This window comes from Zootoca vivipara, chromosome Z1 (genome assembly GCF_965207765.1).
Source record: "Zootoca vivipara chromosome Z1, rZooViv2.hap1.1, whole genome shotgun sequence".
NCBI lineage: Eukaryota > Metazoa > Chordata > Lepidosauria > Squamata > Lacertidae > Zootoca > Zootoca vivipara.
Window position 1 is genome coordinate 72,780,029 of NC_142583.1, and position 119,194 is coordinate 72,899,222.

Consider the following 119,194-nt stretch of genomic DNA (forward strand, 5'->3'; position numbering starts at 1 on the left):
TACTCACCAACAGAATCCGGGAACAGGACGAAGGAAAACTCAAATTGCAATGGAGTAAATTTGTTGAATATGCTAAAATTAACTATAAAGGTATGAAAACGTTAGTGGTAATAACATAACTCTCATAATGATATATATATATAATGAATTAAACAATACGATATGAGATTGAAATAATTTACCATTTGCTGGAAGGAAGGAAGTCGTGCTGTTGATCTTGATGTATATATTGTTTTCTGTTCTGATATATCAATTTTGTTGGAAAATCAATAAAAATTTATCATCTAAAAAGAAGAAGAAGAAGAACTCTGGTGCCAGCGCTGAGAACTGGCTCCATCTGAGATCTTAGAAGGATGCTGCCAGTCAAGGCATGCAGCACTGGTCTGGGTGGGCTGAAGATCTGACTTGGCAGGAAGCAGCTTTTTCTGTTTGTGATTGTTCACCACCTACAGACAGGATGCTGGACTAAATGGGCCAGGCCACCCAAGGCTGTGGCCATGACTGCCTCCAGTGGAAGTGAGTTCCATAGTTCAACTATGCGCTGCATGAAGAAGTCATTTCTTTACCTGTCCTGAAACTTTCAGTGTTCAGCTTCATTGGATGTCTGCGAGTTCTAGCATGATGAGAGAGGAAGAATAGCTTTTTTTTCTATCCTTGATCTATTGGAGGTTTTTAAGCAGAGCTTGGACGGCCATCAGTCAGAGGTGCATTAGCTGTGATTCCTACATTGCAGGGGGTTGGACTAGAGGACCCTTGGGGTCCCTTCCAGCTCTACAATTCTAGGATTATATGACTATATATCCATGCCTTTATGGTCCAGCTCTCACTGGACCATAAAGAAGGCTGATCGCCGAAGAATTGATGCTTTTGAATTATGGTGCTGGAGGAGATTCTTGAGAGTCCCATGGACTGCAAGAAGATCAAACCTATCCATTCTTCAGGAAATCAGCCCTGAGTGCTCACTGGAAGGACAGATCGTGAAGCTGAGGCTCCAATACTTTGGCCACCTCATGAGAAGAGAAGAATCCTTGGAAAAGACCCTGATGTTGGGAAAGATGGAGGGCACTAGGAGAAGGGGCCGACAGAGGACGAGGTGGTTGGACAGTGTTCTCGAAGCTACGAACATGAGTTTGACCAAACTGCGGGAGGCGGTGCAAGACAGGGGTGCCTGGCGTGCTATGGTCCATGGGGTCACGAAGAGTCGGACACGACTAAACGACTAAACAACAACAATCCATGCCTTGTTATGTTCCATGGGGTCACGAAGAGTCAGACACGACTAAAGGACTAAACAACAACAATATCCATGCCTTGCATGATTTTGTGAACTTCTGTTGTCTGGTGTCCTTTGCTTCAGGCGTCCAAACATCTAGCAAGGGGGGATTTTGGTACAACACTCTGAAATATCTGTTGCCTCAGTTTCTGGTCTTAAAGCCAGCCAGAGAATTCAGAGCAATGGTTTGTTTCAGGGAGGCCACCCCTGCACCTCGCAGCTTCCACGCTTTCTCTCCCCTCCTCCCCTTTTCTGCTGCAAAGCCCAGCGTATATTTTAAAAGCCTTTTCCACATAACACAAAACACGCCCGTAACATGCCTCTTCCTCCCAGCCCAAACATGTGGAAACTTGATCTGCCCCCCCCCCTGTGCGGCGTCAAGCCCACTAATGTGTCTGCAGCAGGAGCAGGCGGGGGGGGGAACACCCTCCTCAGTCCCCCTCCTCACAATATAGAAACAGCTTTAAGGACGTGGAAAGACAGAGGCACAAGGAGGGTGAGGGGTGCCAGGTATAGGGGTGCCAGGGGCTTCAGTCCCCTCTATATTTTGAGGCAGGGGGCCAAGTTCCCCCAATATTGGGCTTGGACTACTGCAATGCGCTCTACATGGGGCTACCTTTGAAGGTGACTTGGAAACTGCAATTAATCCAGAATGCGGCAGTTAGACCGGTGACTGGGAGTGTCTGCCGAGACCGTATAACCATAGCTGCCAAGTCTCCCGTTTTTCACGGGAAACCCCCCATATTTTAAACTGTTTCCGACTGGCAGCCCGGATTAGAAAAAATCCCGTAAATCCCCCGGATTTCTTACCTGCCAGGGAGGCTCCCTTTTGGGTGCTGGCGCCACCCGATTTCCGGTGCCCAGACATGGGTAACACGGCACCGGGGCGTAGAAGCGACTTCCGGTGCCGCGCCGCTGCTGATCCTCCATTTTTCAGCGGGAGACTTGACAGCTATGCATATAACACCGGCCCTGAGAGACCTGCCTTGGCTCCCAGTATGTTTCTGAGCACAATTCAAAGTGTTGGTGCTGACCTTGAAAGCCCTAAACGGCCTCGGCCCTGGATACCTGAAGGAGCGTCTCCTCCCCCATCGTTCAGCCTGGACACTGAGATCCAGCTCCAAGGGCCTTCTGGCGGTTCCCTCCCTGTGAGAAATGAGGTTACTGGGAAGCAGGCAGAGGGCCTTCTCGGTAGTGGCACCCGCCCTGTGGAACACCCTCCCATCAGATGTCAAGGAAATAAACAACTATCAGACTTTTAGAAGATATCTGAAGGCAGCCCTGTTTAGGGGAGTTTTTAATGTTCGATTTTTATTGCTTTATTATTATTATTATTATTATTATTATTATTATTATTATTATTATTATGGAGCTGGGGAGACCCAGCCAGATAGGTGGGGTATAAATAATAATAAATAATTATTATTATTAAATTATTATTATTTCTATGGTGGTTCTTCTTGCAATATTTTCCACAAATATAATGTGAGTTGGTTTTTCTAAATAGGGGAGGAGGAGCTTGAAGATGATCGGGGGGGGAGGGGGAGGGACGGAACCCAACAGGTTGGAGCAAGCCATGTAAGGGGGTCCCAGGAATCACCCAAGGGCTACGGATGAGGAACCCGATCAAAAACTGGCAGCGGAGGATTTTATTGTCATTTATTGATACACATAGCTGCCAAGTTATCCCTTTTTTAAAGGGATTTTCCCTTATGCTGAATAGGCTTCCCCGCGAGAAAAGGGAAAACTTGGCAGCTATGTTGATACATGTATATCCTGTCTTTCCCCCCAGGGAGCGCTAAGCAGCATACATGGTTTTCCTCCTCTCCGTTTTTGTCCTCACAACAACCCTGCAATGTAGTTTAAGTGGAGAAGCTGTGACAGCCCCAAAGCAGGCTCCATGACTGATTGGGGGATTGGGACCCTGGTCTCCTCATCCAGCACTCTAACATCCTGTCGGTAGAAAAGGCCAAGGCATAGTTGGGGTCCAATTTAATCCATTTGAGAAGAGCAGAGAAGAAGAGAAGGGAGCGGGAAAGAGAGAAAGAGAAAGTGCTTGCTGCTGCCTGGCTCTTGAAAGTTCCCCGAGATTCTTCTGGAGAGTGTTTCCCTCCTAGGAATTCTTCTGCTTCTGGCAGGGAGCCCCCCCCCCCAGCCTCCTTAAAGCCTTTGGCATGTAGCAGGATTTCCTTTCTAACAATGTGTGGGGCTCCCTCCCTCTGGCCCCGTTTGGTGGGTAGAAAGGACTTTTCCGAGATCAAATGGATGTAAATCTCAGAACAGCTGGAGGGTTTTTTATTGTAAGCTTCCCAAAACAGTCCACCTTTCTCTCTGGGTTCTGCCTCCACCCTCTGCCTCCCCTCTTCCTTGGATGGGGCCCAGATATGGGAATATGTCAATTCCAAAGTTGAATTTTTCTATTTTTTTTAAAAAATATTTTTTATTGGTTTTACAACAAAAAACAGCACAAAAAGAAAACAGCAACAACACACTAATACAATAAAGTACTATAACATAACAATAAAAAGAAACACAAAAATCCAAATAGTCAATCCTTTTCTTTTAACATTATGTAAGGGGACTTCCTCGAGTTCCCTCCATCTGCGGTTCATTTCTCCTTTATCTTTAGCAATTTCCAATTCATTGTTAAAAATTTCTTACAATTTCAAATCTCTCATGCGTCTGTTTATAGTCACATAATTCCTAAATCCACAGTTTCTATACACTTCTAAATCTAATCTTAATATACAATTTTAGCATATTTTTTTAAAGTAGATTTTAAAGACTTTCCACTCTTCCTCAGTCGCTTCTTCTCCCCGGTCGTGAATTCTCCCGGTCATCTCAGCCAGTTCCATATACTCCATCATCTTCATTTGCCAATCGTCCACTGTCGGTAATTCATGAGTCTTCCAGTTCTTGGCCAGTAATGCTCTTGCTGCCGTTGTGGCATCAAAGTTGAATTTTTCTAAAGGAGTTACGGATGGGCGGAAATCGGGACTCGTCGCTGAGGTTCTTCTTCAGAGGAGACCATGGCTGTTAGGACGCCAGCCGCCTGTGAGCTGTGAATGCTGAATTCGTCTGTGTTCCTGCTAGTCATCCCACAAGAGCCAGGGATGGTCCACCCAACTTGGATGGCTTTAAAAGAGGATTAGGCAAATTCTTGGAAGGGGAGAGGGGTCTGGATGGCTCTCCCTCTACAGTTGGAGGCAGCATTGCTTCTGAATCCCAGTTGCTGGAAGCCACAGGGGAGGGGGGAGAGTGCTCTGATGCTCGGATCCTGCTTTCAGGTTTCCCATAATGGGCATCTGGTTGGCCACTGTGAGAACAGGATGCTGGACTCGAGGGGCCATTAGCCTGATCCACCAAGACCCTTCTTATGTTCTTGTTCTTATTCCGTGGCATACCCTCCAACATTCCTCAGATAAAAATACAGTGGAACCTCGAGTTGCGGACGTAATCCGTTCCGGAGGCACGTCTGCAACTCAAAGCGTTCACATCCAGAAGCGCTGCGCCTGAGCATGCGCGCGGCATGATTTAGCACTTCTGCACATGCGAGAGTGGCAAAAGCTGGAAGAAGAAGAAGAAGAAGAAGAAGAAGAAGAAGAAGAAGAAGAAGAAGAAGAAGAAGAAGAAGAAGAAGAGGAGGAGGAGGAGGAGGAGGAGGAGTAGTAGTTTGGATTTGATATCCCGCTTTATCACTACCCGAAGGAGTCTCAAAGTGGCTAACAATCTCCTTTTCCCTTCCTCTCCCACAACAAACCCTCTGTGAGGTGAGTGGGGCTGGGAGACTTCAGAGAAGTGTGACTAGCCCAAGGTCACCCAGCAGCTGCATGTGGAGGAGTGGAGACATGAACCCGGTTCCCCAGATTACGAGTCTACTGCTCTTAACCACTATACCACACTGGTGTAGTGATTCCACTACACGGTACTGGAAGTAACCATTCCAGTACTTGCGGGTTGCCGCGGGACACAACTTGAAAAGTCGTAACCTGAAGCAGACGCAACATGAGGTATGACTGTAGGGACATTTCTCCCTCCCTCCAACTGATCCCCTTCAACACCCCCATTCCCCTCCAGTTGCAGAGCAGAGGGCCTTCTCAGTGGTGGCACCCACCCTGTGGAACGCCCTCCCATCAGATGTCAAGGAAATAAACAACTATCTGACTTTCAGAAGACATCTGAAGGCAGCCCTGTTCAGGGAAGTTTTTAATGTTTGATGTTGTCACTTTTTTATTATGAATATTCTGTTGGGAGCCATCCAGCCCTCCACTGCCCTGAGAAAACCCCTTACTATACAGTGGTATTTCTGGTTATAATAATAATAATAATAATTTATTATTTATACCCCGCCCATCTGGCCGGGTTCCCCCAGCCACTCTGGGCGGCTTCCAAACAAACAGAAATTCTAAAATACAGAAATCCATCAAACATTAAAAGCTTCCCTAAACAGGGCTGCCTTGAGATGCCTTCTAAAGGTCTGGTAATTGTTCTCTTTGACCTCTAGTGGGAGGGCATTCCACAGGGTGGGTGCCACTACCGAGAAGGCCCTCTGCCTGGTTCCCTGTAACTTGGCTTCTCGTAATGAGGGAACCGCCAGAAGGCCCTCGGAGCTGGACCTCAGTGTCCGGGCAGAACGATGGGGGTGGAGACGCTCCTTCAGGTATACCGGACCGAGGCCGTTTAGGGCTTTAAAGGTCAACACCAACACTTTGAATTGTGCTCGGAAACGTACTGGGAGCCAATGTAGGTTACACACGCTTTGGGTTACAAGCTCCACTAACCCAGAAGTAGTTGCTTCTGGTTGCGAACTTTGTCCCGGGATGCGAGCAGAAGTTGCGTGCCAGAGGCGCACGCACAGCGGGAGGCACCATTAGCGAAAACGCGCCTCAGGATAAGAATGGTTTCAACTTAATAATGGATCTCCGGAATGTATTAACAAATTACAGAGGTACCACTGTAATCCGGATTTTTAAAAAACTATTATTATTCTTTGGAAAATTTACAATTTTACAATTTACAAATTACAATTTGTAAAATTGTATTTTACAATTTACAATTTGCAAATTTACAAATTTACAAAGAAAAGCACACACCAATAAACAAATTTTACTCAGGGGCAAGATTAGTACGTGGGTTGGGCCCTTGCAAAGGAGGACAGAAACCTGGATTTTTCGAGTTGCTCCAGACTCTTGAATCATTCAAAAAGAGGATGTCCAGTCATTCTGGAAAAGTCATGGAGGACTCCGGACCCCTCTCCCAAAATGCCTCGCCCTGAGGAAGGATCCCCCCTCCCTTCCTCAGGACAAAGTATCTTGATTTTACTCTCCGATCTTTTTCTGTCCTTCTGGGAAATTAAGGCTCCCCACCCCACCCCCGCCCAGCAATTCCTTTAGCTGCTTATCTGTAATATCAGTTCCTTACATCGCAATGTGCACAGGCTTCGTTGGTTCAAATCCAGAGGCAGAACAGATGACAGTGAACAATATGAGATGCATTAAGAAATGAGAACAAGGTGTAATGCTCAGCTCTCGGAAAATCAGGGGGAAAGATAGCATTCCTAGCTAAGACTTCCTGCGTCCTCCCTGCTGTTTATGCAGATGGAATGAGACAGAGCTCAGCAGCCATGGGCAGCCTTGAGTTCCAAAGGCCCCTCAAACTCAAGCCCTGGTATTGTCCCTCAAAATGATTTAAGTTTTGGAAGCAGGGTTTTCTGAGAAAATTTCTGAGGTGGCTTTTCTTTTTCTTGACCCCCTAGAAAAATGAAAGCTATTTTGCAAAAATGCCACCCTTTCCTTAGTGGTTGTCATCAACACCCCGCTGCCACCGTGATGCCCCAGAATAACACAAGGAGGATTTAAGATTTGTTTGTTTTGTGCATTGCTTTTTAATCCCACCTTTTCTCTGAGTTCCAATCCTCTGATGCCTTGAGTTCCTTCCTGTGTTTGGGGCCTTGCCCCTCAGTGAGGGTTTGAACATAATTAGGGAGCGGATGGCGCTGTGGTCTAATAAACCACTGAGCCTCTTGGGCTTGCTGATCAGAAGGTTGGCGGTTTGAATCCCCGCAACGGGGTGAGCTCCCGTTGCTCTGTCCCAGCTCCTGCTAATTTAGCAATTCGAAGGCACGCCAGTGCAAGTAGATAAATAGGTACCGTGTTTCTCATATTATAAGACACGTCTTATATTTATTTTTTCCTAAAAAAACACACTATGGCTTATTTTCAAGGGATGTCTTATTTTTTCCCTCCTCCTCCTCCTGCGGCCGGCATTGCTGCTGCGCCTATCACTATGTCTTATTTTCGGGGTATGGCTTATATTCCTTGAATGCTTAAAAATCCTGCTATGGCTTATTTTATGGGTATGTCCTAAAATATGAGAAACAGGGTACCGCTGCAGCAGGAAGGTAAACAGGGCTCTGGTTTCTGTCACGGTGACCCATTGTGCCAGAAGCGGTTTAGTCCTGCTGGCCACATGACCCGGAAAGCTGTCTGTGGACAAACGGCGGCATGACCTGAAAGCGAGATGAGTGCTACAACCCCATAGTCACCTTTGATGGGACTTAAGCATCCAGGGGGCTTTTGTTGTTTAGTCGTTCAGTCGTGTCCGACTCTTCGTGACCCCATGGACCATAGCATGCCAGGCACTCCTGTCTTCCACTGCCTCCCGCAGTTTGGTCAAACTCATGTTCGTAGCTTCGAGAACACTGTCCAACCATCTCGTCCTCTGTCGTCCCCTTCTCCTAGTGCCCTCCAGGGGGCTTTTACCTTTACCTTTTAAGGTAAAGGGACCCCTGACCATTAGGTCCAGTCGTGACCGACTCTGGGGTTGCGCGCTCATCTCGCATTATTGGCCGAGGGAGCTGGCGTATAGCTTCCAGGTCATGTGGCCAGCATAACAAAGCCGCTTCTGGCAAACCAGAGCAGCACATAGAAACGCCGTTTACCTTCCCGCTATAGCGGTTCCTATTTATCTACTTGCATTTTGATGTGCTTTCGAACTGCTAGGTTGGCAGGAGCTGGGACCAAGCAACGGGAGCTCACCCTGTCACAGGGATTCGAACCGCCAACCTTCTGATCAGCAAGCCCTAGGCTCAGTGGTTTAACCCACAATGCCACCTGGGTCCCACCTTTACCTTTTACCTGAACGTAATTGAAGGCTCTGTTGCTGAACCAGTCAGACAAGATTCTTCACTGTCCACTTAAGGGTCCTCATTAGCACACACACACACACCCCAAATGAGCCAGGATGCAACAGCTACAGCTAAAGGATGGTGCCCTCCCAGCTAATGGGTGGGCCTTTCCTCCAGCCCCTTCACCTAGCTGCCAGGTAGGAGAACAACAGCCAAAGCAGGTGTGTGAGCTGAGCTGGAAGCAATCTGGAAACTGGAGACAGCGAGACCTGCTTGCTCTGTGTAGGATACAAAGCTGTGACTAACGAAGAGGCAAGATCTTTTGGGGTGTTAATGCTGCAAGCCCCTCCATCTTCTGCTCAGGCTTTATATGTATGTAAATAAAACCATAAATCCTAAAGACTCCGCTGACCTCCATTGCAAGGAAACCAAACCTGAGTAAGTGACGGGAACCCCTGGAGTCTCTCGCTGCCCAGAGATTGAGGTAGCATAAAGCTCTGAACACACTCCTGGAAACATATATGAGCAATATCCCATTGCCCTCCTAGGGTGTGTGCCTTGAGTCTTTTCACGGAGAAGCAGGAGGAGGAATTCAGCTCTGCTGACCCACCTCTGGGCTGGAAGGGTCTCGCTGACCTCACAGATTCCTGGCTGCTGAGTTATGTCCTCTCACCGACAGTGGGTAAATATTTTCCCTGGCAGCTGAGCCTCCCCTGCAAGCCTGGCTTGGGAATGTCCCCCCCCCCCAACGTTGCTGGAGGAGCCTTGGTTGCTTCTAAGGAGATGCCAGCTGATAAAGGGGTGCCAAAGAGCACCACCCTCCTCCTGCAGGAGCTCCCCCCAAAAATTGGTCTGATGAACAGGAGAGGTGGATGGAAAAACAGTTACGTACCGGTAAATGAAATATCCTTGGAGTTGCATAGGGATTTCATGCTCTTTATTGCAGCTCGTAAAACAGTGAATTAATCCCCCCCAAAAAACCTCTGGCTTTATATACCGTACATTATTTACACAATGGGTCCTGTCTGATTGGCTGATTCTGCTTCCCTCCTGGAGCCTGATTGGGCTGCTCCCACAGGCCAATCAGTTGTTGCATTCTAGGATCCTACCTACCTAATAGGCTGATTGACTTCCTCCTGGGGCCTGATTGGGCTGCTCCTGCAGGCCAATCAGGTTGTTGCATTCTAGGATCCTACCTGCCTATTGTTCTAGGATCCAAGCTTAGTACATAACAGTAAACCAAGGGGTAGCATCCATTGCGCGACAGGTGAGTATTCCATCAATCCGAATAGGTGCAAAGATGGAGATGGGATGTTAAGGTGGATAAGGCCTCTTCAAGACGAAAGCTGAGTCACCGGGGGGGGGGGGGATATTTGGCAGACTATTATTACAACTTAGATAGGGGGTGTCTGCTTGCTTCAAAATCACATTTCCCATGACCATTCTGGCCAAGGTTTCAGTTGCCCACATCATTCCCAAGTAACTGCAAGAACTGCTTTGGAAGCGAGTGCGTCCGAACCCTTTCACCTGTGCCTGGGCAGCATCTACAACTGAGCAGAAAATGATGCTTTCGATTCCACTCCAAGAGAAGAGTGGACAGTAAAATCGATGGACTACGCTGAGATGGCCAAAATGACTGGAAAAATCAGGAATCAGGACAACAAAAACTTCAACAAAGACTGGGGGAAATTTGTAATATACAGTATTTGACAGACAGGGCCATCTTAAGCATATCTGGCGCCCTGGTGCGAAGATCCCTCCGGCGCCTCCCGTTTCCCAGCGTGACGGGCGCAGCGCCACCCAGCCTTGCCTTAGGGCCGGCCCTGTTGACAGAACATTGTAAACAGTTAAAAATATTGGCAGGATTGAAATAACATTTGCAATGTGAAAGGAACCAAAGGAGAAAATAGATATTATAATATGATATGCAGTGAAAATGATTATTAGTGGACCCCACGAAAGGGAGGGTGGAAGTTGAAGAATTCGGAGAATTTTGTACTTTTGGATTGCATTTTGTAAATGAAAAACTAAATTGTAAAACCAATAAAATTATTCTTATTGTTGTTATTGTTAATTATTGTTATATTATTGTTATATTATTATTATTATTATTATTATTATTATTATTATTATTATTTATATAAAGGATGCTTTTGATTCCAAAGTTTGGAATGCTCTCCTGGAAGAGGAGTGCCTTAGATTCTGGAGATGCCTGTACAGAAAACACACCTGGCACCTTATCAGAAAGGAATGCAAAGAGTTTCCAAGGGATGTGGGGCGGGGGGGGGGGGAGTTCCATTCCTTCATTCTCCCTGCCGGCCTCCTGCAGTTTATAAATCATGGAGCTGCAGAATTGGAAGGGACCTAGAAAAGTCATCTAGTCCAACCCCCTGGTACGCAGGGAGGCAAGAACACAGGGCAGCAGCCTTCTCCAACCTAGTGCCCTCCAGGTCAGGTGCATTGGACTACAACTCCTGTGGGCACCCGGAGGGCACCGCTTTTAGGGAGGTTGGTGTTGATGCTTCCACTGGCCCTTCCTCTCCCCCCCCCCTGCCACTGGTGACTTCCTGCTCTGGTTCCTTCGTATCACATGCCGCTGGAGGCTGGGGGGGGGGAGGCGTGCATGCAGTAGAGAGGCTGACTCAGCCGGCTTCACGTGCTGACCTTGCTGAAACCAGCAGCGGGTCGAAAGAGCTCCCAGTTCCTGCACGTGGGAAGCGTGAAGATCTGATAATCTGCTCAGTTTCTTTTCCCAATAATGCAACATCTACTTCCTCCGGAGGAAAGTGAAAGAATCCGCTGAGTCCAGCGAAGCACGGAGACCAAAGACCTGAATGGCAGAATGGGGAAAAAATGGGCAGAACCTTGAGATCAGTTTTTGGTCCTTTGACTCCCCTTGTTGCTGATGGGAAAACGCAGACCAGAGGCCAAATGTGACCCACGGGTCCTTGCTAGCAAATTTTTATTGAATTTTACATTTTAGCATAATAACATCATATCAAATAACAAAAGAAAAACAATTCACCAATTCCCCCCCTCACGACTTCCCTCAACTTCCTCCTCTGGTTTTTTACATTTCAACTTTTCCTGCTTCTTGTGTTATCTCTTAATATGAAGTTCTTTAAGTTCGATGTTGTTTTGCTCTTATATCATCATGACATCGTCTTGGTAATTTCTATACAGTGGTACCTCAGTTTACAAACACAATTGGTTCCGGAAGTCTGTACTTAACCTGAAGCGAACTTTCCCATTGAAAGTAATGGAAAGTGGATTAATCCGTTCCAGACAGGTCCGCGGAGTACTTAAACTGAAAATACTCAAACCGAGGCATATTTAAACCGAGGTATGACTGTATTCGTTTTGATAATTGTAAGTGTTTACTCAAATCCTGCTAGCAAGTCCATGTTTTCACATTGTTTTGGTAGATACAACATAAAGGGCTCCCAGTCTTTTTAAAAGTCTCTATTGTCCTTGTCTCTGAGTCTTTCAGTTCGCTTCGCCATTTCAGCGTATTCCATCAGTTTTTCTTGCCATTCTTCTATAGTTGGTATTTCCTAGCCATGGTTGTAGCATACATAGAACGTTTCTTCTTTTCTTTTGGCAGTTCTTGATCTGAAATGCCTAGTAAAAAAGCTTCTGGGCTATGCTATCTAACGCTTGAGGCTCTTCTGCTAGAGTAACTAACTTCTTCTTCTTCTTCTTCTTCTTCTTCTTCTTCTTCTTCTTCTTCTTCTTCTTCTTCTTCTTCTTCTCCTCCTCCTCCTCCTCCTCCTCCTCCTCCTCCTCCTCCTCCTCCTGCTCCTCCTCCACCTTCTTCTTCTTCTTCTTCTTCTTCTTCTTCTTCTTCTTCTTCTTCTTCTTCTTCTTCTTCTTCTTCTTCTTCTTCTTCTTCTTCTTCTTCTTCTTCTTCTTCATACTTGGGTTGCCCCAGCTACTCTGGGAGGCTTCCAACAAATTACAAAGCCACAGGAAAACACCAAAATTAAAAACAAGAGCCCTCTCCCCTCCTGTGGTTTCCAGAAACTAGCATTCTGAAACATTGCAGCCTCCAGCTGTGGAGGCAGAGCTGAGCCATTGTCCCTACTAGCAGGTATTTTTTTCCAGGAGGAGCTTGCCGGAACTCAGTTCCAGCACCTCTCAGGTGGTTCTGGAACCTCTCAGGTTCCAGGGTGTCATTGCCATTCTAAGAGAAAAGGTTCTAAGAGTTCTGGCACCCCTTTTTCTTTTAAAAAAATTGCACTGGCTAGCTGCTAGCACCTCTCCTCCTCCATGAATTTAGACAATCTTCTTCCAAAGCTATCCAGGTTGGTGACCATCTCTGCCTCCCTGTGAGGGAGAGTTCCATGGATTATGCACTGGGTGGAGAAGCAGTGGTCTTCTGGGCTTTCGTAGGGGGCCCTCTCCCGATCCTATTTGAAGATCCCATCGGAGACCGAACCTGGGACATTCTGCAGGCTCTGCCACAAAGATGCTCTCCCGCTGCAGCCCGTAAGAAAGTGAGGCAATGGGTTTTACTTCTGCATTACACTGCATGTTAAAGCAAGTTCATAGTAGGACAAGGCGAAGAACCCAAGGAACGTATCAACAACAAAAGCCAGCAACAAAAATTGATTTCAATACACCATCAGCCTAGGGACACAGGCCCAAGCTTGGGAATACTAGTTGAGTGGGCCAGTGGTGTGTCTTGGTAGAAGCACCATAGCTCTCAGCAGAATCTGCTGCAAAGCCATCAAGAGGATTGCATGCTTCCCATTTAGTGGGTCCGCCGTGGGAAACAGGATGACCCTTTGGCCTGATGCAGCTGCAGGGTCCTTCTTATCTGGTCAATAAAGCCCCCGTAGAACGGAGGATTATGTTTAATCTGTAACTTAGTACATCCCTAATTCTGTGTGTGTGGCAGCAGCCAGCTGAGACCAGCTTCTGTAGAATTGCATAACCCAAAAACTCCTGGCTTCCTTGCTGTTCCTTCTGTCGTTCCTCCCAGGGTTTGACTTGAGAAACTGTTTATCATTCTTGCTGCTCTCTGGATCCTTTCCAACTTGTCACCCACATCCATCTTGAACTGCAGTGCCCAGCACTGAACCCAGAAGGCTGTTCCCTGCTTCTTCTTCTTCTTCCTCCTCCTCCTCCTCCCTCCCAAGATGTCTCATCAGCACTGAATGATGAGCGTTTTAAGTGATTGGGCCCAGAATGAGAACAGCTGACACAATGGGGGACTTCCCAAAACGGGAGGCAGATAAAGCTGTCCCAGACCAGAAGCTCTGCATTCTCCTGGACCGCTTTGTCCTCGAGACCCAGCATCCCATTTAGAAGCCCAGAAGCAGCATCGCTCCATCGTGTGTGGCAGAGAGTTCCAAAGGACCGCTGAGATCTGTTGCAGGAGGAGCTGCTCTCTGGGAAAAGGCAAGGCAGACCCATTTCAACCATGTTACTTTGGACTGGTTGTTGTTGTTGTTTGTTGTTGTTGTTGTTGTTTTGCAATTGGTAGCCACCTTGAGCATTACTGATTATTTGCAGAGTGGGAAAAGGTTTGGAAAGGGGGGGTATGAAGCAGCTCCATTACGAAGGGAGATTGCAGCATTTGGGACGAGGTTACACGATGGAAGTTTATTGAATTATGCATGGCATAGAGAAAGCGGATTGGGAAAAGCTTTTCTCCATCTCATAACATTTGCAGACATCCAGTGAAACTGAGTAGTAGAAGATTTGGGACAGATAACACGAGAGCAGAGCCTTTTCTGCCGTGGCTCCTTGTTTGTGGAATGCTCTCCCCAGGGAAGTTCGCCTGGCACCTTCATGATACACCTTAAGGTGCCAGGCAAAAGCATTCCTCTGGAACCAGGCCTTGGGCTGATGGACATCCAATGCCCTTTTTAAATGGGTTGGGGAAGGGGGAATTCTTGGGTTGTCTTTGTCTTTGTTTCTATTACAGTATATTTTTTGTGTTTCTACATTGTGATTTTGTGTTGTAAGCACCCTTTCTGAGAGCTGTGGGTATAGGGCAATATACAAATCATCATCATCACCATCATCACAACAACTTATTTATGCAGCGCAGAGTTGAATTATTGCATTTGCTCCCATACAGGCATGCCAACCCCATGGGACTGGGGCCTCTACAGCCCGCCCCGCCCCGCCCCCAATATCTGCTGGGACAGGGCTCAGCCCCCCACCAATCTTGGAGAGGCCTGGCGGGATATCGCCCTGGGCAGCACTGCATTGGGAGACATGACCTCACCCCCCTGCCCCATGTTGGGCGCAACTCAGCGCCTGTGCTCCCATAGGAGGCAGTGGCGGCCCCCCAACTTGGATGGCTTTAAAAGAGGATTAGGCAATTTAATGAGGAGAGGGCTATCAATGGCTATTAGCCAGGATGGCTATGCTCTGCCTCCGGTGGTAGTGAATGACACGGAGCAATGGATTCAAACTTCAAGAAAGAAGATTCCACCTAAACATTAGGAAGAACTTCCTGACAGTAAGAGCTGTTCGGCAGTGGAATTTGCTGCCAAGGAGTGTGGTGGAGTCTCCTTCTTTGGAGGTCTTTTGGGACCCAGGTGGCGCTGTGGTTAAACCACTGAGCCTAGGGCTTGCTGATCAGAAGGTCGGCGGTTCGAATCCCTGTGACGGGGTGAGCTCCCGTTGCTTGGTCCCAGCTCCTGCCAACCTAGCAGTTCGAAAGCACATCAAAATGCAAGTAGATAAATAGGAACCGCTACAGCGGGAAGGTAAATGGCGTTTCCATGTGCTGCTCTGGTTCACCAGAAGTGGCTTTGTCATGCTGGCCACATGACCTGGAAGCTGTACACCGGCTCCCTCGGCCAATAATGCGAGATGAGCGCGCAACCCCAGAGTCGGTCACGACTGGACCTAATGGTCAGGGGTCCCTTTACCTTTACCTTTAAGCGGAGGCTTGACAGCCATATGTAAAGAATGCTTTGATGGTGTTTCCTGCTTGGCAGGGGGTTGGACTGGATGGCCCTTATGGTCTCTTCCAACTCTAGGATTCTATGATTCTATGAATGCCAGTTCCTGGAAACCCCAGGAGGGGAGAGTTGCTCTTGTGCTTGAATCCTTCCCCCCAGCATCTGGTTGCCCCCCCCATGAGAACAGGATATGGAAGGCAGGAGAGCAACGCAGCTCAACTCATGCAAACCCAGTCATGGCCGGACCACCCATGGGGCAAGGTGAGGCGAACTTCCCAGCTGCCTCCTCCCCCCCCCCAGGGAGGAAATGGTGGGGGTTGCCCTCTGGGGTCTCCTGTAGTCTGCACCCACCTGGCCTCCCCCACACGATGGCATTTGATTTCCACATCCGTCATCAGGTAAGGTTGATTTGATTCCCCCTTGTTCGCAATGTAGATAGACCCTCACTTGCCCCTTCTTCCCAGCACAGGGGTTGCATTTTGTGCCAAAATGTATTGGCTTGGCCCTCACTCCAGTCCAGGGAAAATAAGTAGCCCATCTCCTCCAGCCTCCTGTTCTCACAGTGTCCAGCCAAATGCCTGTGCAAAACCCACAAGCAGGATCTGAGCCACTTGGATTCCCAAGGCAGTTACTCCTGTAGCTCCTCTGGAATAGAAAAAAATAGGGGGGGTTGGCTTTTGCTGCCCAACTCCCCAAGCGACTGAGTCCCCTAAGTCCATGATCAGTCAGAGATGGATGGAGGCAAGATCCACAGAAAGCAAGGCAGATTTTTATTTTTCTGTTGCAACAGAGTTTGTTCCCCTCCTTGCAAGGAGGTAGGAGGGACCCAGTACAACGGTGCACAAGCCCCTATAAAGACTTTTGAAATTGCCCACCCTGTACCCCAAGACCACCACCACCACCCAAGAAAACATCATACATACACCACAGAAGGAAGGCGTCTCCAGCAGAAATATGAGAGTGTTGCTTCTCTCCTGTCTGCCAGGATACCTGATAATGCCTTACTTCACTGCATTTTCTGGGTAGCCTGGCCATTCCTTGGAGATGGTAAATACTCCTGAATCTCTCACACATATTGAGAGTTTGCTCAGCTTAAAAGATAGTACTTGCAAGACTGTATTTGCAGGGAGGTGTAAGCCCCTATAGCCCAAAGACAACTGGAAAACTTTTCCCATTTCCTTGCTCATTGCAGAGAAATATTTGAGGTCAATTTGGGAGAGTCAAAATAGCTTCAGGATTACTCTCCTGTACTCTGTCAGATAGGTGGTTTATATACTTATGTACCGGTATGTGTTTGCTGTGTACATTTATGAACATTTATTCTATATTTGAGACCTTAGAATTCTTATAATACCTCCTTCCTTAGTTTGGAGGGTCTCCTCTTTGTGGAGCGGAAGGCTGCCAGGAATGTGGGCTCAGCCATCTTTCGGAGCCCAGCAAAATACAAAACCACACAAACTACACACAGAGAGAGATGGTGGTGGTGGTGATGATGATGGTAATTTATTTATACCCTGCCCATCTGGCTGGGTTTCCCCAGCCACTTTGGGTGGCTCCGAATCGAATATTAAAAACACAACACAGCATTAAACATTAAAAACTTCCCAAACAGGGCTGTCTTCAGATGTCTTCTAAAAGTCTGATAGTTGTTTATTTCCTTGACATCTGGTGGGAGGCCGTTCCACAGGGCGGGTGCCACCATCAAGAAGGCCCTCTGCCTGTTTCCCTGTAACCTCACTTCTTGCAGTGAGGGAACTGCCAGAAGGCCCTCGGTGCTGGACCTCAGTGTCCGGGCTGAACAATGGGGGTGGAGACGCTCCTTCAGGTATACTGGGCTGAGGCCGTTTAGGGCTTTAAAGGTCAGCACCAATACTTTGAATTGTGCTCAGAAACGTACTGGGAGCCAATGCAGATCTCTCAGGACCAGTGTTATATGGCCACTCCCAGTCACCAGTCTAGCTGCCACATTCTGGATTAGTTGTAGTTTCTGAGTCACCTTCAAAGGTAGCCCCACGTAGAATGCATTGCAGTAGTCCAAGCGAGAGATAACCAGAGCATGCACCACTCTGGCGAGACAGTCTGCAGACAGGGAGGGTCTCAGCCTGCGTACCAGATGGAGCTGATAGACAGCTGCCCTGGACACAGAATTGACCTGCGCCTCTATGGACAGCTGTGAGTCCAAAATGACTCCCAGGCTGCACACCTCTCCCCCCTCCCTCCCTCCCTCTCTCTCTCTCTCTCTCTCTCACACACACACACACACACAGAGGGAGAGAGAGCGCACCATGTCAATCTAGTCGGCTCAATCAAAGCTTGGTATGTTCCATCGGATGCTATAAAATTCCCAAGTGGAAATGGAAGAACATTTTAAAGTTTGAATGATGGATAGGCAAGAAGTACTTGATTCCGTATTACCCACATCCCATTTTCCTCCCACGAGATCACAAAGCAGCCTTTTAGACTCACTGAAGTAGGTTGGGCTGAGAGAGAGAGAGAGAGAGCAACAAGGCCACCCCCGGGCCACTTGGTGCTTCAAAACAAAGCAGGGAGACTCATGAAGGTCTCCCTCTGGTCCACGTCCAACACTTTCCACTTCTATCCTTCTGAAGGCGTGAGGAAATCCAGACACACAGAGAGAAACCAATTTTCAGTGTTCTGGATTAGGGTAGCTGGGGGAGAAGTTATTGTTATGCCACCCCTGGCAGCAAGCACTATTTTTCATTTTAAAATATTAGAGAGCTTGTATCCTTTAGTGGTTAGAGGGTCAGGATAGGACCTGGGAGACCAGGGTTCAAATCTCCACTCAACCACAAAGCTCATTGGGTGGCCAGGGATCAGACAGAGTTTCTTGGCCTAACTCACCTCACAGGGTTGTTGTGATGATAAAAATGGGATGGGGATGGGATGGGAAGGTCACCATGAATGTGACCTTGAACTCCTTGTAGGAAAAGTGTCATATATTCTGCCAACAGAGATTTAGCAGGCACCTTCTGTTTTAACACTGAAACGCCTGCTGATGTTTTTTCTATTCCGACAGCCAGTTAAGAATACATCTTTCCATAATGGTTAACTGAGGTCCATTTTTAACTTACATATATATATATATATATATATATATATATATATATATATATATATATATGTTTTTACTGTATGGTTTTATGCTTTTCTGCTGTAAGCCACTTTGATTTAAAAAAACAAAATAGCTACTTTTAAATAAATAAGTAATAAACACGTCAGAATAAATAAATCCATTTGAACAACATCAAAAACTCTGCTCAAATGTGAACCCTGATTTCCCAGCGTAGGGTTTCAGCAATTGCCTTCCAGCATCAATCCTTTTAGGACCAGAGACAGACTTTGGCAAGGGAAAGGCGCTTCCCCTCCCCCCAGATGTTTTTGGCCATTGGCTGTTGATTGCTCAAAGGAAACTGAAACCATTAATCCAGATTTTGGATTTTGCAGCCCATCAGAGGCAGCCACACTCTCTCAGAGGCATGCCTTGGTCCGGCCCTGTTGCCGCGAGCAGAGGAACTTGGGCTCTGGGGTCAGATGGGTGAGGCTGATCGGAAGAAATGAAACTCATTTGGAAGCTGCTGCCAAGGGCTGAGTTCAGGAAACAGATGGGATGTTTCGAACGGGTGACGGAGAGCCACACTCCCCTTCCTCTTTTCCCTGATGGATGTCCCCAGTGCTATTTTTCTAGAAAAAGAGGTGCTGGAACTCACCATGAACGCCTCCCTTGTTCTCTTATAATTGCAGCGGCACCCACCCGAGAGGTCCAGCAAATTCCAGATGAAAAAAACACCCTGGCCCACTTGCTATTTGGAGGTCTGAGTGAGATGCTCAGGCATGGCTCTCATCTGCAGCCATTATTCACATCCCTGCATTCATTGGAGAAATGTTGGAGAGTATGTAAGGCCGGATATCCTAAAGATAGCCTCCACCAGGCAAGTGCCTGGAACCCCTGGTGTCTGTCACCACTCAGAGACTGGGGTGGCATGTGACGTTAATATTGCTGCTGCTATTGTTGTTGTTAACAGATTTTACAAACAAGGCAGTCCCTGCCTGCAGGCCTGCAGTCTCATGGGCACGACTCAAAAGGGCATTGCTGACATTGCCTTCATCATCGCAACAACAACAATTCAGCACATTGAGAGAGAGCGTACTCCAGAGATCGATCACATGCATTGCACAAAGGAGGTCTCAGGTTCAGCGTTTGGCGTCTCCACCTGAAACAGGGACGGGGAACCTGAAGGGTTCGGGATGCTCATAGACCCCAGCTCTCTTCAACCCCAATTGCAGGGAATGATGGGAGTTGTAGTCCAACGACATCTGATGGGCCACAGGCATTCCACATTCCGTGGCCCATTTGCTCAAAGGTGTGCTCATCTTTGGGGCAGGTCTTCAATCTAACTGTGCACCTTGCTTGCTTTCCTTCCCCCTCCAGGAATTTGCCCTTATATAATCAGCCGTTGGACACATCTATGGCTTTGCCCTTCCTCCTTCTTGCAATGTCCAGTTATGTCCCCCAAGGTATGTTTACTAAATACTAAACCCGATTGCTGTAACAAGTCCTTTTTAAAAAGTGTGGGAGCAGATTGGTTGGCCGGGGGCAACAAAGAGCTTTAATCTGCCTTGACTGCCAGACATGGGGCTCGAAGCTGAGATGACGCTGAGATTGAGAGTCTCATGCTCTACCGACTGCTCTCTCTCCTTTTAGCTGTTTCTGTTTTAGTTGCATGCCGTCATGAGTCCCTGTCAGGGGAAATGTTGGGATATAAATAAATCATAATAATCATAATAATTCCTATTGCAGCCTTTGGTTCCTGGGGTGTCACGGCCCCCGAACATTTGCGGAGCGTCAAAGACTCCTGCGTCTTCATCCCATGTACCTTCAGCTACCCCAGCAACGTCGCTGTCCCAAATGGCATCACGGCCATTTGGTACAAAGATTACACAGGGCAGAAGGCTGTGGTTTACCACTCAGCAACTCCTAGTAGCATGGAGGGTCAGTTTCAAGGACGCACAGAGCTGCTGGGAGACCCCCTCCAGCGCAATTGCACCTTGCTTCTGAGGGGTGTGACAACCGCAGATGCTGGCAAGTACACCTTCCGGTTCGAAATCAGCGAGGGGAACCGCTGGTCCGATCCAAAGGGGGTTGAGCTGACCGTCACCGGTAAGTAATCAGACACTCCCTGCCCGCAAATGTCTGCTTTGTGATGCATCCCGATTTCTCGACTGTTTTTGCTAAGCCTACCTGTCCTTAGGGCTTAAGCCAGCCTTCTTCTTCCTGCTGGCTTCCAGATGTTTTGGACTACAACTCCCATCAGCACCAGCCAGCCGGGAGCTGTAGTGCAAAACACCTGGAGGGCAAAGCCTGGCTTAAAATAACTGATTGGAAGCTACTAAATCAGGAAAGGCTACACACCACTGTATCAAGCTGAAAAAAACCCCTCTGCTTTTTAACCAAGCCATTTATAGAATCGTAGAATTGGAAGGGACCCTGCGGGGTCATCTAGTCCAACCCTCTGCAATGCAGGAATATGTGGTTTGCCCCTACGGGGATCAAACCCATGACCTTGACTTTATCAGCACCATGCTCTAACCAACTGAGCCACCTGCAGGCCATTATCATTGTGATATAGTCAGGGATTTGGGATGGAGTGAAGGCTGTTCGTTGATTGCGGTTGGCTGAGCTGCTCTGAGGTCACAGAGAGGCAGAAGGACCTGACTGTGATTGGCTGGACTGCTTTGGCCTAAAGCACGGTTGGTCAAATTCTTTTTCCACACGAGGGCCATATTGATGGTCAGGGCCACAGCACACATGTGGGACTCACACAGATACACTCACCACTAGGGATGGCAACAAACCTTCCCAAATGTGAACAAAAGAGCAAGCCTGGCTCATTGCAGGGGGTTGCATTAGATGACCCTCAGGGTCCCATGCTGTTGTTGTTTAGTCGTTTAGTCGTGTCCGACTCTTTGTGACCCCATGGACCAGAGCACACCAGACACTCCTGTCTTCCACTGTCTCCCGCAGTTTGGTCAAACTCATGTTCGTAGCTTCGAGAACACTGTCCAACCATCTCGTCCTCTGTCGTCCCCTTCTCCTGGTGCCCTCAATCTTTCCCAACATCAGAGTCTTTTCCAAGGAGTCTTCTCTTCTCATGAGGTGGCCAAAGTACTGGAGCCTCAGCTTCAGGATCTGTCCTTCCAGTGAGCACTCAGGGCTGATTTCCTTCAGAATGGATAGGTTTGATCTTCCTGCAGTCCATGGGACTCTCAAGAGTCTCCTCCAGCACCATAATTCAAAACAGCACCATAATTCAATTCAGGGTCCTTTACAACTCTACAATTCTATAAGCACAGTCTGATCACAAGCAGGGAGAGATCTTTTGTGCTCAGGTCCTGCTACCAGGCATCCCGTAGAAATCTGGGTGGCCTCTGTGGCTAGGTGGGCCATTGGCCTGACCCTGCTGCAGGTCTCTTCCTGTGGGAATGTTTTTTTTTATGTATTTATTAAAGATTTTCAAACAACAAAAACATACAAGAATACAAAACACAAAAAATACAAAATACAAAAAATATCAAAACAAAAATTCTAATTTATAACCCTTATTTCTAATCTATTGGCTTCCTCATTCCTCCTCCTGCGATTCTTTACATATCATCTGTAGTAAACTCTAAATCTTATATAATTTCTAATTATTAGTTTAATATTGCCTTATTTCTCTATCTTTTACATCTTATCCTTTTATATTCTATCTATATCTTACTTCTTAATTAAATTATCGTTAACTTCTAATAATACCTATTTCACTCCATTGTATTAACTACAACCTCTATTTTATCTCCCTCACTTCCACTAATTCTAATCAATTATATGCTTATTCTTTAAATAAATTTTAAATTGCTTCCAATCTTCTTCCACTGCTGCTTCACTCCAATCCCGGAGTCGGCCGGTCAACTCAGACAATTCCATGAATTCTATCAGCTACGTCTGCCATTCGTCCACTGTTGGTAATTCTTCATTCTTCCAATTCTTTGCAAGTAGAATTCTTGCGGCTGTTGTGGCATACAGAAAGAAAATAACATCCTTCCTAGGTATTTCATCCCCCGTTATCCCCAGTAAGAAGGCCTCTGGTTTTTAGGAAAGGTGTTTTTCAACACCTTTTTCAGTTCATTATAAATCTTTTCCCAGAAGTCTCTCACTTGGGGACGCGTCCACCACATGTGGAAGAAGGTTCCTTCTTGCTTCTTACATTTCCAACATTTATTATCTTGTTTATGATAAATCTTTGCTAGCTTTACCGGAGTCAGGTACCATCTATACATCATTTTCATCAAATTTTCTTTCAACACTGTACACGCGGTAAATCTCATATTATGCTTCCAAAGCCTTTCCCAATCTTCCACCATGATGTTATGTCCTATGTCGTTTGCCCATTTAATCATCACACATTTTGTTTGCTCATCTTTTGTATGCCATTCTAATAATAAATTATACATTTTTGATAAATTCTTACTTTTTGAATCTAACAATTCTGTTTCCAATTTAGACTTTCATGTGCACTAGAAGAAGTACAAGCAGGCACCCTGGCGCCTGCGGGCACTGCGTTGGCGACCCCTGATCTAGTGCTGCTTCTTATCTCCCTCCCCATTCAGACCATCCCTTTTGTTTAACCAGGTTGGGGTGTCTTTTTCCAGCTGATTCTCTTCCCATTGTCAGCTTCCCCTCAGTGATAACCATTCACCGAGTTTATGCACAAATTTGTCCTCCCAGCCCAGTGTACACCCAGAACTCTGCTTGGTTCCTCATTCCTATCTTTAGCCTAGGCATTTGTCAGACTGTTCCTCAAAACAAAACAAAAAAATTGAGTGCAGCTAATTAAAGCTGAAATCTGAAACTTAAGCATATTTGCAATGGAAAGCCTATGTCCCATATTCAAAAACAGAGGATATAAAGCATTTTCTTTGAGCTGAGATTCACTTCTGCTTGTGCAATTCTAACTGCTTTTAGCCTGTGACGTCTTCTTTGGGTCACCTTCCAAACAACCTGTTTACAGACCCTCCAAGGTATAATCCTGGATTTACAGAAGCCGTCCTGGTTTCTGATTTGATCCTAGAATGCCCTGCTTTTCCTTAGGATGCCCCTATTTTTATCAGAAAAGTGTTGGAGGGTATGGAATTACCCTCCAAGCCAAGGAGATACGTAACTGCACAACCTTTAGAAGACATCTGAAGGCAACCCTGTATAGGGAAGTTTTTTAATGTTTTTATATATGTTGGAAGCCACCCAGAGTGTTGGGCAACCCAGTTAGAGGGAAGGGATATCATCATCACCACCTCCACCAACACCAACACCATGGAATAGGGTGTCCCTATTTTCAAGTGTTGGAGGGTATGTGTTTATTGAGCATTCACCCTGATTGGCTGGAACCAGATTGGCTGGTTAGACAAATTCGGCTATTTAATGAGCAGCCTTTCTGATCTGCGGGGAGGTTAGCCCATATTGTATCGAGCAAAAGTTATCCTACACTTTCCAGTTCATTTCCCAGTCGCTTTCCTTTTTGCAAAATGCCAAATCAGGCATACCTGAATTTTCTGGTATGTAATTTATCCCACCTGAAAGTCACGCCATATGTTTTTTCCCCACGCCAATAATTATGTATCCCTCTTCCCCTCTTCCTACCCACAACTACCAGTAATCAAATTACAATTAATCATCTATATCTGTGTGAATGTGGAATTGTTGGTTTGTTTGTGTTTTATTCTGTATTCTATGTTCTCATTTTGTATTTTTATGGTGTGAACTGCCCTGTAGTCTTCAGACGAGCAAAGAGCTGATCCTTCCTAACTCAGAAGATTCTGCTCACGCTAAGCCCATCCTTTTGCCTTTTCTCCTTAGACTCGGCCGACATCCCCACCATTGCCTCCCCGGACAACCTACACGAAGGGATGGAGGTGTCCTTCAGCTGCTCCAGCCCCTACACATGTCCCTATGACAACATCTCCATGAGATGGCTTGGCTATGACACGGCGACCTCGCTTGTGTCCGGGACGCTGCAGCTGGACACGGCGGCATCACTCAGGAAGCAAACCCTGACCACTTCCTTGTCCTGGAAGGACCACAACCGGGAACTGAGCTGCGAAGTGTCCGTTGGGGAGCAGGTGGCCACAGGAAGAATCACACTCAACGTGAAACGTGAGTTTATCCATGTGAGGAGGATGGAGCGCCAGGAGGGGCAGTTATCAGTGACAACAAATAAATCTACGTCTAAGTCCTGTGTAGAAAGGTGGGACAGAAAGTTTGTTGTCATTGTTGTTAGTGAGTTAGGGGCTTCCCCTGCAAGCGAAGACAGGCTCTGGTGGATGGAGCAGACGAGACCATGGGTCTAACAGTCAAGAATAAGCTTCTGGACATCTTGAGGGACACCTTGAGGGGCAGGTGTCCCTCAAGATAGCTGAGGTTTAGGATCAGAGTTTCCTTCTCCTAGAGGGGCTCCATTCCCAGGTTAAGGAGCGCCTCTAGGAGAAGGAAACTCTGATCCTAAACCTCAGCTATCTTGAGGGACATCTTTGGGAGAAGAAAAGGCTCAGGAGTAAACCATAGCTGCCAAGTCTCCCGTATTCCCCAGGAAATCCCAGTTTTTCCAGCTGTTCCTAGCTGAAAAAACGGATTTTTTTGTTTTTCCCCGGTTTATTCTGGTGCGGCGGCCATTTTGGAACTGGGCGGAGCATTCTCAGAAGCGACTTTTGATGCTACTCTGCCCAGTTCCAAAATGGCTGCAGTGCGACTTCTGGCGCGGCGGCCATTTTGGAACTGGGCAAAGCAACATCAAAAGTCACTTCTGAGCATACTCCGCCCAGTTCCAAAATGGCGGCAGCGCTACTTCCGGTCTGCTACTTCCGGCCCGGTCCCTTATTTCTCTGACAGCAACTTGGCAGGTATGGAGTAAACCGTACACAAATCTGGAGCGGAGTGCCTAAGATGGTTGGATGGTGCCTTGTTATGGCTCCTTCTGGCAACTCCTGCAGCCAAGCTGGTGCCAAACGTCTTGCTCTGTTTTCCTTTGGACCCCATCAGCGAGGCAGAGAGAGGAGGTCTTGTTGTCTGGGCAGCCCAGGACCTCCAGACACACTACCCAGGCTTGCTCCCCAGAGAAGTCACTTGAGTGCTGCTAACACAGCGGTTTGACTTCACCCCTGGAAGCACAATCCGTTGTCTCTTGAGACAGATGGGTGCCAGCAGCAACCATTTATGCCCTGCCTTTCTAGTCCAGGTAGCTTTCAAAGAAATTTAATGAATAATAAGGATGTGTTTGTGGGAGCAGAGTTCTTGGGTTTCTTGCATGTTGTGTTCTCATTTTGCGTGGTTATGCTGTAACGTGCCCTGTGATCTTCCAATGAATGGCAGTATTTCAATTTAATTACAGTGGTACCTTGGGTTACAAACACCTCGGGTTACAAACACTTTGGGTTACAGACTCCGCTAACCTGGAAGTAGTACCTCGGGTTAAGAACTTTACCTCAGGATGAGAACAGAAATCGCGCGCCGGCGGCACAGCGGCAGCGGGAGGCCCCATTAGCTAAAGTGGTACCTCAGATTAAGAACAGTTTCAGGTTAAGAATGGACCTCCAGAACGAATTAAGTTCTTGACCAGAGGTACCATAATAATAATAATACAGTGATGGCTGCCAACCTTGAAGGCTTTAAAAGAGGATTAGGCAAATTCATGGAGAAGAAGACTTGATGGCTACTAGCCTGGATGGCTATGCCCTGCCTCCACACTTGAAGGCGGCAATGCTTCTGAATCCCAGTTCTTGGAAGCCACAGGAGGGGGAAGTGTTGTTCTTGTGTTCGAATCCTGCTCCACAGTGGTCAGCCACTGTGAGAACAGGATGTTGGACTAGATACGCTGTTGGCCTGACCCAGCAGGCCTCTTCTTACCTTCTTAAGTCCTTATGAAAAGACTGTGGGAATGTTAGGGATATGGATTAGGATATATTATTAGATAGATCCTATCCAAGCTTGTGTTAGCAAGCTTCCAATATCAGCAGAGTGACATTCCCCTTTTGTGCGCAGCAAAGCATGTGCGTTCAGGTTTGCTAAAACCTGTACAATATTATACTTCCTGGCAAAGTCCCCTTTTGTCCCTCTTAAAAGAAATACACAACACAGTGTTTATAAGATATAGTTTACTTACAGTTTCATCACGAGTTAACAGCATAATCTCAGAAAGGCAGGCTTATGTAGAAAAGTTACAGATATATACATGTGGAGACTACTTAGTAAAGTAAGGCTCCATCTGGTCTCTCTCTTGGCTGCTGGCCAAGAGGGAGAACCATCCCAACTGGAGATTCTCTGGAGATGTGTTCCCATCGAAGGAGAGAAGGCTAAGAGAGAGAATGGCTGCTGGCTAGGGGCTTTTGTCCCAGCTAATCCATCTCATCTGCATATCTGGAGGAACAGGAACTTAGTCAGGTGTCCCTCCAGGTGAGTTCCTGTTAGTGGACACTCTAGGAACTGTTGTGACTTGTCTGCCCCAGTGTTCCATCCCACAAAGACAGCCTTCATTTCCCTATGATGGATTCAGCTGGAGGGGTCGCAGTGCTTGAGAAAACGGATGCTGTGCTCAGCAAGCCAATGCCATTCCTGTTCTTTATCTGAAAGTCTTCCGCTTGCTCTTAGATCCCCCCAAAGGCGTGAAAGTGTCGCTCAACCCATCCTCCAAGAACATCCGAGTGGGCGATGAAGCATCCCTGACATGCACTGTGGACAGCAGTAACCCTGAAGTCACCGCCTACAGGTGGTTCAAAGATGGCGTCTCCTGCGGAAGTGAGCCAGTTAAAACCATCGGCAGCGCTGCCCGTGAAGATTACGGCCTGTACCACTGTGAGGCAGAAAACTCTGTGGGCACTGGGGTGGCCGAAGGAGTAACCCTCTATGTTTTCTGTGAGTACCAAGGAAAGGGACTTTGGTGTATGTACAGTATCTGTGTATGTATTTATTCATTTCTGAGCCACTTCCATCCATCTTCATTTAAAGCAAAGAATTGTGGGAAATGTAGTTTGCCCCTTAAAGTGCTACGGTTCCCAGAATCTCTTAACAAGGATTCTTTACTTATTTAAGTGGTGCAGGTGTGATCTAAAACCAGGAGATTAAGCAGATGGCATGCAAGTGGGCACCATCCCATGTGGCCTCTGCTTTCAATTGTCCAGCTGTTGCTTCTGCTTCATCTCTTGCTTATGTCTGAAGTTATTTGGGGAGTTTTGAATGGTGCCCATGCAAATGGAGAACGGCATGTGGCTAAAGAGAAATAATCTGAATCTTACAAATCATTACAAATGTGCTACAAGGTTCAAGTAGAATCTGCTAAGCCAGCCTGTCGATGTTTCAGACTACAACTTCCATCAGCCTCAGCCAGCATGGCCACTGGGCTGGGATGATGGGAATTCGAGTCCCACAACATCTAGAGAACAGCAGGATGGGTAAGGATGGGTAGCAATATTGTCCATTCACCACCCACAAACACTTATCCAATTGCGTCCAGTAATTCAGTGCTGTGGCAGATTTTATTGTCTTTTAAGTGTGTGTGTGTGTGTGTGTGTGTGTGTGTGTAGCAATGGTTAGATCCAACAATGAGACATGAGACAAGGCTGAGTTCCACAAAGACCAACCCCAGGCAAAGCTCGGGGGTCTGTATTTATTAGCAGCAGCTTTGGCAGGTAAACATTAACTCACGATGTAACTTCCAGCCAATCACAGAGCAAACCTCATGCATAAACATGTACAGGTACAGGTCACTTCCTGCCAACACCCTAACTTCTCCACCATAGAGGAAGTGGTGGACTGCACATCCCACACATCAAGTACCTGTCACATGTCCCTCTCATCAAACATCCCCCTCCTCTCAGTCTTGTGATCCTCAGTAACTTTCCAAACTCCCCATAAGGATTCATTGTGCTCTTCTCACCTCAGCATGACCCATTCCGATGTTCCCCTGTCAGGCTAGATCAAACCAGTTTAAACCGAACCTCTCCAGGTCCATCCAGCTTCTCCCAACACAGTTGACCCATACCTCACCTTCCTATCTCTCACACTGTACTGGTTTGCCAGTATTACTCTAGCTAAGCCTAAGGATTAGCGGGTTTGCCACGCTACTACCGTGTTTCCCCCTTTTTAAGCCGTAGTCATAAAATAAGCCAGGGCAGGATTTTAAAACTTTGTAAAATATAAGACATACCCCGAAAATAAGCCATAGGTCTACCTGCAGGGTCGGCGCCCAGCAGTGCTGCGCCGGATCGAGGAGGTTCTTCTATCCTACTGCCTTTTAGACTGTGGCCTGCTGGCAGCCTGCCGGGTCAGCACCGATCAGCGTCGCGCTGAGCACCGGATCGAGCAAGTGGCCTGCAGGGTCGGTGCCCAGCAGCGCCGCACGGAACTGCTGGACGCTGACTCTGCAGACCCGATCGAGAAGGCGGCCTGCTGGATTGAGGAGGTGGTGTTCCGTGCGACGCTGCTGCTTCCTCAATCCAGTGCTCAGCGCGGCGCTGATTGGCGCCGACCCGGCAGGCCGCCCGATCAAGGAAGGTGCACCGCCGGGGCGGCTGGCGGCGGCGGGAGCCCTGCTGCCGTAATATTGTGGGCTGCATGGCCCGAGGCAGAGTGGCAGCGGGAGGCAGAGCGGCGGCGGGGTGACTGACGGCGGCGGGAGCCGCGCCGCCGGAACGTTGTGGCCTGAGGCAGAGCGGCGGCCAGAGGCCCGCTGGCCCTTCCGCACCGCCGGCGTGACGGGCGGCGGCGGGAGCCCTGCTGGCCCCGTCCGCCTTCTGTGCGCAACAAAAAAGCGAGCCAAAACCTGGCGCGCAGCTCAAGCACGGGACGAGGGGCAAGATGAAGCAGCCCCACCCCACCCCCTGCAGAGTCTCCGGAGTCAGATCCCTCGGCAGGATCACTTCCCGCCCCCACTGCTTAGAAGGAGCTGCCGGTGGAGCGCAGGGAACCTGGAGGGGTGGCGAGGAGGGCAACCTGCCCGTCTGCCTGCCTCCCTCTCTTAACTGTTGTAACTTGGCAAAGAGGTTTCCCACCTCATCGTCATTGCAGGCAGGCAGCCACTTTAGAGGGGAGGAGCACGAGGAAGCGGGGAGGGGGGAGTTAATTAATGTTCAGAGAGTTAGCTTGGGAAGGGGACAAAGGGAATTCTTTAAAAGCGTCGCGACGGGGAGATACTCTATTTGGAAAAGGAATCCGTCCTCTCGCTTTTTTTTCAGCAAGGCGTCCCAATGCAACGGCTTGAGTATCTCCTCTTTTATGTTGCAATCTGTGCCAGCTTTTGCAACTGATGGGGCTCCAGTGCCAGCACCCAGAGCGGATCTATCTATAGACAGTTCTTGCTTCATAAAACCCAAGTCTTGTAGTGCCGTAAATAAAAAAATAAGACATCCCCTGAAAATAAGACACCGTGTGGTTTTTTGAGGGGAAAAAGTTATAAGACGGTGCCTTAAAAAAGGGGAAACACGGTATCATACACCAACCCCACATGTCCCCTTTCTTTTGTTTAAAAATGAACCTAGGCTGACAGGGAGAGAAACAATGTAACGGTACTGAGTGCTTGTGTAGAAACTTTGTTGCTGCTTTTACGAGCACAGGCTGTCAAAGCTATTAAACATATATAAACTTTATATCCTTTCAAACCACTTAGCATCAGGTACAAATAGAACAATGTATCAAAACATAAATAAGCATTATAGAAAACAATGCAACAGTCTCTTCAGGTAGACTTTGTATCAGCGCCATAAGATTACTGAGTCTCTCAAGAAGTGAGGGTCCAATAACTTTAACGTATGTTCCAAACTTTAACTAAATAACCCATTTCCTCAACGGAGGAGAGGTGTCCCTGAAACAGGCAAGCAGTGTCCTTCAGTCCCCTTTTACTGTAGCCGATGGTAGTCATGGTCACGCGGCCTCGCAGAGTTGGATGCCAAACAAGAAAAAGAAGCAAGGAGATGATTTTCAGGTGTCATCGCAACGCCATGAACTCTCAGTATTTCAGTAACCTGCATGGATAAGGCTTTCACTTGGCCCCAGGTGACTCAATGATGCTGTAGTGGCACACGGTCCCAATCCCTCTGTGGATCCCCCTGCGGCAGTGGATCCTGTATTCTCAGATTCGCCAACTCCTGTAGCAGGCTCGACTCCTGCTGTAACCCTTGATGCCATCGATCCACGGTTTCACCCATCTTGCTATATCTGGATTGGTTTACCTGAGGAAAAAGCACAATTGGAAAACCCCTCCCCCATATATTTCTAAATATTCAAATGATTTAATTTAGTAAATTTGATTTAATTTTAATGTGTTCAATATAAATAATACTGAAGACCCAAATAATAACGAAGACCCATAGGTATATAGGTATTCCTCCTTTTTTTGTTTATGTTTGGCAAGAGACTTACTCTAAGGGGCAAAGACTCTGAGACCTTGAATAATAACAATGGCATTTGATCATATGTTCACATTTGAGATGCCAGGCACATCTTCCTATAACGGTCCTGCATTTTTAGCTCCCACAGAATCTTACGCTAATATGTTGAGATAGAATTTGGATTAATATCGTAGCGAACCTCAGTGCTACCTGTTAGAAGATAAAGCTACTATTCTAATTTACACTGGATACAAACCTTATAATGCAAATATACCAGAAAACCTTCAGTCCTGGCGTTCAGCAAGCAAACTGAGATGTAATAATTAAAAATAATAGAATCATATGGAAAAGACAAATTCTTCACATTAATCATGTGGAAAGAAGCTATGAAAAATATAAGCATTCTAAAATGCTGAAAAGACTCCAATTACAGGTTCCTGCCTATAGAATATCAAACTTCCTGTTGGGCACCTTCTTAAAAACAGAGCCAAAGAAATAGGCAGTAAAATACAAAATGTATTTAAATAGAGAGCATCCATGGTTTTGAATGGACCAATATAGGTCAGAGAAATAAGAAAACCATTGCTGGAATGGCACATGCACTCTTTGTAGAAAAATTAAACAATACTGTTTAATCTTCAATAGAATTTGAGATCTGAGAGAATCCCACAGCAAGCTTTTTGGTGACAGAGGACAAAGAATGGATCACCTCTTAATTATGATCACAAGAGCAAAATACACCATAAACTACTTGTGTAGCCAAGAAAGCCAACCTCAAGAAGTGTTAGAGGAAAGAAAATGCAAACTGAAGAAAGAAATAGCAGCAATAGGACTTAACAATAAGAAAATAGATTGACATACTATATCCAGGAGAGCCAAATACAAAAAGACTAAAATCTTCATAGGAAATAACAGCAATATGAATAAGCATGAGAAATAAAGAATAAAATATCAAGAATTGCAGCCACAACACATTAAATCTAAGGCTAGTAATAGATATAGGATTGTATTTACTGACAAAGAGACCCAGAAGATCACAGGAAAATCCAAGAATCTAACATTTAAGAGAAAGATAAAACCTAAGCACTACTGCAGAAATAATCCCAAGAAATTACACAAAAGAGAAATCAAAGAAGAGATCTCATGCCTTCCAAAATGTTGAGAAAATAAAGTATGCAAATAAGACTTGTAAAAAATGCTAAAATGAAGAAAAATACTAATAGACTGCTATGCATTCACATACCCCACAGAAATGAACTAAAAAATACTCTGCAAACTGTTTGGTTAAGCTGCATCTATATACTTCAGCAAATAAGGAAAAAATGAATACTGCCAAGATGGTGTAGCAGCCAACATAGAAAATCCAACTATTTATCTGCATCAAATTTAGTCCCAAACTACAACTGAATTAAGATTGTTCATGTAAAAACATAGAACCTGCTGTAGCTAAGAAAAATCCACTCATCTTAGAAAGAAGACAACATACAATAGCTAAGTGTTTGAACTTTACCCTATAGCTGATAAAAGAAGAATCATACAATCAAAAAGAAATAAACACTTTAAATAAAGAGACAATGACTCCTGTAGGTAAGGAATATTATTAATCAAACAAGCTTGTTCCTGGAACTTCCTTCAGAGAAAAAATCACAGTTAATTATTAGTCGCTTGAGCATGTGCAGAGGACAAATCTGTGAAAGGAAAACAATGAGCCAACTCTCACACACAAAGAAGTAGGATTTACACACCTTTCCAATGCTAAAAGAAAGAATTAAGTCTTGGAGGGAAAAACATTAATCTAAGAAATACTGGAACTCCTTCTGAAAATGAATTCTAGTCAGTCTGAAAAGGAAAAATTCTATAAAGAGTAATCAGAAATAAATTTCTTACACAAAGATTGAAATCAGATTTAAGTAGACTATATAGAGAAGAGGTAAGACTCCCATGCTCACACCTGTAAATGGGAAATAAAATACACAAAGCAAAAATCAATTGCCAATTCTACAATTGGAGACTCATTTTAATGCAAACAGTGAAATCCTTTGGAGTTGGGCTACTGGCGATGAACTGGGTAGCTCTTGAAAACAAATGTAAACAGTGAGTTTTCCAGCATTCCCCATTCTTTAACCAAATCTAATACTGTTAATACCTAAGTGGATATAGGACAACCCTGCATTTGAAAAGAAGGGGAAAGAATTTGTAATACAGACAATAAGCAAGCAGAATATTTTCACTGAACCCTTAAGAAAAGACAATAAAAGCTGACATGGGGAGAGAAAACATAAGCCTTCATTTACATTAGTGAGGAGAAAAAGGTACTTTCTTTAGAAACAATCAGTTGCAGATATTTTAAGTTTTCAGTCTGAACTGGCTACTTTAAGCAGACTGAAAAACTGCCAAATGACAATAGGAAGGTTCCTCTTTTTTTTTAAGGAAAGCCTTGAGCAACTTGAACAGCCAAAATCTGTTAACCATTTAAACTACCTCAAGGAAAAGAATGCAGATCAAAGCTTCTCACCTTCCTGGATCAAAAGGAAACATTTACTCAGGCCCTTTAAGCTTAACGCAGTGCTTCTGTGAAGCCTTCGCAAAGCTGAAAAGGAGTAAACTTCAGAGACAGAAAATGCAAAGCACTAGCACTGTTTAAGCTAGGTTTCTGCCCAATGGAAATCTTTTTGTCACTTAAAACAGACCTTTCGAGGCTTTACTGCCTGTCCTTCTGCAATACGCACTATACAAAAACAAATAATCAGAAGGGCCAACAGTGTTTGCAGGACTGTATCTTTTGGCAAGGTGTCATTTTCCTCTTCACAATGCTGTGCAGCAGAGAAAGCCACAAGCACCAGGGCAAAAAGTCCAACACCAACCAGCCCTTTCCACAGAGAGGCAGCCACTGCTGTTCGCCTCCTTCCCTCACCTATTAACATTCCCCTCTGTTTTCCTTCTTCCTGCTCCTTCCTAAACCTCATCTGAACTCCTCCCCTTGCCTGAAGAGAGTCAGATAGGCTAGGACAGGGGTCCCCAAACTACGGCCCCCGGGCCGGATGCGGCCCAATCGGCCTTCCAATCCGGCCCGCGACGACTCCCGCCGCCCGCTGCCGCCGCCCGCTCTCACGGCGCGCGGCGCAGCGACGATCTAAAAAATCGGCAAAAAATCGCCGAAAATCCTTTGTGCGCATGCGTATGGGCCTCTCCCGACCCGGAGGTCATTTCTGGTGCACTTCCGGGTCGGGGGAGGCCCATACGCATGCGCACAAGCGATTTTTGGCGATTTTTTTCCCGCCCGTGTGCGTGTGCGCATGCGCACGGGCGCGCACTCCCCCGCCCTCCGGCCCGCTGCGCGCGCACTCCCCTGCCCTCCGGCCCACCGCGCGGTCGGCGCGGCGGGCACCGGCCCGCCGCGCAGAAAGTCTGGGGACCCCTGGGCTAGGAGATCCCTGGGCATTCAAGCCCTGTGTGACCGGAAAAGAAGCAAGCCCTTCTTCCAGTTCTTCTCTAGTTAACGTTCCTGACCCCAGCTCTCTCTTAAACCCAAGCCAAACAGCACCCCCCACCATCTTTTTCTGGGACAATGGAGAGGTGGACAGTAAACCAGAGGATTCCAAAGGCAATGGTAAAGCCAGAGCCTCTGGAACTGAGATTGGGAGGTCTGTGGCAGCAGCCTCCACTGAGCAATGAGATACAGGAAGGGGGGTTGCCTTTTCACTTATATAGACCCCTACCAACTCAATTGCGTCCCTGCACTTCCGCCAAAGCCTTAAAAATCTGGCAGGAGCCCGTGGGGAGGAAAGCAACTGCTTCCCTATCCTGTCCCATACTTTTAAATCCAGGGACCCCTCTTGAGAGTACCACGGGCACTGAAACAATATCTCTTCAACCAACTCTTCTAGCTCTGCCAAACTAGCACCTGTCTGACTGAAATCCCTCAGAATTTCTCTCAGTTCCTGCGGGTGTGCACTCCCTTTCTGAACTGACTCAAGAGAACCCATACTCACGAAAAGAGGGCCGTGGCCGGTGGTACCTAGACTGCTTCGAGTCTTCTTATGAGTAGGGCTGGATCACGTCGGAAAGTCACCATTATGTAGCAATGGTTAGATCCAACAATGAGACATGAGACAAGGCTGAGTTCCACAAAGACCAACCCCAGGCAAAGCTCGGGGGTCTGTATTTATTAGCAGCAGCTTTGGCAGGTAAACATTAACTCACGATGTAACTTCCAGCCAATCACAGAGCAAACCTCATGCATAAACATGTACAGGTACAGGTCACTTCCTGCCAACACCCTAACTTCTCCACCATAGAGGAAGTGGTGGACTGCACATCCCACACATCAAGTACCTGTCACATGTCCCTCTCATCAAACATCCCCCTCCTCTCAGTCTTGTGATCCTCAGTAACTTTCCAAACTCCCCATAAGGATTCATTGTGCTCTTCTCACCTCAGCATGACCCATTCCGATGTTCCCCTGTCAGGCTAGATCAAACCAGTTTAAACCGAACCTCTCCAGGTCCATCCAGCTTCTCCCAACACAGTTGACCCATACCTCACCTTCCTATCTCTCACACTGTACTGGTTTGCCAGTATTACTCTAGCTAAGCCTAAGGATTAGCGGGTTTGCCACGCTACTATCATACACCAACCCCACATGTGTGTGTGTGTGTGTGTGTGTGTGTGTGTGTGTGATAAAGATGTTTATTCACCCATGATTTTCCACTTTCCCCGACAAAGCGGACTGATATTGGCATTTGTTGAGCCAAAACGGTGGAACTGTCTCCCCCAGAAGGTTGTGGAGGTTTTTAAGCAGAGGTTGGATGGACATCTGTCATAGATGCTTTAGATGAGATTCTCTACATTGAGAGAAGAGGATGCTGGACTAAATGGGCCAATGGCCTGATTCAGCTTGTCTTATGTTTTACTGGTCTCCAATTGCAGAATGGAGAGGGGGACGATTTTCGTTGCAATTGCCGCTGAACTGCAGTGATATGTTGTGAACTACCCCGAGATCCACAGATGAAGGGCTGCATACGAATTTAAATCAATTAAAAATAAATTAAGATGGAAGACTAAAACATCCTCTCCCGATGCCGGAGGAGGCAGTGAGGGCGGCCCATTCTGCAGACCTGACCTCCCAACTGTGCCTGCAGCATCGCTGCCAAGTAGCTGAGCGGAGCATAGCTGCCAAGTTATCCCTTTTTTACAGGGATTTTCCCTTATGCTGAATAGGCTTCCTCACGAGAAAAGTGAAAACTTGGCAGCTATGGAGCGGAGTATGGGAGAACTTGGGTGTATGGGGACTGAGGACAAGGGGCAGAGCCTGTGCATATGGAGCCGATACAGTACTCCCACAGGTGTGCCCAAACCGCCCCTCTCCCAGACCACCCTGACACGCAGCTGTGACGCTGCTGCTGCTGCTGGGAGGTCAAGTCAGTTGTTGAGCTGTTCTTTCTTGCCAGTTGCTCCTGCCCACGGATGCTGTCATGGTACTGATTAAAAACCACCCCTTTCTTTTCTGTTAAGCAAATATGATTGGCAGCAACACTTTTTGCCCTAATGTAGCCTTGGCCAACCTCCTGCCAGTCGGAAAACCTGGGGTGGTAGAGTTCTAGCTGTGGTTGATGGGAAATGTAGTCCCCAAACATCTGGAGAGCACCTGGTCGGCTGGCAAAGATAGTTTCCTGTTTAGATTCTCTTCATTACTTTGGGTTGCACCAAACAGGCTTGTCTCCCGTTCCTTGTGGTGGGAGGGGTCCTCTCCTGCTACTTAGACTCCCCCCCCCCAGGCAGACTAGGCTTGGAGGTGGAAGTGAAACCTTTTCCAAGATGGTTTGCATGAGGAACCAAACCAAATCCAGGAAAAGGTTATTGAATCTGCCCAAATGACCTCATTTTGAATAGAACATGGTAAATAGAGTCCCATGGACTCCAAGAAGATCAAACCTCTCAATTCTGAAGGAAATCAGCCCTGAGTGCTCACTGGAAGGACAGATCGTGAAGCTGAGGCTCCAATACTTTGGCCACCTCATGAGAAGAGACGACTCCCTGGAAAAGACCCTGATGTTGGGAAAGATTGAGGTCCTTAGGAGAAGGGGACAACAGAGGACGAAATGGTTGGACAGTGTTCTCGAAGCTACGAACATGAGTTTGACCAAACTGCGGGAGGCAGTGCAAGACAGGAGTGCCTGGCGTGCTCTGGTCCATGGGGTCACGAAGAGTCGGACACGACTAAACGACTAAACAACAACAAAATAGAACTACAAAACTCTTTGCTGTCCCTTGACTAGGCGTGTCACCCAGTGAAGGAGGGGAAGTGTGACCAGTGCTATTAATTCTGAGGTCAATCCATTTTTATTTATGATTTTCAATTTTATACATTTCAATAATCTTACAATCATTTCAACATTTCAAAACTCAACTTCCACCCCCCTCTTTCTGCAGTTCATTTATTTTATTTTTTTATTTTCTGCATATTCCAAATTAACTTAACTTGCTCATTTATTCCTCTGCCTTAAATATATACTCTTCTAAAACTGCAGGTTATATTGCAATATTCCGGGGTCATTCCAAGTATGGCATTACCGAAACTGGCTTTTTCTCACGGTTCCTTCTCCCCTAATATCGCAGCTGCTGTGCTGTCCATCAGCCCCTCTTCCAGTGTCAGGGAAGGGGAGACAGTCACGCTGACCTGCGACGTCCCTGGGGAAGACAAGCAGGAGATCCACTACAGCTGGTACAAGAATAACATCTGGATCAAGGAAGGCAGCGCCAGGATCCTGGTCTTCCATGAGGTTTCGGTGGGAGACACTGGCTATTACTCCTGCAAGGTGCAGAATGACAAAGGGAGCGAGATATCCCAAGCCATTGGCCTGAGCGTCTTCTGTGAGTTTCCTGACATTCCCTCTTGCGCTTCATGTTCAGAGCACACTTCGTATCAGGGGCGGGGAACCTGTGGTTTCTCAGGGGTCGCTGGATTCCAACCCCCATTATCAGCCCCAGGCAGCATGGTTAATGGTCAGCGAATATGGGAGTTGTGGCTCAGCATCTGGGGGCATCTACAGATATATATATACCTGAAGGAGTGTCTCCACCCGCATCATTCAGCCCGGACACTGAGGTCCACCTCCGAGGGCCTTCTGGCGGTTCCCTCCCTGAGAGAAGTGAGGTTACAGGGAACCAGGCAGAGGGCCTTCTCAGTAGTGGCACCCGCCCTGTGGAACGCCCTCCCACCAGATGTCAAGGAGATAAACAACTATCTGACTTTTAGAAGACATCTGAAGGCAGCCCTGTTTAGGGAAGTTTTTAATGTTTGATGTTTTATTGTGTTTTTTATATTCTGTTGGAAACAGCCCAGAGTGGCTGGGAAAACCCAGCCAGATGGGTGGGGTATAAAAAATAATTTATTATTATTATTATTATTATTATTATTATTATTATTATGTGCCGCTGCTGTATCTGAACCTTTCCAACAGTGGATAGGAGTGTTTTTCAGCCTATAGCAAAACCCCTGCATTAAATGGGTTCATCTGGCATAGAAATGAAATGCAGTTGCTTACAGATGTCCCCCCCCCTCCCATGAAAGAAAACGGAACTGAATCACAAAACTATCAAGTTTTACTTGATTGGTTGCTGAACAAATTGGCTGAAATTCTATATGGATAGGAATAATAGTTCTGAAGGAATCAACATGCTGCCTTGCTTTAATGTATCCTTTAATTTTTTAAAAAAAATATTCATTTTTTAAAAAAAACAATATTACATTCCTATCCCACCTTTCCTCCAAGGAGCTCAAGGTGGAGTGCCTGGTTCTCTTCCTCCCTATTTTATCCTCATGAAGACTCCATGAGGTAGGTTAGGCTGAGAGAGATAAGGTCTGGCCAGGGCTGTCTTACCCATAGGCTCTAGGGGTGTGGGGCACCCAGGCACCGGGGTCTCAGGGGCGCCAGGCCAAGAGTCCGGGGCCCGAGAGTCCAGGGACCAAGAGTTGAGTCCAGGGAAGAGCCCACCTGTCAGTCGGAGCGCCACAGTGGGCTCTTCTGCCGCGTGCGGCTCTGCGCTGCGAGTTTGGGGGCAACCGAGCCAGCGAGACGCTGAGGCGGCCGGCCAGCTCCACCCTCCTGTGTGCCTGGGACTGGGCAACTGGGGGGGGGGCGCCAGGCAGATCGTTGCACCCCGGTGCCGCATATGCTTAAGACAGCCCTGGGTCTGGCCCCTGGTGAACTGAGTGGGGACTTGTACCCTGTTCTCCCAGGTCCTAGTCCAACTGCAACACCACACTGGCTCCCATATGATATTCCAAGGGTAGGTCACAACCACAGAGATGATCTGCAGGGCCAGCCCTACAGTTAGGCAGATTCTTGACCAGTGTCAGCTTCTGTGGGGCAGGAAGTGGCACTGGGGTGTGGAAAGACAGAGCTCTGTGGGCCACTTGGCCGGTCTTCCATCCTCTGAGCCAAGGATGGGAAGATGTCAGGTTTGCGGAGATGACTTAGGTCTCGGTTTGCTTTCTACTAAAACCCTGAAATCCACATGCAAAATGGCAGTTTGAAATGGGGAGCAGCATACACAGGGCTTATCCACACTTCATTTTTAACCCACACTTTCTGGGCAGAAGTCTGTGGTTTAATACTTCATGTCCAAAGGTCCTTCCCCCCTCCCCATTTTTCTCCGAAGCTTTCCCCATGAAAACCGCTCTTTAAAGCCAAATCAGAGCTGGAGCCAATTTGGGGTTTTCGCAGATTGATGTTTGTTCCAATTGAGCTTTAAAGAGCAGTTTTTCTGGGGGGGGGAGCTCCGGGGGCAGGGGGAAGCTTGGACATGGAGCTTTAAAGCACAGACCCTGCATGGAAAGAGCAGAGGAAAAGTAAGTGTGGATGAGGCCTTAGAATGGTGGGACAAGGGACTTCTAGCCCTCCTGCCTATCCTGGAATTCTCTGCCATTTTAGGCAGCTGGGTTTCAGGGTAGAGTAGAAATTCACTCCTCATTTAAATGCAAACTTACCTACCTGTGAACTTCCTGGGAAAATATGCAAACTGAAAAGCAGCTGTCCTTTGAAATTCTCACTTCCTTGAATTTTGCACAGTAGCTCTCCAACCAAAAGTGCATGCCTTCGTAGAGAGTGTGCACAGCCATGCATATGCTAGTGGTTAAAAAAATGCATTATATTAGAGAAAATGGCATGCAAGAATATATGTGTTAGGAGAAAATGCACACGCAGATATGCAACATGCAATATTTTGCAAGCTAACATGGAGATGTGGAGAACTGAATTTGAGAATGGAGACATAAAACACGAGAGCAACTGAAAGTGGCCAATTTCTCCGTCCTAATTTGGGATCAGGGCAGCGTTTCTGTTCCATTGGAGGGGAGGCCCTCCTATGAACCTGGAAATGTACCTGCTCCTAAGGTGTGCATGCAATGATCTTGTTTCTCCTGCACAGACCCTCCGAGGGCCCCCTCCCTCTCCTTGTTCCAGGAGACCCAGGAAGGGCAGCTGGCCATCATCTACTGCACCGTCGACAGCAACCCCCAGTCCGCCCTGAGCCTTTACCGGGACAAGCGGCTGATCGCGACCACCAGCTCACACTCGGCTCCCAGCCAGCGGATCAGCATCAGCACCACACGCAACTCTTTGAAGCTGGAAATCCAGAAGGTCGTTCCAGAAGACGAGGGCGAATACCGGTGTGTGGCGTCCAACGCGTATGGGAACGCCACCGCGGCGAGGTTCTTCGGTGCTCAAAGTAAGATGATCGCAATGGGTTATGTGTGTGTGCAGAATTCGGCGGCCAGGTTGCTCACCAGAGCAAGCCAGTTTGAGCATATAAATACAATCCTGGCTGCCAATTACAGTCGTTTCTGGGTCCAATTCAAAGTGCTGGTTTTGACCTATGAAAGCTCAATGGCTCAAGGCTGCTGTACCTCAAGGACCACCTCTCCCCGTGTGAACAAACCCGGATCCTGCGATCATCCTCTGAGGCCCTTCTTTGGGTGTTCAGCAGGGTGGCAGCAGGGCCTTTTCTGCAGTGGCTCCCCACTGGTTGAATGCTCTCCCCAGGGAGGCTCACGTGGCGCCCTGGTTACATATCTTTAGGTGCCAGGAAAGAAACATTCTTCATCAACCAAGCTTTTTTGGCTGTCCAGCAATCTATGGCCTTTTAAATGTGTGGTGGGGTATTGTTCTTCATATCGTTATGTTATGCATTTTGTGTTTTTATGTTGCAAAACATAGCATCTCCAGTTAAAAGACTCTCAGGCAGAGCAGAGTGAGACCCCAGAGTCTGTACAGCTAGCCCTGGCTGCGATGTCCAGTGATTCGGCTCAGTATCTCCACTTGATTTGGGCTTCCCTTCTTGCCCTTCAATACCACTCACCAGTTGGGTGTGGTTCCTGCACAGCACGGGGGTTGGACTAGATGACCCTTGGGGGTCCCTTCCAACTCCATATTTCTATTATTCTGTGATCAACGGTCTCTGTTTGCTCTTCTCCCAGCTGCTAGGGTGGTGGCCAGCCCTTCCGAAGAGTTACCCAAAGGCGAGCGAGTCACCCTGACCTGCGTGTCCGCCTTGGGGCCGGGAGATGGAACCACGTACACGTGGTACAAGAATGCCAAGTGGCTGCAGGAGGGGGTGGAGAGCTCCCTGGTCTTCCCGGCCTTGGCCAGCGGTGACGCAGGAACATTCCACTGTGTTGCTCGGAACGAGAAAGGCAGCAGCACATCGCCAGCCATCATCCTGCGCGTCTTGTGTGAGTAGCCCATCCAACTTATCTCATAAAACATGGCTGGAGCCATAGTGGTCTAGAGCAGGGGTAGAGGACCCAAGAGCCACATTGCCTTATGGGAACCCTATAGGGCCCGCATCTCGATGGTGGGTGTGGCTAGAGGCAAAGGTGGGTGGAGCAATGATGTGACACTTAGCTTTGTTCCAGGAAAGGGCCGTGGTTGATTCCTGCATTGCAGGGGGGTGGAGGAGATGAGCCTTGGGGGTCCTTTCCAAACCCACAATTCTATGATCCTATGGCCTGGGGAAACTTCTGAGGACCATAAAGAGAGGCATGGCAGGCAACCTTTGGCCCACAGGCCTGACGTTCCCTAAGCCCTGGTCTAGAGGGTCACAGACATCCATAAGGGGTGGCCCAAAAGTAGATATTTCTGCCTTAGAATCCACTTTCTTTGTTATTGATTCAAGTTCTCATCATTCACAATATCAGTAAAGAAAAAGAATCCTTTTATTTTTTAAAAAAATATACCTACGTTTGGGCCACCCTGTATTCAAGTGTTTACTCAGAGTAGACCCATTGGAATTAATGCACCTACGTTAGCGATGGCTGTTAATTTTCATGGGTCAACTCTGCATAAATATTAGTGGAATACACAACCCACTGTCTATGAGTCTAGGGTGTGGTTGGAATTCCTCTTCTATGGACTCAGCAGTGGGGAGGAAAATGTGTCTCAGGAATTCTGGCTTTGAGGGTTCTCACAGGTCCACGACAACTTCAAAGTGACGTGGTTGCAGCTAGGTGTAGTGTAGGGAAGACTTGTGAGGCTGGTGGTGATAGTAAACCTCTGGTTATAGGTGAGAGTCTTGCAAAGCTCCTGTTCATTTCAGGTGCACTTGCACAAGAGAACGGGAGGCGGGAGGCAGAGAGCTTCTGAGCCCCACCAATGTGGCTTGTGGCAGAAGCTGCAGCTTCGATGCTATAACATGGCTCATGGCCTTGTGCCTTTTAAGTCCAGATAGGTCCAAGATGAGGAATAAATTTGTCACACCAGAAGCGCAGCATCTTTATCATTCTAGATACCCTGACCAATCCCTCTCGGTGCCTCTGTGGACAACCACCTCTTGTTTACCGTCTCATGTAACCACAAACATCTGCAAGGCACACCTGGGAGGCTTCCGTATGAGCAGGAAAGTGTATACTTGTGCTCAAATTCTGATTGTATATAATTTTATTAAGTTGTTTTACAATTTAAAATACTCATTTAAAAGTCCTTAAATTATCAATGACTTCCATTCTTCTCTTTCCATGGTTCATTTTGCATATCATAAATCCCTGCATATTTTGCAAAAACTATACCATTCAGCATTCCATTATTGCATCCATCAAAACTTGTTTACACTCTTGAATTTATCTTAATGCTGCCAGCATTTTCAGCTGTACACAGTTATTTCCCATATATTCAGTAAACCAATCTTCTTTAAACGTATGTTCTTCTTGTTCTCTTATTCTATATCTTAAGTCTGCGGGTTGTGCATATCCTGTCAACTTGTTGCCATTCTTCTTTGGTTGGGACCTCGCTCGTTTTCAATTTTGGGGCTAACAAAAGACAGGCTGCAGTAGTAGCATACATAAATTAGCTTTTTTTAAACCAGGGAATTTCAGTCTTGTGCTCAATTTGTGCTCGCCTTTGTGCTCAAATTCTGCTGGTGGACCAGCTGGGCCAGTGGCCTCATCCAGCAGGCTCTCCTTACATTGTTATAACGGATTGTTTTCCACTCCAAAGATCCCCCCACGCAGCCTGTGCTGAGATCCTTCCTGGAAACACAAGGAGGACACCTGGGCGTCATCCAATGCACAGTTGACAGCGAACCAGCCTCTGAGATAGCTCTACACAAGGGCGGCACACTCATCGGGTCCACCAGCATCACCCACACCTCCTCCGACCCAAGAGTGAGTGTGATCCAGTCGTATAACACACTGAAGGTGACCATCAAGGGCGTGAGGCTGGAGGATGAAGGAGAGTACCTGTGTTCTGCTCAAAACCGCTATGGACAATCCACGGCCTCCATGGACTTCACGGCGGAAAGTAAGTCACGGAGATTTGAGAAGTTAACGGTCCAGCTGTAGAAAACGTCCCCCCAAAAAGGAGGTTAGGGTTTATATTACATCCAGACCCTTATATTCCTTCCTTCCTACCTGCCATCTTTAAGTGGCAACGGTACCTTTGCTGTGTCCCATCTAATAGTAGTCTGAAACTATTGTGAAATAGTAGTCTCACAATCTCCTCTTTTTGCCTGGCCATCATTTGTAGGTTTTTTGACCCCTGTCAGGGATTCTTTAGCTGTGATTCCTGCATTGCAGGAGGGTTGGCCTAAAAGACCCTTGTGAGTACCAGAAACTACGAGTCTATGGAATTAGCTAGCCATGTTTCTTAACAGTCACAGTGCTGTTCCTCTGCCTGGAGGAAGAGAGGAGAATTTTTTATTGCTGCCTGCTGGAGCGGATTTTCTACTGCATCTAAGAATTTTATACAATACTTTACTGATGACCCTGACTTTGGCTAACTGAACTAGACTGATCCACCCTGGAATGGGGAAGTGGAGCGAATTGGGATATTGTTTTTGAATCCCCTCCTTTTTGTAATTGCTATATATTGGAAATTAATGAAATTGTATTGAAAGAAAGAAAGGAAAGCAGCCTATACTACCAACTAGGGCACTTTAGAAGCTGGAAACATGATCTTATTTGTTTATAAAGATAACCCTTGAGGGTCCCTTCCAACCTATGATTCTATGATTGATTGATTGATTGCTGCTGCTGCTCCACCCAGGTATCTGTGTTAACCCTTTAGGGTTTACTCCCCTTTAAGACGTTCTCCTCTGAATCACAGACTTATAGAGTTGGAAGGGACCCAACTGCCTGCAATGCAGGAATTGTTGTTGTTGTTGTTGTTATGAGTTATTTCTGTGGTTTATATGGTGCCCAACATCAAGGACACAAGAACCACAGCTAAATGCAGAAATCGCAGCTGACAACTGTCCTTGTTATATTTCCCGCCCAACTGTCCTCCAGCTGCAAGAATCACCATCTCCCCATTCTCAGCGGTGCGTGAAGGTGAGGCAGTCCAGCTGTCCTGCGAGGTGAACAGCGATAACACCACCTCAAGCAACTACACCTGGTACAGGGACGGTCTCCCTCTCCCCGAGGCCCGTGGGGATTCCCTGGAGTTCCAGCAAGTGTCCAGAGGCGATTCAGGGATCTATCGCTGCCAAGTGGAGAATGAGAAAGCCAGCAAGAGCTCCGCCGCTGCCACCCTGTCTGTCCTTTGTAAGAGTCGCTGCCTTTTGCAGTTTTGTTCGAGATGCTATCAAATTAGACTTCAGGAAGTATTTCCCCACAAACACTTACACACAAAAAAATTTCATATACATATAGCAAAGATAGGCAAGGCGATTCCCTCCCGTCAGTCGACTTCATGGCTGTAAATCAATAAACTGCTCTCAGATCTATTTCATACGAGATAATCCAGGATATCACATCCATGTAGGAAAATTGCACGTCCTCGGTAACCTGCCCCATTCGTCTTTGGGCCACTGCTCTTGGACGTGCACACTAACAAAGTGCAATGCTATAAAAAGAGGCAACATCATAAATGTTTATAATCTAGGATCTAGGAGTCTTGGTAGACCACAAACTTGACATGAGTCAGCAGTGTGATGCAGCAGCTAAAAAAGCCAATGCAATTCTGGGCTGCATCAATAGGAGTATAGCATCTAGATCAAGGGAAGTAATAGTACCACTGTATTCTGCTCTGGTCAGACCTCACCTGGAGTACTGTGTCCAGTTCTGGGCACCACAGTTCAAGAAGGATACTGACAAGCTTGAACGTGTCCAGAAGAGGGCAACCAAAATGGTCAAAGGCCTGGAAACGATGCCTTATGAGGAACGGCTTAGGGAGCTGGGTATGTTTAGCCTGGAGAAGAGAAGGTTAAGGGGTGATATATAAAAGGATGTCATATAGAGGAGGGAGAAAGGTTGTTTTCTGCTGCTCCAGAGAAGCGGACACGGGGCAATGGATTCAAGCTACAAGAAAGAAGATTCCACCTAAACATTAGGAAGAACTTCCTGACAGTAAGAGCTGTTTGACAGTGGAATTTGCTGCCAAGGAGTGTGGTGGAGTCTCCTTCTTTGGAGGTCTTTAAGCAGAGGCTTGACAGGCATATGTCAAGAATGCTTTGATGGTGTTTCCTGCTCGGCAGGGGCTTGGACTGGATGGCCCTTGTGGCCTCTTCCAACTCTATGATTCTATGTGTAGCCTTGAGAAATAAAATACAGACAAGTTTTTCTTCCTCTCTCATAACACCAGAACTTGTGGACATCCAACGAAACCGAACGTTGGAAGATTTAAGACAGTTAAAAGAAAGCCCTGCTTTACACAGTGCATAGTTAAACTGTGGAACTCCCTGCCACAGGAGGCAGCAATGGCCACCAACTTGGATGGCTTTAAAAGAGGGGTAGGCAAATTCCTGGAGGAAGATGCAGTAATGCTTCTGAATCCCTGTTGCTGGAAACCACAGGAGGGGAGAGGGCTCTTGGGCCTGAATCTTGCTTGTGGGTTTCCCATTGGAGCATCTGATTAGCCATGGTAAGAACAGGACGGTAGACTAGGTGGGCCTTTGGAATGATTCTGTAGGGTCATCTTATATTCTTTTTTTTTTTAAAAAAAAGTTTTATAGTACAAATAAAATAATAATATTTTTTATTTATTAATTATATATATATATATACAGTACCTCCTTCATCTGATGATCTCAGAGCGGTTCACGAGATAAAAATACAAGATAAAAGCACACAATAAATAGTTAAAACTAAACTAAACAATAACCCCATTCCCACAAACACATTTAAAAGGCCACAGAATATTAACCAGCCAAAGGCCTGGTTGAAGAGGAAAGTTTTCGCCTGGCACCTAAAGGCTGAAGGAGTATCTCCACCCCCATTGTCCCGCCCAGACACTGAGGTCCAGCTCCGAGGGCCTTCTGGCAGTTCCCTCACTGCAAGATGTGAGGTTACAGGGAACCAGGTAGAGGGCCTTCTCGGTGGTGGCACCCGCCCTGTGGAACGGCCTCCCACCAGATGTCACGGAAATAAACAACTACAGTGGTGGCTCGCTAGACGAAATTAATTCGTTCCACGGGTCTTTTCTTATAGCAAAAAATTCGTCTAGCGAATCCCATAGGAATGCACTGAATTTTTTTTTGACCTTTTTTTTGCCCATAGGAACACATTAATTGAATTTCAATGCATTCCTATGGGAAACCACGATTCGCTAGACAAATTTTTCGTAAAATGCATTCGTCTAGCGAGGCAACCTCCGCTCGAAAAATCCTTTCGTTAAGCGGAAATTTCATTAAGCAGGGCATTCATTAAGCGAGGCACCACTGTATCTGACTTTTAGAAGACATCTGAAGGCAGCCCTGTTTAGGGAAGTTTTTAATGTTTGATTCTATTTTTAATTTTTTTGTTGGGAGCTACCCAGAGTGACTGGGGAAACCCAGCTGGATGGGTGGGGGTATAAATTATTAGAATTAGAATTAGGCGCCAGATGAACCTCCCTTGGCAGATACTATAACCTTGAAAGATAGCCCTTGTGGGACCTCCCTCCCATCTTTGCCCCTCCCGACCCAAGGCCTTCAAATTTCTCTTTCTTTCCCAACTTCTTATAGTTTCTTCTGAAGTTTCAGTCCTATAAAACATACTATTGGCCAAACACTCTCTATTCAAAGTTATACATTTTCATCACATAAATTAAATGCTATTATTTGATCAGTTGTCAGGCAACTCAATCGGAGCAATAGATATAATTTCGCATTGGCACTATTTCATTCGTTAAAAGCCTGGGTCTTACGCTCTTGTGTGTGTGTCCTCTGTTTCCAGACCCCCCTGGGAAGCCTCAGGCGTCAGTCTTTATGGAGACGGAAAGAGGGCGGGTCGCCATCTTCCAGTGTTCAGTGGACAGCAACCCTCCAGCCCAACTGGTCCTGTATAAAGGGGGTGAAGTCGTGGCTTCTAGCCGCTCAGCGAACAGCGCAGCCTCCCAGAGGGTCAGCATCACAGCCGCTCCCAATGCCATGCGGGTGGAGATGAGAGGCATTGAGCCGCAGGACGAAGGCAGCTACAACATCACAGCAACCAATGCCTACGGCTCTTCCTCCAGGCTGCTGTACTTCCGTGTGCAGAGTGAGTGCCGAGAGGCTGAGATTGGGGCGCCGATAATAGCCGTGTGTCTATTTCAATGTTGGAGACTCCCCTCCCTTCAGTAACTCCACAGACAAGAATTAACAAGCAGTTTATAATTTATAGTCGTTTTTACTCAGTCTTCTGGTTGCCAGCAAAAATCCACCTCTCTCCACAAGGAGGGCAGTTGGCTACTCCAGATCCTTCCCCTTCCATCCCTCGCAACATCCCAGGCGCCAATAGGAAGTTTCCCCTCCTCTCTGCATCCTTTGTTCTCTAATACGGACAGACCTCCAAGTTCTTGGGGGAAGGAGGGTCCCCCACACTCTCTAATGACGTCTCTGTTGGCTGTTCCCTCCCTTCTGTTTCTCTTTCCATTATCTTGTAGCTAGGTAACTCATGCTGAAGCTGCTCGGTGCCTGTGTCTCTCCCTGCTTCTGAAACCACTTGAAACATGGGGAGGGCGGGGGGGATTTGCAAATCTTCCCCCTCCAGCTCCTCTTCAGAGAGGAGCTGCTCTGCCTGAGAATGCATTCCCCAATCCTCCGATTGAGACCATTCCCTGACAAGGATGCAGGATGCTTCTCAGAGTACAAGGCGGCAGCTCCCTGCCCTGAGGAGCTTACAGTCCCAAATTGAATGCAGAGGAAAGAGCAGGGGAAGGGGAGACAGCTGGATTGAGAATGGAAAAGCAAGTGTGCTTATTTGTGGAGTTGGAAGGGACCATCTATTCTAGTCCAAACCCTGGCAACGCAGGAATTACAGAGAAAGAATCCCTGGCGGGTGACCTTCCACCTCTGTTTCAAAACCTCCAATGAACGAGAGTACTCTGTTCCAGAGTCAAACAGCTCTTGCCATCAGAAAGTCCTTCCTAATATTTATCCTTGTCTTCTGAATCCATTGGTTTATTGGGTCCTACCCTCTAGCACCGCAGAAAACACACTTGCTCCAACTTCAATTTGACAATCTTCTAGATTTTGGAAGATGGCTTTCATATCTCCTCTCAATCATCATCAACAACAGAGAAGGCCCTCTCTCGCATCCCCACCAAGCCCAGCCTGTGTGGGTGGCGGGATCTAGAGAAGGCTGAGAGACATTTACTGGCTCCCAACGCCACACGCAGTGAGCTTCACAGCTGAGTGGGGATTCAAATCCTGGCCTCTCCCAGTTCCCAGTCCAACACTCTAACCAACTGGCTCTTTATGATACTCTAAACCAGGGGTTCCAAACTAAGGCCCAGGGGCCGGATGCGGCCCAATTGCCTTCTCAATCTGGCCCGCGGACGGTCCGGGAATCAGCATGTTTTTACATGAGTAGAATGTGTCCTTTTATTTAAAATGCATCTCTGGGTTATTTGGAGGGCATAGGAATTAGTTCATATTTTTTTCCAAAATATAGTCCGGCCCCCCACAAGGTCTGAGGGACAGTGGACCGGCCCCCTGCGGAAAAAGTTTGCTGACCCCTTTAAACCACTGAGCCTCTTGGGCTTGCTGATTGGAAGGTCAGCAGTTTGAATCCCTGTGACAGGGTCAGCTTCCATTGCTGTGTCCCAGCTCTTGTCAACCTTGCAGTTCGAAAGCATGCCAGTGCCAGTAGATAAAATAGGTACTGCCGTGGCGGGAAGGTAAACGCCGTTTCTGTGCGCCCTGGTTTCCATCACGGTGTCCCGTTGTGCCAGAAGCAGTTTAGTCATGCTGGCCACATGACCCAGAAAACTGTCGCTGGAGAAGCTGTCCCTTGGCCTGAAAGCAAAATGAGCACCACAACCCCATAGTCACCTTTGACTGGACTTAACTGTCCAGCGGTCCTTTACCTTTACCTATATAGAAATATCTGCATGAATGAATGAATACTCTGAGCATTCATTCTTTGCTGCATTTAAGCCTGTTATCTAGTTTCCTGGAATTCTAGAATTGTTCCGTTGGAAGGGACCACGGGGGTCATCTAGTCCAACCCCCTGCAATGTTGGGATCTTTGGCCCAACCTGGGGCTCGAACCCATGGCCCTGAGATTAAAAGCCCCATGCCTGACTTTCTTTCCAAATCCAGCTGCCCGAGTTCTGGCTACGCCATCCCCCGAGTTGCTGGAAGGAGAGGCACTCACCCTGAGCTGTGACGTGATGGGGCCTGCTCCCGAGGACTCCACCTTCTCTTGGTACAAAAACAGCAAGCGCCTCCCGGAGAGCAATGCCGCCACACTCACCTTCAAGGCCATCACCAGCAGCGACGCTGGATCCTACCATTGCAAAGCCCACGTGCTGGATGAGGCCAGCACCAGCATCTCTCCAGCCATCAGCATAACTGTCTTTTGTAAGTAACTGTCTTTTTTGCCAGTAGCATCCCTAACCTGGATTAGACTCCCTGCCATCAGCTTGGGGTGGGCGATAGCCAGACGTTAAGCATGCAATGAGAAAATGCCACATCCTTCCCAATCATTAACATGTGACCTGGAAATCTGGAAAATTGGATCCCCTCCAAAGTTGAAGCCAAAGTTTTGTGCTCATTTTGTGCTGTTTCGTGCCATGAACTCTGCATTTCGTGCCACCCCCTGAAACAGAGTAATTCGTACTCGGACCAAGGGCCATAGGTACACCCCACAAAACCCAGCATCGTCCGATTCACTCCAAACCAGTGCCAAACTTTTGCAAGAGTTTTAATAAAAATAAAAATAATTGTATTATTTATACCCCCCCCCCCCCAAATCCAGCTGAGTGGCTCTGGGTGGCTTACAGAATACCGTGTTTCTCCTAAAATAAGGCACGTCTTATATTTATTTTTCTTTTAAAAAAATACATCGCGGCTTATTTTCGGGGGATGTCTTATTGTTACGTATGGTACGGGGCTTTCTTGCACCGCCCACTGAGCCTGCTGCTGGGTCCCAGGGCTTCATGCGGCACGGCTGTGGCTGCTGCCGGCTCCTGCAGCATCGCGCGCCGCCCGCTGCTGGGTCCTGGGGCTTCACGCAGCGCGGCGCGGCTGAGGCTGCTGCCGGCTGCTGCCGGCTCCTGTGGCTTCGCGCGCCGCCCGCTGAGCCCGCTGCCTGGTCCTGGGGCTTCGTGCGGCGCGGCTGAGGCTGCTGCTGCTGCTGCTGCTGCTGCTGCTGGCTCCTGCGGCTTCGCGCGCCACCCGCTGCCGGGTCCCTGGGCTTCACGCGGTGCGGCGCGGCATGGCTGGGGCTGCTGCCGGCTCCTGCCGGGTGCTGCGGCTTCGTGCGCCGCCCGCTGAGCCCGCTGCCGGGTCCCTGGGCTTCACGCGGCGCGGCTGGGACTGCTGCCGGCTCCTGCCGAGTCCTGCGGCTTCGCGCGCCGCGCCGCGTGAAGCCCAGGGACCCGGCAGCGGGCGGCGCGCGAAGCCCAGGGACCCGGCAGCGGGCGGCGCGCGAAGCCGCAGGACCCAGCAGCCTCAGCCGTGCCGCGCGAAGCCCCAGGACCCGCTGCTGGGTCCCTGGGCTTCACGCAGTGCAGTGCGGCGTGGCTGGGGCTGCTGCCGGGTCCTGCCGGCTGTTGCCGGGTCCTGCGGCTTCGCGCGCCGCCCGCTGCCGGGTCCTGGGGCCCGTTCAGCCGGAGCTCCGCGCGTCGCTATGCTGGGGCTCCCGCTGTGCTGGGGCTCGGCGCAGCGCGCGCTGCTGCGTTTGCCGGCTCGCTCTGGGTCGTCCCGCTGGCTCCCCCAACACGTCTTATTTTGGGGGGATGTCTTACATTTTTTGGCCTTCAAAAGATCGTGCCATGGCTTATTTTAGAGGCACGTCTTATTTTAGGAGAAACACGGTATATAGAACACAATAAAGCGGTTTTGTGCCGCAGACCCTATGTTTTGTGCCACCCCTCAAATGGAGTAACTGATACTCAAAGCATTGGGCTATAGGTATCCCTGCTAAAATCCAGCCCTGGAGGGTGGGCATTCGCAACACACAACAGCCCAAAATGAGCCCAAAACTGTGGCATCGGTTTGGAGTGGATCCAAAATTCCTGGGTCGCGCATTAATTAAGCTCCAAGGGACCCCTCCAAGCCATTTCAAACTAGATTCCTCCATGGCGCTGCATACAGGTGATCAAAAATCCAGTTGTGTTGTTCCCTGAAAGTCTTTTCATAATCTATGGCCTTTTAAAGGGAGGGTGTGAGGGTATTTTCTCCCTCCCCCCCCTTTTACTATTATTATATTAAGTATTTTATGTTTTATGTATTTTATGTTTTATGTTACAAACCTCCCTGTGGTCTCTTGAGGAAGGGCAGTTTTATAAATATGATAGATAACGGATAAAGTATAGAATCATAGAAACATAGAATCATAGAATCGTAGAGTTGGAAGAGACCACAAGGGCCATCCAGTCCACCCCCCTGCCAAGCAGGAAACACCATCAAAGCATTCTTGACATATGCCTGTCAAGCCTCTGCTTAAAGACCTCCAAAGAAGGAGACTCCACCACACTCCTTGGCAGCAAATTCCACTGCCGAACAGCCCTTACTGTCAGGAAGTTCTTCCTAATGTTTAGGTGGAATCTTCTTTCTTGTAATAATCCTTTGCCTGTCCTGAATCAGCTGAAAAGGAGGTAGTCCCCCCGATCGACCCTAAAGCTGGCGTCTCTCTCCTGCCTGCACAGATCCACCTCGGAAACCTCAGGTGACCTCCTTCCTTCAGACACAGGGCAGGCAAGTGGCCGTCGTCCACTGCAGCACCCAGAGTGAGCCACAGTCCCAGCTGGCCATCTACAAGGGCGGTGAGCTCCTGGCCTCCACCATCAACTCTGGGATCAATCCACGGGTCGGCGTATCAGCCTCGTACAACAGCTTGAGACTGGAGATCTCCCACGTGGTGATGGAGGACGAAGGAGAGTACTTCTGCTTTGCTGGCAATGTGCATGGCAACGCCAGCTCCTCGGTGGTGTTCATCGCAGAGAGTGAGTAGGAGAAGGGGTGTGATCGTGTGGCTCAGCTGGTAGAGCATGAGACTCTTAATCCCAATGTCAGGGACGTTCTGCCCCAGAGCGACAGCGAGGACTCTGGAGAGGAAAGAGGGCAGACTGGGGGGAGTAGAGACTTGGTTCCTTCCCACAATGATATTGGAAAATAATATATATAATAAGAATAATATTGGAGAAAACTGGGTATTGAAACTTGCTTAACCTAAATCATATATCCCAGTTTTCAGTGGCCCTTTAAAGTACGCTTCACGCAGAGTATACGCAGTCAGAAGTCGACCTGGCTAAGAAAGCACCACCAAGAGCGTAGGGAATTATCTCCCTTATATGAAACCCCTTTCTAGCTGCACACTTGTAAAAGTATGAAGATGAAAATATAAACGGTTGGGTTTCTTTAACTGAAAAACAAACTGAATCTAAAGAGACTTTAAACTAAAGATAAATGCTTTCTCCCACATTCCAAACCTCCCACAAACTCCCACAAAACTCCCATTAAACTACCCAAGAATTAACAGCAAACTAGCATTATAACTAAGCAACTCTCATACTAAGATTCAACTAAGGAATCTCTTAAACTGAGAGTCTCTCTTACTAAGATTCAACTTGGAATCTCTTAAACTGAGAACAACTGAGAGGGTGATCTACTTAGAGATGAATCAAACTGAAAGATCTAACTAAGAGATACAGAAGGCTTTCTGGCAGAGCCTTATATACAAGAAGCAGAGCCCACGCCTGTGAGCAATTAACAGAAACACCGGCACCTGTTTCTCTTAAACAGACAGTATTTACATTAGACCGGCTCTAAAGTAACTTGACTATTCAAAAAATCCAGCAAATGAGCGTGATGTAAGGCCCTCGCTCTGGAATGCAGGCTGTCAATTCTCAAAGCAGCACAGAGCCAACAGAGCCGGCTCCAGAGGAACAGCCGCTGTTAGGTTCGGCTCAAGAGGAGGAGGAGGGGGAGGAGGGGCTGGCCACACCCGAGTCTCCTCAGAGCAGGAGGAAGAGCCGGGTACTAGGGCAGCGTCGGCCCAGCAGGAGGGTATCCTGCTTGCGTAGAGAGCATCATCCAGTGGGGCCAACTGGTTCATCCAGTGATGACTGAGCTAGGAGAGCTCAGACTGCAGCTACTGTGTAATTACTAAGTAAATCAGAGAGAGAGAGAGAGAGAGGGTACACCATGTTGGCCAAAGAGATTCCTGCATTGCAGAGCAGCCCTCCTTTTTTAGATCTGCCCAGGTGGCGCTGTGGTTAAACCCCTGAGCCTAGGGATTGCTGATCAGAAGGTCGGCAGTTCGAATCCCTGTGACGGGGTGAGCTCCCGTTGCTTGGTCCCATCACCTGCCAACCTAGCAGTTCGAAAGCACGTCAAAATGCAAGTAGATAAATAGGAACCGCTACAGCGGGAAGGTAAACGGCGTTTCCATGTGCTGCTCTGGTTTGCCAGAAGCGGCTTTGTCATGCTGGCCACATGACCTGGAAGCTATACGCCGGCTCCCTCGGCCAATAATGCGAGATGAGCGCGCAACCCCAGAGTCGGTCACGACTGGACCTAATGGTCAGGGGTCCCTTTACCTTTTTATTAACAAAAAACAAAACAAAAAAATCTGCCCATTAACAGAGCTCTGTTTTCCTGCCTTCCATGGTCGGTCTGCTTAGCTGCAAGAATCTGGATTTCTCCTCCGGATGTTCTCGAAGGGAATGCAGTGAACCTCACCTGTGCAGTTGACAGCAATACAGCTGGCGATCCGCACTACACCTGGTACAAAAACAACAGGTGGTATGCTGAAGGCGCATCAAATATCCTGTCACTTCCCCACGCTACTGTGGCCGATGCTGGCTCCTACTACTGCGCAGTGAAGAACCAGGAGAGGGTTCGGAACTCCTCCTTGGGCACTCTGAACGTCCTCTGTAAGTCCCTGAATTTACAAACTGTTGTTACCCAGTCCCTGTGGTGGTGGGGTGCCCATAGAGCAGAAGGGAGGGAGGCCACCTGTTGGTGGCGCAAGAGACAGTGGCAGGCAGAGTCAGCCAAACGTACAGTAACTTCTTCTCCTTCCTGTTGAGTTCTACAAAGGCAGCACTGAGACTATGAGCTGTGCATAAATTCTAGGAAATAAATAAATAAGGATCAGGAGAACTGAGGCTTGGCGCAAAAGACCCCTTAACACTACCCCTGCCTCCCCTCACCCAAAATGCAAGTAAAGGTAAAGGTAAAGGGACCCCTGACCATTAGGTCCAGTCGTGACCGACTCTGGGGTTGCACGCTCATCTCGCATTATTGGCCGAGGGAGCTGGCGTATAGCTTCCAGGTCATGTGGCCAGCATGACAAAGCCGCTTCTGGCAAACCAGAGCAGCACATGGAAACGCCGTTTACCTTCCCGCTGTAGTGGTTCCTATTTATCTACTTGCATTTTGGCGTGCTTTCGAACTGCTAGGTTGGCAGGAGCTGGGACCGAGCAACGGGAGCCCACCCTGTCACAGGGATTCGAACCGCCGACCTTCTGATCAGCAAGCCCTAGGCTCAGTGGTTTAACCACAGCGCCACCTGGGTCCCTAAAATGCAAGTATGATGCTTCTAATTTGCTTAATTTTCGAGCAGTCGAAATCTCGCAAGTTGACTGTGCATAAGACACAATCCCACTATGCTGCATTTTGATGCATTCCTCCCAAAACTTGCTTGGATCAAAACAGAGAAGAAGAATGGCCTGGCTCCATTTCAAACCCAGAATGTGTACGTACATCTTTTTGTTGCTGCTGCCTAACTCAGTCTCCTGATTCTGCTGATTTCGCTCCTCTTTCCCCCTCCTACTGGAAGATCCTCCCAGGAACGCTTGGGTGAAGTCTTTCCTGGAGACCCAGAAAGGGATGCTGGCCATCATTGTGTGCTCTGTCGAAAGCAACCCCTGGTCTGTGCTCTCCCTCCTCCGAGGCAGCGAAGTCCTTGCATCCAGCTCTTTCCAAGCCAGCCGGGCGCCAAACCACAGGCTGAGCACTGCTGCCTCTCCAAACTCCTTGAGACTCGAGGTCAAAGATGTCAGCCTGGACGACGAAGGGATGTACGAGTGCCTGGCTAGCAATGGCATTGGCAAGACCAGCGCCTCCTTGGACTTCACAGTGGCGAGTGAGTGAAGACAGCCGGTGTTAGGGGAAGGGTTGTAGCACAGTGGCAGAAGGTCCCAGAAAGTCAATCCCCAACAGCTCCTCTAGGTGACTGGGGAAGTAGGTCAGACCCAAGAGAGCCCATCTAGTCTAGCATTTGGTTCTCAAAGTGGCCGGCCAGGTGCCCCAATGGAAAGCCCCCAAGCATTACCTGAGTGCAACATCCCTCTCCCCACTTGTGATTCTCCAACAAGTGGTCTTCACAGGTGTATTCATTTTTTTAAAAAATAATTTTTATTAGTTTTATATAATAACACAAAAAGACAAAACATAAAAGAACATTTCTATCCCCTCCCTCCCCCCACAAGTCCCCTTCTGCCACAAGTGGATCCTGCAGGTGTTGAGAGTCGAAGGTAGTCCATTTTGAAGCTGGGTTTGTCCTCACCCCCCTCTCCTTAGCTCCTGGGACCCCCCCCCTGCCACCAGGAGGCCCCGAGACAAAAGGAGAGATTGGGATAGGGAACCCCCCAACTATTTATATATAATCCTCCAACATAATAGACAAACAGACAAACAATTAAGAATATCAATTTCTTGCTTTGTTAAACATTTTATTTGTGACTTCCTCAGATCCCTTCTTCCTGATTTTCATAGTTCCTTAATATAATTATGGCGGGTTTCTTTTCTTAATTCCGATTCTTATTCTTAAAAATCAACATTATTTCCCTCCTTCGTGCCGCCTCCCCACAAGCCCCCTCCTGCCACGAGAGGCACCCATGAGGTGCGACCATCCAAGGGAGGTCTATTTTGTACTTGGGTTTCCTTCCACCCCTTCCTCCCCCTCCCCAGAGCCCCTCACAGGTGTATTCAATAGCAGTAGGAGAGCACAGCCATTGTGGCTAGTGACCATCAATAGACTTGGCCCCCATTCATTTTGTCTAATCCTCTTTGTGAGCCATTGAAGTTGGCGGCCATCACTACATTCCATGGCTGCCAATTTCGTTGTTTACTTTTGCACCATGTCAAGGAATGCTTCCAAAAAATACAGGCACATTATATATTTGTTTTCCATTTCGATGTAGATTAAACAATGATACTTAGCACAGGCCAGGGAATCTGATGATTCTCTGGTGGAGCTGGTGGTTTCAGTCCATTTCAGCTTCCCTCTTCTCCATCTTGCAGCTACGAGGGTTGTGATTAAGCCAGTCCCAGAGGTGCGTGAAGGGGATCGGGTCTCTCTCGTCTGTGAAGACAGAAGCTCCCCATCGACAGCTGTCTACACCTGGTACAAGAATTCCAGGTGGCTGTCTGAGGGCCCGGCCCCCTCCCTCGTCTTCCAGGCGGTGGCAACCAGTGACATGGGCTCCTACTCCTGCCAAGTTCAGAACGAGAGGGGGACCAGGAAGTCTCCACCTGCCGCCCTGCGGGTGCTCCGTGAGTACAGCAAGAATTCCCTTTCGGAATGGGTGTGTGCGTGGACTTACGAAGTGTTCCTTAAACCATGGGGCTGGTCTTGGAATCTGCACACTGGAACCTGTTAAAATGACCCATTTTGTCCAGGGAAAACTGAGTCGCTGTGCACAGTGCTGATTGGCTAGCACCTGTGCTGTCATGAGTCTACTTTCCTTCTCCTCCTCCACACCTCCCAAACTCCCAGGATAGTTTTTCAACTTATAAAATGTTGAGGGGGGGGGGAGACAGGAGGAACTTTATAGGAATGTGCACAGAGGGCTCATCAACAGGGAAAGGGGGATTCTTCCACTATGAAAAATCTTGAAAACTTTTCGAAAAGGAAAGAAGAAAGAATGGCTTGTGCCTTAAATATGGAGGCATCGGCCAAAGAGACAACTAACTCAGCATTCTTATTGCTAATCTCTGCACTTGCTGATTACAATCTGAAGATGGGGGGGGGGAATCTGGTCTCTCTCCCCATTCGGAAAAAAACACTTGATTATGACTTCCATTTTTGAGCTAAGGTTGCATACATCATGAGAGATATGTTGTAGCCTTGGGGATGGAAGTGCCTGTCGATTTCAGTTTCCCTGAGTTTATCATAAGTTCGGTTCAGCCTATTTCTGCAACCATTGGCGTTAGTTTTCAAACATTTCTACTGATACACACATTTAGCACCCAATTTTATCTAGCGTATGCCTTACTGCAAGCCACTTCTTCTAATCTGATCCATTTTTGTGAACACTTTCCCCTAATATACAGTACACATCTTTGGTTGGATAGCTGCGCTGCAAAATCCAGAGAAGTACAAATCTAAAATGCTGCCTGCATTTCATGTCTCAAAGTGAAGTGCAAATTGGAGGGGATCACATTTAAAAAAAAACAAATTTATTTCCCATTCTCAGTAAGGACTAGAAACTTTTTCTGCAAAGCAATCTGAGGTTTGCAGTATGCACCCAGTACTTAGAATTATAGAATCATCAAAGAGGTGGAAGGGACCTAAAGGGTGGTGCTGTGGTCTAAACCAAGCATGTCCAACAGGTAAATTGTGATCTACCGGTAGATCACTGGATGTCTGTGGTAGATCACTGGCTCCCCCCAAAGAAGCTCAACAACTTTGGCTCCCCCATAAAAGCTCAACATTATCACCCTGCACCCCCCAAAAATGTGGCTTTCCTCCTCCCTAAAAAGCTCAACAACTTGACTTGAACCCCCCAAAACAGGGCTTTCCTTCCTAAAAAAAGCTCAACCTTGACTTGAACCCAAAAAAGGAGATAGATCACTACCAGTTTTTAACTGTGAGTAGAGCAGTCTCTTGGGAGTTGTCCACCCATGAAACCACTGAGCCCTTGGGGCTTCCCTATTGGAAGGTTGGCAGTTCAAATTGAATTCTTCTTTTGTTTTTCAAAAGTTTTCAAGATTTTTCACTGTAGCAGAATCCCAGCTTCTGCCAACCTAGCAGTTTGAAAGCACGCCAGTGCAAGCAGATAAATAGGTACTGCTGCGGCAGGAAGGTAAACGGCGTTTCTGTGCGCTCTGGTTTCCATCACAGTGTTCCATTGCGCCAGAAGCGGTTTAGTCCTCCTGGCCACATGACCCGGGAAGCTGTCTGTGGATAAACATTGGCTCCCTCAGCCTGAAAAACAAGATAGCATCGCACCCCAAAGTCGCCTTTGACTGGACCTAACCGTCCAGGGGTCCTTTATTATTATTATTTATTGAATTTAAATACTGCCCTATGCTCGGGGGGGGGGGGGTCTCAGGGCGGTTCACAGAATAAAATCCAGATATAAAACCAGAAAATATCTAATAAAAATAAAAACAACAACCCAATAGCCCCCTCCCCAAAAAAACACATTTTAAAAGGGCATAGGGTGTAAATCGGCCTGGTTAAAAAGGAACGTTTTTGCCTGGTGCCTAAAGGTGTATCATGAAGGCGCCAGGTAAACTTCCCTGGGGAGAGCATTCCACAGATGGGGAGCCACTGCAGAGAAGGCCCCGTTCTTGTGTTGCCATGCTCCAGACCTCTTGAGGAGAAGGCACATGAAGAAGGGCCTCAGAAGATTATCTCGGGGTCCGGGTAGGTTCATATGGAAAGAGGCAGTCCTTGAGGTATTGTGGCCCTGAGCCGTTTACCTCTACCTTTACCTTAGCTAGTCCAGCCCCCTTGCAATGTAGGAATGCAGGTAACCATGGTTTAAATCCGGCCCTTGCCACCAGGCCACCCCCTCTTGTGCAGAAACATCTTGACATGTGACATTGTCTCTCCCCCACAGATGCTCCAAAGAAGCCCTCTCTGACTTCCTTCCTGGAGACTCAGTCCGGGAGCCAGGCCATCATCGAGTGCACGGTTGAGAGTCACCCGCCATCCGATGTCACCCTGTACAAGGAGGGCGTGATTTTGGCTTCCAGCGGGAGTTCTGGGACTCTCCCTACCCAGCGGCTCATTGTCCACTCAGCCCACAATGCCCTGAAAGTTGAGATCAAGGATCTCCGCTTCGAAGACAACGGGCAGTACCGATGCTCAGCTAAGAACCCTTATGGGGAGACCACTGCCTCCATGTGCTTCAATGTGGAGAGTGAGTGATTCTCCCCCACCCTCTCCCCTTCCCATGTGGGGGAATGACCCTTTTATGCGTGTCCAGCTAATGCACGATTGTCAACATGCGTGCAACTTTCGGCCCCAGAAGGGGGCAGAACAGGGGAGGGCAGGGGCGGAACAGGCTTACGCACAACTGCCGATGCACCAAATGCCACAAAACGCAACCCACATGCAAAACAGAATTGCCTGTACATCCTTACGCATGCAGGCCCCCAACGTGGCAATTTATTTGTTTCATAAAATCTTATATACTGCTTGATTATTAAAACAAAACAAAAGGAGTTTACAAAGAGAATGAAACAATACCAAAAAAATCGGTAAAGATAGCTCATTAAAAGGTTCAGAAGAAAAAATAACAAACTGAAAAACAGATTAAAACTCACATCAACATTTTATATGCTTGTCTGCACAAAAATGTTTTTAGCAGGCGCCAGAAACAGTACAGTGAAGGTGCCTGCCTGATATCAATCGGCAGGGAGTTCCAAAGTGCTGATGCTTGCACATGAAAAGATTTGAGTTCTTACAAATGCAAAACATGTGGCACCAGCAACAGGGCCAGTCCCGCTGATTCAAGTGGTTGAGTGGGTGTTTATGGAGAAGGGCAATCTCATAGGTATACTAGTCCTAGGTACTTAAGGGCTTTAACTGGGATGTGGGTGGCACTGTGGTCTAAACCACTGAGCCTCTTGGGCTTGCCAATCAGAAGGTTGGTGTTTCCCGTTGCTCTGTCCCAGCTCCTACCAGTTTGAAAGCACAACAGTGCAAGTAGATAAATAGGTACCTTTGCAGCAGAAAGGTAAACAGCGTTTCCATGCGCTCTGGTTTCCATCATGGTGTTCCGTTGCACCAGAAACGGTTTAGTCCTCCTGACCACATGACCCGGAAAGCTGTCTGTGGACAAACGCCGGCTCCTTCGTCCTGAAATGAGATGAGCACGCACCCCATAATCGCCTTTGACTGGACTTAACCATCCAGGGATCCTTTAGCTTTTTTACCTTTTACTTAAGGTCTTTAGATACTACAGTAATAGGAACACTTTGAACTTGGCCCAGTAGCAGATGGGCAGCCAGCACAGACTTCTGAGCACGGCTGTTCTGTGATGACAAAGCCTCTCTCCTGTCAGCAATGGTGCTGCAGCCTCCTGCACTCATTTCAGCTTCCGGATCAGGCCCGAGGGAAGCCCCACACAGGGTGCATGGCAGTAATCCAGTCCTGAAGTAGGAGGACAAATTATTTTGGTTTCTGTCTTGCTCCTTTCCCTACTCAGATGCCAGGGTCGCGATTGAGCCCTCTCCCGATGTCCAGGAAGGAGCCGTGGCCAATGTGACCTGTGTGGTTGTCAGCCAGGCGGCGGGGGAAATGAACTACACATGGTACAAGAACAGCAAGTGGCTCCAGGGTGGTCCGGAGCAGTCCCTCCTCCTGGCAGGCGTGGCCAGGGACGATGCTGGCTCGTACCACTGCCAGGCAGAGGGGAAGACTGGAACCGTGACCTCTGCCTTGGTCATCCTGAACGTGCTTTGTAAGTGTGGGTCTTTGCAAGATTCGTTAAGGCTGCTACAGGGCCAGCTCAGCCCACTGGGCTGTCCCACCTCCGATTCATAAAATTGTACCATTGGAAGGGCACCAAGGGTCATCTAGTCCAACCCCCTTCAATGCAGGAATCTCAGCTCAAGCATCCATGGCAGATGGTCATCCAACCTCTGCTTATAAACCTCCAAGGAAGGAGAGTCCACCACCTTCCGAGGGAGCCTGTTTCAGCCGTCGAGCAGCTCTTACTGTCAGAAAGTTCTTCCTGACATTTAGTCGGAATCTCATTTCTCGTAACTTGAAGCCGTTGGTTCAAGTCCTACCCTTCAGAGCAGGAGATATACAGGCTTGCTCCATCTTCCATGTGACAGCCTTTTAGATTTTTGAAGATGGCGATCATCTGTTTGGGTGATTGGTTAGAGCAGGCTTCCTCAGTCTCGGCCCTCCAGATGTTTTTGGCCTACAACTCCCATGATCCCTAGCTAGCAGGACCAGTGGTCAGGGATGATGGGAATTGTAGTCTCAAAACATCTGGAGGGCCGAGGTTGAGGAAGCCTGGGTTAGAGTGTGGTGTTGATAATTCCAAGGTTGCTGGTTTGATCCCCGAATGCGACAAATGCATATTCCGGCGTTGCAGGGGGTTGGACTAGATGATCCTCAGGGTCCCTTCCAACTCTATGATTCTATGATCTCCTCTGGGTCTCCTGTTTTCCAAGCTAAACATATCCAACTCAATCAACTGATCCTCATAAGGCTCGTTGTTTTATTTACCCTTGATCATCTTGGTCACCCTCTTCTGCACACCTTCCAGCTTTAAGGAGGACATGTCAATATCTAGTCACCGCATTCCAGGGTTGCAGAATCCCAGAGGCTCTGGGTGAATTGTGAAAAACTGCAGCGCCATCTGAGGCCCATCAGAAAATGGCAGGCGGTGAGCTAGGAAGCAGAAGGGTTTAGTGAACAGGCAGAGGCTGTGGCAGAGCACAGTTCAGACCCCAAGGGAAAAGCAGTGACTCAAGAGGAGATTGGTCAAGAGGTAGAGAGGCAGGCTGCTGAAGAAGCCAGGGAGTCCCCACCCCTCCTGCTGTGACCAGCTACCCTCTCCCCTGGTCTCCCTAGAGCATGCTGAAAAATGAAATGGCTGAGGGAACCCAGCCAGCCAGTCCACCAGCCCTTGCTGTTGAGAACAGGCAGACAAATGGGAGCTGGGCAGCCAGGCACTGTGCTGGCCCTTCTTGTGTGCAAGGCCTTCCTGGGGGTGGCACCCACTGCTACCACTGCTGCTTCCTAAGAAAGGTGCTGGCTTCATGTTCACTTTTGGCCAGTCTCCGTCGTCAGGCTGCTAAGGCTAGGGGGGACCTGTTCCCAGGCCCCTGTATGAGGAGGCACCTCTCCTTGGAGCAGGGTGGGGCAGCTCTGAGGCTGGGGGCAGTGGCGGCAGCTGCCCAGAGAACTCCCAAGGAGAGGAGAAGAGGCTGAGGGAACACTCCACAAAGGAAGGTGTTTGAAAAGGGGTGAGCTCTGCAGGCAAGGGGTACCCTAACTGGGCTTCTGAGTCCCACGGGGGTGCCACAGAGAAAAGGTACAGTGGTACCTTGGTTCTCAAATGCCTTGTTACCAGCGGCGTAGCGAGGCGCCGCGACACCCGGGGCAGCAAATTGCCATGCACCCGGGGGGCGTGGTGTCACTACAAAACAACACATGCATCATTACGTGGCGGGGTATCGCCGCCCCCGCGACTCCAAGTGGGCTTTTTACCTGGAGTTTGGGGTTCGAGGCGCGCAGCTTTGGAGTCGCAGGGGGCCAGTGATACCCTGCCACGTAACGACGCTGTGCATGCGTCGTTACGTGGTGGGGTATCGCCGCCCCCCAGCGACTCCAAAGCCGTGCGCCTCCAACTCAAAACTCCCAAAGCCCACTTGGCGCCCCCACCCCTGCGACTCCCAAGCCGAGCCTCCAGCCTCCCGGTAAAAACTCTGCTTGGCGCGGTGGTGGGGGTGCCAAGTGGCACCCCCCCCCCCGAGTGGAACCCAGGGCGGACCAGCCCCATCTCCCTCCCCTCCCATTGCAACACACCTGCTTGTTACTTGAACACTGTGGAATCCGAACACTGCAAACCTGGAAGTAAGTGTTCCAGTTTGAACTTTTTTCAGAAGCCGAACGTGCTCCATTTTGAGTGTTACGCTTCCGATTTGATTGCCACACTTCCGTTTTGAGTGTTACGCTGAGGTCTGTCTGTTGTTGCTATTTCTTTTGCATTTTTGTGGCTTTTTGTTTTGTTTTTGTGGCTGTGTGGAACCCAGTCCAGCTACTGATTGATTGATTGATTGATTGATTGATTGACTGCAGCACATTGTTTATTGCTTTCATTTTATGGATCAGTGGTCTCGTTAGATAGTAAAATCCATGTTAAATTCCTGGTTTAGGGGTTGTTTTTAAAAGTCTGGAACGGATTAATCCATTTTGCATTACTTTCTATGGGAAAGCGCACCTTGGTTTGGGAACGCTTTGGTTTTCAAACGGACTTCCGGGGCAGATTAAGTTTAAGGACCAAGGTACCACTGTATTTGGTCAAGAGAGCCATGGACTCCAAAAGGTTGAAAACCTCTGCCCTAGGGGGTTCCCTGGCTGGGGCCTCTCAGCACTCCTCTGCATCCAGCCGGTCCTTGACACCTCTGGATTAGATGGACTATATTGTTTTTCTGATGTTCTTACCCATTCAGATGCCCCCAGCACCCCTGCCGTCAGTGCCTACCTGGACAACCAAAACGGGAAGGTGGGCATCATCGACTGCAAGGTGGACAGCCATCCCCGCTCCCTGCTGGCCTTGTACAAAGGAGATCGGCTCCTAGCTGACACTAACCACTCCCATGCCGCAGCCGGACTGCGCTTCGCCATGTTCCCCTCCTACAACAGCCTGAGGGTAGAGATCCGAGACGTCACGCCAGAGGATTCGGGACGTTATGTCTGCCAGGCCGGCAACCCGTTTGGAAAGACCGCCAGCGCTGTTGACTTCAGCGCAGAGAGTGAGCAGAACTCATGCAGGGGGGGGCGGGTGGCAGGAATGGAGAAAGGAGGAGGGTTTTCGGAGGAGTGGGGAGGCCATGCGTTTTCTAAAAACCAGTACACTATGAGACAGCCACCACCATCCCATGGGTGAAATCTGACCAGCAAGGCTGTTCCCCCCCAAAAAAACCACACCCACCTGCTCCACACCGGGCATCATAAGTGATGTCTGGTGTGCGGCAGGTAGAGATGAGGCTGGGTCAGCTGTGTGGCTGAGTTTCTCTTCGGGAACTCGAATGCACAGTTGATCCTTCCAGTAAGGAGATGTGAAGCCCTTCGGCTGACAAACTGGGGGACTCAATTCTGCAGCCGATTCCTGCAGAAAGCAGGTCTGAAGTTGCCACCCACCCATCAGCTGGACCTCTTCTCATAATCCCCAATCCAAGAGGTCCTGTATCATAGAATCCTGGCGTTGGAAGGGACCCCAAGAGTCATCTAGTCCAACCCCCTGCAATGCAGGCACCTCACTAAAGATGGCCATCCAACCTCTGCTTAAAAACCTCCAATGGATTAAAAAGCCTCCACTGTGATGCTAGAGAAATTTACTTGGTCAGAACAACAGCAGCCAGCGGAGAACCCACAAAAGTGGAGTCCGCCGTCCTATAAATCACACAGGTTTATATAGAGGCATTCCCACTTTACACATGCCTAGAAATTAACCCACATTCTCAGAAGAAAAACATGCCTCTCTTATCAGAGCTGGATTCAATTAGAAGGACAGGGTGCCTCCTTTCAGTTGTTTTATGTTGTAAACTGTTCTGCGATCTTGGGTTGAAGGGCGATATATAAATTTAATCAACAATAGTATCAGGCTACCTCAAGACTGCGCTTTTTCCCGCACAAGCCTTCTTGACACACGCCTAATATGGTTTGAGGAAGCAGGTTCCCCAAACAACATCCTTTTCCGCCCTTCCTTTCACAGCCTTTACATCTTAGGCTAGAAATATGTTTATGGATAAGCCTCCCACCGCAGGCTCCGTGGGGATGGGTGGTTCTCAAGGTCCTCTTCTGAGCTGTTTTCTCACCCCCCGCAGCGCTCTCCAACCTCCACTTGTTCAAGCTCCTGGCTGGGGTATTCATTGCCTTGACTTGCACAGCTCTGCTTTGTGCCTTGGCTCTCGGGATACAAACACATTGGACCCGGTAAGGCTGGCTGGTGTTCACTTCCGTCGATCGTTAACCCCACCAATTCGTGAAGAGGAAGCCTGGCATCGGGTTGGCCTCTGAGATAAGGGCTGCCTTCAGATGTCTCCTAAAGGTTGTATAGTTATTTATCTCCTTGGCTCGAGGGCCAGATGACTCCATACCCTCCAACATCTCTCTGTTGAAAAGTGGGACATCCCGGGATCAAATCAGAAATGGGTATGGCTTCTGTAAATCTGGGAGTGTCCCTGGCAAATAGGGACACCTGGAGGGCCTGAAACTTAGATGGCTTTTACAAGGATTAGAAGATAAAGCTAACGATCACTGCTAGTCACCATGATCATGTTGTTGTTTAGTCGTGTCCGACTCTTCGTGACCCCATGGACCATAGCACGCCAGGCACTCCTGTCTTGCACTGCCTCCCGCAGTTTGGTCAAACTCGTGTTCGTAGCTTCGAGAACACTGTCCAACCATCTCGTCCTCTGTCGTCCCCTTCTCCTTGTGCCCTCCATCTTTCCCAACATCAGGGTCTTTTCCAGGGAGTCTTCTCTTCTCATGAGGTGGCCAAAGTATTGGAGCCTCAGCTTCACGATCTATCCTTCCAGGGAGCACTCAGGGCTGATTTCCTTAAGAATGGATAGGTTTGATCTTCTTGCAGTCCATGGGACTCTCAAGAGTCTCCTCCAGCACCATAATTCAAAAGCATCCATTCTTCAGCGATCAGCCTTCTTTATGGTCCAGCTCTCACTTCCATACATCACTACTGGGAAAACCATAGCTTTAACTATACGGACCTTTGTCGGCAAGGTGATGTCTCTGCTTTTTAAGATGCTGTCTAGGTTTGTCATTGCTTTTCTCCCAAGAAGCAGGCGTCTTTTAATTTCGTGACTGCTGTCACCATCTGCAGTGATCAAGGAGCCCAAGAAAGTAAAATCTCTCACTGCCTCCATTTCTTCCCCTTCTATTTGCCAGGAGGTGATGGGACCAGTGGCCATGATCTTGGTTTTTTTGATGTTGAGCTTCAGACCATATTTTGTGCTCTCCTCTTTCACCCTCATTAAAAGGTTCTTTAATTCCTCCTCGCTTTCTGCCATCAAGGTTGTGTCATCTGCATATCTGAGGTTGTTGATATTTCTTCCGGCAATCTTAATTCCGGCTTGGGATTCATCTAGTCCAGCCTTTCGCATGATGAATTCTGCATATAAGTTAAATAAGCAGGGAGACAATATACAACCTTGTCGTACTCCTTTCCCAATTTTGAACCAATCAGTTGTTCCATATCCAGTTCTAACTGTAGCTTCTTGTCCCACATAGAGATTTCTCAGGAGACAGATGAGGTGATCAGGCACTCCCATTTCTTTAAGAACTTGCCATAGTTTGCTGTGGTCGACACAGTCAAAGGCTTTTGCATAGTCAATGAAGCAGAAGTAGACGTTTTTCTGGAACTCTCTAGCTTTCTCCATAATCCAGCGCATGTTTGCTATTTGGTCTCTGGTTCCTCTGCCCTTTCGAAATCCAGCTTGCACTTCTGGGAGTTCTCGGTCCACATACTGCCTAAGCCTGCCTTGTAGAATTTTAAGCATAACCTTGCTAGCGTGTGAAATGAGCGCAATTGTGCGGTAGTTGGAGCATTCTTTGGCACTGCCCTTCTTTGGAATTGGGATGTAGACTGATCTTCTCCAATCCTCTGGCCATTGCTGAGTTTTCCAAACTTGCTGGCATATTGGGTGTAGCACCATGATCATAGAATCATAGAAACCACAAGGGCCATCCAGTCCAACGCCCTGCCAAGCAGGTAACACCATCAAAGCATTCTTGACATATGCCTGTCAAGCCACTGCTTAAAGACCTCCAAAGAAGGAGACTCCACCACACTCCTTGGGAGCAAATTCCACTGCCGAACAGCTCTTACTGTCAGGAAGTTCTTCCTATTGTTTAGGTGGAATCTTCTTTCTTGTAGTTTGAATCCATTGCTCCGTGTCCGCTTCTCTGGAGCAGCAGAAAACAATTTTTCTCCCTCCTCCATATGACATCCTTTCATATATTTGATGGCACGCTACCTCCTGAATTTGCTGCCACCGGCTGGGGAACGAGAGTGAACGAGGGCTGTGTTGATAGCATATTGTGTTGGTTGCTTCCCATTTGGGAAGGTTTCTGGTTGACGGACGACGGCAGCCGGCTGGGGCTGATAGGAGCTACACTCCCAAAATATCTGGAGGGCATCAGGTTGGCTAAAGCTGTACTAGAATCATAGAATTTGTACAGTTGTAAGGGACCATGAGGGTCATCTAGTCCAACCCCCTGCAATGCAAGAATCTTTTGCCCGCATGGGGCTCGAAGCCACAACCCTGAGATTAAGAGTCCTGTGCTCTGCCAACTGAGCTATCCCAGTTCCACCTGCATTAAACCAACATAAGTAGCTATAGCCACCCACTTGGATGGCTTCTAAAGAGAAGCGGAGAAACTCACAGAGGAGAAGGCTGTTGGCAGCCACGTTCTCCCTCCTCTTTCAGAGGCAGGAATGCTTCTTGCTACCAGCTGCCAGGAATAATCGAAAGGGGGGAGAGTTGCCACTGTTGCACTCAGCTCCTCCCTGCGAGAAGTGAGGTTACAGGGAACCAGGCAGAGGGCCTTCTCGGTAGTGGTGCCCATCCTGTGGAACGCCCTCCCATCAGATGTCAAGGAAATAAGCAACTATCCCACTTTTAAAAGACATCTGAAGGCAGCCCTTTTAAGGGAAGTTTTTAATGTTTAATGCTGTATTGTGTTTTTAATATTCGATTGGGAGCCACCCAGAGTGGCTGGGGAAACCCAGCCAGATGGGCAGGGTGGTTGTTGTTTAGTCGTTTAGTCGTGTCCGACTCTTCGTGACCCCATGGACCAGAGCATGCCAGGCACTCCTGTCTTCCACTGCCTCCCGCAGTTTGGTCAAACTCATGTTCATAGCTTTGAGCACACTGTCCAACCATCTCGTCCTCTGTCGTCCCCTTCTCCTTGTGTCCTCAATCTTTCCCAACATCAGGGTCTTTTCCAAGGATTCTTCTCTTCTCATGAGGTGGCCAAAGTATGGGAGCCTCAGCTTCACGATCTGTCCTTCCAGTGAGCACTCTGGGCTGATTTCCTTCAGAATGGATAGGTTTGATCTTCTTGCAGTCCATGGGACTCTCAAGAGTCTCCTCCAGCACCATAATGGACACGGTATAAATAATAAATTATTATTATTGTTATTGTTATTATTGGATTCCTTCTGAGGGCATCTGGTTGGCCGCAGAATGCTGAACATAGGGTTGACCCAGCAACCAGGCTCTTCTCAGGTTCCTAAGTTTGCAGTGCAGCCACACCCAAAGAAACAGCCCCTCCAACCTCTGTATTATGTTTTCCAGGTTCAATGAAGAGTGCAAAAGGTGGAAGCAGCAGAAAAACAAGAAGGTGGAAGCAGCAGCAGGGGCAGAAAACAGAGAAGAGACTGCCCAGGTTCATTGAATCATTGTATTGTAGAGATGGACGGGGTCCCAAGGGTCATCTAGTCCAACCCCCTGCAATGCAGGAACCACAGCTAAAGAACCCCTGGCAGGTGGCCATCCAGCCTCTGTTCCAAAAGCTGCAGTGAAGGAGAGTCCGCCACCTTACGAGCAAGTCCATTCCACAATCAAGCAGCTCTTACTGTCAGCAAATTCTTCCTCGTGTTTAGTAGGAATCTTCTTTCTTGTCATTTGAATCCATCAGTTCAGGTCCTGCCCTCTGGAGCAGCAGAAAACAAGCTTGCTCTCTCTTCCATGTGGCAGCCCTTCAGATACTTGGAGATGGCTTTCTCAGATGGCCTCTCAGTCGTCTTCTCTTCTGCAGGCTAAACCTACCCAATTCCCTCAACTGTTCCTCATATGGCTTGGTTTCCAAAACCGTTTATCATCTTGCCAACCCTCCTTCAACTCTCTTTAAAGCTATTGTCTTGCCTCCATCCAAGCCCCTAGCACTAGGATTGGGTAGGGGGCGCAAACTCTAAACAGGCGATTACTTCTGCCTTAGAATGGGGGCGATCAGTTGCTCTGCAATGTCAGGGCTGCACATGGTGCAAGTTTCCTTTCGTGAAGTCGTTGGAGGTGAGTCACTGGTGGGAACGACTGATTGATCGTGGGGAAGTGCAATTAATGTGATGGGGTGGTTCAAGCCGAGATTGTCCAAGGAAGTCTCTGCTCTGGTCTTCAGGAATTCCTATGGGGCAGAAGGTGTTTCCTAATCCGTGTCTCCTTCAGTTCCTCACTTAGGCTACTGGGTCACATTGGGAGCTGGAAATCATCATGTTGGATCCCTGAGGGTTCCATATATCTGACTTGGTAACTTGGCTCTTTCCACAGCTAAGCGAGCAGGACACAGGAACGCCTCCAGCTGGCCGGTTCTGCCTCTCTTACAGGAAGCTGCGAGCAAAGACCGACATTCCTCCACAGGAAGAACCCTCCGCACAGAGCTGCACAAGCGCCTTGTGAGCACTGGGAAGAGATCTGGTGGGAGCCGCAGCAACCAGAAGACCATGCCAGTCATGGAGAACGAGGCAGAAAGGGTGGTCTTCTAAAGACTTTTGCTCTGGACGCTGAGTTGGAATCATAGAATTGTAGAGTTGGAAGGGACTCTGAGGGTCATCTAGTCCAACCCCCGCACTGCAGGAATCACAGCTAAGGAATCCCTGAAAGACAGGCATCCAAACTCTGCTCAAAAGCTTCCAGTGAAACCTTTGGAGAGAGTCTGCTCCCACATCCTCATCATTTCAGGAACCCCATTTTTCACCAAACCACCTTGAACCTTTTCACTCATTTAAAATTTCAGAATCAGTCTTGGATTTTGAACTTCATCAGATTACATTTTTGATGTTTGAGCAGGCTGGGCAAAAAATGAAGGAGGGGATGTAGCCTTCCACCAGAAGCCTTTCTTTCCCTCCTGCGCAAGCTATTCTGAGCAGGCGGTCCTCTTCTGCTGACCTCCAAGTTGGGCAGAAATAGGAAGGGGCCATAGCTCAGTGGGAGACTATTTGTGTTGGAAGCAGGTCTCAGGATCAATTCCTGGCACCTCCAGGTAGGCTTGGGAGATGCTCTTGCCTGAAACCCTGGAGAGCTGCTGCCGGTCAGTGTAAACAGTACTGAGCAAGATCGACCAATGGTCTGACTCAAGATGAGGCAGCTTTCTATAAGGACCATGTGCATGGAGAACAGACTGGGTCGTGCCATCTGCCTTGTCAGCAAACCTTTAGATAATCCCAGGAGGTGCCAGCTTGCCAAATCCCATACATTTACTCCTCAGCCAATGGCATCTGGGTCAAAACCAGGGTCCTCATCGCCTCCTTGCCATAAAAGGTCAACTTCAGCGCTACACAGTCAACACCTTCACCGCCAGAGTCATCTCGCCACAACTGTCTGTGCTATTAACATTTGTGCTGTCTAATAAATATTGTCACCAGCAACACCGTATCCAGCACCCCAGCTTCTTCTCTAACTTTCTCTGAGACATGAGTGAAGAACATGAAAAAATAAGAAGGGACTGCTGGATCAGGTCAAAGGCCCGTCGAGTCCAGCATCCTCTCTTCACACTGGCTGATCAGGAGACTGCGGGAATACTCACAAGCAGGACCTGAGCCCAAGAGCCCTCTCTCCTCTTGTGGTTTCCCAGCATTGCTGCCTCCAACTGCAGAGACACAATAGAGCCATTCTGGCTAGGGACCATCCCAGCCCTTTCCTCCTCCATGAATTTGTCCAATCCTCTTTCCATCCATTCGTGTCTCCCTTTCAGCAGAAAGGAACAGTTTTGGTTGAGAACAGCCTTCTCTCTCTGCTCCGCAGCCCAAGGAGAGGGCAGAACTTCTTTATTAATGATCCATTCATTTATTTTCATTCATATCTCACTTTTTTCTTCAAGGAGCTCAAAGTGGCAGACATCGTTCTCCCCGCCCTCTTCTAATCCCTACAGCAACACCCCTGTGAGGTAGGTTAGGCTGAGAGGCAGAGACTGGACCAAGCTCACCCAGTGAGCTTCATGGCCTAGTGGGGATTTGAACTCAGGTCCTGGTCCAATTCACTAACCATGCTGACTTCCCTGTGAGACTTGGCTCAGTCTTGTTGCAAAGGATGAAAACACACCTTCCTTTTTAAAGTACTTTAAAAAGCACTTGAGAGTCTTCCTTTGCTTCAGTTAACACACATCCCCACATTCTCCAGCTACACCATTTCATGTGCAAAAGCCGCCTTTTCAGAAGTCTGGAAGACCCAGTTTGAAAACTCATGAGGGTGACACCTGGTGGAAAACGGGTAGAAACACAACAGGCTGCCTACGGTAGGCGCCTTCAATAGCTCTTTCCAGCTGATAATGGTGGGGGTTCAATTTGGTGGGGGCTAGGATTCCAAATGGAGATGGCATGAGGAAGCTGGGACCAGCTGGCTTCGCATGCAGCCGACCCAATTCCTAATTTTTTTGCAGAAGCGAAGCTGAAGGGATTATGGCTTCTATGATAAGGAGCTGCCTTTGCTCCGTGGAGCTTGCAGTACTGATCCGGTCTCGGAAACGCTCTGTGCATGTCCAGATGGCGACATATTAGGTTCCCGCTCACTCAAAATGCCCGTTTTGCAGTGGGGGGATACACACTCCATCTGCCCTCATGACCAGTGTAATTCCTACAGTTCTGGGGAGTTCCAGCTGGCACAGGTACAATGCCCGACCTCCTGGTAGCAGCAAGAATGCAGCGTGTTGGTGCTCCATCATTTGAATTGCCATCTGGGCATTACAGGAGGCACCTATAAAGTCCCAAGATGTCTTGAGTCCAAGGCACCTGACACCTGCCTCTTTCTCCATTTCCCGCTGTGACACAGCACACAGTTTGGCTGCGGAACTCCTTCCCACAGGAGACACTGGTGGCCACCGACTTGGGTGGCTTTGAGAGACTTGAACAAATTCATGAAGAAGAGGGCTATCAATGGTTACTAGCCAGGATGACTCTGCTTCAGGTGTGCCAACTCTATGTCTGCTGGCAAGATATCAGCCTGACGTCGCACAGCCTGGCAGCATCTCACCCAGGTCCTGCTGGGAAGTTGCCCTGGGCCAACCAGTGCAGCCTGGCATGTGAATGTTGCATTGGGAAGGAACTCGGTTGGCTTCTCCCAATGCGACAGAGACAGTGTTGTATAACCTAGAACAATTTGTCGTGGAATTCTACTCAGTATTGATCCAGATCAGATTCGAACATATAAAGTTAGCAAAGTAAAAATTTAAACATGTTGCAGGATTCCCCCCCAAAACAGACAAGAGGCAATTAGTATTGCATCCAGAAGAGCTTTACTGCTACTGGAGGCAAATGAGCATAATGGTCACAAATCCCATACATTCAGGATTGGCAATGTCTAGAAGTCCAGACTAACTTAAACTTACAATCATTTATAATAAGTCTAAACCTATATACAGAACACCACACCAAAAGGAAAAGAGATGGAAAGAGAAAGTGAAACCCAGGCTCCTTCTGGCCTATTGTTATAGTGAACATGATCTTGACAGAAAAGATAAGAGAATCAGTTTAAGCCAGGTGTACTCAGCTTCTCTGAAGGAATAACCCAAACATCATGAATCTTCTGCTTGTTTGTTTCACAAAGAGAAGCTTCCAGAACCCTCTTGAATTAATTAGAATAGGAAAGATCTATGCACATCAGATCAGTACCAAGAAATGCAAACTGACACAATTATAGTTACAGGTAGGTAGCCGTGTTGGTCTGAGTCGAAGCAAAATAAAAAAATTCCTTCAGTAGCACCTTAAAGACCAACTAAGTTTTTATTTTGGTATGAACTTTCGTGTACATGCACACTTCTTCAGATACACTTCAGATCACTTCTGTTTCTAGTGTATCTGAAGAAGTGTGCATGCACACAAAAGCTCATACCAAAATAAAAACTTAGTTGGTCTTTAAGGTGCTACTGAAGGAATTTTTTTATTTTGACACAATTATGATATCCCGGGACGCTTAGGCAGACTTGGTCATCTCCCTCCTATGTTTCCCTCTCAACAAAGAAATTACTCTCAAACTGTTTAAGGAAAAAAGAAAAAGGCTTGCCAGGATTCAACAGATACAGTGGTATCTCGGGTTGCGGACCAAATCCATTCCAGGGTGGCTTTCGCACCCTGAAAGGTCTGCAACCCAAGTGGCGCTTTTGTGTATGCGCGGAAACGCAATAGAGCACTTCTGCGCATGCACGAAGCGCACAGAACACTTCTGCACATGTGTGCACGGTGAAACCTGGAAGTAAATACTTCCGGGTCCGCCGCATTCATATCACGAAAAAACGCAACCCGCAGCGGACGCAACATGAGGCATGACTGTACAGTGATGAAAATCAGGAAGGCAATAATCTTTAAAAGTTGCAAAAGTCCATAGGCCAGTTAAAAAATGGAGTATGTCCTTTGGAGGAGAGCTCACTGGCAACCTATCCCATTGCAGGTAAGAAGAAGAAGATTAATTTTCCTATTGTTCCCAAAAGTCACAAAAGTTTAGAGGAAATGACCTCATACAGTCCCATTTGTGACTCTCTAGCAATCATGCATTTGTGATATGGCTGCTGCAGATTCTCCCACAGAAGCAACATGGAGCCCTCATGACTCACAGCCACAGGTAGCCTTATGCAGTATTTTTTTCTGGGGGGACGCAGGGGTGCATATACCCCTAAACATGTTGTGAATCTAGGTTTGGCCCCATTGAAGGGCAGCATTTCAATATGAGTAGGAAAATGAGAGTCCCGCTAAACATATTTTTTTGGGGGGGGGAAGCACTGGCTTTATGCTCCATGAATCTGTCTGAACTGCCTTCAAAGCCATCCAACTTGTCAGTTCTGGGAAGCAGGCGCTTTCATGATAAACCCCATGGCCATGTCCCTTCTAAGACTACACACCAAAAAAGAATTGCTGACCTTTAGTTGCAGACATGGGAGCTGCAATACAAAGTCAGCTTCCCCCCCCCACTGCCTCCACCACAATTGCCCAAAATGATGTTGAGCTTTTGGGGGGCAATCGCATCCTGCTTCTGTTTGCAAAAACCCAGACCTTTTGCCGATTTTAAAAAAATCACAGAGCTGTCAACACACACACAATGCTACCTCTACAGTAAGGTTACTGAAATATACTCGGAGTCGAGAGTGAATTTCATGCTCTTTATTCAGCTTATAGTAGCAAAGGAGAAGAAGAGAAGAATGGCTCTTTCCCCAAAACGTCTGCTTATATACATTATTTACACAGTGCATGATTGGCTACTTCAGGGCTACACCTGTGGGCCAATCAGTTTGTGGATTGACTTCTGCCAGCAGCCTGATTGGCTGCTCCTGCAGGCCAATCAGGTTGCGGATTCACTTCCACCTGGAGTTGGATTGGGTGGCTCCTGCGGACCAATCAGACTGCTGATTCTGGATCCTATTGTTCTAGGATTCAGCTCAGTACATAACAGTTACCATACTTTTTTTTCAGTGAATCCGGGGACACTTTTCAACTTCAATGGATTTTGTCAGGGGACGGATTTGTAAATCCGGGGACTGTCCCCGGGAAACGGGGACGTCTGGCAACCTTACTCTACAGCAGCCTCTCTGTGAACAGAGAGGCAGGGGCCACCCTCTGGGGTCTCCTAGGCTCTGCACCCACCCAGGTGGTTCAGAGCAGGCCCTTCCCCCATCCCCCCTCCCGACCCCCATGATGGCTTTTGCATAGCTGCCAAGTTATCCCTTTTTAAAAGGGATTTTCCCTTATGCTGAATAGGCTTCCTCGCGAGAAAAGGGAAAACTTGGCAGCTATGCTTTTGATGCACACTCCCACCTTTCGGTAAGGTTGATTTGATCCTCCTTTTGTTCCAGATGTAGATCTTTATTGACCCATTAGTCCAAGATTTAGATCTCTCCCCCCCCCCAATCCTTCTTCCCTGGCCATTTTGTGCACCATTTTTGCAGGTTTGCCTCTGGCGTCAAAATGTCCTGAGCTAAAGTTAATATTTAAAGATGAAGAAGGGAGATACGTCGCTGTGGAAATCTCATCGCAAGGCAAAAAATTTTTAATTCTGGGAGTCTATGCACCAAATGATGGAAAATCGGAGTTCTTTAAGAAACTACATAATAAACTCTTGGACTATTTGGATTACAAATTATGCTTAATGGGAGACATGAATGGAGTGGTCTCTACATTAATGGACAGATCACAAAGACAGTCCTGTACTAAAGAAGGAAGACTGCCAAAGTCTTTCTTTGATTTGATTGAAAATTTTGATTTGATTGATACTTGGAGATTGAAAAATCCATTGGAAAAAGACCAGACTTTTTTCTCAAATTCTCAACAATCGTGGAGTCGTCTCGATTACATATGGATTACAAGAGAGCTAGGACCAAGAATAAACAATGCTGAGATTTGCCCAAGAACTTGCTCTGATCACAATGCTGTACTGTTAGACTTAAGGATATCTCTCCAGGGAACTTTCAGATGGAGAATAAATGATGCGTTAATAAGAAATGAGAAAGTAGTAGAGAAAGCTCAAAAAGTATTGAAAGATTATTTCGAGATAAATTTAAGGACTACAACTGAGAAAAAAATTGTTTGGGATGCCAGTAAAGCAGTGATGAGAGGATTTCTAATTCAACAGAATGCAATAAAGAAAAAAGAATCTAATGCGAATAAAGAAAAGATTCTAAATCAAATGAAAGAAAAAGAAAGGAAATTGAGGGAAAACCCTAAAAATCAACAGGTGCAGAAAGAAATTAAGGCATTGCAAGTTCAATTTTCTAAACTGATGAATCAAGAAATCGAATCCAAAATTAAATGGATGAAACAGAAATCCTTTGAGTCAGCAAATAAATGCGGAAAGTTACTGGCATGGCAATTGAAGAAGAGGCAGAAATTGAATACTATTGTAAGTCTAGTGCAAGATGGAAAGCATCTGGAACACCCGACAGAGATACAAAAAGCTTTTCAGAAGTATTTTAAACAATTGTACAAACAAGAAAATCAAAATAAAGAGGAAGTGGAGCAATTCGTGGACAAATTTGGGCTGCATAAAATCCCAGAAGAGAATAAATCCCTACTTTCTCAACAGATATCAACGCAAGAAGTGGAATATGCTATACAACAAATGCAGTCGGGCAAGACCCCAGGACCGGATGGTTTGACAGATGCATATTATAAGACAATGAAAGACTGGTTAGTACAACCTTTGAAAGACCTATGCAATGAAATTTTGAATGGAGGAGAGGCCCCCAAATCTTGGAAAGAGGCCTACATTACTCTGATACCAAAACCAGACACGGATAGAACGCAAGTTAAGAATTATCGCCCAATATCATTACTTAATGTGGATTACAAAATATTTGCAAACATTTTAGCTTCCAGACTGAAAAAGGTTTTGAAAGATTTTATTCATCTAGATCAAGCTGGCTTCCTTCCGGGGAGGCACTTGAAAGACAATATTAGGAACATAGTTGACATTCTGGAAATGCTGGAGCAGAAGATAAACAAAAAAGCCATTTTTATGTTTATAGATGCGGAAAAGGCGTTTGATAATATTTCTTGGCTATTTTTAAAAAGAAATTTAGAAAAAATGGGAATGGGCAGTGGATTTTTGAATGGAGTAAAAGCAATCTATTCAGATCAAAAAGCTAAGATAATCGTGAATAATATGGTGTCAGATGAGATTAGAATTGAGAAAGGTACAAGACAAGGGTGTCCTCTCTCGCCTCTGCTTTTTATATCGGTCCTGGAAGTCCTGCTTGACAGGATTAGAAAAGATGATGAAATAAAAGGTGTAACTGTAGGGAAGAGACAATACAAACTTAAAGCCTTTGCTGATGACTTGGTGTTAACTTTACAAGATCCAGAGTCCAGTGTACAGAGGGCTCTGGAAGTTATTCAAGAGTTTGGAAGGGTAGCAGGTTTCAAACTGAACAAATCAAAAACTAAAGTATTAGATAAAAACTTGAATAAGGAAGAGAGAGAGAAATTGCAAGAAACAACTGGTTTATCTTTTGTTAAAAAAGTGAAATACCTTGGTGTGTATATGACTGCAACAAATTTAAATTTGTTTAAGGACAATTATGTGAAACTATGGAATGAAGTTAAGAAGGATTTAGAAACGTGGACCAACCTGAAATTGTCTTTGTTGGGCCGTATAGCAACGATTAAGATGAATGTATTGCCAAAGATGCTGTTTCTATTTCAATCATTACCAATAATTGAAAAGTTGAGTTGTTTTAAAGAATGGCAAAAGGTGCTATCAAAATTTATATGGCAAGGGAAGAAGCCAAGAATTAAATATAAGATACTGACTGATGACAAACAAAGAGGAGGCTTCTCTTTACCTGACCTTAAAATTTATTATGAAGCAGCTGCCTTTTGCTGGCTGAAAGAGTGGTTTACATTGGAAAATGCCGATATTTTGGACCTAGAAGGTTATGATAATGTTCATGGTTGGCATGCATATGTATGGTACGATAAGGTTAAGGCCCGTGGAAGTTTTAAAAGACACATTGTTAGAAATTCATTGTTCAAGGTTTGGTCCAGATATAAAGATTTATTAGAAAGAAAAACGCCAAATTGGCTCTCGCCTCTGGAGGCCAAGGCTCGTAAAAGATTAAATATGGAGACCGGTTGGTTGAAATATAGAGATTTGTTGATTCAAGATGGAGACCAATTTAAACTAAAAACATATGAGGAGTTGAAAGGTAAATTGGATGATTGGCTCCAATACCATCAGATAAATGAAGTGTTTAAAATGGATAGAGTAATTGGTTTCCAAACTGAGAGGTCAAAGGTGGAAACAGAATTGTTAGAACCTAAGGTGAAAATACTTTCGAGAATGTATAAATTGCTGCTGGAATGGCATACAAAAGACGAACAAACTAAAAATGCTATGATTTTGTGGGCAAAGGATGTGGGACATAATATCATGATAGAGGATTGGGAGAAGTTGTGGAAGGAAAATCTTAAGTTTACTGCGTGTAGTTTATTAAAGGAGAATATAATGAAAATGATGTATAGATGGTACCTTACACCAGAAAAGCTAGCAAAGATCTACCACAACAACGATAATAAATGTTGGAAATGTAAGAAAGAAATAGGTTCATTTTACCACATGTGGTGGACATGTCCACTGGTGAATGACTTCTGGAACAAGATTTATAATGAACTTAAGAAAGTGCTAAAAGGCACATTTGTGAAGAAACCAGAGGCATTCCTAGTGGGCATTGTAGGGAAGGAGATTCCCAAGAGAAAGGTATCTTTTTTCATGTACGCCACCGCAGCAGCGAGACTTTTGATTGCTAAATACTGGAAGCAGCAAACGTTACCGACGATTGATGAATGGCAGATGAAGAGGATGGAATTTATGGAACTGGCAGAGATGACCGGACGAATCCGCAACCAGGGAGAACAAGCAATTGAAGAAGACTGGAAAGATTTTAAATTGTATTTAAAAAATTATGCTAAAGTAATATTTTAAGAATAGAAATTAAGTGGTAAATAAATCTGTGGATTAGGTAAAAGAGGTTTATTCTAGAATAGAAAATAAGAAAGTTTGTATTAAAAGTGAAGATTTAGAGGTAGAATTTGCTAAATTAGAAATGTGTTTGAGAAACACAGGGACGGGGACCCGAGGAGGTCCCAATATACACTGTGATAAAGATAAGTTATATGGTTTTTTACCTTTTTCTGTGGTTTTTTCTGTTTTCCTTGATTTTTGTATTTTTGCTTTTTTGTATTCATCTCTCCCCCACCCTTTTTAATTTTCTGTAAACCCTTTTTCTATTGTGAAAACTAATAAATATATATATAAAAAAACAAAATGTCCTGAGCTGGCCCTGGCGAAGACTTCTGGCGGACTCACGAAAGCTTGGCGATGTTTGAAACCGGGTTAAGCTAAACAAGCTTTGGCTTAGGGCCCCACTCTCTTGGGGCCCCCAAAAAAATTAAAAGAAAAAAAATTGGATGTACATTTCCAAAATATAAAAAAATAAAATAAAACCTACATACAGCAACAGTGTTTTGTGTTGTGTAGGCTCCTATGATGTAAGTCATGGGCCCCGCCTGCTAGCCTGCTCCCTAAAATATCACTGGTTAGATACTTATTAGGTCCATAAATTACCAGTACCACCATATAGCATATATTCAACACAAAAACCAGTGAAAATTTGTTGTTGACAAAGGACAGCTGGACATATAAAGGGCATAGCTGCCAAGTATCCCGTTTCTGCCGGGAAAACCACTTTTTTCTTACCGTTTCCCGGCGGTCTCCCGTTTAGTGGAAAATCCCGGTATTGTCCCTTAAATCGGCTTCTGCCCGGCGGCCATTTTTCTGGTGCCGCTTTGCCCTTCTATGGGCACCAGAAAATGGCAGCGCCGGAAGTCGCTTCCGCGCATGACCGGAAGTTGCGTGACGCGACTTCCGGTGGCGATTGCCCTTCTATGGGCATCAGAAAATGGCGGCGCCGGCGCCGGAAGTCGCTTTTACGTGTTTCTGGTCATGCGCAGAAGCGACTTCCGACGCTGGCGCCGCCATTTTCTGGTGCCCATAGAAGGGCGCAGCGCCACCGGAAGTTGCGTCACGCAACTTCCGGTCATGCGCGCGCTGCCGATCCCGGATCTTTACGTCCCGAACTTGGCAGGTATGATAAAGGGCCCCATTACCTTCAGGAGCTTAGAGCCTCATCAAACCTAAATCCAGCCCTGGATGTTTCCATTGGTCATAATAAAGAGACTTTGGGGTTTTTTTTCCTAAAATAAAAGTAGCTGTTTAACCTTTAGTCATGTATGCAATGCTATCTATTTCTTCCTCTGCTTACTTCTTTTTCTTTGGCATGCAAAACATTAGCAAGTAGTGCTCCAGGAAATGACATCATCATATCATATATCATCATATGAGCCACACACCCCAGCCATCCCTGCTCCCCTGACTTGGGTGCCACCTTGTAGTACCAAAAATGCCACCTTGTAGTACCAAAAATGACAGAAATTCTTCTGTCTGCCCTGAATCTCCCAGCACTCTGCTCCGTCAGATGGCCTCATCGGTTTCTAACATCATGAGAGAGGGAGAGAGAAATCCTACCCACTTTCTCTACACGACGTGTAATTGCATGCATTTCAATCATTTCCTCCCTTACTTCTTTTTCTAAACTAAAAAGCCCAAGCATCACAGTTTTAATAGTTAATTGGCTTTGTTCAAAGGTGTTTTCGCTGGATACAGTATGCCAGTTAATTGCTGTAAGCTGCCTTGTGAGGGTTATGCATTAAATATAAATACATTAAGTGAACAGATCAGATCAGAATTAACAGATGGATCTGTTCACAATTCATCAGCTTAAGTGACTGACTGCGTCTACCTTATCTTTCTCGAGTCCCAGCCCTTCATCCTCCCTTTACTCATAGGCAAAACAGGATTCTGTCTAATACCGAGCCAGACCACTGCTCCATCTAGCTCAATATCACCTTCCCTGGTCATTGCAAACTGCTGCTGACATTCCCTGCCCAACCTGGAGAAACCAGGGATCAAACGAAAAAAGGTGAATAGTAGGTGGCTGGACTAGATTGTGGGAGGACCTGCAGCCAAATCACAAATGCATGATTGCTAGATAGTCACAAACATGATGTCATATCCTCAAAACCTTTGTTGCTTCCAAGATGTTGAGTGTTATGTACTGAGCTGAATCCTAGAACAATAGGATCCAAAATGCAGCAGTCTGATTGGTTCGCAGTGTTATGGAAAAATGCCCCTAAAATGCGCAGCCTTTTAGGAAGGACAGGAGCCACCCAATCCAGCTCCAGATGGGAGTGAATCAGCAACCTGATTGGCCTGCAGGAGCAGCCAATCAGGCTGCTGGCAGAAGTGAATCTGCAACCTGATTGGCCTACAGGTGCAGTCCTGAAGTAGCCAATCATGCAAGGCCCATTGTGTAAATAATGTATATAAGCAGACGTTTTTGGGAAAAGGGCCATTTTTTCTTCTCCTCTTCTCCTTTGCTACTACAAGCTGAATAAAGAGCATGAAATTCACTCTCGTATATTTCATTGAGGAAATCCTGTATTTACAAATTCTGACTTTCTCAATATAAAACCAGCACTGTTTTTTGTTTCGGCTGCAGTTTATTTGTCTTTTTTTAATTAAAAAAATTGATTAATTTTAAAAAAAGGTTATACAACATTCTTCAAAATACAGTGTTGTCAGACACATTCCCACTAAACATCAAGAAGAACTTTCTGGCAGTTAGAGCTGTTTGACAGTGGAACAGTCTCCCTTGGGAGGTTATGGACTCTCCTCCCTTGGAGGTTTTTAAGCAGGGGCTGTTACAGTTACATGGATCCTTGAGTTGAGATTCCTGTTTTTCAGGGGGTTGGGCTAGATCCTTGGAGACTCCCTCCAATTCTACAATTCCATGATTCTAGCATCTGATGGCAATATATATAGTCCATATACAATTACAGATCCGTATTGAACAAAAACAGGCATGAAATAAAACCAAAGGCATGCAGGAGGCCCAACCAAGGAGCAAATGTCCAGAAGAGGCCTGAGGACCACACCTGTGCTGCAGGTAAAATGATGGAGACCAGCGGGTTCCTTTCACCTGTCCTCTGGGGAAGACCAGGGGATGGCTGTTGTTGTTTAGTCGTTTAGTCGTGTCCGACTCTTCGTGACCCCATGGACCATAGCACGCCAGGCACTCCTGTCTTGCACTGCCTCCCGTAGTTTGGTCAAACTCATGTTCGTAGCTTCGAGAACACTGTCCAACCATCTTGTCCTCTGTCGTCCCCTTCTCCTAGTGCCCTCCATCTTTCCCAACATCAGGGTCTTTTCCAGGGAGTCTTCTCTTCTCATGAGGTGGCCAAAGTATTGGAGCCTCAGCTTCACGATCTGTCCTTCCAGGGAGCACTCAGGGCTGATTTCCTTAAGAATGGATAGGTTTGATCTTCTAGCAGTCCATGGGACTCTCAAGAGTCTCCTCCAGCACCATAATTCAAAAGCATCAATTCTTCGGCGATCAGCCTTCTTTATGGTCCAGCTCTCACTTCCATACATCACTACTGGGAAAACCATAGCTTTAACTATACGGACCTTTGTCGGCAAGGTGATGTCTCTGCTACAAAGACAACAGGCAGGGGATGGCTAAAACTGACCAGAACATGCTTCCCTGCTGTTCAGTCATGCAGTAATACCTGCTTGCTTGCCCTTTGAAACACACTTGTTAAAAAAGCAAATTGACCAGGCATACTGTAGTATTTGTTTATATTTGTCCTGATGGGTCCTGCACAACCAAAAGCCATATCTAGGTGGCAGTGTTGGAGCAGAGATTTAGACGTTGAGACGAAAATGTAAACATTCCCTCCACAATGAAACTGTCTTGATGAACGGATTTTTTTAAAAAAAAATTAATTTCTTTTTTGATGCTCATACGGGGCTGATCCTGCATCAGGAATCTCAAAGCGGCAAGCTAGTGAACCTCGTGGACCTAATTATTCCATTTTTTGTTGACTCGGTTGATATAATTATGACCTAGTTACAGGTAGGTAGCCATGTTGGTCTGACGCAGTCAAAAAAAAATCCTTCCAGTAGCACCTTAGAGATCAACTAAGTTTGTCATAGGTATGAGCTTTCGTGTGCATGCACACTTCTTCAGATACACTGAAACAGAAGTCACCAGACCCTTATGTATAGTCAGAGGGTGAGGTGGGGGTGATGGGAATGGGTGATGGGCTGATAGGAGTGGTAAACCTGTTGATGACTGTTAACGACTGTTAATGACTGCAATTGGTCTTGCAGGAAAAAGCAAGGGCTGAGGTGCTAAAGAAAACTTGATCATGTATAATGAGATAAGAATCCTATGTCTCTGTTCATACCAGGTTTTAAGCTTTGTAATGAGTTGCAATTCAGCAACTTCTCTTTCCAGACTGTTTCTGAAATTTTTCTGTAATAAAACAGCTACTTTGAGATCTTGTATATGACCTGGCAGTGACAGGGTTTCCAACTGGGCTGGCTTCCCCCAAAGGAACTGGGCTGGCTTCCCCCACCTGCCCTACACATGCCATCACAGGGGCAGCATCCATCTGTCAATGCTGGCCTGCAGGGGCTGGAAAAGGCTGGAAAAGAACTGACTGAATCCAGTTCTTGTAAAAGAGCAATGGGTTTCAGCACCTAAACATGATATTCTGTGTGTGTGTGTGTGTGTCGTTAATAACAGTAATGAGAACACATCATCATTATCATCATCAGTACACCCTCCTTTCCTCCAAGGAGCTCAATGTTGCTTACATAGGTCTCCTCCCCATTTAATCCTCACCACAATCCTGTGAGGTAGGTTGGGCTGAGAGCAAGTGGCAGGCCCAAAGGGATACCCAGCGAAACTTCATGGCTGAGTGGGGTTTTGAACTCTGGTCTCCCAGGTCCTTGTCTGACACTCTAACCACTGCGCAACACTGCCTCTCGCTGCTACCTTGCAGGCCAAAGGAGTCACAGGCTGGCTCTCTGATGCTCTGCAGCACCACTCCTGCAAATGGCCAAAGGAGGAACTGCAGCCTTCTCTCTGCCCCTCTCCCCTTATTTAACTCCTGTCTCCAGGCTGGCTCCTAAGGCTGAGTAACTCATTGTAAGCTGAGCTTCTGACCAACTTCCTTTGGCCCTGGGAATTCTGTGACTTTCGCAGGCACCTTCTGGGACAGCCAAGGGCATCTGATGATGATGATAACTTGTTACTTGTTACTTGTTATTTATATCCCGCCCATCTGGCTGGGTTTCCCCAGCCACTCTGGGCTGCTCCCAACCGAATGTTAAAAACATAATACAGCATTAAACATTAAAAACTTCCCTAAACAGGGCTGCCTTCAGATGTCTTCTAAAAGTCAGATAGTTGCTTATTTCCTTGACATCTGGTGGGAGGGTGTTCCACAGGGCAGGCACCACCACCAAGAAGGCCCTCTGCCTGGTTCCCTGCAACCTCACTTCTCGCAGGGAGGGAACCTCAGAGCTGGACCTCAGTGTCTGGGCTGAATGATGGGAGTGGAGACGCTCCTTCAGGTATACAGGACCGAGGCCGTTTAGGACTTTAAAGGTCAGTACCAACACTTTGAGTTGTGCTCGGAAATGTACTGGGAGCCAGTGTAGATCTCTCAGGACCGGTGTTATGTGGTCCTGGCGGCCACTCCCAGTCAACAGTCTAGCTGCCGCATTCTGGATTAGTTGTAGTTTCCGAGTCACCTTCAAAGGCATCCCCATGTAGAGCGCATTGCATATTCATTCCCCAGCCCCACCATAATGGAGGATCTCATCAAATCTGGCCATAGACATGCTAACTTGATTATAGGTGGTGGGCTCTCCTTCACTGGAGGTATTTAATCAGAGGTGATGGATTCCTTAGCTGTGATTCCTGCATTGCAGGGAGTTGGACTAGATGCCCCCTGGGGGACCATTCCGGCTCCACCATTCTATGGATCCTAATCACCAGTGGAGATCCACTCTCTCACACACCTGGTCTGCGATAAAGTTCTATCCCACTGTTGTCCTTTGTTTGTTTACAGCTTCATTTCTATCTTATTTAATTCACTTATTTTATGTTATTCAATTGATATCCTGTCCTCCTTCCCTAGGGGACGTGGGTGGCACTGTGGGTTAAACCACACAGCCTAGAGCTTGCCGATTGGAAGGTTGGCGGTTCGAACCCCTGCGACGGGGTGAGCTCCCATTGCTCGGTCCCTGCTCCTGCCAACCTAGCAGTTCGAAAGCACATCAAAGTGCAAGTAGATAAATAGGGACCGTTCCAGCGGGAAGGTAAACGGCGTTTCCGTGCGCCGCTCTGGTTCGCCAGAAGCGGCTTAGTCATGCTGGCCACATGACCTGGAAGCTGTATGCCGGCTCCCTCGGCCAATAACGCGAGATGAGCGCCACAACCCCGGAGTCGGTCACGACTGGACCTAATGGTCAGAGCTCCCTTTACCTTTACCTTTACCTCCTTCCCTAAGGAGCCCAGGCCAGCAAATACACCTGTAATAAAAACACAAATAAAAATAAAAAGGTATTAAAACATTTTTAAAAGTGTTTAAAGCAATAAAACACAATAAAACAACCAGATCGTGTGTCTGGGTAGACAACCTTTTCCGCAAGGGTCTTGCCCTAACTGCAAGCAGCTCAAGGGGGCACGAATATTTTTTCCCCTTCGCATATTTTCCTCACAGCAACCTTTGACGTGGGCTATGCGGACAGAAGGTTACTGGTTCAAGGTCACCCAGTGAGTTTCACAGCTGAATGAGGATTTGAACCCAGGTCTCCCAACCCCCTAGCCTAACAGTCCTTCCACTGCAACACACTGAATCTCCTTCTTAGACCCAAATCATTTTATGATGTCCTATACAGCAGAACAAGATGTTTTCCCGAATATTCCCCACATATTACTACTTTTTAATCTAATATTATTTTATTTCAGTACTGGATGTTTGACGAGTCGATACTGGAAGTGTTTGGTTGCTGTCATGCCACAATTAAGAATTTTGTTTAACAAGTGTTTGAAAGCTGACAAGCCAATGGCATTTAACATTTGACAATACTGGATGGTTAACAATTTATGAGATTACATAATTGACACCTGACTCCATCAAAGCTGCCCACTGATGCCAAGAAGTCTAAAGTCTTCTAATTCAGAGGTGGGTGGAATTTCACAGCCTTGACAAATATTCATTTCATGTTTAGCATAATGCAGATTATAAGGAGCCAGCACACTGGTAGCTTCTTGCTGTTCCGGCAGGCCCTGTATAATGCTAGTGCCATCTGCCAGCTCAGAATATTGGTCCATCAAGCTCTGTATTGTGTACACTGACTGGTAGCAGGTCTTCAGGGTTCGAGACAGAGATCCTTTCCCAGCCAAGGGTTGAACCTGAGCATGTGCAGAGTGTCTTTTCTCAACCAGCCAGGAAGCAAACCCATTCAGGGCAGAGATGAAGCTTCAGTAATTGAGCTCCAGTGCCTGTTGATTTATGAATGAATTCCTGGAGTGAGCAGAGGACCACTCATGTCTGAATGAGCTTCATAGACTGGAGGAGCAAGGTGGGAGGAAGTTTGTTACAGCACTCAAGTCAGCAGTAGACTGGAGGGGTGTAATGGAAACCCTACTTCTCCAACTTGTTCCCCTGAAATCCAGCTGTGTGCTCTCTGTCAGATGGATTTAGATGAGTAGGAGAGGATATTTTATTTAGTACCGGTAATTATCCTTTCTCTTTCTCACTTATGTGAGAATGCAAATATTTATTTCAGTAAAGTTTAAAACCACCATCTAGGCACAGCTTATCTTTAGAAGCTATTAAGACAGGTTTGCAAAACCTTCTAGAACAAGTATGATATTTGAGGAAGCTTAGGCAGATTAGGGTTATTTTCTCTTGTTCATATTTCCCTCTTCTCAGGCTGTAAAATAAACAAGAAAATCCAATGTTTACTTACATTGAAGTCTTGCCAGGATACAACAGGTTGTTGTTGTTGTTGTTGTTGTTTAGTCGTTTAGTCGTGTCCGACTCTTCATGACCCCATGGACCATAGCACGCCAGGCACTTCTGTCTTCCACTGCCTCCCGCAGTTTGGTCAAACTCATGTTCGTAGCTTCGAGAACACTGTCCAACCATCTCGTCCTCTGTCGTCCCCTTCTCCTAGTGCCCTCAATCTTTCCCAGCATCAGGGTCTTTTCCAGGGAGTCTTCTCTTCTCATGAGGTGGCCAAAGTATTGGAGCCTCAGCTTCACGATCTGTCCTTCCAGTGAGCACTCAGGGCTGATTTCCTTCAGAATGGATAGGTTTGATCTTCTTGCAGTCCATGGGACTCTCAGGAGTCTCCTCCAGCACCATAATTCAAAAGCATCAATTCTTCGGCGATCAGCCTTCTTTATGGTCCAGCTCTCACTTCCATACATCACTACTGGGAAAACCATAGCTTTCACTCTACGGACCTTTGTAGGCAAGGTGATGTCTCTGCTTTTTAAGATATTGTCTAGGTTTGTCATTGCTTTTCTCCCAAGAAGCAGGCGTCTTTTAATTTCGTGACTGCTGTCACCATCTGCAATGATCAAGGAGCCCAAGAAGGTAAAATCTCTCACTGCCTCCATTTCTTCCCCTTCTCTTTGCCAGGAGGTGATGGGACCAGTGGCCATGATCTTGGTTTTTTTGATGTTGAGCTTCAGACCATATTTTGCGCTCTCCTCTTTCACCCTCATTAAAAGGTTCTTTAATTCCTCCTCGCTTTCTGCCATCAAGGTTGTGTCATCTGCATACCTGAGGCTGTTGATATTTCTTCCGGCAATCTTAATTCCGGCTTGGGATTCATCTAGTCCAGCCTTTCACATGATGAATTCTGCATATAAGTTAAATAATACAACAGGTACAGTGATGAAAATCAGGCATGCAATAATCCTGTAACATTTGAGGATTTGCAACGTTTGAGGATTATTGCATGCCTGATTTTCATCACTATACAACAGGTACAGTGATGAAAATCAGGCATGCAATAATCCTCAAACGTTACAAATATCCAAAGTCCACCCTCCAAAACTATGGACATGTAAACCCATGTTCTTTTCCTTCTTTTCATCTCTTCCCCTATTTTCTTGTATGACAGTTCAGTCGTTACTGAGCATTTACATGAACATATACATTAGCCATTCGTATGTCAAAATAAGCACCCAAATGAAACTGCCAATGGCAAGATAAACGTTCAGAGGTGGAAAGGGAAGTAAAATCTTCAGACCACAGAGCAATAGATAGTGGGTATTTACCCTTCCAGTCTTAAAGCATAAGTCTCTTTGCACCCATAAGAGCTCACAGGATCAACTTTCATTGTCCACCTGTTAATCCGCACATCACATCACATGTAAGGTCCTAGGTCGGCAAACAAAGGCCTGCGGGCCAGATCAGGCCCAATTGCCTTCTAGATCCAACCTGCGGACGGTCCAGGAATCACTGCATGGATCGCCAGCGGACACATTTTCCCCTCTCTCTCCCTCCCCTTCACACGGCAGCGGCGGCACCGCCTCCTCCCTCCTGGGTTCTCCCCGCCCTGCCTAGAGGAGGTAGGGGGCTGGGCTTTGTTGGTGCCAGCAGCAGCAGCGCTCGTGAGGCCGCCATTTTAATCAGCCTCTCTCCAGAGCCCTTTCACATGCCTCTCATTGCCCTCCGCCACCACCAGCAGCCCCTGCCGCTTGCAAGACACAGGGAAGCAGCCACCGGGGCTCGTGGTGCTCTTGCATTATTATTATTATTATTATTATTATTATTGAAATATAGTCCGGCCCCCCACAAGGTCTGAGGGACAGTGGACGCAGCCCCCTGCTGAAAACGTTTGCTGACCCCTGTGTAAGGTTGTGTTCACCTAAATCTTACATTGAAATCAATGAACTTTTTGGTATGCTATTCTGCTGGGCAAGGTCTACCTCTTTCCAGGGATGGGACTTGCCTGGACATCAATGGCTATTTCAAGTCCCCTCGACTGTGCCACTCTCAGTCGGTCGGTCTACTGTGGGTGGGGTGGGGTTGAGAGGAACTTGGCCAGAGAAAAAGAATCATAGAACTTAGAGTTGGAAGAGACCACAAGGGCCATCCAGTCCAAACCCCTGCCAAGCAGGAAGCACCATCAAAGCATATGGCTGTCAAGCCTCTGCTTAAAAACATCCAAAGAAGGAGACTCCACCACACTTCTTGGCAGCAAATTCCACTGTCGAACAGCTCTTACTGTCAGGAAGTTCTTCCTAATGTTCTTCCTAAAGAGACACTAACACTTCTACATTTTCAGAAGCTGACCCTCAGAAGCTGCCTTGTTTCCTTGGGTGCTGTTGCAGCTACCAGTCCACTCTCCCTTTAAGGGTTTTATTGTGCATATTATTTACAGTGCAAAGATAGCAGAAAACATGACCGCCTAGTCACTGTCAGAACCCTGCAATGGCGCCCGTCGGCCTCGCAGCCAGCATAATAACCTGGGCACCCCAAAACGCCGACCCCTTGCCCTGCGTTTGGGCGCACCCCTCAATTCGGGCGCCGGAAGCAGTGGTGTCCCTTCTTCCCTTTGCTGGCCAGAGTGGTGCAGAGGCTCTGATACCTGGCTGAGCCACTCCTCCACTGTCTGTTCTCCAGATCTTTGCCAGGGCTCAGAGGCTGTATGTAGGGAGTCCCCCTGGCAGGTACTGATGCTGCCTTGAGACAGCCTTCCAGTATGGCTGGTGTTGCCACTTTGCTTACAGCTTGCTCTTCTGAAAACGGAGCATTCCAGAACATGTTGCTTGACCAAACTCATGCCTTAAGAAATGCCTTTATGGAGCTCGGATTCCAGGCGATGCCCACAGCGGTCTTGGATGGAGAAGGTCCCATCTATGACGCCACACGCTGCGTATGTGGCCGACCTCAGGTGGAAGGCATCAGACATGACTTGGTAATCTGCCCTTTATGTAGGCATCCAAGAGATCAATTCCATTGCTAATTCCTGGAACCAGGCTTACTATGGCAAGAAACGGTTCGCTTCATTTTCTGTGACTCTAACAGATTTGTGGCACACAAAGTAGTGCTTTATGTTCTGGCTGCAAGGAAGATTAGAAAAAGCTAGACAATATTGCAACAAATTGTGCTGGAGATTCAGAGGTCTAGTGGAAGTTCAGCTAGGATGATGATATTATTATTATTATTATTATTATTATTATTATTATTATTATTATTATTTTATACCTGCCCATCTGGCTGGGTTTCCCCAGCCACTCTGGCTGCCTCCCAGCAGAATATTAATACTTATACCATATTGGCCAGAATATAAGCCTCACTTTTTTCCCAAATTCCGACGGTGAAAAGTTAAAGTGTGGCTTAAATTCGCAACCTTACAAAAATTGGCCTTTAGGATATCGCTGCTGAAACAGACGTATGGTAAAACGGAATGGGTGTGAGTGCCTGCAGAATTTTAAGGGAGTGGCTTATACTCGGGTATTGTCTTTTTTTTTCCTTGAATTTTAAAGGTGTGGCTTATATTTAGTCCAATACAGTAATAAAAAAAAGCAACAAAACATCAAACATTGAAAACTTCCCTAAACAGGGCTGCCTTCAGATGTCTTCTAAAAGTCAGATAGTTGTTTATTTCCTTGACATCTGGTGGGAGGGCGTTCCACAGGGCGGGCACCACCACAGAGAAGGCCCTCTGCCTGGTTCCCAGCAACCTCACTTCTCGCAGGGAGGGAACCTCAGAGCTGGACCTCAGTGTCCAGGCTGAATGATGGGGTTGGAGATGCTCCTTCAGGGATACTGGGCCGAGGCCGTTTAGGGCTTTAAAGGTCAGCACCCAACACTTTGAATTGTGCTCAGAAACGTATTGAGAACCAATCTAGGTCTTTCAGGACCGGTGTTATGTGGTCTCAGCGGCCACTCCTAGTCACCAGTCTAGCTGCCGCATTCTGGATTAGTTGTAGTTTCCGGGTCACCTTCAAAAGCATTCCCATGTAGAGCTCATTGCATATTCATTCCCCAGCCCCACCACAATGGAGGATCTCATCAAATCTGGCCATAAACATGCTATCTTGATTATAGGTGGTGGATTCTCCTTCACTGGAGGTATTTAAACCGAGAAGGCCCTCCCCCTGGTTCCCTGTAACCTCACTTCTTGCAAGGAGGGAACCGCCAGGAGGCCCTTGGAGCTGGACCTCAGTGTCCGAGCTGGACAATAGGAGTGGAGACGCTCCTTCAGGTATACTGGGCCAAGGTGATACTTATGAACTCTGACTCCCTTCCTTTAAATCTTTGGTGCTTTGTATTATGTAATTGCTGTATGCTGTGGTTTGTAGTTCGGCAAATTGTAGTGAAATTGTTGTGGCCTTTGGTTACTACAATAAACTATTTGACCGATTAAAACCTGCTCAACCCGTACGTTTGTACATGAATTCGTAGCAACACTTCTCTCTTCTCCAAAGGCAGGGAACTCTATGAAGTTCCTCGGTGTGGCTGGGGCAGCAGGCAATTTTTTCCTTCCTCTCTGCATACAGAGATTCCATGACTTCCAACTTACAGGTGAAGTTTGTCATAGGTATGAGCTTTCGTGTGCATGCACACTTCTTCAGATACACTGAAACAGAAGTCACCAGACCCTTATGTATAATCAGAGGGTGGGGAGGGGTTTACCACTCCTATCAGCCAATCACCCATTCCCACAACCCTTCTGAGTAATACCCCTCCCCACCCTCTGATTATACATAAGGGTCTGGTGACTTCTGTTTCAGTGTATCTGAAGAAGTGTGCATGCACATGAAAGCTCATACCTATGACAAACTTAGTTGGTCTTTAAGGTACTACTGGAAGGAATTTTGTATTTTGTTTGGACTGCGTCAGACCAACACGGCTACCTACCTGTAACTTACAGGTGGACAGACTTACCTGCTCTTGAAGGAGGCTTAAAAGACATTAGAACAGGCCTTCAGTTTTCTACTTGCTTGTTTGCAGGGGGAACTAATCACAACTATTTCCTCAGTAAATATTTGTTCCCTCAGTCTGGCACCTAATGATATGGATTGAGTTAATATATTTTATATATTGATTACAGACTAACGTTGCCACAGAAAAACTAGCCTTGTAGTTACTGGTGTGTGGGTGTGTGGGTGTGTGGGTGTGGGTGTGGGTGTGTGTAGCTTCTCTGTGTAACATTAAGACAGACAAATGAACTGAGGAACAAGGAAAAATTCTGTTTTCTTCTCCTATGCTCTTTATAATATAATGCTGTACAAACAGAATTGTTTTGAGAAAATGAACAATTGAGAAACAGGTTTAAACATGTGTTTCCTGTTACCAGCTTTTGTTCTGTAATATTGCTTGTTGCATAGTAACTTTAGTTTGAGAGATGATCCGTATAGCAATGCTGGTAACTAAGTTAATCTATGCATTTAGAAAACAATTTTTGTAGTTTTGCATAAAAAGGCATGAAATGCAAACCAAACCAACAGAAGATGATGTACAGTATTTATGCAATGCTTTATCCTGTGAACCTAATAACAGTTTTCAAAGGCAGCTTTATTTTTGCACTACCGACTTGTAGCAAACAGTTTTAAAGTGGTTTTTAATTAAAATTTGGTTTAGGCCTCGCGGCAAAAAAGAAAAAAAGAGGGGGGGAGAACAGGCCTGCAGGGGCTCATACAGAAACACAATGGATAGCATCCTCTGAAACAATGTAGTTGGATCTGTAACAGACTTTTCCAAGCATGTAAGACTGAAAGATGACTTCAGTTTTATTGCAGAGTAAGGATGGTATCGGTTTCTGGGAGGCAGAGACACATCCCGTTAATTCTCAATTGAGCACTGAAATAAAATGCAATTACAGCAGCACAAACCTACAAACGTCTACTCAGAAGAAAGACCCTTTTAGTTCAGTGGAACATACTCCTGTGTAGGATTACAACCTAATTCATCCTTCCTGGCTGTGACATTTTGAAATGGGCACTTAGACAGAAGTCCTATATGGAATCTGGCCAGGTTGGACCCATTTACGTCAGTGGGGCTAATCATGTTAAATCCAAGCTTAATGGCTTGTAGATTGAGAAACTTGGGGGCAGGGGACATGCAAGGCCCCAGTTCCCCTTCTTTGGCTTCCATTAGCGTCCTTCGTTTGTTAGCTACACATTTCAGGCTGGGTAGATTTCAGTTAACTACTGTGAGGTAGGCCCTCTTGGCTAGGCCATTTCCAGCTTTTGAGGACCCCTATGGCGCTGTGGGTTAAACCACAGAGTCTAGGGCTTGCTGATCAGAAGGTTGGCGGTTCGAATCCCTGCATTGGGGTGAGCTCCCGTTGCTCGGTCCCAGCTCCTGCCCACCTAGCAGTTCGAAAGCACATCAAAGTGCAAGTAGATAAAAAGGCACTGCTCTGGTGGGAAGGTAAGCGGTGTTTCCGTGCGCTGCTCTGGTTTGCCAGAAGCAGCTTTGTCATGCTGGCCACATGACCCGGAAGCTGTCTGCGGACAAACGCCGGCTCCCTCGGCCTATAGAGCGAGATGAGCGTCGCAACCCCAGAGTCGGACATGACTGGGCCTGATGGTCAGGGGCCCCTTTATCCATCATAAACATTAAAAACTGTGGGAATGTTCAGGAATGTGGATGAGGAGATATTGTTTAATATATCCTATCCCCGCTTGCGCTAGCAAGCACAAAACTTTAGCAGAGTAAAACATTCCCCTTTTGCAAAATACACAGCAGAAGAACGTTTGCGCAGGCTTGATTTAAGCCACTAAAATAAAGTGTATTTTCCTGGTATTTCCCCTTTTTCCCTCTTAAAAGAAAAGACACAACACAATGCTCTTAAAAGTATAAAAGATGTTTACTTACAAGCATCTCGAGGTACAGCACACTCAAGAGGTAGACTTGCTTAGTTAAAAGGTAATATATACATTGTGAAGTTCACTTATAAGAAGTGAGACTCCATCTCATCTCTCTCTCTAGGCTGGAGGCCTTGAGGGAGAGACTCACTAAGATGTGTGTAGTCCAAGAGGTCTGGTCCAAGAGAGGGAAAATGGCTGTTTCCTTCAGGATTTATCTGCCACTTCCTCAACTCATTTGCATGTGAAGGAAGAGGAAACTACGCTTAGTCATATCCTCCTCCTCAGTCCTCCAAGTGGACTATCTAGGGATTGTTGTGACTTGACTGCACTTAACCCTTTGCATCCCACAAAAACAACAAGTGAAAACTTAATAAGGCACCCAAAAAAGAGAGAGAGTGGTTTGATTAGACCAGTGGTTCCCAAATTTTGGGGGGCCACCACCCGCTTGGTTCCAAAAACCTATGCCCATAAACTCATCCCCTATAACAAACGTTATTCAGAACAGCAGCTTGCATGACCCACTAGATAATAACACAATGACATTCAAAACGGTCACAATTAATTGCATATTTATTCACAATCCAGTCAAAACTCTTTAGTTTAATTAATAAGAAAATGGATGAACTTTTCAAAGTCTGATAATCATTTATATCTCCAGCACCCGGCTGCCTCCCCCTTGCCTCTTAGCACCCCCTAGGGAACCCCTCCAGGGGGCAGTACCTGTGGGAATGTTCAGGGAGACAGGAGAGGAGAGGGACCCAGGTGGCGCTGTGGGTTAACCCGGAAGCTGTCTGCAGACAAACGCCAGCTCCCTCGGCCTATAGAACGAGATGAGCACCACAACCCCAAAGTCGGACACGACTGGACCTGATGTTCAGGGGCCCCTTTACCTTTAATATCTTTCCTAATTTGCACTAGCACAGGCATCCCCAAACTTCGGCCAGATATTTTGGACTACAATTCCCATCTTCCCCAACCACTGGTCCTGTTAGCTAGGGATCGTGGGAGTTCATCTGGAGAGCTGCATTTTGGGGATGACTGCACTAACAAATTATATATCTTAGCAGAGTTTTAATCATTCTCCTTTAAATGCACAGGGGTTTGCTTGTTGCAAGCTCGTTTGAGCTTCTAAATATAGGATTCCTGGTAATTCCATTTTGTCCCTCTTAAAAGAATAGACACGACAATCTTATTTAAAGTCAGCAAAAAGAAGTTTACTGTATCATCAGTTCACAATTGGATCGCTGGAGGTAGACTTAGGTTACAAAATATATACACGTGGAATCTATCCCACAAGGAGATAGTCCCTTTGTTGGCTGAAACCCAACAGGGCATCTCTAGCTGAAGAGCTGTTGCTTCTTCAAAGAAAGAAAGATGGAGAAGAGAGAGGAAAGAGGAGGGGGGCTGTGTGCCTTTTGGTTTTGTTACCTGGACATGTAAGGTCACACCCACCCTTAGTCACATGCAGAGGAAGTCTTGTCCCAGTCCAGGAGGAAACAGGAAGTTTGCTACTGGCTGGTACAAAGCATCCCTTTGCATGTCCACTCTAGGAATGTTGTACTTGACTGCTATGTGTTTCACATCCCACAGTACCATCCACTTCTGATTTATAAAATGAGAGGATACCTTCATTGTGGCCTGATCTACTGCCATCAGAACACACACATGTTAATTCTTTAACATGACAAGACCTGTATCAGTTAACCACCCAAAATGCAGTTTACCAAATCACATCTCTTATTCGCTTAGATTTGCCTCTCTAAACTGAGAGAGAATATGTTGCATTTGGGTCTGGTGTGCATAAAAACAGGCGCTTGAAACTTATGAAGTGCCAAAAAGAAATTCAAAAAGTGTCTAAATCTGAGGGTCAGACTCAGGGGAAATGGCCCACCTACCCAAAAAATGTTGTGAGGTTGTTGGGGTTTGAACATATTTTATTTGGGATATGGACCCTTAAGTAATGTTGACCAGATAGATAGATAGATAGATAGATAGATAGATAGATAGATAGATAGATAGATAGATAGATAGACAGACAGACAGATAGGAGTTTTAATCTTTCAAGTCAACTATCATTCTAACTAGTTTTAAATTAGGCTATTGTCGTTATTTTTTCTTAGTTACAATTTTATTATTTTATCCTTTCTGTAAACGGCTTTTAGGGTTGTTATAATCAAGTGGTGTATAAATTTCATTAAATAACTACTAATGACTAATAACAGATAGAAAGATAAGATCCTTGGTCCTCCAAACAGAAGGTATCTCGGTTCAGTCAAGTTTAAAAACGGTTCTGAGACAGCGGTAGGATTCTGGAATGTTCTTAAATATTTCCTCATGGAAATCGAAATCAGTGGGACTCGAAAGCGTTTTAATCTTGCATCTCCAGCACCAACACCTCTCTCAAAACGGGCCATAGGACTTAAAAACCTTTCTGGCCATTGGAAACCGCCTTGGATAGCATTGGGTTAGCAAACTGGTCCAGCCATCCCGACGGGGAAGCAGCTCTTCAGAGTCCCAGAATGAGCTCCTTTTAAAGCGGGGAGGGGATGCTGAGGAGCGGACCTGGGCGAGGGGTTTTTTGCATGGACTCATCCGGCCACAGAGCAGCTCCCCCAAACCCTCGTGTAGATCCCCCTAGATTTCTTGAGGATATTGTGGACTGCGGCTCAGTTGGGGTTCCTGTGCAAGACTTGTTGAAGCAAAACTGCAACGGTGTCTCCCTGCTCCCCAGTGTTGAATGACATAGTCCCCAAGACCAGTCAAGTTTGTTTGTTTGTTTGTTTGCTTGCTTGCTTGCTTGTTTATACATTGCATTTGTATCCCACCTTTTCCTTCAACGGGCCATATATTGCCCTCCCCTTTCCTCATTTAATCTCCACAACAACCCTGTGAGGTAGGCTAGGTTGAGAGGCAATGGCTGACTCCCAAGGTCACCCAGTGAGCTTCATCATGGCATAGGTGTCAAGTTCTCCCTTTTTTTTAAGGGAAATTCCCTTATGCTGAATAGGCTTCCTCGCAAGAAAAGAGAAAACTTGACAGCTATGCTCATGGTATTGGGACTACAATTCCCATCATCCCTGACCACTTGTCCTGTTGGCTAGGGATGATGGGAGTTGTAGTCCTAAAACATCTGGAGGACCGAGTTTGGGGGTGCCTGCTCTAGCCGCTACAACATTGTCTCTCAGAAAGGAAATGTTCCTCTCTTAGGAGGAAAATCCCACACTCCGCTGCTACTCCTGTCTACATTAAATCACCTCGGAGCTCACAGTTTATTCTAATAAAGCTAGCTACCAGACACGACAGGGGCATGTGGTGTAAAACGGAATGGGGGCGCATCTCTCTTCCGTTTCGCATCCGCTTTAAAGCTCACCCCACGCAATAATCGGTGGAAACTGCAGTTTCCTCCTTCAAATAATCTTGGGGAACCGTAGTTGACCCTTCGCAGAGTTGCAATTCTCAGCACCCTCGGCAAACTACAGTTCCCAGGAAACTTTGGGGCGTGTGCGCGCGCTTTGAACTGCTTTGCAGGTCTGGTGTGGGCACAGACGGGGGTGCTCTAGGTGCTGGAGAATATCAGACGGGGAGACTCGTTTGCCCTTTTGTCCCCAAAAAGGAACAAATCCAGAGCTCAGTCGCCTGCCCCCACTCACCCCACACTTTCCTAATAAATGCAAGCCTATGCGTACCTGTTTGCAATAGAAATCTATGGATTTGCTCTCAAAAAGCGGAGGGCGGGGGGGGGGGAGAGAAATGCGCACTTCATGGTGTTGCAGTTCAAGGGCTGGCGAGAAGCGCCCCATGGAATTTAAAGCGCTCACATTGCAACCCTATACTATATCTACCATAGCTGCCAAGTTTTCCCTTTTCTCGCGAGGAAGCCTATTCAGCATAAGGGAAAATCCCTTAAAAACGGGATAACTTGGCAGCTATGATATCTACTCTGCTGAGTTCAATGAGACTTGCTCCCAGGTAAACGTGCACGCGACTGCAGCCATATAAATTCCCCCTATCCCTAAAATATGTCTCCGCCGCAATTTATATCCCTGACAGGTTCATCCTAGAGAACCCTGCTTCGAAATTATGCCTCACTGTGTTCAATGATATTTATTCCCAGTATGGCAGCCGAAACCACTTACTTCTGCCACACACGGACACACACAGAAAATCTATTAACTATATATTCTTATATAAAGTGTGTGGGAGAGAGATGGGAGGGAGGCAACACGCCCTACACTTAATTCTTCTTAAATTGTAGCACAGTTCCACGTTGAGCTCGTAAGTGATCTCTCTGCGATTTTTAAATGAATTATTCCGTTAAAAGGTCCTCCTCCGGGGAAGAATTCGTTTTAAAAACAGCGTCGCTAACCAGCAGCGACAATAATAATACCGCCACTGTTTAGGACGGATCTCAAAGAAGGAAGTGGAAAGGAGGCAGGCAGATTTTCACAGCGAATTTAAAAACAGATTTCAAAGAAACTGTTCAGCGGTTGAAGATAAAGGGTTGCTGTTTTATATCTATATACGTCTCTTGGGAATATAATCTTGCACGGTTCTTGCAAACGTTCCTCAAAGAAGTATTATACAAAAATCCATTTTTCTTTCGTCCTCCTACTCCCGCTATGCTCCCTGCAATAAACACGGAGTGCTTTTCTCTCTCTTCCTTCCAGTCAAGGCCATTAACCTTTCAGGGTGCCCTTGATTTAAATTGGGGTGGGGGAGGGCTGAAACCCGTGATGACTTATCCCGCCGTAATCCCGGAAAAATCACCATTATAATTGCCGAATTGGGCTCTCAGGCCGAGGGCGGGGCATCCTCACAGAAAACCCCCTTCCCAAATTGTGGCGGGACACACACCATAGGAGCCAACTCCTGAGGGCCGAAGGGCTTCGCCTCCCCTAAATATTTGATGGAGAGAGAGCCCCCCCACACACACACCATTGATGGGCATTGCCATTCAAACAGTATGCTTGAATCGCGTCATGTGATCGAATATGTGGGGCGGGGCTTACTTGCCTGCCCCCTCCCCCCCAATATTTTATTATAAAGGTTGACTATAAAGTTGGCACCCCAGCCACATACGGTACTATACCTCTGAGGCATATTCCAAGCGCATTCCCTTCCTCTTCTTCTCAAAGAATTATGGGCTTTGTTGTGGGAACTGTGACCCTGTAAAATCACAGCACCCCCAATTATATATATTTGAGGGGTGGGGGGATGTGCTTCAGATTTACACACCCCTTCGTTTCTGTCTCGTAGAAACAATTCCCAAATGTATGTGTTAATTATTCGGCCTTCACCTTAAAGTCCCATTATGGATTTTTGTTTGCTTGTTTGTTGCATTTATACCCCACCCCCCTCACAAGGACCTCAAGCCCTCCTCCTCCTCCTTTAATTCCCCACAACAGCCCTATGGGGCAGGTGAGGCTGAGAAGCAGTATGACTGGGGGATTTGAACCCTGGTCTTCTTCTCCCGGGTCCTAGTCAGTCTCCCTAACCACTATGCCACTCTCTCTCTCTCCCGCTCTCCCAGGTTTTCTTCTCCCCATTTCGAAATTCCCTCCCTTCGCATATATTCTATTTTTCTCCCCCACCCCAGTACCCTCAATAAGAGGGGGGGGGAGAGAGAATCTGACGCGTTCTGGGCCAACCCTCGCCTCTCCCTGCGCTCATCCTCTGGCCAAGGGCGTAGCCCATGATCCACAAAAATTACTGAGAAGCATTGAAAGTACTCCATTCTGGCCCCCCACCTCTTAAAAAACAAGTTTGGTGGGTGATTTCCTTTAAAAAAGGGGAAAGGTCAACAGTTTTGGCTGCCCGCCCCCTCCCCCCCCCCAAAAAAAATCCTGGCTACGCCCATGCCTCTGCTCCTTGAGTGGGGCTGGAAAAACCCTTCACCCCACCCCTCCCCTCGCGCCCAGCTGCGCCTCCCACCGCAGCGCTGTTGTCCCGCCGAAGCCGGCCCCTCCCATCTGCTGCCCCCCCCCCAGCCGCAGAGCGAGACCAATGTTTGTAAACACGCTCAATGGGGGCTTTCATCAAAGACAGACAAAAGTGCTTCTTGTGCTGCCCCGGAGCACCTGGGACGAGACGCCACGGGGGGGGGAGGGGGGAGGGGACGGGACCTTCGGTGTCTGAAGCTCTGGGGGAACGGGGATGTGGAGGGAGCAAAAAGGAGGAATGGGGAATGGGGGGTTCCTCCTCTTTCTCTCTACTCACCCCCCCCCCACACACATTTACTTGCACTTTCTCCCAGGGGCCCCGCCCCCCTACTAGTGCATTTAGCGCGCACACACACACCCCACCTCAGACTTGTAGGGTTATTCCCATAGAGCAAAACCTTCCCACCATAGCTGCCAAGTTTTCCCTTTTCTCAGGAGGAAGCCTATTCAGCATAATGGAAAAATCCCTTTAAAAAAGGGATAACTTGGCAGCTATGCTTCCCACCGGTCGCCAACCTGAATAAAATAGGAAGGACAGGTAAGCCCCCAACTCTCCTATCCCGTAGCTTTCTAAGCAGAGGTTGGGTGGCCCTCTGTCAGGGATGCTAGAACCATAGCTGCCAAGTTTTCCCTTTTCTCGCGAGGAAGCCTATTCAGCATAAGGGAAAATCCCTTAAAAAAAGGGATAACTTGGCAGCTATGGCTAGAACTGAGATTCCTGCATTGCAGGGGGTTGGACTAGATGGCCCCTGGGGTCCCTTCCAGCTCTACGGTTCTACGATTCTGTGATTCTATAATCGATCACAAGACGTGGGTCACGCACACCATTTGAATCACCATCATCATCATTTTTAATTTGTATACAGTCTTTCTATCTTACAGTATTCAAGGCGGTTTACAAGCCCAAGAGACAAAAAATGTGCATCTAATGCAATACAAAAATGTGATAATAAAGCAAAACTTTTAAATAAGCAACCTACATCAAAAAAGTAACATTTAACAATTATTATAATAGTATAAAATAATAATATCATCAACATATAAAAGTTAAACAGAAATCCACTCCACAGTTACAATAAATTATTTCTAAACTATATAATAATAATAATAATAATAATAATAATAATAATAATAATAATAATAATGTATTATTTGTTCCCCAGCCACTCTGGGCTGCTTCCAACAAAGATTAAAATACATTAAAATGTCACACATTAAAAACCTCCCTAAACAGGGCTGCCTTCAGATGTTTTCTAAATGTCAGGTAGTTGTTTATCTCTTTGACATCTGATGGGAGGGCTTTCCACAGGGTGGGTGCCACTACCTAGAAGGCCCTCTGTCAATTAAACAATGGCAAGTCGCCATACATAAAATGATACAATACAAATTGAGAAGCAGAGTTAGACTAGACGGTGGAGCAAGGCAGGTGGAAGGAGGCCTTGCCTGAGGAAGTCTCTCCGCTCACAGTTCTTCCTCCACTGCCTGTCAATATTTGAGCCCCCTCATATATTTTATTTGGGGGGGCCGAAGGGACCTCGGCCCCTAGGAGTTGGCTTCTATGCCACTAGGTGACCTTGGGCGGGCAGTCCTGCCCTCCCAGCCTGAAATAGGAACCTAAGAAGCGCCCTTATACCGGCCACCGGGTTCATCCACCCAGCGGAGCATTGTCGACACTGGCTGGTAGCGGCCGACCAGGGTTTCAGGCAGGGGGCGTCTCCCCCAGCCATACCTGTTGCTGTGAGCTGAGGGCCTGCGGGCCTACCTCGCAGGGTTGTTGTGGGGATTAACTGGAGACCAGGAGACCCCTGTAACCCCCACCCCCTTTGAACTTTATGGAGACAAAGGTTGACTATAAATAGAACAACTCCGGCTCGGATTATTCCTACGAGGCCAAACGACAGCAAGTGCTCTTCGGTGCTCCCTCGTCGTTTTGCTATTGAATCTTAAAATATATCCAAGAGTTTTTTTTGGGGGGGGGATGCCTACGTGACGCCCCGGCCTCAGTGCCGGGACCAGGTCAACGCAGTGGCTTTTGCTTTCGTACGTTCTCTGCAGTTTGCAGATTATAATTTTTATTTGCCTTTTGCGCACGCATGCTACATTCAAAGTGGCTGGCAAAATACGACAGTCCCCACCTCCCAGCAAAAAATAATAATAACCGTTCATTCCTGCATTCCTTTAGATATAAAAGCAGAGGCGCCATTCACACAATCCGCCTATATCCCTTTCCCAACCACACCGGTTTTTCGTGGGATTCACAACGGTCCTCAACACAAACACACAGAGTGAAAGATGCTCTTCGTTTTATTATAAACAGCTATTCATCAAAAGCTGCACCCGGCTATTCCGTCAGTCCTGTTTTCCAGCTCCCTCTGACGTTCTCTAGGGTCAAATATTAATCCCTGCGCACGTGTGAATAGGGAACTGACGCGCATGGATTGAGGCGCAAAGGAAGGCGCGAGGGGGATGTTGCTGCAGGGCTCCGGGAGCACAGATGCGGCAGAGAAAGAAAAGGATAAGGCAGAAAGGCAAAGGAAGGTCACATCCGGCGTTTAGCTCGGAGGCTCTCTAATGCTTCGACTTAAATCTTGAGAATTATTATCCTTTCTTCCGGGATATAATTCTGCTGCTAAGAGAGCGAAGAAGAGACTCTGCCCAGGAGCTAGCTAGGCTGTGGCTGAAAATAAAAAGGAGATTATTAATTTTTGGTGTTTTCGTTTTAAGGAAATCCTGCGAGGCAGATTTTAACCTGGAGTCCATCCATCGCCTCAAGAGGCTGTGCGTGTAGCTGGCAAAGGAAAGCGGGGAGCAGCGGTGCGGCCAGGAATTTTGTTTGGGGGGGTGGTAGGACTTTTGGTTTGGGGGGGGGAACAGAACCGAGCTGTCTGCAAAGTGATTGGTCAGTTAGTTAAGTATTTTTGTTTCTTTTGCTTCATCTGGGGGAGCAGCTGCCCCCCCTCTGGTTACGCCCATGGCGGGAGGTATTTTTATGGGGGGGGGGCAAATCTCAGAAGAAAATTGGGGTCCACATTCGCGCCCTCCAGCCAGCCCATCTTCCTCCTCTCTTCCGAAGGGCGTGGGCCTGATTCTCCGGCAGGGCCCTTTCCCCTGATCCGACCCATTTCCAGAGCCTTAGTGCAGGAGATCTTCCCGCTGGATCATACCCCTGACACCTTTCCACCTCCACTTCTTCCTTTTCGGTGGATATCTTCCTTTCCTCCGAGTAAGCTTCCAATCCCTCCCCGCCCCACGTGGTCCCTAGTCACCCCGGAAATACAATCAGACAAACCATTTTTATTTTTATTTTGTTTAGAACAGAAACGGGAGACATCATCACACGCCCAGGGCTAATTTCGAGACATTTGGCGGGGGTGGGAGCGAGCTGCCACAAAAAAACTACCTGCTTTTTAACCTCATCCCCGACCCCACCTCCTATTATCGTTGCCACATCTTCCTTGCCCCTCCAGGCTTATTGCATAGTCTTTTAACTCCTCTCAAGGAACCTGCACAGTTTACATTACACAGAAAAAAGCACTTTGGACAAAATAATTCGCAGGTACCCGCTGCTCTGTTTTTGTGGGGTTCGGTGGTATTACTACTACTACTACTACTACTACTACTACTGAGTAATGATGTTAATTTCCTTGATTTTTAGCCACGCTGGCATCCAGTGAGATTCACACGGCTGCCTGGGCCCCGATCCTCCACGGTCACTGGACTAGTCAGTCCGGACACTAAACTCTTCACTGATTTCAACGGCGAGCAAGAAAAGCGTTTTAAAATGCACCTTTACAGGCGTCTACTCGGAAGTAAGCCCCACGGAATCGAATGCAGGAGCTGCACTTCCCTGACAGTAAATCCCATCCTGAGCTAGACGGAGCAAGGGTCTCTTGACATTGAAGAATGAATAAGAAATCTCGAGGAATCCTTGTGACTTTGAAAAGCAATGCTTTTACTTGTTTAGGGAAAGTCAGAACAAACATAAAGCCATATATATGTATGTATATATCTTTTGGTGAGGGCGCGTGCGTATCTAACGTATGTATTACATTTCGCTGCCGCCTGCCCCCGAAACAGCACAAGGCTGTACACACCTGGTTCTCCCTGTCCCCAGTTTCGTCCTCACAACAACCCTGCAAGGCAGGTTGAGAAACAGCAATTGCCCAAGCGCCACCACTTTAGCGTGGCAGCCCCTGCACTTTGGAACTCCCTGCCGATTGAACTCTTTTCGGGGCCTGCTAAAAACGTTCTTGTTTAGGCAGACAAGATCTTGTTTAACCCAGATATTTAGAAAGTTGGTGCGTGTTTGTCGTTTGTTGTTATATTAACTTCTTGAAAATTTTACATTATTGTTGCTGATTTTTCTTATTGATTATTTATCTCTTTTATAAACTTCTTTGAGGTGTGGGTTTCTACAATCAAGTGGTGAATGTATACATACATATATACATATATATATATATATATATATATATATATATATATATATACGCATATATATACACACACACACACACACACACATATATATATATATATTTCAGCTTCATGGCTGAACGTTGGGAGACAGAGTGCAAAAAGATTTTGTTTTGTTTTGTTTTTAGATGTATACACTTTGACACTTGAGGTGTGTGTGTGTGTGTATTCGACCTTATTTATGTGGTTATAAGTTGCTTTAAACTCTTTCTAACATTGTGTTTTAATTGTATTAAAACAATTATTAAATTTGTATATGTACCTTCCTTCATCCCCAGGTCACTGGCGATTGTTTGTATCAATCAATACGTTTGTTGTTCTCTAGCCAAAGGCCCTGGCAAGTTCAAAGCAATAATATTAATAAAATAAGGCAGAACATACACCCTTAATATAAACCGACTTCCATGCTGTTAAGAGAAAGAAGATAGGCCTACTAGAGACACCAAGGAGCTTAAATCTAGTTTAATTTCACTTTAAACCTCAAATTAAATTTAAAGCGATTTGATCTAGCTCATTTTCCCTTATTTGGGGGGATTAAGTTTTAATTGCGCAAACCTCGCATTGGGACCTTAGGGGGACGGGTGAGTAAATTAACGATGATGATTGTAAAATGTCCCCAGAACCTGCAAAGCCACAAAGAATGATGGTTGGGGCGTCACCTGTGCAAAGGAGGGGGAAATGATGGGTTTGTCGCACGACAAAGGACTCAGATACATTCGTAAAGGTAAAGCGCTTTATATGCGTTATGACACCAGAGGGCGCTGTGGAGTCCCCGCTTTTGCCTACCGGATTTCCCTGTGTGAAGTTTACCACGCTTTTAACTGAAACGCTTCTTTGATGTGTCTAGATCCAGCCAAGGTCTCCAGGCCAAGCTTGTCAAGCTTGTCAGAGTCAGACACGAAGGACCCCTGGCTGGAAGGAATCCGGAGTCTCTCTCCTCCCGCACCCAAATTTCTCTGGGGGAGCTCTGGGTGGGTAGGCGGTCAGGCCCTTCTGGCGGGCCTGATCCAACTTCCAGGCTCTTCTGATGGAAAGAGGTCCTGGGAGCGGGGTGGGGCCTGGGGGGCGCCACTCAAGTGGCTGCAGCCTGTGTTTAATAGAGGCCAAAATGCGCAAGCAAGAGAAAAAAAGCCCGCTTGCAAAGAATGATCTTGGATACTTGGAAAGGTCCTATTATCTGTAGGGATGGTGGTGCTGTTATTGGTGTCCTTACTCCTTACGCCTCCCTCTTGCGCTATGGGCTTACTTCTGAGCACATGCGCAGTTAATGTTGGGTAATGATCGGTGCCGGAACAGTATTAAGAGTAGTAGGGCCTAGTAGTGACACGATCTTTGCCCGTGAATACATCTCATTATGTATATGAATGACAAGGAAGCCAGGACCAGGCAGGCGAGCGAAAGACCCAGCGACACGCTTGTGCTCCGTACACACGTGCACGCTCAAGGGGCCTACTCTCTGTACGTCGGATGCCTCAGGCCTGCATAGCCATTCCTAAGCAAAACCTGCACCGCGCCCTTGCTCGCTACAACACGCGTGAGCGCGGGGGCGCGCACCACCAGCGGTAGCCTTTGCCTCTTGGCCTGCTCACGCTGCTCTCTGTCTCCACGTGATCAGCACCGTAACTCAAGGCGCAGGCACTCCTGACCTGCGCGTTTCCCTTGTTTTAGAGAGGTGGGGGGGGGGGAGTCCTGCGAGAATGCGAAGCGGCCCCTTTCACCTTTCAAAGCCAATTGCTATCACTTGCTCCCCTCCCCCCCCCCCGCCAGCTGTTTGCTTGTTAGCTTAAACAAATACTGTAAAGCACATAACCCGCTGCGTCCGAGGAATCTGCTAGGCGCTTTCCAGGAAAAGCGTTTTCTGGGGCAGCTTGGAGGCTTCCGGAAGCATTTGATTTATTTGGTTCTTTCGCTGTATTTCCCTCCTGGACTCAACTGCTGTAAGGTAAGCTGAGACTGAGAGCGTCATCGTTTGCACTCTAGCCATTGCACAGCGGGTTCCTCTAACCCAGGCATGCCCAACTTGCGGCCCTCCAGATGTTTTGGCCTACAACTCCCATGATCCCTAGCTAACAGGACAAGTGGTCAGGGATGGTGGGAATTGTAGTCCAAAACATCTGGAGGGCCGCAAGTTGGGCATGCCTGCTCTAACCCTACGGAATAAGAAGACCCTTGGAAATTCCTCCCTTTGGACTGCAAGAACATCAAGAGGGGCCTGGCACGTCGGAACAACACCGTTTTGCACGGGGTCAAAAAACCCGACGTTTCTAATTGTTTAGAAGCGTCGTTCAGGTATATTCACTCCAAAGAAAAAACCAGTTCGCATTTTGGGCTGCCAGTAAGTAAAGGAGGTGAGGGAGAGTAAAGGAGGGGTCACTTGTCAGATGCACGTGTGAATCCAACGCAAAGTCCTTTTGGCATCGGACTGTGAGCATAGCTGCCAAGTTCTCGCTTTTTTAAAGGGAAATTCCCTTATGCTGAATAGGCTTCCTCGGGAGAAAAGGGAAAACTTGGCAGCTATGACTGTGAGTCGATTAGACTTTTCTTCCCTGTCATTTATCAAAAAGAGGAAAACTTGGCACAGAATAAAACGTTGCTAGCCAGGAAATGAAGGCTAAGAATCACAGCCCATCACGGAAATCTAGAGCAATTGGAATAAAAACAGACGCAATGCTGTATCACTGCTAAGTAACACGGGAGACGCATTTATCTTTTACATGCGATGTGTACGTATAATAAATCCGTACATCGGCAACACGGACGAACCAGCCTTAGGAACATCATAAGAGCCTGCTGGATCAGGCCAAGGGCCCAATTCGTCCATGTTCTCACAGCATCCTGTTCTCACAGTGGCCACTGGCCACCCAGATGCCTATTGTGGGAAAACTGTAAGTAGGATCCGGACTCAAGAGCCCTCTGCCCTCCTGTGATTTCAAACTGATATTCCGAAGCATGGCCACATAGTCATCGTGGCTACAAGTGATCGAGAGCCCTCTCCTCCTCCTCCTCCATGAATTTGTCGGATCCTCTTTTAAAGCCATCCAGGTTGGCGGCAATCGTTGCCTCCTGTGGGAGGGAGTTCCACAGTTTAACCATGCATGAAAAAGAGCTTCCTTTTATCTGTCCTGACTCTTCCAACAATCAGTTTCTTTGGATGCCCACAAGTTCATGTGTTACTCAAAACGAAAAGTACTTTTCAATTCCCTTGGTTGCGACGGAGGGAGAAAGATTATTTAGGTTGCAGTCCTCGTCGTGCCCGAACAGTGTCTTCTCAAGGCCTGTATCTTTTTGAAGCGCTAAAAGGTGGGGGTGGGATGGGGTTCCTCGTGTGGAAATCTTTCCAGGAGAGGGCCCCTTTCCCACCTATGGGGAGACTTTGCTCACAAGTAATGAGAACGCGGGGAGCGAGTGAATAGCCCAACACTCAGACGTGTACAAGGCAAACGTCTGAAGGGAGTGAGGGATCTTTCCCGTATACACGGCGGGAGGGAGGTGATCTGGTGTAAGGAACCACACGACGGTTCACAAGAGGCTTTGGATATTGGCAGGATACAGCCCATTACAAAACTCTGATATGAATGCTATTTTATGTACAATCTACTTGTTTTTGTTTTTTTATAAATAAACTTGACTCCCACGTTTGACAACGCAGATATATCATCATCATCACCATCATTCGAACTATGGAGCTGGGAAATTAGGGTTCAGATCTCCACTCAGCCGGAAAGCTCATTGGGTGACTTTGGGCCAGTCATTATAATGCTCGACCTAGCCTACCTCACAGGGTTGTCGTGAGGATAAAATTGAGAAGCGCGAACTATGTGTGCTGCTTTGGAGAAAAGGCAAGCTATAAATATAATGAAAAAATAAACAGAAATAAGAATAGTATTTGCAACCACTTACAAACCATCCTTGCAGGACTTCCGAGCTGAGCGAGCTATTCCTCGAGGCGTTTCCCGGAAGAGCAAGAGAGAGTCTGAAGATGGTGCGATGAGCTTTCGGGGTCTTCTTCTGGTCAAAGATGAGCCTCCTGAGGAGTAGGACGTCCTCCCAGGGAGGGAGGAACCTGCAATGGAGGGGCTGTCTCCGCTCCCCGGAGAAGGCCCCAAGTTGCCAGAACGCCCGTCCATCCAAAGCCTTGCGCTCTTGCGCGATCCCGAAGCTGCACCTGGCAACGGATCTCTGCCCTCCCGCTGGGAGCAAAGTTCAGGAGGGGTCTTCTGCAGGAGGAGGAGGAGGGGCCGAGCCGAGCAGAGCCTGGCAGCAGGCGGCCGTGTCCTTTTCACAACCCGGGACGCGGTTCATTCACCTCCTGGCATCTGGGGGTGGGGGACGCCCCCTCCCCGGCGGTTTTATTGAGGGTGGCAGCAGGGGGAGGAGGAGGAGGAGGAAGGGAAGGGATCATGTTCCTCAGGATGAAACCTGGATTAGCCCCAGCAAAGGGGTCTCGTAGGAAGGAGGAAGTGCGCGAGGTGGTTGATCAGTGCAGAGAAGTGGCTGTGTGGCACAGTGGTTAAAGCACCATTGAACCTGAACATATTCAGACTCGCGCGAAAGTCCACCCTGCTGAACTTACTGCCTCCCTCCAGCATGTCAGGCATTGAAGACGGAGGGACGTTCTCCTGCGAAAGCCCCCTGGAAACGAACGGGACCCGCTGAGTCTAGTTTCGCCCCGTTTCTTGCCATAACTCCCAGCACTTGGAAGCATATGGTTGGGGGAATGTTAGGGTTTCATAACGCATGTGCAAGAGAAAGTTTGCAGCGGTTTGGGACTTTCTAGTTGAGAAAAGGGGGGGGCATGATAGAAGTTAATGCACTAGAGCTCTTGGATAACCACTGATGCCGAATGTTGGGATATTCAGGCCAGGCAAAAGCAAACCGTTCTTCATGCACCGGATAGTTAAACTGTGGAACCAGACTGTCTGCCACAGGAGCCAAGGATGGCCACCACCTTGGATGGCTTTAAAAGAGGATAGGACAAATTCCTGGAGAAGGGGGGCGGCTCTCGTGGCTACTAGCCACGAAGCCTTTGCTATGACTGCACAATGAGAGGCAGCAATGCTTTCGAATAACATTTCCTGGAAACCACAGGAGGGGAGAGGGCTCTTTTGCTTGAACCCTGCAATTCAGGTCCCTCTAGGGGTTTGGATGACCCTCTCCACCGGGCAAATTAGGTAAGACTTGCCCCCCCCTTTAAAAGCTATAAAACCTTGCGTAACTGCCCAGCTTGCTTGTTTAAAGCCCAATGGATTGGTTTGTTCCCACACACAAAAAAGTCGCTTAGCCATCCTGGATTTATTCTTCTTCCGTGATAGTGAGCAGGATATAAATTAAGATACATATATGCAAAAGGGAAAAAATAAAACTAAAACTGAGGCAGGTCAGGTTAGGAAATGGAATCAGGGGCATTCTGTGTCTCCAGACACATTTGGCTCGCTTGCCCTTGGGATTTGCAAGGAGGATATTATTATTATTATTATTATTGCCCGCCATTCTGACTGGGTCGCTCCAGCTTCTCTGGACAGCTTCCAGCATATACAGAAACACAATAAAACATCAAACATTTAAAACTTCCCTATACTGTACTGTACAGGGCTGCCTTCAAACGTCTTCTAAAGGTTGAATAGTTGCTTTTCTCCTTGACATGTGATGGGGAGGGCGTTCCTCAGGGTGGGCGCCACTACCGACAGGGCCCTCTCTGCTCAAAGGCTGCAGCTCAGTGGGCCAGCAGCAGTTTTACACCGGAAAGGTCCCAGCTTCAATCCTCAACATCGGACTTAGAAGGCGCCCCTCTGAAGCCCTGCAAACCCAGTCAGTGTAAATTAATGGTCTTCAACTGGCGGGTCGGAACCCAGTTCCGAGTGATGGCTCGATCTAGGGTGGGTCTTAACAGCATTACTTCCATCATAGTAATATATGGTTTAAGACATGGGGATTTGGATCTAAGTTGGAGCCTGGTTTTAAAAAGATTGAAAAGTGTAGACCAGCGGTTTCCATTTGGGGGGGGGGTGCCACCATAGCTGCCAAGTTTTCCCTTTTCTCGCGAGGAAGCCTATTCAGCATAATGGAAAATCCCTGAAAAAAAGGGATAACTTGGCAGCTATGGGTGCCACCCGCTTTCTTCCATAAACTCATCCCCCGTATAAAAAGCAATAAAGCATTATTATTTTTTGTTTCCACACCTGCTAAAGAACGAGATTCAAAACAGTCAGAATTGAGGGCACGTTTATTCAAAATACCATTAAAACTTTTCGGATTGATTAGTTTAGCAAAACTGAGACTGGCTTTTCCATGTCTGATAGACATTTATATCTCCAGGCCTGCCCCACCTCCAGCGCACACTGGGGTAGACCATAGCGAGTTACACCAGGCATGTCAAACCTGCGGCCCTCCAGATGTTTTGGCCTACAAATCCCACGATCCCTAGCTAGCAGGACCAGTGGTTGGGGAAGATGGGAATTGTAGTCCAAAACATCTGGAGGGCCGCAGGTTTGACATGCCTGAGTTACACGATAGGACAGAGATCTGGCTTCCGCCTTTCCTCGACTTCTCCTTTTTAACCAGCTTCTCTCACCTCAGAATTAAATCCACTTTAAAACCTTTGGGTGTTTTAAAAAAAGCTGCATCGTTCAGAGTGCCTAGGGCAACCCAGCCAGCTGGGCGAGGTATAAATAAATAAAAAATCATTATTATTTCAGTTTGGTTCCCAAACAGACCCTCGAAGGTAAGCATAATAAACTGCAAAGAGCAACGGGGGGGGGGCAGGAATTGATTAAATGTCTGAGTTCCGAAAGAGAAGGACGTTTCACTTCCTAAGCATTTCTTTTCAATGAAAAGCTCTTGATATCGATGGAAATAACTTTCGAGTAAGCATGTGTAGTTTTGCAGCCTTGTTTTAATTTTAATCTAATTGTTTAATTCCCAGGTATGTTATGTTAAACATCTCAGTAGTGCTTGGAACACGTTGTTCAGAGATCCAGCAGCGGCCCGCTACGTTCAGACTAAGACCTGCTGCATCTGATCTACCAGTCAGGTGAACGTGTGAACACGCTGGTAGAGTTGTTGTAGTTCATTCCCGTCATATTGAGACCATGAGCTCTCTCTGTGTGTTGTTTTATTCCCCTTAACTTCTCCCTACCTTCGCTCGCGTCGTCCCGTCCCCCCCCGCGTGGAAAACCTCTAACAGGAAAATCATGAACAATGGGATTTCCCAGTGATTTAAACATGTCTGGATCCTGTCCCGCGCTTCCTTCCAAATAAGAATTATTAGTACGGTAGAGACCTAAGGCAGGATGCCGTCCTGCGCAAGACCTCCAATGACTGGGAAGTTCGCCTTCATTGCAGTGGAGCTGGCGCAGGAGATCTTTCCTCCCAGCTAGTGTGAGGTCTACAGACAGATCTTCTCGCTTTTCGTTCGTTTCAAGGGGACTTGCGCAGGAGAACTGCCTGTCTCCTCCTCATTGACCGTTCCTCGAAGGAACCTCGCTGCCTGCCTCTGATCCATCTCATTCCAAAACATCCTGCCACAATAAAGCTCTCTACAGTATTTCCAATTTTTAGCACACATTTCTATCCTTCCTTCCTTCCTTCCTTCAAGGAACAGCAGGGCACGTGGTTCCCAGGCGGTCGCCCACCCAGGCCCTAATGCTTTGGGAAAGTGGGGGTCCGCCCCTGCCTTCAGACCCTACTCCGGGCGCGTCAGTCTTCTCAGGTGAAACGCACGCAATTTCAGACAGCCCCACTTGTTGGTTTAATATCTACGGTGCCTGTTTAGGTTATTTCATGGTCAATTTTACAGCTGAAGCCTGATCCCGTTCACTTGGGTAAAATACTCCCATTGACTCCATCCGGACTTTCCCTTCCAGCAATTCGGGTTAAGATGGCAGCCTTTAAATCGCTCAACGTGAACCAGGATCGTTTCCATGCAACCTCCGCCTCAGCTGTGGTTCTTGTACCGCAGGGGGTTGGACTAGATGACCGGGGGTCTCTTCCAACTCTACAATTTTACGATCCCCTGATTCAACTGCAAAGTCAGTTGCTGGCATAAACCATAGGTGGTCTTTCCCAGCCACGCCTTGCCCATCACTTCCGGGGCGCTGTGATTTGCCTCCCTTGGGTGCAGGCAGGGTACTAGATTAGCGAGTTCTCTATGGTGGTATCTCGCAGCAAAGCAGCTCTGACGAGTTAACGCGACGAAATGCTTTTTAAAAGGCTCCACGGTGCTTGCTGTTAAGACAGAGGCTCTTGTACCCATTTTACAGACGGGGGAACCCAGACGCGTTGGGGGCCGGGGTGGGAATTTCAAGCGCACACGAGTCAGGAGCCGGAGGCTGGAGGAGGGAAGGGAGAATGCAACTCCGCCGCCCCCCCCCCCCGGTTACTTTTCAGGTCTCTAATAATCAGCGCCGCTGTTTTTATTCTTCAGGGTTAAACCTGAAAGGGGCTGGGGTGGATAATAGGACGACTCCCAGCAGAACTTCCCAGTAGACTGGGCCCTAAATATTGACACCCAGGAGAATTAAGGTCACCCTTGGAGAAGCTGAAAACAGCAAAGGTTTGTAAGCAAGACTGCGGGGTGGGGGTGGGGGGTGTCCTCGAAGGCGGACCAGAGGCATGGATATCCTTCAGTTAAAGCGGCCTAACCACGATGCCTGTTGCGCGCGCACCACGTATTTAAAGCACACGGCTCCACGCAACGAATCCTAGGAATCATAGTTAGCTTATAGGGTGCTGGGAATTGTAGATCTGTGGGGGGCAAACTGCGGTTCCCGGGACTTTGGGGGGGGGACTCGGTGTGCTCTAAATGTGTTTTATGCGTATTGGTTTCAATGAAAAATGCAGTTCAAGCCTATGCACTGGATTTACTCAGAAGCAGGTCCATTTAGGTCAGTGGGACTTAATCTCAAGAATAAGTGTGCGTAAAACGGGCTGCTTAATTTGCACCCAGGCTGCTTAGTCAACACTATCCAGGATGTGAATGGACGAGGCATGTCTACGGTTCGGCAATGGTGACAATTTAATCCTTTTTCTCTGCCTGGATTTTCCTGGAGAATATTTTTCTCTATTTAGCAGCACATTAGCGTTCTCTCTTTCTCCTTCTTGCCCCCACAGCAACCTCCCTCTCAGAGCCGAAACATCCTATAATCTAGCCAGATTGCTTTCGGTTTGTTGTGTTTTTTTTTATTTTAAAAAACCATTATCCGTCCCAGAGCTTTCTCAAAACCCGCAGCCCAGTCAAGGCTCTCAGACCGGCTTTTCTCCCAACAGAATTGGAGCTCCATCTCCATTTGCAGGGTGGCTAAAAAACATCCTTCTGGAAGATGAATTCTTCCCAAATCTTGAGGAATGCCGCCATTCGACCGACCTTGTTCTTTTGGCCCTGCAGAGGATCTCATAATAAGACACTTTCCAGGTCGGTGTTTTTTAGGCTGCGAAGTAGGCAGCGAGAGGGAAAATAAGGGAATCCCAATAAGGGAGAAGTCTGTCGATTTCTTGCCCCCACCCCCAGCTGTAATTGACACCAATCCGTCGACAACGTCTCCAACTGCAGTGAACGGCAGGCTGCGGTGCTCTTGCGCGGCTCCTGTTCATTGCAGCGAGGCTGTGCGCAGGAGACCTTCCGGCTGGATCGCGCCCATTCAATGAACCAGCAAGCCAGATTAGCGCCTCCGCATCTTCGGGGGGTTATGGAAAGGGATTTCCTAACATTACAGAATTCGGAAGAGGTTGTTTGTTTGTTTGTTTGTTTGTTTTTGCAGCACCCTGTTCCATAGCTGTCAAGTTCTCCCTTTTTTAAAGGAAAATTCCCTTATGCTGAATAGGCTTCCTCGCGAGAAAAGGGAAAACTTGACAGCTATGCCCTGTTCTCATAGTGGCTGAGGTTATTATTATTATTATTATTATTATTATTATTATTATTACTACTACATCGGTTCTGTCCTCAAGGCCTGCCTTAAAATGAAACCTGTCTTGAAGGGTAACGGCAGCCACAAAACGCTGCCCGTGAGGACCTCCTCTCCCTCGTCGTTTTCCTACAGGCCACTGGCCTCGGCTTCCAGGACAGGCGGAAACGCACTGCGGAGGGAACGGCGCTTCTCCTTTCCCGGCAAGCTCCGAGGCCTGCTGCTGCACCCCTTCCTCTGCTCCCCCAGCAGGATCCTACAGGGAACCCCTCACTCCTCTCAGTCCTCTCGTCGTCGCACCAGCAGCGCTGGAAATCGGGAGAGTTATATTATCTGCGATCTTTTCGTCTCCCCCTCTTTAAAATAGGAGCAGGGATGGCGAACCGCAGCGACGGCAAGGGGAGCTTCTTTGGAGAAAATGCAAAGATGGACGGGGGTGGAGCTATGCTCCTTCCCAGCCATTTCCTCATCTCAGTGGGTTTAAGACCATAATTTGACAGCAAGCAACGAGCATCCCCAATATCAGAAAATGTTGAAAAGCCAGATCTGGGCTCCGTCCCAGCCTTCTCTTGAAGGTGCCTTAGTCTATTCGGACAGGCAAGCGCTTTGCTGGCTGGGCAGGCAGGCAGGCAGGCAGAGAGAGGCCGCTTTCTCGGCTCCTCCCTACCTGGACCTGCTGTTTGAGCTCGGGGAAAGCCGATTTCTTCGCCCCCTGAGCCAACGGGCTTCTCTGCCTCTCTCTCCGTAAAGCTTCGGATAATTTTATTTTATTTTTTGCCCGGAATTCTAAGAAAGAATTAGGCCTCCAGAACACGCATCGCCTTCTACAGTGCGTGGAAGAAGAGCCCAGAATCTGGTCGCATCTTTAAGGGCTCACGCCATTTTATGGTGGCGCAAGCTTCCGAGAACTGGAGTCGGCTTTCAGTCCACGAAAATTTATACTGTATCTATCTGTCTGTCTGTCTATCTATCTATCTATCTATCTATCTATCTATCTATCTATTTATTGAATTGTTATACCGCCCTTCATCCGTAGATCCCTGAGCGATTCTCAGCATAAAAATGCGAGATAAAAACACAAAACACATAATAAAAACAACAAACCTAACCAATAGCCCCCTCTCCATCATAAAGCAATGTGATGGCATTTGAGGCGCCTCAATATTCCTGGGCGGTTTAGCTACAGGATTCTAACACAGCGATCTTTAATGCACGCCTTTGTTTTGGGCAAGCCTCTCTTGCAAGAGAATATTTCTTTTATCAAGTTGTGTGTGAAACATGGTGTATTATCATAAATTTATTTGCCCAGGCGTACAGCTCAGACACGCAACAGGCCGGCGCATTATATCATCACGCCTTATAAAGTTACCAGCCTAGAACATCTTGTTGCGCGTGCGGACAGGGCATCATCGCGCTAAAAACACCAACCTCCCTTATGGCACTGAGGGGCAGGTATACCTGGGTGCACCCGGCTGCTCCGGTTTCGTACGCCGAGCAGGCGATTTTGTCCGAGTTCACTTTGCTTTGGCCTGGTTTGTTAATTGCCTGTTTAGCGACCTGTTGCCTCTCTAAGCAGTCCATTTTTGGCCCATTTTGAAACGTGATCCGCACACAAACGATGCAACTGAACACAGTGAAACAGAACGGAAATGCCACTGGGGCACCTTTATTATAATTTACAGAGGAATGCCGAGATTTCATGGGTTTTATTCCCGGTGGGGCTCAGGTTCCTCGCCTTTGCGACCCTCTACACCTGAAGTTCCCAACATCACCCTCAACGTCTCTTATGGCCTTACATTTCTGTCCGACAGTTTCATCCATGCGGTCAGGCACTGACCATCCCCCCTGCTTTAGCCAGGTGGGGATCTTCTTGGACTCCCTGTCTTGTCTCCATCTCAGATGGATCATGCTCTGGGGTGCCGCCTCGGCACATTGCAGCCTCAGTCTGCCCGAACCGAGGCCACAGAAGGGACCCAGGCGATACCTGAACCTGCGCGCAGCCGGATCCTATTTTTGTTTTCGGACTGCCTTATACTTCCTCTCTGTGTGTATACGCCCTGAACATTAAAAACAACAACAGCTATGGGGCGGCATAGAAATGTTTTAAATCAATCCATAGCAATCCTACACATTCTGGTTCGTCATCCCCACCAGCCTATTGAAATGCGTGAGTGGATGGCGCCCATTAAAGAGCCAGCGCAGCTAAATTAGCATTGTAGGAACAGAATGTTTGCTTAAGGAGCTACGTGAAGTTCTTTCCACGTCATCCAACCGGTTTCCGCTGTCTGTCTACACAGAGAGAACTCGTGATTTTGAAAGAAGATACAGGCAAGAGACGTTATGTGACCTCATTCAGACGCCATACCGGAAATACACCAAAACGCATCCGAGGCGACGTCGGTGTGCTCATAGAAAGTGACAAACCAAACTTCCTTCTGCCCAGGCAACCTCTGCTCCGCGCCTCTTCTTCGGCTCGATCTCACCTTGGCTGCCAAGGTCAAATCCAGCAGCGGTTAGAGAGAGAGGAGAGAGTGTGTGTCACTGACTTCCATGAGGCCTGAGTTGGTCTCTTTTCAAAACCACAATGAAACCCTCAGAAAAGGCGTGGATTTTCACTTGGAGGAGTGGATCGCTGGGGATCCCGGATCGCTGTTGCCTGCCGCTGACTCGAGAGGAGACAGGAGTTCCACTTGAGACTCCTAATTCCTTTTCAGTGTAGAGCGAGGGTCGCTCTGCTCCTTTGGCACCGCTCTTGCCCCGAAGGGGACCTTGTTCTCCCCGTTCTCGGAAGTCTTTCCCCTGTTGCATTCCAAGAGGATAAAAAGTTAAAAATTAGTGCAACGCAAGCAATGAATGAACGTAAAATTTGCAAAGAGGTCGCGTGCAGTTTCGCACCAGCGAAGGAAATGAACGAGGGGTCCCTAACGCAATTTTATTGGGAGCGCTGAATGGGGCTAGTAAGAAATACTAGTATTCTTTCTTTCTTTCTTTCTTTCTTTCTTTCTTTCTTTCTTTCTTTCTTTCTTTCTTTCTTTCTTTCTTTCTTTCTTTCTCCAAACCTTTATTAGGCATTACTGTACAGATATAGACCATCTTAAAATATCCATATCTGTACTGTACAAATAAATAGCCATATAAGATATATACGGTAGTAACAGAAAATTTCATTGGAGTGTCTTCCTGCTAAACCCTGCCATTCACCACTCTAAGAGATACTATTGACAGAAACTCAGCCACCCTTGGAGTTACCTCCGGGTTAAGACCAGACAGGTAGAATCTGATATTTTAATTGCGCCATGATGTTAGACTACCCAAAAGGGGGGATAACACGTGTTTATGTAGCTGGTTGTACAGTGGACAGTAGAAAAGAATACGTACAGTGTCCGGCACATTCAAATAACATCCGCAATGTCTATCATTTCTAGGGCTGGTTAAATATCAGCCCTTAACAAAAGCTGAGGGGAAAACGTTCAGTCGGTGTCGGGCTAACATAAATGTCCTGGGTTGGGGCTGGAATTATTAACTTTGAGATAGAAGTGATCCTGTTATCGCTTGCATTTAAACCACAGAACTTGGGGGAGCAGGTTTTATTTACAGCTGACTCAATGTTTTGTTTTTCAATGTCCCTTAATCTAATTTGGATATTGCGATAAATATATTGCTCAGTAGAATTATACAGTACAGTACAGTAATTCCAAGTCAATACCAATAGGTCTAATTTTGCTGTGTATGAGTCGGAGCCATCTGGATTTATCGGAGTCCTTAAGTAAATCGGAAAGCAGACCCAAAGGTTGGGAACGACAATGGCGGCGCAGCCAGTATTTTATAGTGCTACACTCACTTACCATATATTAGTAACAGGTAGGTAGACGTGTTGGTCTGAGTCGAAACAAAATAAAAAAATTCCTTCAGTAGCACCTTAAAGACCAACTAAGTTTTTATTTTGGTATGAGCTTTCGTGTGCATGCACACTTCGTCAGATACACACACACACACACACACACACACACACACACATATATATTAGTGTGTGTGTGTGTGTGTATGTGTATATATATATATGTATATATGTATATTCTGCATTACTTATTATAGATTAGTAACTAGTATACTCACCAGTATGCTTCCTGTACATTAGTATATATTCTGTATTACTTACTACATATAAGTAACTAGTATACTTACTAGTAATTTGCTTACTAGTACTGTACCTATGAGTAAAACGGCTGCATCAGAAGCTTATTGTAAGTTAAACTTCAAGCTAAAAATGTATTTAGCTAAATGTGCCTCCCCCCAAAAAGACTGACGGGCTAAGAGGAAGGAAGAGATGGATCGTGATTAATAGATGATATAAATGGAGATAATTGTTTTTTTCAGAGTCATTTTGTCCAACAGAGCAAACAAGTAAATAGATTCAGGATCCAGGCACATTTGGGAACACTTTGCTTCGATATAAGGTGCGGTTGGCAAGAGGTGGCGTTAGGCGCCCTGCCCAAGAGATTTCTGGTACTTTGTTGCCGCAACTGCAGCCCTCACGTGGAAAGCTAACTTTTTTTCTTTCCTATTAAATGTGTAAGAAAGCAGCCCCGTCTGACAGCTGAAAATGATTATCCTTTAAAAAATTTTTTTAAAAAAATATTCTATACATATGTTCCACCGACCGAATCTTCCAGCTCTGGGGCCGGGTAATAATCAGCACGTGAGAAGCATTCAAACATGAAAGGGATGGGATCCCATCCTGCAGACGCGTTGGGTTACGAATACGATCCTGCCAGCACTTTCAAGCGCCGTTCACTTTAATGGGAGAGCTAAGCACGTGCAGGAAGGGAAGACGATGGCAGAAGGAAACAGAAGTGTGTTTGTTACCACACATACGTTTTTTAAAAAAGCGAATATTTTCGAGAAACTGATCTTCCAAGCACGCACCATCTCGACTGTAAGGCAGGCAAGCAAACTCCCTCGGAATCGGTAGTCACTCCGGATTTAGGTCAGCGTCCCTGAAGTTACCGCAACTGACCAAAACTGTAATAGATCAAATGCTGGC

At 47.1% G+C, this 119,194-nt stretch overlaps 1 protein-coding gene across 3 annotated transcripts; it reads left to right on the forward strand.

The window, feature by feature from the left end:
* The first annotated feature begins 13,673 nt into the window (after window positions 1-13,673).
* On the forward strand, window positions 13,674-70,965 carry SIGLEC1 (sialic acid binding Ig like lectin 1). Of its 3 annotated transcripts, none has more exons than XM_060278316.2 (22): window positions 13,674-13,802; window positions 19,773-19,858; window positions 20,142-20,501; window positions 24,234-24,530; window positions 27,018-27,281; window positions 37,370-37,624; window positions 40,184-40,483; window positions 41,232-41,486; window positions 43,246-43,548; window positions 44,535-44,789; window positions 47,400-47,702; window positions 49,748-50,008; window positions 52,300-52,596; window positions 54,277-54,528; window positions 55,437-55,742; window positions 56,903-57,154; window positions 59,449-59,751; window positions 61,042-61,296; window positions 64,028-64,330; window positions 65,405-65,513; window positions 68,897-68,987; window positions 69,869-70,965. In XM_060278316.2, exons 2-22 carry the CDS (start codon window positions 19,810-19,812, stop codon window positions 69,995-69,997), a joined length of 5,199 nt encoding a protein of 1,732 aa, XP_060134299.2. In that variant the 5' UTR covers window positions 13,674-13,802; window positions 19,773-19,809; the 3' UTR covers window positions 69,998-70,965. The 3 variants fall into 3 exon arrangements, with proteins under 3 accessions (XP_060134299.2, XP_088516836.1, XP_088516835.1); XM_088660709.1 differs by lacking the exon at window positions 13,674-13,802 and adding an exon at window positions 19,082-19,233; XM_088660710.1 differs by lacking the exons at window positions 13,674-13,802; window positions 65,405-65,513 and adding an exon at window positions 19,080-19,233.
* Window positions 70,966-119,194: the final 48,229 nt, after the last annotated feature.

Excerpts from the sequence above, each read along its gene's own strand:
- SIGLEC1 (XM_088660709.1), top strand. The coding sequence starts at position 19,175 with ATGGCTCTCATCTGCAGCCATTATTCACATCCCTGCATTCATTGGAGA. Across the intron at positions 57,155-59,448 it reads TGCCGCCCTGCGGGTGCTCC|ATGCTCCAAAGAAGCCCTCT; the intron begins GTGAGTACAGCA and ends TCTCCCCCACAG. Across the intron at positions 65,514-68,896 it reads ATACAAACACATTGGACCCG|GTTCAATGAAGAGTGCAAAA; the intron begins GTAAGGCTGGCT and ends TATGTTTTCCAG.